This window comes from Arachis ipaensis, chromosome B1 (assembly GCF_059453495.1).
Source record: "Arachis ipaensis isolate K30076 ecotype BB chromosome B1, ASM5945349v1, whole genome shotgun sequence".
Lineage (NCBI taxonomy): Eukaryota > Viridiplantae > Streptophyta > Magnoliopsida > Fabales > Fabaceae > Arachis > Arachis ipaensis.
In genome coordinates, this window is record NC_142436.1 from 6,074,768 (window position 1) to 6,218,946 (window position 144,179).

At 33.1% G+C, this 144,179-nt stretch overlaps 6 protein-coding genes, 1 long non-coding RNA gene, 1 other non-coding gene and 6 pseudogenes across 8 annotated transcripts; 6 read left to right on the forward strand and 8 right to left on the reverse strand.

The window, feature by feature from the left end:
- Positions 1-13,057: 13,057 nt before the first annotated feature.
- Positions 13,058-15,510, reverse strand: LOC107610254 (uncharacterized). Its single transcript, XM_016312349.3, has 4 exons — positions 14,978-15,510; positions 14,051-14,143; positions 13,810-13,944; positions 13,058-13,468 (listed from the first exon to the last, which is right to left on the reverse strand). Exons 1-4 carry the CDS (start codon positions 15,197-15,199, stop codon positions 13,427-13,429), a joined length of 492 nt encoding a protein of 163 aa, XP_016167835.1. The 5' UTR covers positions 15,200-15,510; the 3' UTR covers positions 13,058-13,426.
- TRNAG-UCC (transfer RNA glycine (anticodon UCC)) lies at positions 14,775-14,846 on the forward strand. Its single transcript has one exon. It is a non-coding gene; the product is annotated as a tRNA-Gly (tRNA).
- A 2,827-nt stretch (positions 15,511-18,337) lies between the features above and the next one.
- On the reverse strand, positions 18,338-33,052 carry LOC148575611 (uncharacterized; annotated as a pseudogene).
- A 2,443-nt stretch (positions 33,053-35,495) lies between these two features.
- On the forward strand, positions 35,496-35,862 carry LOC148575612 (uncharacterized; annotated as a pseudogene).
- A 4,379-nt stretch (positions 35,863-40,241) lies between these two features.
- Positions 40,242-48,312, forward strand: LOC148575613 (uncharacterized; annotated as a pseudogene).
- A 1,052-nt stretch (positions 48,313-49,364) lies between these two features.
- On the forward strand, positions 49,365-52,418 carry GIL1 (glucose-6-phosphate isomerase, putative (DUF641)). Its single transcript, XM_016312433.3, has 2 exons — positions 49,365-50,542; positions 51,422-52,418. Exons 1-2 carry the CDS (start codon positions 49,849-49,851, stop codon positions 52,195-52,197), a joined length of 1,470 nt encoding a protein of 489 aa, XP_016167919.1. The 5' UTR covers positions 49,365-49,848; the 3' UTR covers positions 52,198-52,418.
- Positions 52,419-52,676: 258 nt separating this feature from the next.
- On the reverse strand, positions 52,677-57,326 carry LOC107610436 (mitochondrial uncoupling protein 2). Its single transcript, XM_016312515.3, has 9 exons — positions 57,034-57,326; positions 55,776-55,994; positions 55,612-55,690; positions 54,906-55,039; positions 54,691-54,789; positions 54,478-54,582; positions 53,969-54,043; positions 53,436-53,522; positions 52,677-53,092 (listed from the first exon to the last, which is right to left on the reverse strand). The coding sequence occupies exons 1-9, from the start codon at positions 57,112-57,114 to the stop codon at positions 53,069-53,071; spliced, it is 903 nt and encodes a 300-aa protein (XP_016168001.1). The 5' UTR covers positions 57,115-57,326; the 3' UTR covers positions 52,677-53,068.
- Positions 57,327-67,946: 10,620 nt separating this feature from the next.
- Positions 67,947-68,991, reverse strand: LOC148575614 (uncharacterized; annotated as a pseudogene).
- Positions 68,992-98,844: 29,853 nt separating this feature from the next.
- LOC107610722 (DNA sliding clamp PCNA-like) lies at positions 98,845-100,920 on the forward strand. Its single transcript, XM_016312755.3, has 4 exons — positions 98,845-99,426; positions 99,994-100,146; positions 100,257-100,354; positions 100,474-100,920. The coding sequence occupies exons 1-4, from the start codon at positions 99,108-99,110 to the stop codon at positions 100,702-100,704; spliced, it is 801 nt and encodes a 266-aa protein (XP_016168241.1). The 5' UTR covers positions 98,845-99,107; the 3' UTR covers positions 100,705-100,920.
- A 391-nt stretch (positions 100,921-101,311) lies between these two features.
- Positions 101,312-103,375, reverse strand: LOC107616316 (putative sugar phosphate/phosphate translocator At3g11320). Its single transcript, XM_016318292.3, has 4 exons — positions 102,935-103,375; positions 102,296-102,399; positions 101,751-101,979; positions 101,312-101,613 (listed from the first exon to the last, which is right to left on the reverse strand). The coding sequence occupies exons 1-4, from the start codon at positions 103,373-103,375 to the stop codon at positions 101,467-101,469; spliced, it is 921 nt and encodes a 306-aa protein (XP_016173778.1). The 3' UTR covers positions 101,312-101,466.
- Positions 103,376-110,108: 6,733 nt separating this feature from the next.
- On the reverse strand, positions 110,109-111,461 carry LOC148575615 (uncharacterized; annotated as a pseudogene).
- Positions 111,462-133,051: 21,590 nt separating this feature from the next.
- Positions 133,052-133,549, reverse strand: LOC107645053 (secreted RxLR effector protein 161 pseudogene; annotated as a pseudogene).
- A 3,128-nt stretch (positions 133,550-136,677) lies between these two features.
- Positions 136,678-137,481, reverse strand: LOC148575616 (uncharacterized). Its single transcript, XM_088502450.1, has 2 exons — positions 137,304-137,481; positions 136,678-137,099 (listed from the first exon to the last, which is right to left on the reverse strand). Exons 1-2 carry the CDS (start codon positions 137,479-137,481, stop codon positions 136,678-136,680), a joined length of 600 nt encoding a protein of 199 aa, XP_088358576.1.
- A 2,724-nt stretch (positions 137,482-140,205) lies between these two features.
- Positions 140,206-143,149, forward strand: LOC107616328 (uncharacterized). The gene is made up of 4 exons (XR_001614513.3): positions 140,206-140,739; positions 141,363-141,697; positions 141,880-141,934; positions 142,247-143,149. It is a non-coding gene; the product is annotated as an uncharacterized LOC107616328 (long non-coding RNA).
- The last annotated feature ends 1,030 nt before the right edge of the window (positions 143,150-144,179 follow it).

Sequence of the window (144,179 nt, forward strand, 5' to 3'; positions counted from 1 at the left end):
CTATCTATTTGGCATGTCAGAAATCATTAAAGGATACGGAGGAGGCAGCCAAGGATCCTCAAAGGTTCAGATATTCTCACCAGTACCCATAGCCCAATTAAGACCTTTTTCAACAATCTTTCGGCCTTCCAGTATGCTCCTCCATCCCCAAGAAGGTAAGACTCCAATTTCTGCCGTTATAGCATTACCATTGCTAAAGTATTTACCTCTTAATATTTTGAATAATAAGGACGTAGGCTGTGTTACAAGTTGCCAAAACTGTTTGCTTAAAAGCGCCAGATTTTGGATTCTGAGATCTTTAAATCCAAGGCCTCCTTCTTTTCGTGGGCGAGTCATAGTGTCCCAGCTAATCCAAGCCATCCTCCTTTCAGAACCTTTTTGTCCCCACCAAAACTGAGAAAGTAGAGAGTGAATTTCTGAAATTAAACCATCAGGCAACTTGAAGCAAGACAATGTATAAATAGGAATAGCTTCTCCCACTGCCTTAAGCAATACGTGTCTACCACCTGACGAAAGAAGATTGCGCTACCACCCTTGGATTCTTTTCCGAACCTTTTCTTTGATCATACTAAAAGAAGCCTTTTTCGATTTAGAGACTGTAGAAGGCAAACCAAGGTATTTATCCTGAGCCCCAATATGATTAATATTCATAGAGTTAGCCAGTAGTGTACGAGTAGTGGACGGAGTGTTGTGGCTAAAGAATACAGCATATTTTTTAAGATTTACCCTCTGGCCACTGATGCTTTCATAAGAATTCAATAAATGCAGGATATTTGAACATGCTTCAGGATTAGCCTTACAGAATAAAATGGAATCATCAGCAAACAGGAGGTGGTTGACCTTGGGACATCGCCTATGTATCTGAAGACCCTGAATTAGTCTGTTTTATTCTACTTTGTGTAGTAAGAAGGAGAGACCTTCTGCACAAAAAAGCAAAAGATAGGGGGATAGAGGATCTCCTTGTCGAATACCTCTATTTGGTTTGAAGAAACCATAAGGTTGTCCTTCCACAATAACAAAATAAGAAACAGTTGTCACTAATTCTCGAATCCACATGATCCATCGAGAGTCAAAACCAAACTTCTCCAATATAAACCAAAGAAAGTGCCATTCCACCCTATCATATGCCTTACTCATATCTAATTTTAGCGCCATTTCATTTTCAAGACCCCTTTTTTTGTTCTTCAAGTAATGCATACACTCGTGAGCAATTAGGATATTATCAGAGATTAATCTGCCTTTAATAAAAGCACTCTGCATAGGGCTAATTAGTCTATTCATTATACCCTGAAGCCTATGTATAAATACTTTGGAGATAATCTTGTAAAAGACTGAAGATAGGCTTATTGGTCTTACCTGAGTCATATCTTTAGAAGCAGAAATCTTGGGAATAAGACAGATTTGAGTGTGGTTAAAACCCTTCAAGATTCTTCCCCCAGAAAAGAAGCTCTTAACTGCTCGAAACACATCACCACTAAGTATGTTCCAGAAGCTTTGAAAAAATTTTGCTGTCATACCATCATCTCCTGGAGCACTTTGAAGATGAATGCTAAATGTTGCGCATTTCACTTCCTCCATAGTCACTGGTCTTTGAAGCCTACGGTTCATGTGAGCTGTAACCTTAGGTTCAAAATCAATAAACAGAGGTTCAGGGTTCTCATGACAAGTGGAGGAAAAGATGTCCTTGAAATAAGATTCAGCCACAGAAGCAATACCAGCATTTGAAGTAGCCACTTCACCATCACTGCCAGTTAGTTGCCAAATTCTATTCCTTCGGGTTCGGTTTCTAAATTTCTGATGGAAGAAAGCTGTATTTTGATCACCAGATTTGATCCATTTGACTCTAGACTTATCTTTCCAATAAGATTCCTCATTTTGCAATGCTTTTTCAAGTTTGTCCTCTATTTCTAAAATGATGTCGCCTCCATGAATTCTTGCTAAACGAAGTTCCTCTAATTCCGACTGTAGTAAATCAATCTCCACCTTCGAATTAGATCTATGTTCTTGCTGCCATCTGACAATCTTATGCCAACAACGCTTTATTTTTTGAGCTAGGATATACATGGCTGAACCATCAATCTGTTCATGCCAAACCTCTCTAACAATCTGCCTTATTTCATCATTGGAACACCATCTTTCTTGGAATTTGAATCGGCGTTTAGATCTCTCAGTTCTCGGATTAGAGTCTAGGAGAAGAGGGGCATGATCTGAGCCTGATTTTGACAGTCTAAGAACCGTTGCATTGGGATAGAGTTGCTGCCAATCAACTCCTACCAGGAATCGGTCCAGTCTTTTCTGTATCAACTCATCACCCCTCCGTCTATTTGACCAAGTGAATGGTCTTCCGACCATACCAATATCAATCAGGTAATTATCATCAATAAAACTATTAAAGGTTTCAATAGAAGAAGGAGATTTAGCACCCCCACCTTTTTTCTCTAATTGATTAGAAATGGCATTAAAATCCCCCATTAACACAACCTTACCATCGAACTGTTGGGTGACTGAAGTTAATTCAGCAAATTGAGCCATTTTATGATGATTATTTGAACTGAGATAAACACCTAGAACACCATAGGGATCATTAGAACCAGCTGTCAGAACTGATGCCGCAATGAAAAATCTACCATGCTGTAAAATCTGAACAGTGCAACCATCCCTCCATGCCATTGCCAAACCCCTTGATAATCCATTCGGATCTACAATAAACCATTCCTTGAAACCACAAGATCTTAGTTTTCCTTCAACTTGTTGAGATTGATTTTTTATTTCACAGATAAAACCAACCTCGGGGGAGTAGGATTTGCAAATCCCTTTAAGATTGTGGATTGTCAGGGGTCTCCCCAAACCCCGACAATTCCGCGAGAGCGGTTTCATATTTCTTTGGGTGCCACTTGAAGGATGGCACCCTCCACCGTCATAGCAATTATATGAGGGTTCTGAGTCTCTGATTTGTTGCTCATGGTGTAGAGAAAATCAGAATTTGTATTCAATGATTCCAAAGAGACATAAGATATATGGAATGAGTGAATTAGAAAATGAAATGAATTAAAAGAGGAATGAATTGGGAGAGAAAACAAAAATTAGGAAGCTAAGTGGAAAAGAAATTAAGAAAAGAAAGTAGAAGAAGATGGAAAAGAGTTTGACGAAGAAAAGACAAAGAAAGGTGTAACCATGGAGGCGGCGTAGTGAAACCCTAGCAGAGCGTCGGGCGCTAGATGAGGAGTACGTACTCCCACACAAAAAAATGGTCTCTTATTGTTATGTCACACTCTTAAACTTAATATAATTATGTACATTACTTACACCTATATTTTCTTGCACCTATATTTTGTAGGGCGATTATGTGTGGTTGCATATGGTATGGCGGGATTGTGATAGCATCATTGTTCATCTTGTTCATGGTTCTACTCCTTAGATACAATTTCATGAAATACCCTAACGGGACAACATATCTAACTCTACTTCATGTTTCTTTGAACAATAAAACTGATCCTATAAAGTGGATTGATCCTATGGTTTCACCTATTTTTGTATATAGTTATATATATAGTAAAATATCGATGTGCTTGTATAGAATCCAGTGATGCAAAACAGAAATTAACTGCATCAATTTATTCAATGTTTGTAAATTTATGCATGGTCTATACCATGATTTGGGTGTGCAGGACCTCACCGTGCAGACTGATCATACTTGACACTTCTTAATTTTAACAAAGCTACCTTTGGTTATGAATGAGTCATGAGTACTTTCAAAGTACTCATGAAAGTACTCATGACTCATTTATAACCAAAGGTAGCTTTGTTAAAATTAAGAAGTGTCAAGTATGATCAGTCTGCACGGTGAGGTCCTGCACACCCAAATCATGGTATAGACCATGCATAAATTTACGAACATTGAATAAATTGATGCAGTTAATTTCTACTTTCTTTCTGCTGCTTCTTCATTTCAACAAAGCTACCTTTCTATAACTTTTATTAGCCCCCTTTTTGTTAATTTTAATTCTAATTTTTCTTTTTTTTAATATAGTAATCAATAAATAATTATCCTAATCCATATAAGTGCTGTGGAGAACGAGGAAGCCACTGAAGTGAGTACTTTATATGTAAGCCTTAACATCTTTTTTGGTTTGTTTTGGAAAAGAAAAGATAGAAGTACTATGGATTCTTTTGCATAGGGTGGTGTGGTTTTGTGGCTACGATGAAGGAAGGAAAAAACTAAAAGCTTCAATTAATATAATTGGTTAAACAGAATTATGAATTATGCAGTGTTTGTGTTTGTGTTATTGTCTGGTTTTCCTATTTTTCTTGAAATTGGATTGATAATTAAGTCATTTAAAGGGTTCCTATTAATCTTCTGCTACCATTTTCTATGTTGGTTTTGGTCCCTTCACTCTCCTACTACTACGATATTGGAAGAGGCATGTGCATGTGTGAATCCCAGTTCTATTTTTAATTTTTAATTTAATTTCTTCTTAATCATAAATATCTTTCTTCTTCATCATGGTCAATAGTGGCTCTTTTAGTCTTTAAGCTAAATAGCTTATTCTTGTCAGCACCATCTTCTTCTGTTTCTTGTTAAAGTGTTTGGGTCTTTTCAGCTGATAACTTTTTGCAGTCTTATTTTGAAAGATATATAATTTGGATTTTTTATTAAAATATCTGGTTTGAAAATTGAATTTTTAAAAACTAGTTTTAAAATTGGATTTTTGGTTGAATAAACTGGTTTTAAAACTGGATTTTTGGTTAAAAAATCCGATTTTAAAACTGGATTTTATAAAAAAAAAACCGAATTTTAGATTTGGATTTAAAAAAAACGGATTTAAAACCGGTATGTAAGTAAAACTGAATTTAAAACCGGTTTGTAAGTAAAACCGGATTTAAATTTTAAAATCGGTTTTTGTTTTTTCAAACCGATTTATAACCGGTTTCTCTCTTCAATCCAATTCTAGTTTGGTTTCATGAACCATAAAACTAGTTCTGAAGTGGATCCAATTTAGATTTATAAAAATCCAAACCATGCCCACCCCTAGTTTCATATATAGCATCTTTTTGTTAGAATGGATGATTGTGCTTTGCTCTGCTTAGATTCTATTTGCTCATAAAAGTTCATTTGCTTTTGTCTTTGTCTTTTTCTTTTCTCCCCATCCCAATCCCACTTTTGATGCTAAATTTAATTTATTAGGTATATTTATTTATTATACTGAATAAAAAGTTAGGACTCTAAATATAAGGAATTATATTTTATAAATGTTGTATTAATTAATTCTTATTGTTAAAATTCGTTAATAATATAATTTGATATTAATCCTAAATTATTAAAAATACAACATTCATATATTCTAAGTTGATTATACATACACACATGATGTATAGATATTGATCGTACATGATATATGGTACCTTAGTTTAGTTATCTTATTTTTTTGAGTTGAAAATTTTGGTCTATTTTTTTTATATACATATATATAAAAAGATTATATATCAATTTGTCATTCTACTTATAATATATACAGTCATATTAATCAAATCAAGCCTTTCATTAAAAACATGTGTTAAGTAGATTTCTTATGTAATTTCCCTTCTCTTCTTTCATTATTTTAGACTAATCATTACTAGGTTATGCGTATTTTCCTTTCTCCTCTTCCAGTATTATGATTACAGATAAGTGTAACTCCTATGATGTTTTTATTTTGTTTCTTGAGAATAAATGAAGGATCTAAACGTCGTTTTGGATACCAAAAAACAAATAAAAAGGCCTAGTTCGGGAATCCAATAGTCTCCCTTATTCTCCCACAGCTGCTGCTGTTCTTTCCTTTCTCCTGCTGGCTGTCGTGTGTTTTTCGTCTCTACGCCGTCCCTTCACTGGTTCAGATTCTTGCCTTTTTTGTTCATGTCTTTATTTTTTAATACTTTTCATTGTTCGCCATCCCCATTTGTCTGATTTTAGTTGCTTTTGTTCTGTTCCTTCTGTATTTTTTTTTCTTGGATTGCATATGCTAATTTTGGGTTAATTTCGTTGGTTGTTGCTGCTGCTATGTTATGGCTTACGAGATAAGAACTTCTTGATATGGTTTATTAATTGTCGTTGAAGTTATGTTATCAGCTAATTAATTTGGTATGGTTGCTGCTGATACTGTGAGGAAGGTGTTATTACTGTGAGTTTGACCTTGGTTGATGGATTTGGATTATTTGTGAATTCTTGATTTAAATTCTACTCCGTTTTTTTATCGCGAAAAATAAGTAAGGTAAGTAGGGAGCATGGAAGAGTTTCAGTGCAAGATTCATTAGGGAACCCACCTCTACATAACAACTCACCTTTCTATTTATTGTAATATTATACCATACCACTATTATTTGTTTGTATATTTGAATAATGAATATCCAATTTAGTATAACCATTGCAGTTTGTCAAGCTTGATTATTGGCTTTTGATAATAAATAATTTTACACTTATACAAGTTGTTTTACTTACCAGGTCAAGAATTAAATTGATATACACATTTTTAATTATGACACATTCAAATTTATTGAGAAACCAGTTATTAATCCTATTAAATAGTAAGACTTCAACTAACATTAAAACTAATTAATGTTTTTATTTTAAACTAATTTAATTAGACTTAGTTGATTATGTTGTTAAATTATTTAAAAAAATAAATTCTAATATTCTATCAGTCTATGATGTATCATGTAATGTGCCTTATAGTATTCCATATAGATTTCATAATTTTCTATTCCCTATTTTTGGGGTATAATTTGTATTCTCTATTTGCTTTAAGCGTTTTTTTATGTTGTACTTGTCATTTGTCTACTAATATTGTTTTCTATACAGGTTTGTAAGGATGCCTAGGAAACCAAGGTACAACATTATACGGGAACTCCCGAAAGATGCCGAAACTAATGCCGGTACTGAAGAGACAACGGTTAGTGTTTGTGGTTAACATTTCTTGACGTAACCTTATGTGAAAATTATATGTCCTTCAATTGTATCATCGAACCGCATTAATTTTTCTCCCAGCAAAATTATTAGTTTATGAAATAAAATAATTCTCAATATTAATTCGTTCTCTAAGATATAATTCTAAATGGTTTCACATTGCGTTAAGGTTGGGTCCACGACTAGAGGAGCTCAGACATCACGGGAGCAACCACGTGATAGGGCTCCTCCGATTTCATCCTCAGCTAATAGAGCTCCGGCAACCCGTATGAATGAATCGTTTCGTGCACCGCGCATCGATCATAGGAATGCACAGTCGAATACTGCTGATGACCCTCAAACTCCAACAGACAACATAGAGACTCGGCATCGCGCGGAGGTGGCTGATCATGAATTAGGGGATGATGATTACGACCCAGAGGTGGATGAAGTTCCATCGTTTGATGACCACATCGACGACTTGTTTGCTGCTCAAGAAGTCGAAGGTCAGCATAACAACAAGAAAGCCAAAGATACAGATTTCTGGGAAGTTACTGTTATCGGTAAACATTTTTTTCCTCCCATTTTTGTAAACAGTTATCTTTATAGTCCTTTACTTCTATTTTTATTTTGTGCAATGATTAGATAGTAATTTTGTTTCCCATACACTTCTTATAGGACGGCGTGAGAAAATTTTCTAAGCTAAGCGTGAAGGAGGCTATAGCCCTCTCTTCTAATACAAAGATAGTACTCCTATTTAACAGTGAGCTGCAACCGATTGATCAGGCGGCAGGATTATTGAGTGGTTTCATAGGGAGTTTCGGTGCGGATTATTCCCAGTTTCCCATACACTTAGACAGTTAGAAGCTGGTGAGCAAAGCAAAGAGGGAACATGCGTACGACATGCTTAAGGTACAACTTTAAGCTTCTACAATTTAAGCAATTTTAGTATTCGGTATTTTTTTTAAAGGTCTTTTGCATGGGTAAATTATATGGTCAGTAAAATTTTCATATTGTGTTTTTTACATCATCATTTAAGCACTTCTCATTTATACGTAATTACGACAGCTTGTACTGGATTTGAGGGTCATACTTTAACAATTTAAATTAGCCTGTAATGGTTGTGGTATTTCTTCAAATTATTAGTCTTATACTTGTTCGTTGGTCTTTGTTCGTTGGTCTTCATTAATGACAATGTAAACTAATTGTAGCGGGTCTTTTACTATGAGGACGATGCCGAAGAAAAAATAAAGCGCGATATTTTGAAGAGGATAGGAAAGAAATGGAAGGATACAAGGCACCACTTGTTTCATAGGTGTTACAAACAAATAAGGACTTATGAGGAAAATCTTCAGCATCACCCGAAAGGAATAGACAAAAATGATTGGAAAAAGTTCGTTGACTATCGCCTGAATGAAGAAACACAGGTAAGCTTTGGTATATTTTATTATTTCCACAAAACAAAACATGTGTATACATATTAATTCTCTTACATTTTATATTCAACATATCTTTCTTATTTACATTTGTTTTGTTATTTGTTCATAGAAAAGTGTAAACAGAACACTTTAAATCGGAGCAAACAACTATACACACATACTAGGGGCTCCAAAACATTGGCAAGAAAAAAAGACGAAGTGGTAATAAGTCATTATTTGCATTAGATTTTGATTAAGCTTCCTGAAAAATGTTGTTGTTGTTTACTAAATTGTGTCAATATCAATAATATAGGAGAGAGAGCAAGGAAGGTCCATTGGTAGAGGAGAGTTGTTTATCATGACTCATAAGAAAAAAGATGGCTCGTATATCCATCCCGATGTGCGTGTTGTTAGTGTAAGTCATGTTTGAAAATTTGAAGTAAAATATAGCTTACTGTATATATCGTGCTACTGTTAACTTCTTCCTTTCCAATGTTGTATATTTGTAGGAAGCAATTGCGAATGTTGAGAGCTAGGATGGATCCTCTAAGAACCTTTCACAAAATGACTCGCTAGCACAAGTTCTCGGAAAGGAGCACCCAGGACGAGTTCGTGCCCTAGGTGCTGGACCATGTCCCACCCAAGTCTTTGGTAACGCTGATGAACAACTGTCGAGTTCTGTAGAGTCCAATGCAGAGGATAAGAGGATGATTGCAGAATTGACGGCTAAGCTAGAAGAAGAGCGGGCGAAGAGACAGTCAATACATAAGGTCTTGGGATATGTAGTCCAACAGTTAGGAGGCAATTTGCCAGTTGAGATTGCTAAAGAGCTGGCTTTTGTGGGCGGTACACCGGACTCGTCATGCGCAGGGCCATCTTCATCTGGCAATCACGACCCGCAACAAAAATTTTGAATTTCAATTAATGGTCTTGGATACTTTTACATTTAAGTAGGTTTAGTACGTTTTGCTTATTTTATTCAACTTGATCATTCTTAGTTTATTTTGGATGATGTTATGACAATTTTCGTTATATATGTTATGTTTGCATATGTTTAATTTGGTTTGTTATGTTAATTGAGTTGTTTTACTTGGATGCAATTTGTTTTAATTAGTTAAAACGTAAAAAAAATTAAAGTTTAATAAACATTCTTTGTCAAAATAGGCAAAATAATAGAAAATAGAAAATCTAAAATTTTAATGGAAAATTTGAATTTGGCGGCGGTTTTGAAACCGCCGCAAAACTATAATATGTTTTCTTCCTGTTCGGACTTTAGCGACGGTTTGTAACCGCCGCAAATTGGGTAATAGCAATTTTCCTTCACATACTGCGGCGGTTAACCGCCACTATCCGTTTTGCCGCGCCCTATCTTCTGGCGTTTCATGAAACCGCCGCGAAATATTTTGCGGCGGTTCAAAACCGCTGCTAAACGGCTCTAGAAATCGCCGCTAAATGGCGTTTTGTTGTAGTGAGAGCTGGAGCGCAGTATAATAGTGGCTGTGCGATGGTGGAACAAGACAGAAGAGACAAGAATGAGTAGTAGGGATGATAGAATAGGGGTTGTGCAACGGAAGAACAAGACAGAAAAGACAAGTGGCAACGTGAGATACGCTGAGACGAAGGGGACAAGCTTGAGAAATAGTATGGCAACTGGAATAGATGGGACAGTGACGGTGAGATAGCGGTGGACGTGAGTTTTTGGCAATGAAAAAGGCAGCCAAGGTGAGTGTGAATACGTAGCATTATGCCACGTTAGCTTAACTGCTTAAGTGGCTAATTTATATAATTTGAGCACAATCTTCTATATTTACATTATGTCATAAGATTCTCATTATATTTTTATCTCCTTATAATAACATATCTTTATATAATGTTATAGAATTCTTTTTTAAGCTTAACTTTTTATATTATTTTACTTTTTATTTTTATATAGGTTACACTATTACTTTTAATGTTAATGTTAGGGCAGAGACTCATAGAAGGTAAAGAAGACAATAACCTTCCCTAACCATCAATTTTTTTTCTACAAATTATACATAAAATTTAATTTAACCCCCTTTAAAAATTTTATTTTATTTGATTTTAAATATAAAATTATTTTTTTGTCCCTCTCTCACGTTGAGGCTAGCTCTGCCCTTGGTTAATGTTAATTCTTTTTAATATGTATAAATTTAATTAAAATCTAATTTCTTCTCTTCTCCTTTCATACTCATCACTCGTTCTTATATTTATTATATAAATTAATATTCATCTCACATATTTTTTTTATCTTCTCTCGCATAATCTCGTACCTCTTTTTCTTTCTTCTTTTTTCTATCCATTCTTACTAATTGTTTTTACAACTAAAATTTGGTTGATGATCATAGTTTTTATTTTTATTTTTTTTATTTTATAAATATATGTATTAGGTGATTTTGTGATTGTAAATTTATTAATTTTTCTATTTTTTTTGGTATTCATGAGTTATATAGTGTCTTTATCGCCTATATGTTACTTCTTTTTTCTTTCAACAATTTATGTTTTTTAATATCATTTAGTTGTAATAATATTGTTAAAAATACATATTGTCATATTCATAAAAAAATTAGAAAATTGAATATTATTTTTAATTATCAAAACATTAATAATATTTACTATATAAATCAACATTCACTTTACACATTTTCTTTATCTCCTCTAACATAATTGCATACCTCGTTCTCTTTTTCCCTCTCTATTTTTGTTAATTTTTTGCACAACTGAAAAATTTTGTGATGACCATAGTTTTTTTTTTTTTAAATTTGCTAAATGTATGTATTATTAGGTGATTGTGTGATTGTATTCATTAATTTTTTTATTTCTTTGTGTAATTATATTCATAAGTTATATAATGTCTTTGTCACCTATATATCACTTTTTTTAATAATTTATATTTTTTAATATCATGTAGTTATAATAATATTGTTGAAAATACATGTTGTCATGATTCATGAAAAATAAAATAAAAAAATTGAATGTTATTTTCAATTATCAAAATATTAATAATATTCATACTTAGCTTGTATTTTATCTAATAGTTTTATCATTGTACCATAATATTTAAATACAATCTAAAAAAAGATAATAAAAAATAAAATAAAAGTAACTATTTAAAAAATAAAAATAAAAATAATTATATGAAATCAAGTGAATAAACTTCAATTGAATGTTTTTATTACTTATAGTCTAATTTATATATAATTTTATTTTTTATAATTATTAAATTTTGAATTATTTTTTTATTTTAAATTATCATTTATCATCAACCGTTATAAAATTTAAATTATTTTAATATGCTACTAAATAAAATTTTAAACTTTTTAATCAATTAAATTACAAAATACAGTCAAACACAATTATTATCTAAAACGGTATATTTTTTTATATTTTTTTGTTGAATAATAATATTATTAAATCATGTATAAATTGTCAAATTAAATAAATGTATTGTACAATATTTTTTACAAATTAACTTCTAAGTTTAATATTAATTTACATATGATCTAATATATTCCTAAGTAATATATATAGCATTTTAAATTTATACTATATAATATAATTAATTTAGCACTTCGTGCATCGTACAGGTCTTAATCTAGTCTGTATTTATTAATGTACTCTACACGTATAAAATTTAATAGTTATATCTCACATAAATAAATGAAGTTATATAACCATTTCAAGTGATCATGTGACATTTGAATAATGGTTAATGTACTATTTTAGTCCTTAACGTTTGAGCCAAATCTTAATTTAATCCTTAACGTTTCAAACGTCTTATTTTAATTCTAAAATATTTCAAACGGATTCAATGTTCGAGTAAATGAAGTTATATAACCATTTCAAGTGATCATGTGACATTTGAATAATGGTTAATGTACTGTTTTAGTCCTTAACGTTTGAGCCAAATCTTAATTTAGTCCTTAACGTTTCAAACGTCTTATTTTAATTCTAAAATATTTCAAACGGATTCAATGTTCGAGTGAGTGAGTGAAGTGAACATTAACAACATTTTTAGTTATGTCATATCTTTTTATTTTCGCGTGTTAGAGAAACATAACCAAAATCTTCGTATAACACTTCCTCTTTTCATTCTCCTTTTCACATAAAACCTCAAACATTAGTAATCAATCCTCAATGCTCCAAAATCAAAGAAAAATTATTTATATTAGTGATTGTTGGAGGGTTGATTTCTCTTACGTATTGAAATCGAATGTTATGGCCTTTTCAATATATTAATTGTTCGTGTCAAATTTAATAGTGGACGACATTGAACCATTTAAAATTTTCTAGGACTAAAATAGGATGTTTAAAATGTTAAAGACCAAATTATGATTTAACCCAAACGTTAAAGATCAAAATAGTACTTTACCCTTTAATAATTTATAGTTATGATCAACTGTACGTACGTGTGTATATATCTATATTCTAATTGAATCTTGTTATATATTGCATTCTAATTCTCCAAATTTTGCTTGTAGTTGTTCATCATTGGAATATAGAGAGAAACAATCAGTATATGATATCTTCAAGCAGAGTCATGGAGTGTGATTGATCTATGCATCTAATAAAAAGTTCTCCCATGTGCAATACTACTATATAAAGTATTTGAACACAATCTTTCTAAATCTGAGTGTTGGACCTCTTTCTAAGAATTAGCTCAGTTATGGCAGTTAAATGCTTACCTAATAAGAAAGAAAAATGTTAGAACATTTTAACATAGATAAATTTCAAAATAGTTTGTTACTAATAACTTAACACTAAGAGAAAAACTTTTTTTTTTTGGATGAACATAATCTCTTTTGCTATTAAGAAAACTAGCATAATAAGGTTACATGGAGTTCTAGACACAAAACATGAAGAAGGGTACAAGCTAAGATGAAATGTATACCATCCATTACACCATACTCACACAAATTAATAGCATTGAATGAATCCAAATCACAAGTCTTCTTTATTTGTACTTATTTGGTTTGCAACTTCAAGGACTACTTGAAACCCTCCCCAAGAAAAACAAGCAAATGATGCTAGTTCATATTAATCTCTTCAACCGCAGCAATTCCTCAGTTCTTCAATTGTCACTCCTCTTAGGTTTGTCAGAATTGAAACTCACCTGAAATATATTCAAGTAAGAGCAAAATTTTCAGACAACACAAACACAGTTATTAACTTCTTTTATAATTTTATTTTTATTTTTTTTAAAATATTTAAGTGGGTCCGACACAAGTTTTTGGACATGTTCTTAAGCTCAACGATGCTTAGACTATATATGATAAGTATCTCTTGACAAAAAATATAGAAACAAGAAGAAAAGTTGTGTTTGTATCTCTATTTCACAAATTCTCAATTTTTGAATGAATTGAGAGTTAAACGAATTTTGTTCTAAGATGTATGTGACAATATGACATACTTAGATTCAATTAAAGATCAAATTAAAGTGGTAAGGTATGTTACCTCAGTTGAAGGAGCTGGAACCCAGTCATTGGTTGCTGGATTGCACTTGCAAGATTCATGGCAAGCAATGTCATTACACTCCTCTATGTGGAAGCATTTCCCACTTTTCTCTACTTTGATGAACCCAGTTCCTGTCTGTAATTAATCAAGTTCATAAAATAGAAATATGAATGTAATTTGTACATGAATCTGCGAACCAATTTGAATGTTGTGAGAAGAATACAAGGATTGGAGTGAATACCGTATGGTGGTTCTTGTCCACGCTGCTGAGATCTTTGTAATATTCTGTTTCCACAAATTCTTCTGGCACTTGACCCCCATTGCAAACCAATTTCTGCATACAATTTTTAAAGAAGAAAAAATATATTGCAAACATGTTAGTTATAATGAAAGTTTCTGTTTCTATTTTTTGTTTTTTTTTTTTTTTCAAAAGCGATATATCTACTATTAGTTGTACTAGACAGCTACAAGAATTACAAAGCATTGTGAATTAAATTTATTCTCTCTTAAATTTATGCAATTTTTTTCATTACAAAATATTATCGAAAGTTATCAGTGGTTTTAGGCATATACAGTATTATGATTTTTCAAAGCCATATATACCCATAGGGAGAGTGATATTGTGCTTTGAAATCAATAACACCACTCTAATTTTTCTAAGTTACCTTTCATTTTTTATTATTTTATTTTTCACCGGGTAACATTTTTTTCTTACATTTATTTTATATTTGAATGAATATTAATCAATTTTTTTATTTTTCTACTGTAAAGATATTTCTAAAATAATATAAATATTTATTGATTTCGGTACCATATGAAGTTAATATAGTATGAACATTCACGTGAAGTTATTTTCAGCCCTTGGATGATTCCATAAATTTCACTATTGCCATCTCAATTTTTAATTAATATCTTCATGCAACTAATTAGTTACATCTTATATATACAAAGACACTGACCACAAAGCGTTTGTAGTCCAACGGTTAGGATAATTGCCTTCCAAGCAATAGACCCGGGTTCGACTCCCGGCAAACGCATAAATAAATTTTTTTATAAAGAATAAAGGTAAATTGAAATAGGGAAAAAAAAAAAAACCTAAAATTCCGATCTTTGTTTCGATGAACAAATCTGAAAATTGAAATTAATAATCATTTAAATTCTGACTAACCTGTTGTGGATCATTCTCGAGGCGCTGAAATTGTTCGAATTCCGGAATAGAATCGTTCTTGGAGTTTGATAAATCATCGACATATTCAGAAGCGTATTCACTTCTCTGAGGCTTTGTGTGCCTCTTTGGAACGACGCCATCGAAGTACTCTCTGGCCTCTGCCTCTATTGCAGCTTCTTCCTCAGCGGATAGATGAACATCACTCCGATTTGGCTTGTCCATTTTCCTTTTCTTTTTCTTCTTCTCTTCTCTCTCTGTTTGTGGAATGCAATATGATGAAGAAAACTTGGGAGTTTCGGTGGAAATAAAAAGCGCCTATGAGCTGTTGCTTATTATGCGAGGTAGATATTTTTGGCGATGACAAAGATTACAATTTTATGTAACACGTACGGAAAATAATATCAGGTTTGAGACCTTGCAAAATATCTAAGAAATCTTATCTATTAGGTGGGCTGTTCTTAGTTGGTGCCTTTTGTGGGGCCAAAGGTTTTGAGCGAGATTGAGACCAGTGAAATTTGAAGGGAAAGGAAAATATTTTTTTTGGGTGACGAAAGGAAAATAAATTAAAATAAGAGAAGGGAAGGTAGAATACAGCAAAATTCTTTTAAAAAATTTATTTTATTCAGTTTAGTTTTGGAAGGTTGAAAATTTGACGGAGGAGAAGAAAACAAGAGGTAAAATTATTTTCCCATGTATGCCTCTGGCTCTGTGCGACGCTAATACCGTTATTAAAGTTGGTAACAATAACTACTTTGTAGAATTGGTTAAATGTTACTCTTTGCAGACTAAAAATTTATAGTAGGGTAAAGTATTAAATTAGTCCCTTAAGTTTAGGTGTAATTTTGTTTTGGTCTTTAAAATTTAAAGTGTTCTATTTGAATCTAAAAAAGTTTCATTTAACATTAATTTAATTCCACAGTGAGGTCAAAATTAAATAATTAACAAAATGTCCTACATAACAACAGTTCAAGAACAAAATCGATAATCTGGAGAACAAGTACAAGCTCCAGAGACACAAAATCAACCATTGATACATCAATACATTTATTTATTATTTTCTTTAGTTTTATAGAAAATATTTTATTTATATTATAAAAAAAATAATAAATAAATGTATTGATGTATCAATAGTTGATTTTATGCCTCTGGAGCTTGTACTTGTTCTCCAGATTATCGATTTTATTCTTGTACTGTTGTTATGTAGGATATTTTGTTAATTATTTAATTTTGACCTCACTGTGGGACTAAATTGATGCTAAATGAAATTTTTTTGGATTCAAATAAAACACTTTAAATCTTAAGAACCAAAACAGAATTACACCCAAACCTAAGGGACCAATTTAGTACTTTACCCTTTATAATAAGACGAACCAAGACATGAGTTAAACTGTTAAAGTTTATGAAAGTTGAATCCGGATAATTTACATTAATAAAATAAATGAGGCTTAAAATTATACAGACGTGTTAAATATAATTTAATTTTAATTTATTAAATCAAATTAGATTTAATTATTATTATACAACATATATATGATAGTTGATTTAATTTATTATTTGTACATAATATGTCTTATTTTTAAGTTTTTTTTTGTGACTGTCTTATTTTTAAGTTAATTGTTTATTAACTCTAAAACAAAAATATCATTCAAATAAAATATTAAAATGAATAAGAATAAAAATTTAAAAATGATATTTTAATTCAAATTCTAAAAAATTTACATCCTTACAAATTTATGAATTCAAAATAGAATAATAAACTTTTTTAAAAACATCTGTTCAAAATGGAATAAAATTATATTTTTAAAAATTCTTTAAAAATTATCATATGATTCATTAGTCTCTAAAAAATTATTAATTAATATAAAGATATAACCTAAGGTAGCATAAAAGTTAAAATTTGAAGTTTTTAGCGTTAGAATTAATACATAACATCATCAAAACGTCTGTTTTACACTTAATTTTATAAATTAAATAATAATTTAATTGATATAATATTTTAATTATTTTTTAAATTACATATTATATAAATTTAGTTGGTATTTTTATATTGTATTACTATATGTTATTTCTCACTTTAAAAAATTTAAATTTTAACTCTTATATCACTTTAAAAGGTTATATTTTGTATAAACTTTTTCAATATTAAAAGGTCTGATAATAATAATTTAGATAATAATGAGTAAAACGATTATTTTTAATAATTTTTAAAAATTATTTATTATTTCGTTTTGAATTCATACCTTTATAAAAATATAAATTTTTGTATTGATTCGATTTATATGCATATATTGTATCAGTAGTAAATCAAATAACATGTATTTAGTGTAAATCGAATTAAGTTAATTTGATTCGTATATCGAAATTGTGTTAAAATTCTGTGTAATTTTAAACTTCATTCATTTTATCCATATAAATTACCTTTGAATCTATTAGTTAACCGGTGAAATTAGATATTTAAAAATTAATTTGAATACAATCAAAATTAAATTAAATATAATTAAATAATAAAAGCTCACGTAAATTTATGAAATTAATAGTTAAAAATATTTAAATAATTATTTAGTCAAATATATTAAATTATCTAATAATTTTTAATTATTAATTTTACATGATGATAATTATACGGAAATATATATTCACGTAAAAATAATATAATTAACTTTTATTTTATTATTTTAAATCGACTAATTATAAAAAATTGAAGTAGCTCGACCATATTATCAAATTACTGTGATTGATTTAATTTGTTCGTAATCAACTTTTTATCTAATTGGAGTGATCTATTTTTTTTGTTAGAGGATCCAAACTTTTTTTTCTCATCCCCACAAATAATTTTTATCCTTAAAAGACGTTAAACAATATTTAAAAATGTTCAAATATATTACATCTAAATTTATAAAATAAAAATAGATGTTTTCCTTTTAATTTTAAATCATAGTTTAACAGTCAATATATATATATATATATATATTTTTTTTAAAAAGGTTAATAATGCCATCTGAAACAAAGTGAAATATATTCCTCGTCTTCTTCGAATAAATGTAAACTATTTTTTATCTAAGAATTCTTTCATGAATGAAAGCTTTCACTTGGTATAGAGATGAGGGTTTTTCTCCGGTACAAAAAGACAAAAAAAAATCAACTTGGATTGATTTAGTGTTTAGTTCATTAATCCGTAAGCATTGAAAATCCGAATTTTGTATTAAAAAAAGTATAAATAAATAATATAAATATTAAACAACGTGAAACAATAATTTAAATAAGTTTATTAAATTAATTATTAAAATTAGATTCTTAATTTATTAGAATAATCAATTTTTGAATTTAAATTATTAGGGTTAGGCAATGTAACCTCTTCCATCACATCACACATTCCATCTCAACCTTCCTCCAACTCACGTTTTCTCCTTCCATCACGCCGCGGCGGAAACGGCACCATAGCTTCAACCACTGCAAGGTGCAGTGCTGCCGAACGCCATCCACCATAGCGGCTTTCTCCTCGCGCGCCGCAACTCCAAGCCACTTCGCGATTCGTAGTAGCGTCGTCTGACCACCGCAGTCCTTCTCCACCCGCAATTCGCAACAGTAAAGACGACCACCGTAGCCCCTCACCCTTGCATTGGCAGTTGTGCCGCCCGATCACCGCAACGACCTCTCGCTCGCGATTCGCAGCAACCCCGTCCCTAGCACCTTCTCCTCACGGATGAAGAAGGGATGAAGAAGGGTGTCCGCATCTTCAACGTAGCTAGAAGAGGTGTTATTGACGAGGATGAACTCGTTAAGGTCCTTGATGACGGAATTGTGGTTCAGACAGCCCTTGATGTGGTTCACCTTGGAGCTTCCGACAAAAGATAGCAAGCTCATTCAACACCGCAATGTTATTGTGACCCCTCATCTTGGAGCTAGCACTAAAGAGGTTCAGGAGGGTTTGCTATTGAGATTGCAGGGGCTGTGCTTGGTGCCTTAAAGGGCAAGCTGTCCTCAACCGTTGTGAATGCTCCCATGTTACTACCTGAGGTACTCTCAGAATTGATTTTCTATGTGGTGCTAGCGGAGAATCATGGTTGGTGTTGTAAACGTGGTGTTGGTACCGTTGTATACTGGATGTTAATTTTATTAGGTATGCGGATAATTGTTTTCATTTTAAATTAGATGTTTAGTTTTTTGGATTTAATTCAAGTATATTGATGAGCGGATAATTTATACGCTTTTTGACATTGTTTTTAGTATGTTTTTAGTAGGATCTAGTTACTTTTAGGGATGTTTTTAATAGATTTTGTGTTAAAATCACATTTCTGGACTTTACTATGAGTTTGTGTGTTTTTCTGTGATTTCAGGTATTTTCTGACTGAAATTGAGGGACTTGAGCAGAAATCAGATTCAGAGGTTGAAAAAGGACTGCTGATGCTGTTGGATTTTGACCTCCCTGCACTCAAAGTGGATTTTCTGGAGCTACAGAACTCGAAATGGCGCGCTTCCAATTGCGTTGGAAAGTAGACATCCAGGGCTTTCCAGCAATATATAATAGTCCATACTTTGGCCAAGAATTGACGACATAAACTGGCGTTCAACGCCAGCTTTCTACCCAAATCTGGCGTCCAGCGCCAGAAAAGGATCCAAAACCAGAGTTGAACGCCCAAACTGGCACAAAAACTGGCGTTCAACTCCACAAATGGCCTCTGCACGTGCAACACTTAAGCTCAGCCCAAACACACACCAAGTGGGCCCCGGAAGTGGATTTATACATCAAATACTTACTCATGTAAACCCTAGTAGCTAGTTTATTATAAATAGGACCTCTTACTATTGTATTAGGCATCTTTGGATTACCTTATGATCCTTTGATCACGTTTTAGGGGGCTGGCCATCTCGGCCATGCCTGGACCTTCACTTATGTATTTTTAACGGTAGAGTTTCTACACTCCATAGATTAAGGTGTGGAGCTCTGCTGTCCCTCAAAGATTAATGCAAAGTACTACTGTTTTCTATTCAATTCTTCTTATTTCGCTTCTAAGATATCCATTCGCACCCAAGAACGTGATGAAGGTGATGATTATGTGTGACGCTCATCATCCTTCTCCCTTATGAACGCGTGCCTGACAAACACTTCTGTTCTACATGAAATAAGCTAGAATGAGTATCTCTTAGATCTCCTAACCAGAATCTTCGTGGCGTAAGCTAGAATGATGGCGGCATTCAAGAGAATCCGGAAGGTCTAAACCTTGTCTGTGGTATTCCGAGTAGGATTCAATGATTGAATGACTGTGACGAGCTCCGAACTCGCGATTGCAGGGCGTTAGTGACAGACGCAAAAGGATAGTAAATCCTATTCCAGCATGATCGAGAACCGACAGATGAATAGCCGTGCCGTGACAGGGTGTGTGAGCATATTATTCACTGAGAGGATAAGATGAAGCCATTGACAAGGGTGATGCCTCCAGACGATTAGCCGTGCCGTGACAGGGCATTAGATCATTTTCCCGTGAGATGACCGAAAGTAGCCATTGACAGTGGTGATGTATCACATAAAGCCAGCCATGGAAAGGAGTAAGACTGATTGGATGAAGATAGTAGGAAAGCAGAGGTTCAGAGGAACGAAAAGCATCTCCATTCGCTTATCTGAAATTCCTACCAATGATTTACATAAGTACCTCTATCCCTATTCTTTTATTTATTATTCGAAAACTCCATAATTATTTTATATCCGCCTGACTGAGATTTACAAGGTGACCATAGCTTGCTTCATACCAACAATCTCCGTGGGATTCGACCCTTACTCACGTAAGGTATTACTTGGACGACCCAGTGCACTTGCTGGTTAGTTGTATCGAAGTTGTGACAATCATGAATTAAGATCAGAGCACCAAGCTTTGAAGCCATTACCAGGATTTGTTCGAGCCTGGAGATCACAATTTCGTGCACCATATATACAATTAAATTTTATTGGATATTCATTTTACTAGCTATGCGAATGGTTAATTTCATTTTTAATTATATGTTTAGTTTTTTCGTCGATGAAAGGGTTGGGTAAAGAAGAAGCGACGACATTGATGCTTGCTGTGAGAGATGGATTAATGCCAATCAGTGTGACTGGTGAAGAATGAAGTGCTGCCGATGAGAGGATTTTGGAGTGTAGTGTTGCGATGGTCAATAGGATAAGAAGAGGATGGTTAAAAATTGAAATGTGAAAAATAGGATTTTTGGTGGAGGTATCTAGGGGTAGATTTTTTTTGTTTTTAATTTTGTTGGGTCAGAATTGCAATTCGTTCACATTTTCACAATTTCTATTATTTACCTAGTGGAGCCGTTTATCTTATGCATACAATAATTCATTGGCCAATAACAAATTTTTAATAGAAATTAAATTTGTAACGAATTAATTTTTAAACAATATTTTCTAATGTGCACTATAAGAAAAAAGGCCTGTCGGCACACTTTTTCCTTGCCACGCTTTAAAAGCGTGACCAAAAGTGATCAATGGCCACACTTTTCTCAGGGTGGCAACTGATTAGTGATTTAGCCACGCTTTTTTTGGCCACGCTTCAAAAGTGTGGCCATAGAGGAAAACAGGCACGCTTTTATAAGGGTGACGACTGCTTAGTGTTTAAGCCACACTTTTTTTGCCACGCTTCAAAAGCGTGCATGTTTCTCTCTATGGCCACGCTTTTGAAGCGTGGCATAAAAACGTGTGGCTTAAACACTAAGCAGTCGCCACCCTCATAAAAGCGTGCCTATTTTCCTCTATGGCCACGCTTTTGAAGTGTGACTAGTTTATCTTCCTACGGTCACATTTTTAAAGCGTGCCCATAAAAGCCATAGAGAGAAACAGGCATGTTTTTGAAGCGTAGCGATAGAGTTCCCACAAAAAAAAACATAATTAATTTTCCACCAAAATTTTTTTTAGCATTTTAATTTTTCCAAACCCTAAAGGCCTAAACACTAGTTTAATTTCCCACGAGAAGTGAGAGCCCTTTCACTCACGTCCTCCACAGCCAACCCTCTCTCCCAGCCCTTCGTCATCATCACTGGGAACCGTCATCACTAAGAACCCTGGCACCCAGCCCTCTGTCGCCGCAGAAGCTCAAGAACTCATTGACATGGTTGCTAATAACCAGTTCATGTACACTTCTGAAAGGAATCCTGTGAATAATGGGACGCCTATGAAGAAGGGAGTTCTTGAAGTTGATACTCTGAATGCCATATTGGCTCAGAATAAAATATTGACTCAGCAAGTCAATATGATCTCTCAGAGTCTGCATGGAATGCAAGCTGCATCCAACAGTACTCAAGAGGCATCTTCTGAAGAAGAAGCCTATGATCCTGAGAACCCTGCAATAGCAGAGGTGGATTACTTAGGTGAACCTTATGGAAACACCTATAAATCAACATGGAGAAATCATCCAAATTTCTCATGGAAGGATCAAAAGCCCCAACAAGGCTTTAATAATGGTGGAAGAAACAGGTTTAGCAATAGCAAGCCTTTTCCATCATCAACTCAGCAACAGACAGAGAACTCTGAACAAAATGCTTCTAATTTAGCAAATCTAGTCTCTGATCTATCTAAGGCCACTGTAAGTTTCATGAATGAAACAAGATCTTCCATTAGAAATCTGGAAGCACAAGTGGGCCAGCTGAGTAAAAGGATCACTGAAATCCCTCCTAGTACTCTCCCAAGCAATACAGAAGAGAATCCAAAAGGAGAGTGCAAGGCCATTGACATAAGCGCCATGGCCGAACCTGTGAGGAGAGGAGAGGACGTGAATCCCAAGGAGGAAGACCTCCTGGGACGTCCAGTGATCAATAAGGAGCTTCCCTCTGAGGAACCAAAGGAATCTGAGACTCATCTAGAGACCATAGAGATTCCATTGAACCTCCTTATGCCCTTTATGAGCTCTGATGAGTATTCCTCTTCTGAAGAGAATGAGGATGTTACTGAAGAGCAAACTGCCAAGTTTCTTGGTGCAATCATGAAGCTGAATGCCAAATTATTTGGCATTGATACTTGGGAAGTTGAACCTCCCTTGTTCGTCAATGAACTAAGTGATCTGGATCAACTGACATTGCCTCAGAAGAGACAGGATCCTGGAAAGTTCATAATACCCTGTACCATAGGCACCATGATCTTTAAGGCTCTGTGTGACCTTGGTTCAGGAATAAACCTCATGCCCCTCTCTGTAATAGAGAAATTGGGAATCTATGGGGTGCAAGCTGCTAAAATCTCACTAGAGATGGCAGACAGCTCAAGAAAACAGGCATATGGACAAGTAGAGGATGTATTAGTAAAGGTTGAGGGCCTTTACATCCCTGCTGATTTCATAGTCCTGGATACTGGAAAGGAAGAGGATGAATCCATCATCCTAGGAAGACCTTTCCTGGCCACAGCAAGAGCTGTGATTGATGTTGACAGAGGTGAAATAGTCCTTCAATGGAATGAGAACTCCCATGTGTTTAAAACTCAAGGATCTCCCTCTGCAACCATGGAGAGGAAGCAGAAAAAAGCTTCTCTCAAAGCAGAGTCAACCAGAGCCCCCACAGTCAAACTCTAAGTTTGATGTTGGGAGGCCACAACCAAACTCTAAGTTTGGTGTTGAACTCCCATATCCAAACTCTAAGTTTGGTGTTGGAGAGTCTCAACAAAGCTCTGCACATCTGTGAGGCTCCATGAGAGCTCACTGTCAAGCTATTGACATTAAAGAAGCGCTTGTTGGGAGGCAATCCAATGTTTATCTAATTCTTATTTTTATTGTTTTTCATGTTTTCTTAGGTTCATGATCATGTGGAGTCACAAAATAAATATAAAAATTGAAAACGGAATAAAAAACAGCAGAAGAAAAATCACACCCTGGAGGAGCATCTGTCTGGCGTTCAAACGCCAGAACAGAGCATAGTTCTGGCGCTGAACCCCCAGAATGGGAGCATCCTGGCGCTGAACGCCCAGAACAAGCATGGTTCTGGCGTTCAACGCCAGAAATGGCAGCAAAGGGACGTTGAACGCCCAAAATGGGCACCAACCTGGCGCTGAACGCCCAGAGTTGTGTGCAAGGGCATTTTACATGCCTAAATTGGTGCAGGGATGTAAATGCCTTGACACCTCAGGATCTGTGGACCCCACAGGATCCCCACCTACCTCATCATCTCTCTTTCCATTCATGATCATCCCTTCTTTTTTTTCCATTTACCACTCACATCCATACACCCACTACCTTCAAAAATTCAACATCTCTCTCCCACCCAATCCCACCCATATGGCCGAATACACACTCCCATCCATCTCCTCCATATCTTCTTCTTATTCTTCTATTCTTTCTTCTTTTGCTCGAGGGCGAGCAACATTCTAAGTTTGGTGTGGTAAAAGCATAGCTTTTTTGTTTTTTCCATAACCATTGATGGCACCTAAGGCCAGAAAAACCTCTAGAAAGAGGAAAGGGAAGACAAAAGCTTCCATCAAGGGTCTATAGCTCAGTGGTAGAACATTTGACTGCAAATCAAGAGATCCCTGAGATACCTCAGGGGATACATTTTCTTCCACACAATTATTGGAAGCAACTAAGGGTGAAACATCAAGAGCACTCCATCATCCTTCATGAAATCAGAGAAGATCTAAAAGCACTGAAGGAGGAGCAACAAAGGCAAGGAAGAGACATAGAAGAGCTCAAGGACATCATTGATTCCTCAAGAAGGAAATGCCACCATCACTAAGGTGGATTCATTCCTTGTTCTTAATTCTTCTGCTTTTCATTTTCTATGTTATATGCTTATCTATGTTTGTGTCTTCATTACATGATCATTAGTAGTTAGTAACTTTGTCTTAAAGTTATAAATGTCCTATGAATTCATCACCTCTCTTAAATGAAAAATGTTTTAAAGAATAAGAAGTACATGAGTTTTGAATTTATCCTTGAACTTAGTTTAATTATATTGATGTGGTGACAATGCTTCTTATTTTCTGAATGTATGCTTGAACAGTGCATATGTCTTTTGAAGTTGTTGTTTAAGAATGTTAAATATGTTGGCTCTTGAAAGAATGATGACTAGGAGACATGTTATTTGATAATCTGAAAAATCATAAAAATGATTCTTGAAGCAAGAAAAAGCAGCAAAGAACAAAGCTTGCAGAAAAAAAAATAGGCGAAAAAAAATAGAAAGAAAAAGAAAAAGCAAGCAGAAAAAGCCAAAGCTCTTAAAACCAAGAGGCAAGAGCAAAAAGCCAATAACCCTTAAAACCAAAAGGCAAGGGCAATTAAAAAGGACCCCAAGGCTTTGAGCATCAGTGGATAGGAGGGCCTAAAGGAATAAAATCCTGGTCTAAGCGGCTAAACCAAGCTGTCCCTAACCATGTGCTTGTGGCGTGTAGGTGTCAAGTGAAAACTTGAGACTGAGCGGTTAAAGTCAAGGTCCAAAGCAAAAAAAAAAAAAAAGAGTGTGCTTAAGAACCCTGGACACCTCTAATTGGGGACTTTAGCAAAGCTGAGTCACAATCTGAAAAGGTTCACCCAATTATGCGTCTGTGGCATTTATGTATCCGGTGGTAATACTGGAAAACAAAATGCTTAGGGCCACGGCCAAGACTCATAAAGAAGCTGTGTTCAAGAATCATCATACTGAACTAAGAGAGTCAATAACACTATTCGAAATTTGAAGTTCCTATAGATGCCAATCATTCTGAACCTCAATGGATAAAGTGAGATGCCAAAACTATTTAAGAGGCAAAAAGCTATAAGTCCCGCTCATATGATTGAAGCTCTGTTTCATTGATAGTTTGGAATTTATAGTATATTCTATTCTTTTTATCCTATTTTGATTTTCAGTTGCTTGGGGACAAGCAACAATTTAAGTTTGGTGTTGTGATGAGCGGATAATTTATACGCTTTTTGACATTGTTTTTAGTATGTTTTTAGTATGATCTAGTTACTTTTAGGGATGTTTTTAATAGATTTTGTGTTAAAATCACATTTCTGGACTTTACTATGAGTTTGTGTGTTTTTCTGTGATTTCAGGTATTTTCTGACTGAAATTGAGGGACTTGAGCAGAAATCAGATTCAGAGGTTGAAAAAGGACTGCTGATGCTGTTGGATTCTGACCTCCCTGCACTCAAAATGGATTTTCTGGAGCTACAGAACTCTAAATGGCGCGCTTCCAATTGCGTTGGAAAGTAGACATCCAGGGCTTTCCAGCAATATATAATAGTCCATACTTTGGCCAAGAATTGACTATGTAAACTGGCGTTCAACGCCAGCTTTCTACCCAAATCTGGCGTCCAGCGCCAGAAAAGGATCCAAAACCAGAGTTGAACGCCCAAACTGGCACAAAAACTGGCGTTCAACTCCACAAATGGCCTCTGCACGTGCAACACTTAAGCTCAGCCCAAACACACACCAAGTGGGCCCCGAAAGTGGATTTATACATCAAATACTTACTCATGTAAACCCTAGTAGCTAGTTTATTATAAATAGGACCTCTTACTATTGTATTAGGCATCTTTGGATTACCTTATGATCCTTTGATCACGTTTTAGGGGGCTGGCCATCTCGGCCATGCCTGGACCTTCACTTATGTATTTTTAACGGTAGAGTTTCTACACTCCATAGATTAAGGTGTGGAGCTCTGCTGTCCCTCAAAGATTAATGCAAAGTACTACTGTTTTCTATTCAATTCTTCTTATTTCGCTTCTAAGATATCCATTCGCACCCAAGAACGTGATGAAGGTGATGATTATGTGTGACGCTCATCATCCTTCTCCCTTATGAACGCGTGCCTGACAAACACTTCTGTTCTACATGAAATAAGCTAGAATGAGTATCTCTTAGATCTCCTAACCAGAATCTTCGTGGCGTAAGCTAGAATGATGGCGGCATTCAAGAGAATCCGGAAGGTCTAAACCTTGTCTGTGGTATTCCGAGTAGGATTCAATGATTGAATGACTGTGACGAGCTCCGAACTCGCGATTGCAGGGCGTTAGTGACAGACGCAAAAGGATAGTAAATCCTATTCCAGCATGATCGAGAACCGACAGATGAATAGCCGTGCCGTGACAGGGTGCGTGAGCATATTATTCACTGAGAGGATAAGATGAAGCCATTGACAAGGGTGATGCCTCCAGACGATTAGCCGTGCCGTGACAGGACATTGGATCATTTTCCCGTGAGATGACCGAAAGTAGCCATTGACAGTGGTGATGTATCACATAAAGCCAGCCATGGAAAGGAGTAAGACTGATTGGATGAAGATAGTAGGAAAGCAGAGGTTCAGAGGAACAAAAAGCATCTCCATTCGCTTATCTGAAATTCCTACCAATGATTTACATAAGTACCTCTATCCCTATTCTTTTATTTATTATTCGAAAACTCCATAATTATTTTATATCCGTCTGACTGAGATTTACAAGGTGACCATAGCTTGCTTCATACAAACAATCTCCGTGGGATTCGACCCTTACTCAAGTAAGGTATTACTTGGACGACCCAGTGCACTTGCTGGTTAGTTGTATCGAAGTTGTGACAATCATGAATTAAGATCAGAGCACCAAGCTTTGAAGCCATTACCAGGATTTGTTCGAGCCTGGAGATCACAATTTCGTGCACCATATATACAATTAAATTTTATTGGATATTCATTTTACTAGCTATGCGAATGGTTAATTTCATTTTTAATTATATGTTTAGTTTTTTCGTCGATGAAAGGGTTGGGTAAAGAAGAAGCGACGACATTGATGCTTGCTGTGAGAGATGGATTAATGCCAATCAGTGTGACTGGTGAAGAATGAAGTGCTGCCGATGAGAGGATTTTGGAGTGTAGTGTTGCGATGGTCAATAGGATAAGAAGAGGATGGTTAAAAATTGAAATGTGAAAAATAGGATTTTTGGTGGAGGTATCTAGGGGTAGATTTTTTTTGTTTTTAATTTTGTTGGGTCAGAATTGCAATTCGTTCACATTTTCACAATTTCTATTATTTACCTAGTGGAGCCGTTTATCTTATGCATACAATAATTCATTGGCCAATAACAAATTTTTAATAGAAATTAAATTTGTAACGAATTAATTTTTAAACAATATTTTCTAATGTGCACTATAAGAAAAAAGGCCTGTCGGCACACTTTTTCCTTGCCACGCTTTAAAAGCGTGACCAAAAGTGATCAATGGCCACACTTTTCTCAGGGTGGCAACTGATTAGTGATTTAGCCACGCTTTTTTTGGCCACGCTTCAAAAGTGTGGCCATAGAGGAAAACAGGCACGCTTTTATAAGGGTGACGACTGCTTAGTGTTTAAGCCACACTTTTTTTGCCACGCTTCAAAAGCGTGCATGTTTCTCTCTATGGCCACGCTTTTGAAGCGTGGCATAAAAACGTGTGGCTTAAACACTAAGCAGTCGCCACCCTCATAAAAGCGTGCCTATTTTCCTCTATGGCCACGCTTTTGAAGTGTGACTAGTTTATCTTCCTACGGTCACATTTTTAAAGCGTGCCCATAAAAGCCATAGAGAGAAACAGGCATGTTTTTGAAGCGTAGCGATAGAGTTCCCACAAAAAAAACATAATTAATTTTCCACCAAAATTTTTTTTAGCATTTTAATTTTTCCAAACCCTAAAGGCCTAAACACTAGTTTAATTTCCCACGAGAAGTGAGAGCCCTTTCACTCACGTCCTCCACAGCCAACCCTCTCTCCCAGCCCTTCGTCATCATCACTGGGAACCGTCATCACTAAGAACCCTGGCACCCAGCCCTCTGTCGCCGCCCTCTCTCGCGCCCTCTCTCGCAGCCCGCTATCGCAACCCTCTATCGCATCCTCAGATTCGCACTTTATCGCAAGTCTCATCCTCGGATTCGCACTCTATCGGAACCTTCCTCCTCGGATTCTCACTCTATCAGCGCTACCTCCGTCGGCGCACCCTGCATCGGCGTGCCCTCCCTCGGCGGTCACTCTCTCTCGCAAAGGTGCTAGGTGAGAACAGCATCAACGACCCCTTGATCCTCGAAGCTTCTGACCGAATCGGTGGTAGGATCTGGAAGGAAACATTCGCTGGCATCTCCATCGAGCTCGGTGCTGAATGGATTGCCGGTGTCGGCGGTAAAGTGTCTAATCCTGGTTTTTGGTTTGTTTTCTGAACTTCTTGATTTTTTTTATTTTGCTAAACTTTAAATTATTTAATTTTTTATTATGATTTTTTAACTATTTGTTCTGATTCTTTTTCTGAGCATTTGTTTCTGTTTTGATCATTTTTATGATTTTTGGTTATGATTATTTATTGTTGGTTCTGATTATTTGTTTTGATTTTTTCTGATTTTGCTAAATGGAAGCCCTGTCATCGGTGGGATCTGCATTAGAAAACTATTCAATCACTAACTATTGGTATATGAATTGTACTGATATCTTATATTAGAGTATATGAAATTTATGTTTCCAAACCACACATGCTGGCATTCTTTCCCAGTAAAACAGTATTAGCCTTTCCTCGATGTACCTTGATTCACATAGTCATGATATGGAAATGATAAAATACTCACACTACTTTATATGCACTATTACTAGGTGTCATTGGCATAGTTTTTTATTGCGGATGGCGGCTAATAGCGGTGAGCCAAAAATCCGCCATAAAGTTATAGCGGATGGCGTTGCGGAAAATGGCGGAAATGGCGGATTACCTAAAATACACATATATATGCAAAAAAACATGCAGAAAAATTGCAAATATAATAAACTATAAAATCTATCTATATAAGCAACTTTCTAGTCATAAAACATCTAATTAATATAGCAAATATAGTAGCAAATTTAGCAAATAAATATAACATCAAGTTCAAATCATAACTCAAAAGTCATAAGCAAGCCATAAAATAGAAGACATAAAACATAATAACTATAAACCATCTACATTCTAGCTCTCATCAAATTCATCCAAATTAACACGATTATTATCGTGTCCCTCTACCCCCTCATCATCCTCTGATTCAGTATCATTGAATTGAATCTCCTCTTCTTGTTCTTCTTCATTTTCAGAATCCTCTTCATCTTCAAATTCTGGTTCTTCTTCCTCTTCCACAATTACTGCATTTCCTTTTCCTTTTTTTGAAGCCTTAGACCCACTTGGTCCACCCTTTGCACCACCTCTTGCAGTTGCAGGTTCTTTTCTTTTTTTATTTTGTTGTCTTCTAGTATATGTTGTAGGCTCATGTCCTCCCATTGCTTCAAAAACAAGGTTCCAACTCAAAGTGTTGTCATCTTGATGAACCAAATCAGCATCATCATCCATATTATCGTCATCTCGAAAGGTGGCAGTCCCAATTTCTCCCACTAACCGCTCATTACACTCATCAATGTTATTGAGTGCAATAGGGTCAACTTCATCTTTAAGGTTGTACCTCTCGATGAGTTGTTGGTTATACTTTATGAAGACCAAACTCTCCATCCTTTCATGATCAAGCCTATTTCTTTTCTTAGTATGAATATGCTCAAATATACTCCAATTGCGCTCACATCCAGAAGCACTACAAGTCAAGCTCAAGATCTTGATAGCAAGGTCTCGCATGTTTGGAGCTTCATGCCCATATGTCCGTCACCAAAATGCTATAAAATTAAAATAAATTTGTCTAAGCCTTTAATCGAACTAAATTTATAAAGTTTTGTAAAATTTATAACAATCTTATCGGGTGAAATCTTTTTCCTCTGAGATTTTGCAAAGGATGATCCAAAAAGTCCATAGCCGGCCTTATACAGTGTTTGCTCCTCCAATATCTTCTCTTGCACAGCTATACTTGGCACTAATATAGTGATGCACTCAAACCATCCCTTTGTAACTTCTAAATCCAATTCAATGCGAGGATTATCATAAAACAACTCCGGATTCAGAAAATGACCAGTTGCATGCAACGGACGATGAAGTTGGCAATTCCATCTGTTGTCAACAATTTTAAAAACTTCAGAATATTTGCTCACATCATTAGAAAATGTTTTCATGATGCATTCCTTTGCCTTCTCCATTGCTTCATATATATAACCTATTGGCGGCTTCTTCTCCCCATCAACAAGTCGAAGCACCCGAACAAGAGGCCCCATGATCTTAAGGGTGTACTTGACATGATTCCAAAAGGAGGGCCTAATAACAATCTTTGTTGCCTCCCTCCCCTTTGCCTCCCTTGACAACTTATTCCTTACCCACTCATCCGAAGTGAATATTCTTCTTAGATTTCCTTTCTCCTCATAAAGCCTTTCCAAAGAGAAAAATGAAGTGGCAAATCGGGTGACTGCATGCCTCACCAATTCCTTGCCATTTGTGAATTATCTCAACATGGATAAAGTGCTAGAGTGGCTATAAGTGAAGCTAACCAAAGAAATGGCACTTTTTATGGTTTTTTGGATTAATGGTAACTTCCCAATGTCTTCAAGCATCAAATCCAAACAATGGGCAGCACACGGGGTCCAAAACAAATTCGGTCTTTTCTCCATCAGCAACTTACCGGCTAGAACATAGTTGCTCCCGTTGTCAGTTACAACTTGAACAACACTTTGCTCCCCAATTTCCTCAACAATACCATCAAGAAGCTCAAAAATTTTTTCACCCATCTTCACATAATCAGAGGCATCAATAGACTTCAAAAACATTGTCCCAGCAGGAGAGTTTACAAGAAAATTGATAATGCTCCGTTGTCTCTTATCCGTCCAAGCATCTGACATAATAGAGCAGCCATACTTTTCCCATTGTTCCTTATGACCCTTCAACAAGTCTTTGGTGTATTCTAATTCCTCATTAAGGAGTGGCACCCTTAGAGCATGATAAGTGGAGCAGGTAAATTAGGACCAAAGCTTCCAACAGCCCACAACATTTCTTGAAAACTCTTCAACCTCACTGGATTCAATGGAATCCCAGCTTGGTAGAACCACCGGGCTATGTATCGATGAACTCTACGAACCGCTTCCTTATTACATGCTTCCTTGACATTCTGTTGCCTCTGTTTCTCCTTTTTGTTTCTTGCAATGGCAGTTTCGGGTCTTTTCATAAACAAGTCCATTGGACCTCTCATAGAACTTGCCCCCCTCTAGCTGCTGCCATTGGAGTTGGATTTGGAATTTCATCAATTCCTTGAGCATCTTCCTCGGACAATCCAAAACCCAAACTATCTAAATCAAGCTCCCTAGCATTGACACTATGTTCCTCAGTGCTTGCCGGCGTAGAACTTTGTCTTCCTCGATTTTTTTTTTCTGGTTGTAGAACTCCCATAATTCAGCAATAACATCCTTTGGGACCATTTTACATCCAGCAACATTCCCAGGCTTAATCATTAAGTGCTCCTTTGCCCGTGTAATTCCTCCTCTCATAATTTTTCCACAAAAATTACATATGGTGTCATTAGTATTTTCCTCTTCTACAGCACTAACATATTTCCACTTTGGATCAATCCTAGTGGCACGGACAGCAGCTGTAGGACGAGTAGCAGTTCCAGCAGCATGGCTAGCAGAGGCAGAGGCAGGGGCAGGGGCAGGGACAGGGGTAGAGGCAGGGGCATCAGAATTACGGGCTGGTCTAGAAGTTGACATGGTGAAGGTGAACTGAGCTGAAAGGAAAAAAAATTGGAGAAAGAGAGGTTTATGAGGGAAGAGAAGGAGAAGGAGACAGTGAAGTGAGTGAACTGAATGGAAAAAAAAAAGGGAACGGTAACTTCTACAAACCAGAAAAAAGAGGAAACTGTGGTGATGTGCGGCGGTGACCACCAGCGGTGACGGTCGGCGACGAACGGCAACAGGCGGTGGCGACGGGCGGTGGCTAGGATCTGCGGTGCTGGGAGGCAGAGAGAAGAGAGAAAGAGAACAGAGAGAAAGAGCCGTTTTGGACGTTTAGAGAGGAAGGCTCGTTTTTGAACTGCAGCGGCTGAACGTGGGTTACTCTTTCATTTAGGGTTTTGCAAAATTACCCAATTACCCTTGAATTTTTTTGAAAAATCCGAAAAAACCCGCCATTTTCCACCATTCTCATGGCAGACCGCCATGGCACCACCGCAATTGCGGCGCCTTTTGCCCCGCCGTGATAAGCACGTCGCGGTGGCCTACGTATGGCAGCGAGGCCAAATCCCGCCACGCCATAGCGCCGCCATGGCCGCTATTTTAAAACACTGGTCATCAGCGTGGCAAATTAAACCATTTTCAAATTTCTGTGACAAATGTTTTACTGAATAATTAATTTCTTTGTTTAGTTAATGGTTGGTTTTCTTGAGCTTTGGCATGATTAAAAAATACAACATTTAATTGAGTGAGTGGCTAAAATGTAGCCTAATATATATAGGCTTATTTATACTTATGTTTTCTCTTTTAAGTAATGGAGAGTGATTTAGTTCAATATGATTCTTGTGCAGGCTCTGAAATATACCAGGAAACTTTGTCCAAGGCACTTACTAAGCATTTTTCTGCCAGCCTACTAATTGTGGATTCTCTTTTGCTATCTGGTGTATGTTTTGACTATATAGATGTTTTCTAGGATGATTTTATGACTCTTCCATGCTTCATTATCTTTCCTGGATTTTTCTTCTTGGTTCTGCTCAGATGGTTTCTTATTGAATTGCATTAATCCAATAACAATTTGTTTTTCCCAGGGCACATCTTTAACAGAAGTGCACAATGCTAAAGAAAGTGCAAGGCCTGAAAGAACACCTGCAGTTGCTAAGAGAAGTACTCAGGTTTCCACATCACAGCACAAGAAATCAGTCTCTAAACTAGTCTCTAGTGTTGGTGGTCAAATTATTGGTGGATCCACATTCTGTTCTCCAGGCTGTGTGAAGCTAGAGAATAATGTCGGGTCATCAAAAGGCACTATTCTTAAAAATGATATGCTGTTATTTCCACACAACCGAGTACTATCTGTAGCACGACATTTTATCATTTCATTCACATTCATATGAAGAATTTTAAAATATTTAATGAATTCGTTCTTATATATATTGTAGGTGATCGAGTAAAATTTATTCGTCACATTCATTCACCCTCATCGCCACAAACTAAGTAATTTGTGTAATGGAAGAATTATTATAATATTTTCCCTGTTTTTCTTTTGTAGGAGGGAAATACTCATGAACTAAAAGCTCCTCTTTGGCAGCATTTTAATACACTTTTTTCAAATTCACTGTCAATTTTTTTCTTTTTCCAATTCAGAGGTTTAGATTTTACCTTTCTCTATCTCCCTGTGTATTTTGCTTGTAGCTTAGTGGATATAGTGTACTTTGTGAAAGAATTGTGTTTATGGCTTCTTTCTTGTGCTCTAACCATGGATATGTTTCATGCTTTCATTGTAGTTTCCATTTATGAGAGACTAGTCAGCTTTGCTACAATATTCATTTTTGTTTCCATATCAGTTTTCTGTTTACATTGCTAATGAAACTTTTATTTGTGTCAATTTCCTATATTCCAAAAGAAATCTTGCTATACAACAATGTATATATACGCCTTGAGATTGTAAGGCGTTAGCATCCCTCAGTGATTTTTTTAATTGCGTGTATAGGTTGTCTTCGATCAGAGTAAAATGTTGCACTAGTTGTTTTCATTAAAAATGTTGAGAAGGCGATCATCGGTAATTCAGACATTCTGAAGAGTAAACTTGAAAGCTTACCACAAAATGATGTTGTAATTGGCTCACATACTCAGCTCAATAGTCGAAAGGACAAAGTGCTGTTTGATTATTGTATTATGTTAGCTAACTTCTGTTTTAGTGATCCGATGAGTTTTGAGAATATATTGCTTCTGATTTTGATGGCTCAAACTTTATGTTTCGGTTTCCAGACCACACATGCTGGCATTCTGTTAACAAAGCTTGGGGGCAATCCAGAAACATTACTTGATCTTTCTTTCCCGGTAAAATAATATTAGCCTTTCCTCGATGTACCTTGATTCACATAGTCATGATATGGAAATGATAAAATACTCACACTACTTTATATGCACTATTACTAGGTGTCATTGGTATGGCAAATTAAACCATTTCAAATCTCTGGGACAAATGTTTTACTGAACAATTAATTGCTTTGTTTGGTTAATGGTTACTTTGTGTGGTTTATAGTTCTATATTTGCTTTCATGTTGGAAAGTTTTGTTAGGAGGATTTCTTGTCTTCCTTTCTCTTTGTAAACATGATTTTATGTATAGCCATAGGGCACAGTGCTGGTCCTACGTTGTTGCAGCACAAAGGATTACTTGCTAATGTACTACAATGTTACCACATGTCCTTGTTTAGGATAAGTTCACTAGATTGCTTGATAGGAGCAAAGAAAGTCCCAAAGCAATAAAGCAACTTACTCGCCTTTTTCCGAATAGGGTGCCAATACAACTTCCTGAGGTATCACTTGTTAGATGAATTTAATTGTGCAATTTATATTGTTGCTATTTTACATTTCACGCTTTTTGATGTCGCTGATTGTCGAAAACCGTGGGTTTCTTTGTGTTTGGAAATGTCATTCCTATGCTAATATGTAATATATGTAATAAACTTGCTTAGTATGCAAGTGGGTTACATATATGATTTGCTCTTTTGCAGGTAGAATATGGTAATAAAACCAACAGTTGCATTGAGGGCTATACTTGTTGGAGGGGTTGCAGCATTCGCTAAAATAGCCGGTGCAATAAAGGCTGCAGATGGTGTAAAAATGGGTGCAGTCCAGTAGCAGCGGCTGCAATAACAGCAGCAGCAACTGCAGTTGTGGCAGGATCAAAACAAGAACAAAAGATGTTCCTCAACAGTCTCCAAAATGTATCTTTATTTGTTTTTGGATTTCTTTATGTAGATTAGTTGAATCTTTTCCCGAGTTTTATGAGAACAAAGAGAGCCATTTGTGGATTGTGATATTGACAGATGGTGAATATAATAACCACTTCAAATGTTCTGTTAGATATGGAATCATGAAGTCTTAGATGAAGCTGTACACTCAGCTGAATAGTGTGTTCTAGATGTTGTAAATTTTACTTTGCAAAGTGATGACTTTGTAGTGAATTGTTTTCTTTTTCTTTTTTTCAATTTTCCTGTACCAGTTTATGTTTGTATTTTTATATAAAGTTTATTTTAATAACATGATTTAGTTTTTGCATAATGATTAGCTATTTAATGTTGATTATGCTGGCTTTTACAATGTTAAAAGTAGTATGGAGGGTCCTAGGGAAGGGTTTATGTAGCTATTGGCACGCTTTATAAGCGTAGTCATCAACAGGCACGCTTACTAAGTGTAGCTATATATTTTCCTATCGGCACGCTTTTGAAGCGTACCCATATGTTTCTCTATCGGCACGCTTTTAAAGCGTACCAAAAACCAACCTTCTGGCACGCTATATGTACATTTTTCGGTACGCTTTAAAAGCGTAGTTATAGGGTTATACATACGGCCACGCTTTTAAGTGTGGCAATACATGAAAGCGTGGCGAAAAAGATAGTGTGCCGATAGATCGATAAAAGCGTGCCGATAGAGCAACCGGCACCCTCGCAGATATGACCCTTTCAAAAGCGTGCCGATAGCTCAAAAAACGTGGTGAAAAGTTATCGACACACTTTTTTGCACTTTTTGACACGCTTTAAAAGCGTGACAAAAGACTTATTTTCTTGTAGTGATGCTACATGCTTGCAAGAAAAACATATCTCATGTGCAGGTTGCAGACATGGTAGCATATCAAAAAATATTTTTCATTCTTATTATGTCCATACAGTACCACATATATTCTATTGTCGATTTGGTATACCAGAGAAAAATCCTATAGATAAAAATAATAACTTTATGCATTATATAATTAAAAATGTTGTTAACATGTAACCAACATTGACAGAACACCCTCAAACACCAAAATCAAATAGAGAAACTAATGGCAAAAACAACAAAAATGAAAATGTGGTAGAAATATTGATTAGTTGTACGTTTTTTATTTTGAATAATGTTATAAAAACTTGTAAAATATAATATAATAATTCATGTGTGTGCTCTCTATCCATTTGTATAGTGTAGTGTAGATACAAATTATATTTGTTCAGATGTATATATATGTGCAGAAACTAATAAAGAATAAATGATCATTTGTATTCATAAAAGATGAAAACATTGATATATATATTTACACTAAATCGAAACTAAATTTGTATCTACGCAAGATATTTTTTGTGTGACAAAAATACTCTATTTTTGGAGGGTTGAAGTGCCACATAAGGTACTTTTATCACACAGAAAGCATCTTACATAGGTACAGATTTAATTTCGATCTAATATAGGTATATATGTCACTGTTTTCCTTTTTATGGATATAAATGGTTACTTATTCGACTAATAAAATATCAAAAGTTTGGTTAGATGAGTTTCATCACAGAGACATGCTAATGAAATTTCTGCAAGTGATTTTAATGCCTAAATGAAAATCATACCTCAGATATAATATTAGTCAGTAAAAGTGTCACCGTTATTGTTGTGAGTTCTCGTTTTGAGTAGCAGAAATGATTTTTAAGGAAAAAAAAAAAGAAAAAGAAAAATTAGATTGGAAGAAGTTGGGTCAATTAATTCATCACATGGTTGCGCTGAGTAGAAAGATTTTGCCCACACATTGGAATATTTAGTCATGATGGCGTTACAACTTACACAAGATACGTCTTTATTTCCAACATAAGAGCAGCACATTATTGAGTTCTAATGGTTTTAGTTATCAGGCTTTTAAGTTTTAGCACATAATCTTATTCATTCAATGCATCTTTATATGGTACAATGAACATCAAATTATGCCAGGGTCAAGTAGATCTTACACCAAAAATTAGGCCTCCTATATTTGTTAAGAAATAATTGTAAATAAAGTGATTTAAGTATTTCATTTTGGTTTTTCTTGTTATACACTTGTAATAAAATGCAATTTTACCTATTGGGAAAAATAAAAAATAAATAAAGACATGTAGAAATAGTACTCACTCTTTTCTCTTTTAATAAAAACATTTTAAGAAAAGGATATAAAGAAAAGACAAACTGTTTTCATTTTTATAAATGATGCTATCAAAAAGAGAGGCATAATTGTAACACTTTTTTCCCTTTCTTTCTTCATATTATTTAATTTTCTTTACTTTTGCCTGCCGTATCTAGCACTTTTTCCCCTTTCTTTCATCGTATTATTTAATTTTCTTTACTTTTTCGATATCAACAATTCCTAACTATACAATGTTTTAATATTTAGGTTAGTTAATTTAATTTATATTTATGTGCCAATCCTAATTCACATCAATACTAATTATATATCTAATCATCATTAAATTTATAAATTAAACAATAATGAAGTAACTAATTAAAGCTATGTATACCTATAAAAAGGGGGGTGGGGGGGGGATCAGTCTGAAAAACGAACGATAATTATAAATTCTTAAAAATAAACTTTATACTAGAATTATTAACAATGATTTACTTAAATGATATTTAAAAAAATTATTTAGTAATAGATGTTTTAAAGGTACTGTTTTAAAATATTATAAATAAAAAATTAAATTTTTAAATTTTTAAATTTTTAATACAGACTAATTCTATTGTACTTTTCCCACATTTTTATGATAATTATCAATAATAATGCTATGTCTACACTCTATAAAAGTTTTTATAATTAAATTAAGTCTAATTCAGTTGGTACAAATCCATCGGAAAAAAACTTGCATATATGCATTACTATTTTTTATTTTTCACACTTTTTACATCACACAAATTTTTATTAGAAAGCGCAAAAACTTATTAATATAGCATACAAAATCTTATACATAACACAAACTTATCAATAAGCACATAAAATTAACACACAATTTTTTTTTTACATAACACATAATTTTTGCTATAAATATATCTTGTTAGTCGTGTAAGTCAATGTTCTAAATATGTAGACTTCCAAAAATTTATGTGTTACACATTAAAATTTATGTATTGTATATATTTCATTAGTATAGTATACAAATTTTTGTATATAACACATAAATATTTGTATGTTTGCACATAGTACACAAAATTTTTCTGCGAATATATTTTTTTATGTGCTGCCATTAATTTTTTTTATTATGCACTAAAATTTTAGTGATGTACTAGAATTTATGTACCGTGCGTATTTTATTGGAATAGTCTACAAATTTTTGCATATTGCAATTTAGCACATAAATATTTGCATATAGTACACAAATTTTTGCACAATGAAAAAAATCTCATGTCTTAAACTGTTGAAACTGTAATGTTGATAGTTTGATAAACCAAAAGGATTGAGAGAGAGAGAAAAAAAATGAGTTTTTCTCATTTTGAAAAGAATGAAAAAAAATCTCATTCAAAAATATTTGTTGAGTTATTATACTTTATATATCATGTACTTCTTATATACTCCCACTAAAAAAATTATAACAAGTGAGTCTATATCTACTATTGATAAAAAAAAATAATCTAAGTACCACACATAATATTTATATGTTGGGTATTGTTGTGCATTTTTATATTTTAATTTTTTAAACATTTATAAGAGAAGCGACAAGAATGATGATGATGATAATAAAGAAGGATAAGGATGAATAAAAAAAAGAAATTAAATAGTAACAAGAAGAATGAGAAAAAGAAAACAGCAGTAAAAATAACAACGTTGAAGAAGAAGAGAAGGAAAAAGAAGAAGACAGTAATAAAACAACGAAGACAGCCATGTGTCACGGTAAATTTTAGAAAGTTAGGTTTAACGACGTTTGTATAGTTTTCTGGAGTGTTTGAGAATGTTCTAGATAGTTTCGGAACGTTCTAGAATGTCCTGGAAGATCTCGAAATACCCTAGAAGGTTCTAGAAGACTCTGGAAGGTCATGGAATATTCTAGAAGAGTGTGGATGTATATAGAAGTATAAATAGTAGTATGGAATAATCTAGAAGTGTTTAAAAAATTGTGGTATGATAGATATTTATAATGAAGGTTCTAGATAATTAATCTAAACCGTTGATTAGATTTAATCCTAGCCATCCATTGAGGAGGTGGATGACTATAAATAGGGAGTGAGAGTTAGTGTGTGAGTCATGTGTGAGTCATTTGTAACCAACACTTGAGTAATAAAGTGTTCTTTCCACCAAAGCTTCCTTCCTCTTGTGTTCTCTTGTGTTATTAGCTTTCTTGCTAAGTATTGAGGGTTAGGCTGACTTGGTTTTAGCTCGAGAGGTTGAGTAAGTCCAAGTGCCGCCACGGTAGTATTGGAGTGTGTTCAAGGCCATGATAATTTGATATCAGAGCCAGGTTCGAGAGGGAGCACAAGTAGTTTGTGGGTATGGCTTCTAGTGTAACCATGGAGCATGCTGAGTCTCAAAGGGGAAAGGATACTATTCCTTCTCAATGGGGAAGCAAGAAGGTGCGCTCTTCAAGTGAGCCTAGAGGTAAAGACTCTAACTTCTTAGAAGAGAGAGTTTCTATGTTGGAGAATGTTATATCCTCTATGGATGAACGCTTCCAAAGGATAGAACATGACAAGGAGAGCCTCGAGACTCACGTGTTAAGAGAACTAGATACTTTCAAAGAAAACATGCTCCAAATCGAAGAGAAGCTTGAGAATTCCTTGAAGTTATTTGAGGAAGTTCAAGTTTGGTTCGAGGAGGCAAAATATCAACCAACCATTATAAGAGAGACGATAAAGATTGATCTGCCCAAGTCAAAGGAGTTCAAGGGCGTGAGGGACGCTCGAGAGATGGAGAGGTACTTTGAAGGCCAGTGGGTGGTCGAAGAAGCAATAAAGGTACGCACTGCAGTTCTCTACCTTTTTGATAATGCTACTTTGTGGTGGAGAAGAAAGTGCGTAGATATGGAAAAGAGTACTTGCAACATAGCCACATGGGAAGATTTCAAAAGAGATTTGAAAATACAATTCTTCCCTGAGAATGTGGTCTATGAAGCAAGAAAGAAATTGAGGGAGTTGAAGCACAAGAGTACAATTAGCGACTATGTAAAGGAGTTCACTACTCTCACGCTTCAAATCCCCAACTTAGCATCAGAGGATGCATTGTTCTTCTTCATTGATGGACTCCAACCTTGGGCAAAGCAAGAACTACAAAGAAAGAATGTTAAGGATGTCGATGAGGCTATCATGGTGGCCGAATCACTCATTGAGTATCATAGGGGAGACTCTAAACCCAAATCTTCCTCCAAACCTAGTTCTACTAAAGGTGGGGGAGACCAGGGGAAGAGTTTCTCAACCAAGAAAGAAGGGAAATACTCTTCAAAGAAAGAGTACGAGAAAAAAAAGAAGGCTTTTGTACCCAAAGGAGGATGCTTCGTGTGTAAGGGACCACACCAAATGAATGACTACTGTCCCAAGATAGGGATTCTGGCATCTATCGCCAAGGAACGAGAGGCCCAAACTCAAGTAAATGAGTGTGTTGGATATATCCAACTCATGAATGCTGTGAAGGATAAAGAGGCAAGCACCTTAGAAAAGAAAGGCTTGATGTATGTCAAAGCCTTTATCAATGAAAAATCCGTCATGGCTATGATCGACACTGGTGCTACACACAACTTCATCATGCCTAATGAAGCAAGGAGGCTTGGGTTGAAGATCACCGAAAAGAATGGCTAGTTCAAACCCATAAATACCAAGGGTGAACCTCTTAAGGGAGTAGCAAAAGGGATTGAGATGACTCTTGGTTCTTGGAAGGGTCTTGTGGATTTTTCAATAGCACCCATGGACGATTTCAAAATAGTCATCGGAAGGTGGACCACCTAGGAGGAAGGTGGACCACAAGATTGAATTGGAGTCAAAAGAAAAATCGCCTGCCTCAGCACCTTATAGGATAGCACCACCAGAACTTGAGAAGTTGAAGAAGCAACTCAAGGATTTGCTAGATGCTGGGTTCATCCGTCCATCAAAGGCACCTTATGGCGCACCAGTCTTATTTCAAAAGAATCATGATGGTTCGTTGAGACTATGCATCGACTATTGACACAAAAATTGTTGTCGGTAAGGAATTTCACAAAATATGTACGTTGCAAGTATAGCCCCAAACCAACAAACAATTCTCACATCAAACTAAATTTTTTTGGTTTGTCACAAGTACAACCCCAATAAGAATTAACCGAAGTATTTGGACTCCGGGTCGTCTCACAAGGAATTGCAATGAAGTGCCTTATTATTGGTTATGGAGTATGTTTTGGGGTTTTTGAGATGATGGACAAGAAATATAAATGGCAAAGGAAATAAACTAACAAAAAAATCTTGGCAAGGTTAGGTGGTCAAGGATCTCTATCCTAATCACTAACCACAACATGAGAATTGGCAAGGATCAACCCCACTAAGTTAACCCCTAACTAATAGTAGAGGAAAGTCAAGTGAGCTATGTCAATCCAAGCCCATAAGTCCTAGTTCTACACCTAATCAATTGGTGAGATCTAGCATTAATGGCTCCCAATCATCAATCACTTGGACATTAGTAACTCAAGAGTTCCTAAGTTACCTTCTCAAGCCAAGAACACAAAATTCTACTCTAAGATCCAACCAAGCATTTTATCAAACACTTGGAAGGCATCTTGGAACATCCACCAATGCTTGGTTCTCCATTGTATCTCATCATTCAAAGTTAATAACTCCAAGCTTTGATGGAGTTCTACACAAACCATAGGCTCCCAAAGTTGATCTTCTTCTTGTAATCCGGGGTCCCACACTTTGTTTTCACACCCGTCTTGAAGTTGACTCTCATTATTAGCCCATTCGGGTGGTGAACAAGGTGAATTCTCTATAAAGTGACCAACAATCCTTCTAGACCCATCTAGGTGAGCAATACTCCAACCTTTATATCTCATGTTTGATGCATTAACCATAATGAGCCTTGATTTGCAACGCCAACCACGAAACATCTTTCTTTTACGCTTCAACCCACAAAGCATCCTAAGTTGGCCATCCGTTTCAAGCAAACCATATTCAAGTGGGATAATAAGACTAATAGAAATGAGTTTCACCCACTCAAATGAAGGTGTACATGGCAACCTAGGCAAAGGTGATTCCAAGGGTCTTGACAAGGCGTATTCAATTCCCATCCTCCTTTTTCTAAGGACTTCTACCTCTTCACAAGATCTCTTAATTTCAATCCTTTGTTCAACAATTTTATCTAAACCTTTTTCCCTTACTCAAATCACAAATGGGAGGACAAGAGAGATTTACCTCCACATTGCTTTCCATCTCTTTGGGAGAAGGTTCTTCATGCTCAAAGGATTTGTCACCACTAAGACTTGATGCTTGATCTTCATCACCAAGGGGACTCAATTCTTGCTCTATCCCATCCAATTCTTCATAAGAGATATGCCTTGGAGGTTGTGCACATTCCTCCTTAGCATCAATTTCAATCATCTTGGAGGTGTTTTCTTCAATCCTAGACTCCCAAGGTGGTTCCGCATCTCCTAAGTCTTCAACCACTTCTTCCTCTTCTTCAATAATCTCTACCTCTTTCTCTTGCATTTCTTGCTTTAACTCCTCTTCTTCACCTTGGAGCTTCAAGTTCACTCCCTCACTAAGCTCCTTCGTTGCTTCTCCACATTCCACAATGGAAGTGCCTTGATCGCATAGGCTTAGGCAGAATGAGACTATGTTGCCAATGGCTTCTACCATGATAGCCGTTTTTGCTCTTAACTCCTCAAATTTCTTTTCATCCTCCTTGTGTTTCCTTAAGATGTGAAATTGAAGATCCCTTAATTCTAGCATAAAGGCTTCATCGGGGGGTGATGGTGGAAGAGAGGATTCATTGTTTGAGGGAAAGGTATTATAGTCGGAAGGTGGTTCTTTTAGGTAGAGTTGTGGTTGAAAGTTTTCATGTATTGGAGGTGGTTCATCTTGGTAATAATATGGAGGAGGTGGCTCTTGAAAATGTTGATGTTGGAGTAGTGGTGGCTCTATGTGTGGTTCATATGGCTCATATGATTGTTGGTAGGATGGATATGGATTAGGGTCATATGGAAATGGTTGGTAAGAAAGGGCTTGTGAGTATGGTTGAGGGTTATGTTGGGGATATGGTTCATAGGCATATGGTGGTGGTTCTTGAAAGTCACAAGGGGATTCACCATAGCCATTGGATTGATATGCATCATAGAATGGCTCTTCTTCATAGTGCATTGGTGGAGGTTGTTGCCATGAGGATTGATCATATGCATATGGCTCCTCCCACCTTTGATTATCCCATTCTTGATACACATCTTCATTGTAGCCCTCATTTCCTACAACATAGTTAGAACCAAACTCATAGCCAAAGTGAGAATTCATGATAGCAAGAGAAAATGAAAACAAAATCAAATAAAAAGTAAGAAAATTAAATCCTAAAACTAGCAAAAACTAACAAAGAAGCAAAAGGTAAACCTATTTACAATATTCACATATATACAATAACCAATAACGTAACACCATTACGATTCCCCGGCAACGACGCCATTAATTTGACACAAAAATTGTTGTCGGTAAGGAATTTCACAAAATATGTACGTTGCAAGTATAGCCCCAAACCAACAAACAATTCTCACATCAAACTAAATTTTTTTGGTTTGTCACAAGTACAACCCCAATAAGAATTAACCGAAGTATTTGGACTCCGGGTCGTCTCACAAGGAATTGCAATGAAGTGCCTTATTATTGGTTATGGAGTATGTTTTGGGGTTTTTGAGATGATGGACAAGAAATATAAATGGCAAAGGAAATAAACTAACAAAAAGATCTTGGTAAGGTTAGGTGGTCAAGGATCTCTATCCTAATCACTAACCACAACATGAGAATTGGCAAGGATCAACCCCACTAAGTTAACCCCTAACTAATAGTAGAGGAAAGTCAAGTGAGCTATGTCAATCTAAGTCCATAAGTCCTAGTTCTACACCTAATCAATTGGTGAGATCTAGCGTTAATGGCTCCCAATCATCAATCACTTGGACATTAGTAACTCAATAGTTCCTAAGTTACATTCTCAAGCCAAGAACACAAAATTCTACTCTAAGATCCAACCAAATATTTTATCAAACACTTGGAAGGCATAAAAGGAAAGCATAGTAAAATTGCAAGGAATATAAATCTACACTACTCAATTGCAAGCAAAATAAATCAATGACTCAAATTAGCAATAGAAGATCATCAACATTAAATTGTATTAAGAGGGATCCCAATCCAACAAGAGTTCATTAACATAAAAGAGAGCATAAAAGTAAAATTATCATCACAAACTAGGAGAATGAAAGTGTAGAAGCAAGAATTCATAGAAGAAATAAGATGAAAACATGAAATTAAATCTAGATCTAAGATGGAAATTAACCTAACCTAATTCTAGAGAGAAGAGTGAGCTTCTCTCTCTAGAAACTAACCTAATGATTCTATACTACCAAACAATTGCTCCCCCTTTTGCCTAAGCTTGAATTCTGCATGAAATAGCATTAGAAATGAGTTGGTTTGGGCCCAAAGTGCTTCAGAAATCGCTGGGGGCGATTTCACCTTAGTGGGCCACGGAAGAATCGGCGCGCACGCGTACATGGCGCGTGCGCGCCCCTGAGTGCAAAGTAACATATGGCAAATTTTATATCATTTCGAAGTCCCGGATGTTAGCTTTCCAATGCAACTAGAACCGCCTCGTTTGAACCTTTGTAGCTCAAGTTATGGTTGATTGAGTGCGAATAGGTCAGGCTTGACAGCTTTACAGTTCCTTCATTTCTTCATGAGTTCTCCCACTTTGCATGTTTTTTCTTCATTCCTTCCATCCAATACTTGCCTTATGAACCTGAAATCACTCAACAAACACATCAAGGTATCGAATGGAATTAAAGTGAATTAAAATCACCAATTTTAGGGCCTAAAAAGCATGTTTTTACACTTAAGCACAAATCAAGGGAGAATTACAAAACCATGCTATTTTATTGAATAAATGTGGGAAAAGGTGATAAAATCCCCCAAATTAAGCACAAGATAAACTACAAAATCGGGGTTTATTAACTATCGAGCATTTAACAAGGTAACCATCAAGAACAAATACCCTATACCTTTGATAGCTGATTTGTTTGATCAACTTGCTAGAGCTAAGTGGTTCTCAAAGCTGGATTTGAGGTCAGGATATCACCAAGTGAGGATTGCTGATAGTGATGAGCCTAAGATCACATGTGTCACGAGGTATGGATTGTATGAGTGGTTGGTGATGCCTTTTGGCTTGACCAATGCTTCTGCGACCTTTTGTACCTTGATGAACGAGATCTTTCAACCTTACCTTGATCGATTTGTAGTGGTCTACTTGGATGACATTGTTGTCTATAGCAATACCTTGGAGGAACATGTAGAACACTTACGAACCGTGTTCAAGATCTTACGAGAGAATAACCTATATGTAAAGAAGGAAAAGTGTTCATTTGCAAGAGACAAAGTCCACTTCTTGGGACACATCATTAAAGGTGGAACTCTTTGCATGAATCAAGGAAAGGTGAAGGCTATCAAAGAATGGGAGCTGCCAAACAAGGTATTTTAATTGTGGTCATTCCTTGGGTTGGCTAATTACTATTGGAGGTTTATCAAGGGATACTCCGCCAAGGCTGCACCATTAACTGATCTTCTCAAGAAGAATCACTCTTGGGAATGGTCAAAGGAGTGTCAAAAGGCCTTTGATGAGTTGAAGGCTGCTATCACAGAAGGACCAGTACTAGCATTACCTGGCTACTCAAAGGTGTTTGAATTCCACACTGATGCTTCTGACTACGCAATTGGAGGGGTTCTGATGCAAGAAGGACATCTGATTGCCTTTGAGAGTCGCAAGTTAAATGGTACAGAGAGGCGATACACCGTCCAAGAGAAGGAGATGACCGCGATAGTACATTGTCTGAGAACTTGGCGTCACTACTTGTTTGATTCACACTTCATCGTCAAGACAGACAATGTAGCTACAAGCTACTTCCAAACTCAGAAGAAGTTAAGCCCCAAATAAGCTAGGTGGCAAGATTTCTTAGCTGAGTTTGATTTCGAATTTGAATACAAGTCAGGCAAGACTAATGTGGTAGCAGATGCATTGAGTCGCAAGGCTGAGTTGGTGGCCATTTCTATGGTCGAAAGAGATATTGTGCATACAATCAAAGAAGGGTTACATCGTGATCCATTAGCCAAGAATTTGATGGAGATGGATAGAGAAGGTAAGACCAAAAGATTTTGGCTAGAAGACGACCTTCTCTACACCAAAGGAAGAAGACTATACGTCCCTAAATGGGAAAATCTAAGAAGAAAATTAGTGAGAGAATGCCGTGACACCAAGTGGGCTGGTCACCAAGGTCAGTGAAAGACCTTGGCACTTATTGAATCTTCTTATTATTGGCCTCAAATGATAGATGAAGTGGAGAGCTATGTGAAGACTTGTCTTGTGTGCCAACAAGATAAGATTGAAAACAAGACACCAAGTGAGTTGTTGGAACCTTTGCCTCCATCAGAGTGCCCGTGGAAAAGTGTCTCTCTAGATTTTATCTCTTCCTTACCGAAGTCCGAGGGGTTTGGATCTATTCTCGTGGTAGTGGATCAATTTTCGAAGTATGCTACTTTTATACTTGCTCCTATTGACTGCACTGCAGAGGAAGCAGCATGACTATTCTTCAAGAATGTGGTGTAGTACTGGGGATTGCCTAAGAGTATCATTAGTGATCGAGATCCACGCTTCATAGGACGACTATGGACAAAGTTGTTCAAACTCCTTGGGTCGGAGCTTCATTTCTCAACAAGCTTCCATCCTCAAACCGATGGGCAAACTGAGAGAGTGAATTCCTTACTTGAGTGTTACTTGAGGCATTTCATACGCGCTAATCAAAAGGATTGGACAAAACTCCTAGACATTGCTCAGTTCTTATACAATCTGCAAATGAGTGAGTCTACAGGGAAGAATCTGTTCGAGATTGTGACTGGACAACAGTCACTTACACCCCACTCTCTTTCTTGCTCTTACTCGGGGAAGAGCTCTGGAGCTTATCATATGATTAAGTCATGGAAAGAACAAGCAGATGTCACTCGTTCTTTACTTGACAAAGCTGCAAAGAGGATGAAGAAATGGGCAGATAAGAAGAGGAGGCATGCAAGCTATCAAGTGGGAGACAAGGTAATGATTAAACTTCTTCTACAACAATTCAAAGCCTTTCGCAAGGTTCATAAGGGCTTAATCCGCAAATACGAAGGGCCATTTGAGATCATTGGACGTGTTGGGGAGGTTGCTTACAAAGTACAACTCCCTCCCTCTATGAAGATCTACCCGGTCTTCCATGTGAGTATGCTTAAACCATATCATGAAGACCAAGATGAACCGAGTAGAGGTGACTCGAGTCGTACTCCGCCTGTGGTGATTAGATCCTTTGATAAAGAAATCGAAGAGATCTTAGCTAATCGCGTCGTGTGACGAAGAGGAGTGCCACCAAGTATCCAATACTTGATCAAGTGGAAAGGACTCCCGATAACCGAAGCTAGTTGGGAAGCTCGTGAAGATCTGTGGCAATTCCAAGAGCACCTAGAACGCTATCATGAACAGAACACGACGAAGACGTCTGTGCATTAGGTGGGGGAGAATGTCACGGTAAATTTTAGAAAGTTAGATTTAACGACGTTTGTATAGTTTTCTAAAGTGTTTGAGAATGTTCTAGATGGTTTCAGAACGTTCTAGAATGTCATAGAAGATCTCGAAATGCTCTAGAAAGTTCTAGAAGATTCTGGAAGGTCATGGAATATTCTAAAAGAGTGTGGATGTAAATAGAAGTATGAATACTAGTATGGAATAATCTAGAAGTGTTTAGAAAATTGTGGTATGATAGATATTTATAATGAAGATTCTAGATGATTAATCTAGACCGTTGATTAGATTTAATCCTAACCATCCATTGAGGAGGTGGATGGCTATAAATAGGGAGTGAGAGTTAGTGTATGAGTCATTTGTAACCAACACTTGAGTAATAAAGTATTCTTTCCAACAAAATTTCCTTCCTCTTGTGTTCTCTTGTGTTCTTAACTTTCTTGCTAAGTATTGAGGGTTAGGTTGACTTGGTCTTAACTCGAGAGGTTGAGTAAGTTTAAGTGCTACCACGATAGCGTTAGAATGTGTCTAAAACCGTGACACATGACAACAATACCGACGACAATAACACTAAAAAGAAAGAAAAAGAAGAAGAGAAAAAAAAAAGTCAACAGTAGATTAGTAATAAAAAAAAAAACTGTGACGGTAAAAATAACAATAAAGAAATGTTTATTGTACAAAAAAAGAAAAGAAGTGCAAAAATTGATTAAAAACTTGGTTAAAGATAAATACTTATACTCCTGGCATTTTTGAATTCTCAATTCCCACATTTTCATGGCAATTATCAATTGTAAGTTACTATTTTTTGTTGTTTAATTAGCTATTTCTAATTCGGAGAACTCTCTGATAGTCTGATGAGATTATGAGAGAACTCTGGTCTCCATAGAGCTGACAGCTTCCTACGTGTCACCACAGATTCTCTGAACTAACCAATCATTCCATCCACACACTCACCAGTCACCAGTGTCACTCGCCACCCACCCACAGCTCCGCCACGGCGCCACCACGTCTCTCTCTCATTTAACTATTCACTAACGTCAACTAACCGCAATTGGTTTAGCTGTTTCTTACATTATTTTATTGCTACCATCCCCAATCATCAATTACCAAACCAAGTAGTAGCGACTAGCAATTCGCAATTTCTCTCTCTCCTTAAATTACGAGGCTCTCTATCTTACTCGTCTTCCTTATCCTGCGCACCCTCCTCGTGCCTTCTCTGACACCTTCTTCCCTCAAATACTCACACACATGACACATGCTCACAACTCACACTATCAATGAACTGAACTCCTACATTCTTCTCCACTCGCTCACTCACTGAGTCAGTATTCCGAGTCACACGCACCAACATTCTTTCTCAACTCTCCAATGACGAGAAAGGTCTCCAACTTCTCCGATCTGATCCAGCGAGTCACTGCGAACTGCCTCCTTCACCCCCTCGCCGCCGGGAGGTACGACGCCGCCGGCGGGGACAAGGAAGACAACTCGTCACCGAGCGAGACCGAGGAAAACAGGTACGAAGAAGAAGGAGAAGAGGAAAGCAGCGACGAAGACGAGGAAGTGTTCGAGGATGAGGAGAATGACGAGGAGTTCTTTGAAGAAGAGAAAATGGTAGGAGCGAGGGTTCTGAAGGTGAAGCAAATGGAATCGATAATGGAAGAGGTTTTCGAAACGGTGTCGTCAATGAAGAGAGCTTACGTTAGCCTCCAGGAGGCACATTCCCCGTGGGACCCGGAGAGGATGAGGGTTGCTGATGTGGCAGTGGTGGCGGAGCTCAGGAAGCTCACAGTGTTGAGGGAGCGGTTCCGCCGGAGCTCCGACGGCGGCGGAAAACAGAGGAGGAAGAGGAGAGGAAACAGAGGCGGTGGTGGTGTGTCGGTGAGGGAGGTGGTGGCGCCGTACGAGGCGGTCGTGGAGGAGCTGAAGAAGGAGGTGAAAGCGAAGGAGGTGGAAGTTAAGAACCTCAGAGAGAAGCTTGAGAGTGCTGTTGCTATCTCTAGTAATGGCAGTGGTGAAAAGAAGCCTGGGAGATCTCAATCTAAGAGAAAATTAGGAATTCAAGGTAAACTAATAATCATGATTCATGAATATTCATTGATCTTGTGTTTGGATTGCTAGAATATTCGGAGAAAAGTTTTGAATCTTATATTGGCTTGAGTTTCAATTTAATTCAATATGTTTAATGTATTAAGTTGATAAATGAATTTCATAGTTTAAGCTAAGGTTTTAGAATATGGCAAATTGTTTTTGATTTACTGTTTGTGCTCATTTTTATCTCCTGCATGAAGTCAACAAACATTTGCACCATTGATTGTGGATCATCGATCATGGTATGGGGTCACGATGGAATCTACTCGATGTATGAGACAAAATGAGGACAAATAATTTCTCGTTGCTTTTGCATTGCACCGGTCCATGGTTTCTAAACTATAAGTTTAAGATTTATCTATATTAAAAATTAATATATTTAGTTTAGCTACATTATGCATGATTTTGAATCTCGAATTAGAGAAAGACATATTCCTGTTGGGTGAAATCATGATCGTAATGTGTAAAGTGTAAACAAAACATGCAGGGAAATAAGTGTCTTTTGTTCAAATTTATTCTTGCACGTGCATTTTGGTTTGGCTTTAGCTTTTGGGGCAAACGTGAATAGATAACGGATCTTGTTATTGTGAAGGCTGTGCAACCATGAGTGTGTTTGCCATTGGAGATGAAGGAAGTGAGTAATAAAAGGGACTTGACACTTCCAGCAATTTCCTTCCCTCATTTTCCCTCCAAAATCAAATGTCGCAAACACACCCATGTGTCTCACATCCACATTATCAGACTACCAATGCACCTAAATCATGATGGTCTCTTGTTCTACCTCCAGTTGAATTTGCCGCTTGATAAATCAAAACTGAAATACAAGTCTTTTTGGTGCAATTCTACATTGCAGCAATTGCAGCAGCTCCTACACCGGAACTCTTTGAAGCAACAATGGCTCAAGTAAGAGATGCATCGAAGTCCTTCACGTCCATGCTGCTTTCTCTCATGCACAATGCACATTGGGACATCACAGCTGCAGTTCGCTCCATTGAAGCAGCCACTGCCTCCACTAACAACTACCATACCTCAACCACCTCCATCGTCTCGGCTCACCATGCCAAGTATGCCCTTGAATCCTACATCTCCAGGAAAATCTTCCAAGGATTCGACCATGAGACCTTCTACATGGACGGCAGCCTCTCTTCCCTGCTCAACCCTGACCAGTTTCGCCGTGATTGCTTCACTCAATATCGGGACATGAAGTCAATGGATCCTGCTGAGCTCCTTGGCATCTTACCGACATGTCACTTCGGAAAGTTCTGCTGCAAGAAGTATCTTGCCATTGTCCATCCCAAGATGGAGGAGTCCTTGTTTGGTAACTTGGAGCAGCACAATCAAGTCCAAGCAGGAAACCATCCTAGGAGTGAGTTCTATAATGTGTTTTTAGGAGTTGCAAAGGCTGTGTGGTTGCTTCACTTGCTAGCATTCTCACTCAACCCTGCACCTAGTCAATTCGAGGCAAGTCGTGGAGCAGAGTTCCATCAGAAGTACATGGACAGTGTAGTGAGGTTTTCAGGTGGGAAGGTGCCTGCTGGCCAAATCGTAGGGTTCCCTGTTAACCCTGGATTCAAGCTTGGTAATGGGTCTGTTATAAAGGCTAGAGTTTATTTGATATCCAGAACGTAATTCTTTTTGGAAATGTATTTGAAGTGGGGTTGATGAGAGTGATTCAAATATTTTGCCTAGCAAGATTACCAAGCTATTGATATAACATGAAACTCCATTTTAGGTTATTGATTTCAAGGTAACTTCGGCTTCCGTATGCACCTTCATAATAGCTTATTTTGAATCTGAGCTTGAAAGTGGTATAGATCCAAGTACAAAAAAGTTAGAACCACTATTAACAAGTTTGATTTTTCGTTTGAAACCTTTTAGCAATGGTTTTTCATTTGTAACTTTAATCATTAATATATGAACACTACAAAGATTCCAGACTTTAGAAAAGTCCCCAATAACCATCTTTATCAGCAATGGCCTAAGTAGAAATTTCGGTACAACAATGAATGTCATTGTTGTCGGCAAGTGTCCCTATAAAAATATTAAAATAGCAAAATAAGTTAAAGTGTTAATACAACCTTTAACCCACTCGTCCATCCAATCTTAGCTTGGCCTCAAAAAAATTGTCCTGTTATTGAATAGAAAAGTCTTGTCCAAAAAAAACATGAATAGAAAAGTAAGTATCGTTCACTATATCAAATTCATATATGGGTACAGTACAGTGTAGATCCCCAAAGAGGGCCAATTCATTGGTTAAGATTTAAGAATAATCGATCCATTGCATCTACAAGGCACAAGTAGGAAACAAAAATAGAGAAATGTAGAATTTCACGGTTTCTTCACTGACAAAGAATATCTGATGCATGAATCAATCCACGTCGCAGATGATTTGTTAAAGCCATCTTTCAGTTGGAACAAATTTGTTGACAATTTGGCAGCAGTCATCCAAGAAAGAACACAAACTGCTTCATGAATCTCATATGATCAACAGTAACTACACTTATCCGCTGAAAAATCTCTTGGCCTGTCAGGTGTATCATCAAATTAAAAGTACATTCCATATTGATATGCAAAGTCATCATATGTTGAATACTATTTCATGATATGTGATGCGGACACACAAAGTGACAAAACACTTAGTGATACCAAAAGCACTATTTTATAATTTCAGGCCATGTATGTAACACTAGAAGCTGAAGCAGAAGTAACAAATTTGCAGAAAAATATTTGTATTACACTTAAACTTTTCAAGATGAACATTTTGTATCCTGTTAAGCTGGACATTTACATTACTAAGTGGGCCGATTTTATATATTAACAATTCAAGATATACTCTCAGCATTGCCATATTAATATGTATATCTTACTTGTTCAAGGGTAAGAAACATAATCACATTCCAGGCTCCTACTCGACCAAAATTAGGAAGGAAACCATTGTAGAAGGCCAAAAATCCCTGCAATAAATTTTTGACGTGAGTTCAAGTTGAGAGAAAATGATAAACTCTGTGCAAGCCTCATGCAACATTTTGATTAAAGCATGCCTCTGAAATGTTTTTACTTTGTCTGAGTTCAGAGCAACAAAGTTCGCAGCAAGCACATGAAGAATTATTTTTCATTGATCAACAATTTGTTACTACCTAATAGCGGCTTTAATTTGCATTAGAAAGTTTGTATCCTGCCCCCATGTCATCTCATATGATTGAATCTTTAACAGGCACAATCATAAAATATTCAGATTTCAGAACAGACAAAATGAGAAGGAAAAAAAACCCATACAAACTAAAAGGAGCTGATTATGACAAAGTGGCAATAAAATTTTCAACTTCCATACCCAGGGTATCAATATCTTAAAGTAACATTCGAACAATGATAAAATCAACAATGGAAGAATTTTACGAACCTCGTTAAATGAAGTCTTGAGAAAGCAGTCAAACGTACTTTTGTAGGTTGAATCGCCCATCATTCTAGATTTCACCTAGGAAAATGTGCAACATCTATAAATCATCAGTTGCTTTAAAAAAACACAAGAATGACAAGATAGCGTTGCTTGGCAAAACAAATAGCTTCCCCAAAATTGTTCAAATGAACATTTCCCTTTGCCATTTACTTGAAACAGTATGAAAATTTTGAACTACCAAAATCCTAATAACTTCACAGGGAACATAAGAATGGAATAGTTTTTCTTTGTTTTCAAAAAAAGAATTGTTTGGATGCATCTTTTTGCCTACATCCAGCACAAAAACATTAGCTTTTGGCTTCGTAAGATCCAGCACCAACATGTTATACCAATAGATCTAAATGGTACCACTTTAAACTTTTTGTTATAATCAGGTTTTTCATTGCTAAGTTCATCTTAAATGAAGCAGTCATTAAAAAGAAGGGAGAGGAAGAGAGGGGCAAGTCACATACCACATCAACTGGAGAACCAATAAAGACAGCAAAAAGACCTGCACCTAAGCCAGCTAAAAGGTGAGTAAATGCACTGTCTGTGAACCCTGGAATTTTCAAAATCGTCTGCATAAGTATAAAAGATCAGGGCAGCATTGCGATTAAATTTTATATATGGTGACAACTTTAAATTATAGAAGAATTCCAATTTAAAATACCCTATAATGTGATTACCATTTTCACTTGATCATAGCTAGCTAGTTCAGCAGCATTTATAATTGCATTCCGTGCTATGTTTGGCCCAAGCCCAGTCCACAAGGCCCCTAATCCTTCCTAATTTAACCAAAAAAAAAAAAGAAAATCGAATATACAGAATCAGACTCAAATAACAAATTTTCAACATAAAACATGGAACAAAGTGAAAAAGGCTCATCAAAAGAAAAACTGACTTGTCTCACTATAGTAGAATAAGCATCCATGGCACCAGAATAACGCTTAGGTACCCCTGGTGGCAACTGGCCTTCAGCTTGAAGTCTAACTTTGACCAGATCAGTTGGATTAGCAACCGTGATTGCCAGAGCACCTATCAAAAGTTCATAACAGTGACCATTAGTCCACAACATAAAATGCAATACAGCACAAACAAATAGTGTAGAGGTACGCATTCTACACACTTTTGATTGAACAAGCAACCAACCTTTTACTTAAAATTTAATTTAAAATTAAAATAGACCATTGGCGTTCAAGCCTTTTGTAAAGAAAACAATCTGATTGTTTTCCTTTTTCAATTCTGTTGAAAACAAATTTTTTAAGGGAAAAAAATTATTGCCTCTCACATTTCCATACTGTCTACTTTAATAATTGAGGAAATCTCCATGATGGTCAGTGACTAAAATTCGTCTCTCAAAATTTGGAAATTCCCAGATAATCCATCACCATTCAACAAAGGGGACATGTTATTTTAAGGATCTTTTAAGTGGTATTCTAAATTGTGAGGAATTTTCTGTGGATTTCCAAATCTTGATGAACTAATTTTTTACTCTCGATTATTTAGTTCTTAATTCAAGACCTTCATCATGCCTTCAATAAATAAATCGAGATTCATTAACAAATGCTATGCAATCTGAAGCAACAAAACTGTTCGGATATACTCACCAGTCAACAGAGCAGCAAGTATCATATGGTACAAAGGAACCTCTCCAACGAATGCACTACCAACAAGAAACGTTTTGACCTGTCCATTTTGTAGTTCATATGTACAACCCATGTTCCTCCAATGACATAGTCTTATTCAATGAAAGGAAGATATTTATACTCACAGGATCATATAACCCAATTCTTAAGCCTCCATACACACATTGGCGATGCATACCAGGAACAATGCCTTTCCACAAAGCTGATATACCCTCTTCTCGAGCAATGGTCTTCATTGTCCCCAGCAGGCCCTTGTACTTAGGTAAACCTACTTCTTCATCAATCCCAACCTTCTTTTGGAGTTGAAGCCTGACCTTAGCTGTGTCCAGAGGAAGAGTACAAAACTGCATGAAACCCAATTACAAAAGAATGATTAGAATTACACAAAAAGGGCATGGACCTAGGGCCTAGCTGCAATTTATATAGCATAATTAGCACAGCATTCATAAGCAAATAAGTTTGAAGTATGATTACCATATTCTAAAATGAATGGTCTAAGTGAACAGATATTCATATGATTTGCAACTTAATTTACTTGATGAATGTAACTAGTTTTAATACCTATTAATTAACTTGCTAGGTTTCCTATGCTCTTTCCTAAATACACATTTATTTTTATTCGTATTCACACATTTAAGTGATTAACTTTATACTGTTCTGTGAATTATAGATCTGGTTATATAACACCCATGGTAATGTAACAACTGCATAAAGGAAACAGTAAAAACAAAAACACAAACAAATGGAAACAAAGTACAAGTTTTGCACTTAAAATTAAAAGTGGGAATGTTCACCAAACAGATCCAAGTATTTACTTGAAGAAAAGCAAGATGCCATTCAGCAACTCCATTTAAGCAATTGAGAGAGAACCACGCTAAACAAGTAGCCAAAAGAAAGGAAAAAATCTAAGATACAATGCACTTTGCTAAGTTACCATTCAAGAGAAGAAAAACAAATTTAAGTTTTAAGCAGGAAATCTTCACTTTACATAACTTCCACACAGACACACGCAAATAACATGAACCCACTCAGTTCCACCACATATTAATCCTCGCTTATCTTCACTTTCTTAGCACTCCAATTTCCCAAATGCGCATGCTAAAACCAAGATTATCAAACTCGAGAGTTCAGCTACACTCATGGCGCCTATGTAGTAAACTTCAATCATAACACTCAACTCTATAAGATCGTACTCATAAACGCAATTTGAGAACCTAAGCTCGTAAGAATTCACGAATCAGCTCAAAAGTTTGATAATGTTAGCTAAATTAACTTAAACACCGTCCAAATCAAACTCTCAACAAAATGAAACCGAAACCAATTAACAGAAAAAAAAATGAAATAATAAAATTGAAGAACTAGAAGTAGAAGAAGGAGTGGTACCTCGGCGAAGCAAGCGGCGAAAGCGCTGCAGAAGAAGGCTTGGGCGAATGAAATCTGGGAAGCGGAATTGGGATCTGACATTGTTGTTGTTGTTGAAAAATGTGAAGTGAAAGAATGCGGTTTTTATTTTAATTAATGTTAACGAAAACAATAAAGATGGGAACTTTTGGGTGAGTGATTAAGAAGGGAGGTAGCATGAAAGCAACCTGTTTTCAATTCAATTCCCGGTCACTTCCTCTCTCATCAGTTTAATGAGCTTTAACCATTTCTCCTCGCACTTCAACCACACTCGCTCAGTCGCTCTCTTTACCATTCAGCTTTAAATTGTAATGTGTATTTTATTTATGTCATAAATTAAAGGTTTAATTACTCTGTTGGTCTCTATAGTTTCACCAAATTTTTAATTAGGTCCTTATACTTTTTTTCCTTTCAATTGGGTCCCTATACTACTTTTAATTTTGTAATCACGTCCTTTTCATGTTAAAAATGATAAAATTAACATAATATTTTTACCAAAATACATGCGATCAAAGATTTAATTAAGTTTTTAATTATAAATATCTTCAATTTGCGAAAAAATATTCAGTTAACTCTAATAATTTTTATACTAGAAAGGACTTAATTACAAAATTAAAGCAGTGTAAGGACCCAATTGAAAGAAAAAAAAGTATAGGGACCTAATTAAAAATTTGGTGAAACTACAGGGACCAACAGAATAATTAAACCTAAATTAAATTATGCACATATATTTTATTTTATTTTATTTTTTATTTTTTACCAAAGATAGGAGACTCGAACCCGCAACCTCTTAATTGAGTATGGAGAGACTATGTCATTTGAGCTATTACTCATTGGCAAATTTGGAAAGATAGGAGACTCGAACCCGCAACCTCTTAATTGAGTATGGGGAGTCTATGCCATTTGAGCTATTACTCATTGGCACATATATTTTATTTTAATTATTAAAGAAAATGAAAATTTTATATCATCAAAATTAAAATGTTTATGATCAATTCTACCCATTAATCCAAATAAATACCTATATCCTTATCTAAAAATTATAATGGCTTCATTTAAATAGGGTTGTTTGTTAACGAAGGGTTAATAGTATTTGTTAACTTCTTTTAAAACAGCAAATTACTAATTAAATTTACTTTAGGGCAGAGGTAATAAAGTCCAGTTTGGGTAAACAACTTAATTAACTTCTTTTTGAAAAAAATAGTTTAAACAATAAATAGTTATATTAAAATGAGCTTATAAACAAGTTATTTTGTATTTGAGTTTTTAGTTCTAAAAATACTTATTTTATAAAAATGTGATAAAGAGAAGCCATTTTTTTTAACTTCTCTATAAGCTCCTAAATAACTTTTTAGAAAGCTACAATTTAGTTTTGAAAATTGTACCTGACATTAATACTACTACTTTTCATAAGTCAAAAGCTCAAAAAAGTTATTTTTAAAACTTCCCAAACGAACCCTAAGTATGATAAGTAACCTACAAATTAGGACAAAAATGTTTAGCACTAATCAAATTCTAATTTCATTTTCGGAAGAATAACACTTTTTGCGGCAAAAATCACGATGATACATATTAAAAAAACACTACTAATTGTTAGGGCTGCAAATGAATCGAATTGGATATAACCTAAAATTCTATTCGATCTGCACTATACTTATCGGATCGGATCGGATATGATATTCGCATTTTTTAAGTCGGGTCAGGTATCGGGTGTATTCGCATAATTAAAAAAAAAACTGTTTTAAGGTCCTATTTGACTGTTTTTATAAAGAAATTTTAAAAAATCTTTTTTTTTCACCTGTTTAAACTTATTTACTCTTAAAATATTATTAATAAAAATTTCTTTAAATAACAAAAAAAATTACTAATAACACAAGATCTAATTTTAATTATTTTAAATTGAAGTACAACATAAAATAATTAAAAACATATCATAAAATTTATAAAACAACCCATTAAAATTCATAAAAATCACTTGGTGAAATAACATACTAAATCAGCAATTCAGCATATTGAAACAAGTGAGAATAATTAAAAAATAGCAAGTAAAAAAATTAATAAAATATGTTAAAATAATTTAAAAGAAGCAATGTAAATTATTATATACCAATACAAGCACTAGTAAATACTTAAGATGGTTGATGAGGTTGTATTCCACTTTAAACTTTAGAATTTCTAACACTAGTAACTTCAAAAAAACTATATTCAATTCAATAACAATAAAATATGTCCTAGTATGTCAATGGTTTAAAATAAAAGACAAAAACGAATAATAAAATATATATAAATAAATCAATTCATTATATACCTAAATGAACAGCAACATCAGATTTCAACCAATTTTGAGTGTAAAATTGCAAATTAAAACTTTATAGTGGTGAAACTCAAACAACTGTGATAAGGGTAAAAAACACGACTTCACGTACTAAAAATTGACTTAAATATCACAGTAGAAACAGAAATAACTAATACATCTCTAGCCATGCAAAAGAGAACACAACCCACTTATAATATTACTATTAGTAAGCACTTATTTATTAGTTATTCTAATTTCTAAACAAATAAACAATCTTACAATTAAATAAATCATACCAGTTTACAATTAAATAAATCATATCACTGCAAAAGTTTATTGGGTTCATTAATAACATTGATGCCATGGTTACAAACTCTCAGTAACACTACTCGACCAATATAAATTTTATCTTTTAATTTAGATAATTTTTTCTGGGTGATCTTCCTCGTATTTTACAAAATTTATTACACAATAACACAATAATTTTGATACTTTAATTTATAAGGATTTGTATATAAATAATATTTAATTATTTTAATATTTTATTATTTAAAAATTAAAATTAAATTATCTGATGAGTTGAAAATGAAAGAAACGTGGTTTGACATACATTTTAATTTAATTATTAAAAAAATAAAAATTTATATCATCAACATATAAAAACTTTCATTTTTACTGTGTATACTAAAAAATAATGAAACAAAAACAACAATAATAAAAGAACAAAATAGAAATATAAGTTAGACCAATTAAGATTTTAAGCAAGTCATTTTTGTAATTATTCATCGGAAATATTGTATGGCTAAGTTAATTTTTAGATTTTGTTCACCAACTTAACACTACCTAATATTTCCTTAGGAGTAATTTTGATCGCTACTATATGTCTATATTATCAATTTTGTTAAAATTAATTTAAAAAAAATTTAACCAACATAAATAACTTTATTTGAAAATCAACTATAATATAATCAATTATGATTATGATCAATTCTACCCGTTAATCAAATACATATATCCTTACCTAAAAATTCTAACGGTTTCATTTAAATAGGATTGTTTGTTAGCGAAGGATTAATATTTAATAGTATTTGTTAACTTCTTTTAAAACAACAAATTACTAAATTTACTTTAGAGCAAAGCTAATAAGTATGATAAATAACGGGAGAAATTAGGACAAAAATGTTTAGCACCAATTAAATTTTAATTTCATTTCTAGAAGTAGAAGAACACTTTTTGCGGCAAAAATCATGGCGACACATATGGAAAGAAAAAAAAAACTACTAAGCGCCCCTAATTTTTTGAGATTTTGAAAAAAAATAATCTCAAATTTTATATTAGGAAAGCCCTTATGTATATGATCAAAAATTTCGTAAGAATATTTAAATAATTATTTAAAAAGTACATAAACAAATTGGAGTAAAATTCAATTCCTATATTTTTAAGTATTTTTTGTTATTGACAAAAAACTATAAATAAAAAAATTTATTTGACATAAAATTATAAAATTTAAGGATAAAAATGTCTTAGTCTTTTAATCATAATTTATAAAAAAAAAATTCAAAATTTAATTTTTAAAGCACTTATTGAAAATATATATTTAATATAAAAAATAGAGAATATTTTTATCAATTTTTTCAAAAATTGAGAACAATTTTGGTAGTTTAACAACAAAATCGAATGTAATGCAGTGTTTAAGTAAACTAGTAGTATCGTGCAAGGTGTAAATTTCTGTATTTAAACGAGTTGAAAATTTCTGTATTTAAATGAAAGATAAATTGTGCAATTAGATATTATTGATGAGAATGATAATATTTTTGTACTGTCCATGAAGGATGTTGAAATTTCAAAGTGCATATCATCTATTTGTGACTTGTGAATTTACTAGATAGGTGTGCTATGTCTAGCTAGGTTCATAATGCATGTCGTTGCTGGACCATTTGAGGTACATTAAGGAACATTTTGAAAGTTGAATTTCTGTGACGATGAGAGAGAAAAAATACAAGATGTGGGTGATGACGTTTTTTTTCTGTCATTTGGAGTGTTTGGCTTGAAAGAAATTAAAGGGTCTTTTAAAAGAGAGTTTAAGAATTATGAAAAATGGAGTGATACTAATTCTAATAATTATTGATGAAAATATCAAAGATTGACATAAAAATTGACTATGTATTTTATATTTTATTTGTATTATTGTATTTTATTTGTTCAATCAAATTGTGTTGAGCTTTTTTATTTAAAAAAAAATGAGCGGTGTATAATTTTTCTTATACATGATAATATTAAAATTAATAAAAAGTTATCGTAGTGCAGTTCCAATGAAATATAATTATGCAGAAGTAAAATAAATGATAAATTCATTTTATGAAAAATTAGAAGAAGGAGGATATGGTATTAGATACAAAGCAAGTTTACATGATGGTCGTCAAGTGGCAGTAAAAATACTTAAGGAGCCAAAAGAAAATGTGGAAGAATTTGTAAACGAGGTTGTTATTGTTAGTAAAATATCTCATGTGAACACTGTTTCACTTTTGAAATTTTGTTATCAAATAAATAAACAGACACTCATTTATGAATTCAAGTCTAATGGTTCTTTGGATAAATTTACACATAAGCAGTATCTTTTCATCTCATTTCTAATTTAGATTGGGCATACTATATCATATCACAATTACTGTTGCTCGAGTATTGAATTTGTCATGACCCGAACCAAGCCATGACTGACGCTCAAGAGACAAGTCCCTCAGCAAGCCAAACGACCAAATTTTCAGAAAAACTGACAGAATCTCCTCTGTTTCTAGGACCTTACCAACATAAATATTAACTCCCTGTATTAATAATAAACCTCCATTTCCAAGACAACAACAACAACATACTCCCAATTATATCCACAACCAATTATATCCAAAATACACATCATATATATATATCAAGTTGATAACTAGAGTATATAGTTAAAACCATAAGTCTTACATAACCAAATCATAATCACTATCTAAACAGTTCAATATTCAAAATAACATAACCCACACGAGGATCCTGCCTGTGACATATGGAGCATTGACATAATCTAGATTTTTGAGCAAAGGTTCCATTACATAATTACTTAGCCCTTGGAAAGAAGAAGGGCTCACCAAAATGACAAAGATCTACTGAGGGGCAGGTGGAATGGAACCTGGAATGACTCCTGTATCTGAAAAACATGGGAATATAATAGGGTGAGTTTTGCAACTCAGTGAGCAAACATTACATCTATAACCCACACGAGACAATACAGAGTTTACCTTGAAAATTATATTTCTTTTCAGAGATGAGAAATTCATATTAATTAATTATACAAACATTAGATAAATAGTTAAGCGGATGAACTGAAATGGGAGTTCTCATTCCAGAAGTCAAATCAAATCAAATATTACACACCTAGGGCGGCTCCACCTCTAAGGGTAGCCCTTTCCTCTAGTGTGCCCGTACGGTATAACAGATCCAACGTGTGGCCTACACGTTAGGCTAGCAACGCCCCTGCTAGCTGAGGTCTGAGCCAGATGCATCTAGGTTAACGTCATAACCGCCGTTAACTACGGTTTTCTAGTCAGAGTCTCCCAAACCAATCCAAACCAAATCACTTATAAAAAAATCTCTAGTGCTTATAACATACTACTAAATTCCATAGCAAATCAATATATATAGGATTGCATACTAAAATTTAATTAAAATTTACATAAGGTCAAATAAGAAAACATTTATACTTTACAAAATATATAAATATCGTCTCGTGTGTATTTTTATAAAATTATAAGTTTCACAAATCAATATTTATTTTCAAAAATTCAGAAATCACAATAATAAAATATTTTCAAACTCCAAAATTAATGATTCAACATAGATATTGATAATAATATATTTAAAAACAATTATAGATATAATATCCACTCACAACTTGATTTCAAGGAACCAGAAGCAACTCTGAGCGCGTCAACGAGCTACCAAATGATGTCCAATAATTCTACAACTCTAGAAATATGACAATAATGATATTTGTGAGCTACTAATATTGTCAATTAACATAATCTTACTCACATTGACAAAAGCCCCAAATTTTCTAACCCTAATAACCCTAATTCGGATTTATACATACCCATAAATATAGAGATGACAAAAAATTGGGAATATAGCTAATTACTGAGTCAAAGAGTTACCTTGAAGCTTCAATAATAACCGAAACTCAAAAGTTGAATACTTTCTTCACTAAGTAGGTTGAAGCTCCATGATTTAGGGTTGTGATAAAAGAAATTTGAATGAATAAAATAGAGAAGAGAAGGAGAAGGAATTAAGATGAAAGAAGTGGATTTAATGATAGTGTGTGATTGCAAAAAGAAGAGATGAGAAGATGGGAGAGATGAATGAGAAAGAAGGGAAGAGGAGAAGAGGGTTTTAGGTTTTGTTGGAAGGAAATAAAAGAAAGTGAAAGAAGGAAAGGGGGGGGAGGGGACGGGAGTCTTCGACAGATGGGGGGGAGAAGGGAAAAAAAAATTAAGTGGGGGCATGTGCCCCCACGTGCTTTCCATCCCTTTTTTTTTTTTTTTTTCTCTCTCTTCGGTTATAACATTCTCTCCCCCTTAAGAAATTCGGTCCCCGAATTTTGAATTCATATACGGTGATAAGTGTGATAGTTACCTTCAGACTCAAACAAATACGGATATTTGTCGCGCATAGCGTCCTCCACTTCCCAAGTTGCTTCTTCTATTGAATGATTCTTCCAAACAACTTTCACAGATGCTATCTCTTTAGAACGTAGTTTCTTTACTTGGCGATCAACTATAGCCACCGGTTCCTCTTCAAATGATAAATCTTCCTTTAGCTCTATGGCTTGTGGTGCAAGCACATGAGATGGGTCGGGAAGATATTTGCGCAACATTGATACATGAAAGACTGGATGAATCATAGACAACTCAGGCGGCAATGCCAAGCGGTAAGCAACTGCACCTATTCTGTCCAGTATCTCAAATGGACCAATGTATCGAGGACTAAGCTTGCCTCTTTTTCCAAACCTCATCACTCCCTTCATAGGCGACACTCTCAGAAATACCTGATCACCCACTGAAAACTCTAAGTTACGCCTTCTGTTATCAACATAAGCCTTCTGCCTACTCTGAGCTGCTAATAAACGTTCTCTTATTATGCGAACCTTCTCAACCGCATCTTGTACCCAATTTGGCCCCAAAAGCTTAACCTCACCAACCTCAAACCACCCAATAGGTGACCTGCATCTTCTCCCATAAAGAGCCTCAAATGGTGCCATTTGAATGCTGGCTTGATAACTATTATTATAAGAGAACTCGATCAAAGGTAGATAGCTGTCCCAATTCCCACCAAAATCTAGAACACAACACCTTAACATGTCTTCCAATATCTGGATCGTCCTCTCTGATTGCCCATCGGTTTGAGGGTGAAAAGCTGTGCTAAGATCTAGACGAGTTCCTAACGCTTTTTGAAAAGATTTCCAAAAATGAGAGGTGAACTGGGGCCCTCGATCTGAAATAATGGACACTGGAATTCCATGTAGCTTAACTATCTCATCAACATAAAGTTGAGCATACCGAGCTGCACTGAAAGTTGTTTTCACCGGAAGAAAGTGAGCTGACTTCGTCATTCTATCCACAATTACCCAAATTGAATCAAAACCTTTAAAACTACGAGGTAAACCTGTTACAAAATCCATTGTAATCCTTTCCCACTTCCATTCAGGTATCTCAATCTGTTGTAATAACCCAGCAGGTCTTTGATGTTCAGCTTTAACTTGTTGGCAAGTTAAGCAATGAGAAACAAAAACTCCTATGTCTTTCTTCATGCCTTCCCACCAAAACAATTGTTTCAAATCTTGATACATCTTATTGGAGCCTGGATGAACGGTATACTTAGAATTGTGAGCCTCCTCCAAAATAGCTTTCTTCAAGTCGGGGTTATCTGGCACACATAAGCGTTGACCACAACGCAAAACATCTTGATCAAGAGAAAAGTCTGAGTTCCTCCCATTGCGAACATCTTTCATAAGCTTTCTTAGTTTCGGATCATCACCTTGTGCAACCTTGATCTGTTCTATTAGGGAAGATTGAGCTCGAACATGTGCTAAGAAAACTCCTGATTCTCCAAGGTCAAATTGAATTCCACCGGCCTCCAATTGATGGACTTCTTCAACAATTGGTCTCCTTCCAAGAGTGATATGGGCCAAGCTACCCATAGATTTTCTACTGAGGGCATCTGCTACAACATTTGCCTTTCCAGGATGATACAAAATGGTACAATCGTAATCTTTTAGCAACTCCATCCATCTCCGTTGCCTCAAATTTAAATCCTTCTGTTGAAATATATACTTCAAACTCTTGTGATCCGTATAGATCTCACAGGTCTCACCATAAAGGTAGTGTCTCCAAATCTTTAAAGCAAAGACAACCGCTGCCATTTCCAGGTCATGAGTTGGATAATTCTGCTCATGCTTCTTGAGTTGTCGCGAGGCATAGGCGATAACGCGGCCATGCTGCATTAATACACAGCCGAGTCCTATCCGAGATGCATCGCAAAAGACTGAGAATCCCCCAGACCCAGAAGGTAAAACAAGAACTGGTGCTGAGGTTAGACAAGCCTTAAGTGTCTGAAAACTTTCCTCACAAGCTTCTGACCATTGAAACTTCACATTCTTCTGAGTTAACTTGGTTAATGGTGCCGAAATTCTCGAGAAGTCCTTGATGAATCGCCGATAGTAACCGGCCAACCCTAGAAAGCTACGAATTTCTGTCACTGTAGTAGGCCTTGGCCACTTCTGAACGGCTTCAACCTTCTTTGGATCCACCATGATTCCATCTTTTGATACCACATGCCCCAAGAATGTCACTTGATCAAGCCAAAACTCACATTTAGAAAACTTAGCATACAGCTTGTGATCCCTTAAGGTTTGTAACACAATCCTCAAATGATACTCATGCTCCGCAGCACTTTTCGAATACACCAAGATGTCATCAATGAAGACGATAACAAAACGATCTAAGAAAGGTTTGAAAACTCGGTTCATCAGATCCATGAAAGCTGCAGGCGCATTTGTCAGACCAAAGGACATTACTAAGAACTCATAGTGGCCATAGCGAGTACGAAAAGCAGTTTTCGGAATGTCTTCCTCTTTTATCTTCAATTGATGGTACCCTGAACGCAAGTCGATTTTTGAGAAACAGGTAGCTCCTTGAAGTTGATCGAACAAATCATCAATCCTTGGCAATGGATACTTGTTGCGAACAGTTATCTTATTGAGCTGACGATAATCCACACATAGTCGCATCGTTCCATCCTTCTTCTTTACGAATAAAACAGGAGCTCCCCATGGAGAAGTGCTAGGACGAATGAATCCTTTCTCTAGCATGTCTTCCAATTGAACTTTTAATTCTCGTAACTCAGTTGGAGCCATACGATAGGGAGGAATGGACACAGGTTGGACTCCCGGAGCCAATTCTATGGAAAACTCAACTTCACGGTCAGGCGGCATTCCCGGTAGCTCATCAGGGAACACGTCAGGGAATTCTCTAACAATCGGAACCTGATCAAGACTAGGCACTTCGGCATCAACATCTCTAACAACTGCCAGAAATCCTTGGTTTCCCTTATCCATCAATTGCATAGCACTCATAGATGAGATGATGCTAGCTAAAGTGGGACAGTCATCACCCTTAAAAACAAAAGGTGAGATACCCGGTATGTCAAACTTCACAGTTTTGGAGTAACAGCCCACATCAGCATGACAAGCTGCTAACCAATCCATGCCTAAGATGACATCAATATCTTCCATTGGTTCTAAAAGGATCAAATCAGCTAAGGTTTCAACGGTATTAATTCTAACAACACAAGACCGAAATACGACTCGAACCATCGTGGATACTCCAAGTGGAGTGCCAACATGAAATGGGTGGGATAACAGTTCAGGTTGTTTATCGAAACGAGATGAAAGATGTGGAGATACATATGAATAATGAGAACCGGTATCAAATAACACTCGAGCATCTAAAGAACAAACTTGTAAAGTACCTGCCACCACAGCATTAGAAGCTTGAGCATCTTGACGTGTTAAAGCATACACACGTGTCTGACCTCTTCCTCTTTGGCTCCCTCCTCTGTTATAAGTCTGACCCCTGCCACCTGCTCCTCTGCCACTAGGACCAGAAGAATTTCCAATAGACATAGTTGAAGATGATGGCATTGGTGTTGTAGGACGTGCAATACCTGGAGCAAAGCCTCCTCTAGGATTTGGACAATCCCTCCTAAGATGACCAGATTGACCACAACCAAAACATGCACCAGTAGCCTTGAAACATATACCGGAATGGTAACTCCCACACTGAAGACAATAGGGCTGAGCTGGCCTTGTCTGATTTGTACCCTGTGCACTAGATTGAGAGGTGCTCTTAACAAAAGGTCTGGGATTCGAAACACTCATGGGAGCAGATCCAGAAGAAGCAACCCCACCAAAAGATGCTTGAGGACGAGCTCGATACCCCGAATAAATTTGTACCCTGTGCACTAGATTGAGAGGTGCTCTTAACAAAAGGTCTGGGATTCGAAACACTCATGGGAGCAGATCCAGAAGAAGCAACCCCACCAAAAGATGCTTGAGGACGAGCTCGATACCCCGAATAACCTTGCTGATTAGTTTGACCATGATGAGACTGAAATCCTCCTAAACTAGATCCACCAGAAAATTGTCCCTTCATCTTGGGCTTCTTACCAACATCCTTAAAAGCATTTCTCTCCGCTATCCCAGCTTCAATTCCATAGGCAGAGTTTAGCACATCCTTAAAAGACATGCGTCCGACTTCAGGCATAAGAGTAGTGAACATAGGTTCTGCCAATCCACGAACGAAACGACGAACTTTCATCTCTTCTGAATTCACCAAGTATGGAGCACTCTTAGAAAGTCTAGTAAACTCCTTAGCATACTCAGTCACTGTCATATTCTCTTGCCTTAATCTTTCAAAGGCAATTGCATCTTCTGCTTGCTTATTAGCTGGATAAAATCGAGCAAGAAACTCTTCAGTAAACTCTTCCCAAGAAGGAGGAGGAAGTCCAGCTGCTTCTTTGCTCTCAAGAAGAGACTCATACCAATATCTTGCTGAACCACGCAAATTGTAGGATACTAACTCAACAGCCCATTCTTTGGTGCACTTGAGAGCTCGAATAGCTTTCTTTGCATCCTCTAGATATTGTTGTGGATCTTCATCCAATGAATCTCCATTGAAAGTGGACGAATTCAACTTCAAATACTTTTCAATTGGCGGCTCTTGATCCCCAAACAATTGATGAACCCTATGAGGCTGAGGATTTGGCGCATTAGGAAGTCTCGCTTCACCCCTATTTTGATTTGTTAGAACCTGTAACACCGCATTAAGAGTTTGATTCATTCCCCTCAATTCAGCTGCTAAGTCCGGTTGAGCCTCTCTTACTGCGGGGTTCTCTTGAACTCTCTCGCGGGGTATCTCTCCTTCGCGCCTATCAGCTATCCTTTGGCTCCTTGGCCTTTGTCGAAGTGCTCCAAGTGGCGGAGAAACTGCCCTATTGGATTCAGCAGTATCAGGAGCATTAACAGCTCCACCACGTCTTTTCTTAGGTGGCATCTTCCACCTATTGAGTAAATAAAGCGATTGGATAACCAACGACATATGTATATGGATTTCAAAGTTAATAGAACAGATAGAAAGAATTATGAGACCAAAAGATTGAGGACGACTTCCTATAGGCCTCTAGTAACATCACACCTTGTGAAAATGGGCCGGCTTCCATTTGCACAATTGTGATCTTACTAAAGGACACTTGCTCCATATTACACAGGAAAACCTAAGGCTCTGATACCACTTTGTCATGACCCGAACCAAGCCATGACTGACGCTCAAGAGACAAGTCCCTCAGCAAGCCAAACGACCAAATTTTCAGAAAAACTGACAGAATCTCCTCTGTTTCTAGGACCTTACCAACATAAATATTAACTCCCTGTATTAATAATAAACCTCCATTTCCAAGACAACAACAACAACATACTCCCAATTATATCCACAACCAATTATATCCAAAATACACATCATATATATATATCAAGTTGATAACTAGAGTATATAGTTAAAACCATAAGTCTTACATAACCAAATCATAATCACTATCTAAACAGTTCAATATTCAAAATAACATAACCCACACGAGGATCCTGCCTGTGACATATGGAGCATTGACATAATCTAGATTTTTGAGCAAAGGTTCCATTACATAATTACTTAGCCCTTGGAAAGAAGAAGGGCTCACCAAAATGACAAAGATCTACTGAGGGGCAGGTGGAATGGAACCTGGAATGACTCCTGTATCTGAAAAACATGGGAATATAATAGGGTGAGTTTTGCAACTCAGTGAGCAAACATTACATCTATAACCCACACGAGACAATACAGAGTTTACCTTGAAAATTATATTTCTTTTCAGAGATGAGAAATTCATATTAATTAATTATACAAACATTAGATAAATAGTTAAGCGGATGAACTGAAATGGGAGTTCTCATTCCAGAAGTCAAATCAAATCAAATATTACACACCTAGGGCGGCTCCACCTCTAAGGGTAGCCCTTTCCTCTAGTGTGCCCGTACGGTATAACAGATCCAACGTGTGGCCTACACGTTAGGCTAGCAACGCCCCTGCTAGCTGAGGTCTGAGCCAGATGCATCTAGGTTAACGTCATAACCGCCGTTAACTACGGTTTTCTAGTCAGAGTCTCCCAAACCAATCCAAACCAAATCACTTATAAAAAAATCTCTAGTGCTTATAACATACTACTAAATTCCATAGCAAATCAATATATATAGGATTGCATACTAAAATTTAATTAAAATTTACATAAGGTCAAATAAGAAAACATTTATACTTTACAAAATATATAAATATCGTCTCGTGTGTATTTTTATAAAATTATAAGTTTCACAAATCAATATTTATTTTCAAAAATTCAGAAATCACAATAATAAAATATTTTCAAACTCCAAAATTAATGATTCAACATAGATATTGATAATAATATATTTAAAAACAATTATAGATATAATATCCACTCACAACTTGATTTCAAGGAACCAGAAGCAACTCTGAGCGCGTCAACGAGCTACCAAATGATGTCCAATAATTCTACAACTCTAGAAATATGACAATAATGATATTTGTGAGCTACTAATATTGTCAATTAACATAATCTTACTCACATTGACAAAAGCCCCAAATTTTCTAACCCTAATAACCCTAATTCGGATTTATACATACCCATAAATATAGAGATGACAAAAAATTGGGAATATAGCTAATTACTGAGTCAAAGAGTTACCTTGAAGCTTCAATAATAACCGAAACTCAAAAGTTGAATACTTTCTTCACTAAGTAGGTTGAAGCTCCATGATTTAGGGTTGTGATAAAAGAAATTTGAATGAATAAAATAGAGAAGAGAAGGAGAAGGAATTAAGATGAAAGAAGTGGATTTAATGATAGTGTGTGATTGCAAAAAGAAGAGATGAGAAGATGGGAGAGATGAATGAGAAAGAAGGGAAGAGGAGAAGAGGGTTTTAGGTTTTGTTGGAAGGAAATAAAAGAAAGTGAAAGAAGGAAAGGGGGGGGAGGGGACGGGAGTCTTCGACAGATGGGGGGGAGAAGGGAAAAAAAAATTAAGTGGGGGCATGTGCCCCCACGTGCTTTCCATCCCTTTTTTTTTTTTTTTTTTCTCTCTCTTCGGTTATAACAGAATTACTTATATCGAGAATGTAATACAAGAATTGTGCATCTTGATATCAAATCCTAAAATATTTTTCTTGATGAAAACTTTTGTCCACAAATTGTAGATTTTAGATTAGCTAAAATATACAAAAAAAAAAAAAAAGTATTGTGTCTTTGTTGGGGACAAGAGGGACTACAGGTTATATTGCACCAGAAATATTTAGTCAAATGTATGGTGGAATTTTTCACAAATCGGACATGTACAGTTATGGAATACTAATTCTTGAAATGATTGAAAAAAAAAAGGAACTATGATACTGAAAAGTCTCATAGCAGAGAATTGTACTTTACTGATTGGATTTATAGAAATTTTAAGGAAAGTAATATTCATACAAGGAGTTTGGTATCAGGAAAAGAAGAAAATGATACAATAATAAATATTACATTAGTGAACTTATGGTGCATCTAAATAAATCCATCAAATTGACCATTCATATGTAAAGTGGTAGAAATATTAGGAGTACTTCAATCAATACCTTATCCTTAAAAGCCTCTCATGTGTCTTCTCCTTAAAAGTATGTGTTTATAATTGAACAGCTCTAAAAGTCTTTTCTTAGGATTCAAATATATCTCTTTAAAGAAAATATTTTTTCGTTTAATTTGAATGTTATTTTAGTGGTTATTATTTTGTTTACTTTTTTTTATATTGATGAATGTTAATTTTAGCTATATTACTGAGCTAATTATTGTTTCTTGTTATTACTTGCGGAGTTAATTGTTTCTTGTTCTATTCCTTAGTTTGCTTAACTAATTGTTTCTTGTTATTATCAATTATGGTTTCTCACAGAATTATTTTGATCGGTAAGTTGATGAGCTAATAATAAGTTACTGCAACTCCAGTGAGATAAAATTACACAGAAGTAAAACAAATGACAAACTCATTTCATGAAAAATTAGGACAAGGAGGATATGGTATTCTACACAAAGTAAGTTTAAATGATGGTCTTCAAGTTACAGTAAAAGTACTTAAGGAGTTAAAAGAAAATGTGAAAGAATCTGTAAATGAGGTTGTTATTGTTAGTAGAACATCTCATGTGAGCATTGTTTTACTTTCGAAATTTTGTTATGAAATGAATAAATAGGCACTCATTTATGAATTCATATTTAATAGTTCTTTGGATAAATTCACATATAAGCAGGGATCTTACCATCTCGTTTCTAATATAGATTGGAGCACACTATCAATATGAGATCACAATTAGCGTTGCTCGAAGATTAGACTACTTACATCGAAGATGTAATATGAGAACTTTGTATCTTAATATCAAACCCCAAAATATTCTTCTTGATGAGATTTTTTGCCCAAAAATTGGAGATTTTGGATTAGCTAAAATATACAAAAAAAAAAATGAAAATATTGAATCTAGATTGGGTACAAGAAGGACTCCAGGTTATATTGCACGAGAAGTGTTTAGTCGAATGTATGGTGGAGTTTCTCACAAATCGGACATGTACAATTATAGAATGCTAATACTTGGAATTATTGGAGAAGAAAAGAATTATGTAACTGAAAAATCTCATCGCAGAGAATTGTACTTTTCTGATTGGATTTATAGGGATTTTGAGGAAAGTAATATTCATAAAAGGAGTTTGGTATTAGGAGAAGAAGAAAATGATACAATAATAAAGATTACATTGGTAAGTTTATGGTGCATTCAAATAAATCCATCAAATTGATTATCAATGTGTAAAGTGGTAGAAATGTTAGAAGGACCACTTCAATTAGTACTTTGTCCTCTAAAGCCTGTCATGTCTTTCCCTACAAGACCTCTCTTACAGTATTCAACTGCATTTCATAATTGTGTATATGAAAAAAGATTTAACAGCTGAAGAACTGGATGGTTAGGTTCTCCTAATTAGAAAGTTTGCGTTTATAATTTAACAGGTCTAGAAGTCTTTTCTTAAGATATGAATATATCTGTTTAAAGATTTTTTTTTTCGTTTAATCTAAATGTTATTTTAGTGGTTATTATCTTTTTAATGTTTTTTATATTGATGGGTGTTAATTTTTGTTACATTATCGAGCAAATTTTTATTTCTTGTTATTGTTTGGTGACTTAATTTTTTCTTGTGCTATTCCTTAGTTTGCTTGACTAATTTTCTTTTTGTTATTGTTAATCATTGTTTCTCACGAAATTATTTCGATCAACAAGTTGAAGAGCTAATAAAAAATTGTGGTACTGCAATTCCAGTGTGATAAAATTACGCAAAAGTAAAACAAATGACAAACTCATTTCTTGAAAAATTAGAACAAAGAGGATATGATATTGTATACAAAGCAAGTTTAAATGATGGTTGTTAAGTGGCAATAAAGGTTCTTAAGTAGTCAAAAGGACATGTGGAAGAATTTGTAAACAAGATTGTTATTGTTAGTAGAACATCTCAGATAAACATTATTTCAGTTTCGTGATTTTGTTATGAAATGAATAAACAGACACTCATTTATGAATTCATGTCTAATGGTTCTTTGGATAAATTCACACATAAGCAGGGATCTTCCCATCTCATTTCTAATTTAGATTGGGGCACACTATATCATATCATAATTAGTGTTGTTCGGAAATTAGACTACTTACATCAAAGATGTAATACGAGTATTCTGCATCTTGATATCTAACCCTAAAATTTCTTCTTGATGAGAACTTTTGTCCAAAAATTACAAATGTTGGATAAGCTAAAATATACAAAAAGAATGAAAGTATTGTGTCTATGTTGAGTACAATAGGGACTCCGGGTTGTATTGCACGAAAAATGTTTAGTCGAATGTATGGTGAATTTTTTTACAAATCAGATGTGTACAGTTATGGAATGCTTATTCTTGAAATGATTGGAGGAGAAAAGAATTGTGATACTGAAAAATCTCATAGCAGTAAATTGTACTTTTCTAATTGGATTTATCAGAATTTTGAGAAAAGTAATATTCATACAAGGAGTTTGTATTAGGAGAACAAGAAAATGATATAATAATAAAGATTACATTGGTGAGTTTACGATGCATCCAAATAAATCAATCAAATTGACCATCAATGTATAAAGTTGTAGAAATGTTAAAAGGACCACTTCAATCAGTACTTTATCCTCTATAATCTGTCATGTCTTCACCTACAAGACTTCTCTAACAGTATTCAGATGCATCTCATAGTTGTGTATATGAGACAAATTCAACAACTGAAGAACTGAATGGTTAGGCTCACCTAAGCAAAAAGTATGTGTTTATAATTTAACAACTCTAAAAGTCTTTTCTTTAAATTCAAATATATCTCTTTAAAGAAATATTTTTCTTATTTAGTTTGGATATTATTTTAGTGGTTATTATTTTTTTAGTTTTTTTATATTAATAAATGTTAATTTTAGCTATATTACTGAGCTAATTATTATTTCTTGTTATTGCTTGTTGAGTTAATTATTTCATGTGCTATTCCCTAGTTTGCTTAACCAATTGTTTCTTGTTATTGCCAATTATTGTTGTTCACAGAATTGTTTTGATCGGCAAGTTAAGGAACTAATAAAAAGTTATGGTACTGCAACTCCAGCGAGATATAAGTATGCAAAAGTAAAACAAATGACAAATTCATTTCATGAAAAATAAGCACAAGAAGAATATGGTATTATATACAAAGCAAGTTTAAATGATGATCGTCAAGTGGTAGTAAAAGTACTTAAGGAGTCAAAAGGAAGTGTGAAAAAAATTGTAAACAAGGTTGTTATTATTTGTAGAACATCTCATGTGAACATTATTAAACTTTCGGAATTTTGTTATGAAAAAATAACCAAGCACTTATTTATAAATTCATGTCTAATAGTTCTTTGGATAAATTCATACATAAGTAGGAATTTTTCCATCTCATTTCTAATTTAGATTGGGACACACTATCACTACAAGAAAAATTACTTTTAGTGGCCATTTATTTTACTTTTAGCGACAATAAAAATAGCCGCTAATACATTTACCGGCAATTAGATATTAGCCGTCTTATGCTTTGTCGCTAAAAGGTTTTAGCGGCAATTATAACATTTGCCGGTAAAGACCATTTTAATGGCCGCAAAAAGTATATAACTTTTAGCGGCCATTTTCTTGGCAATTTATATGGCCACCAAAAGTAATTTTAAGATTGTAATATTTTTTACTTTTAGTTGCCATTACTATTGCCGCTAAAATCTTAAAACTTTTTTAATTACACTCAGGCCTAGTTTGGGAAAATAACTTAATTAAGCTACTTTTGAAAAAATAACTTAAGCAATAAATGACTATATTAAAAGTAACTTATAAATAAGTTATTTTGTGTTTGGATTTTTAGTTTTAAAAATGCTTATTTATAAAAATGTGATAAAAAGTAGTAGTATTATGAGAGAAGTTATTTTTTTTAACTTCTCTGTAAGCTCCTAAATAGCTTCTTAGAAAGCTGCAATTTTGTTTTGAAAATTGCACCAGACATTAATACTACTACTTTTCATAAGTCAAAAGCTCAAAAAAGTTACTTTTGAAACTTCCCAAACGGGCCCTCACTCTTTTAGAAATAACAACTTATCATTTTTTTAAAGTTTCAAATTATTTTTTCTAATAATTATTATTATTGTACATAATATAAATATACTAAAATTAATTACTACAAAATGAAATATTTATTAAATTCAAAATATGAGTAAATAGCCAAAATCGTCCCTGAAAGATACCCCGATCTCCATTTTGGTCCTCGAAAGATAAAGTTAATTAAAATCGTCCCTGAAAGATACACAATTGGTCACGTTAGTCCTTTCATCAGTTGGATGATGACGTGGGGGGCTAATGCCACGTGGCATATGATGATTGGTTGACGTGTTAGCTCAGTGACACGTGGCATGCCACATGACACTTGACATGTAAAAATGTTATTTATAATAAAAATAGTCCTTGAAAGTTCAGGCGTAAGTCATTTTCATCCCTGAAATTTAAAAATTTAATCAAATTAGTCTTTATATATTTTTTATTTTTTCTTGATAATATTAAATTTAAATTATTTTTTGATACTACTAATTTTAATAGAAATGTAATTGACAATAAAAAAATTAGTAATTGTATCTTTTCTTCTTAAAATTTTTTTAATAAAATTATCTCTCTCCTTTAATTCTTGTCAAAATCTCTCTTATTCTTTTCTATTCTAAAACCTTTTTCTTATATATATATATATATATATATATATATATATATATATATATACACTCAAAATCGAAATGTATGTATTTGTTAACCTAAACAAAGTTATATGCTCAAAATCAAAATTTATGTATGTTAACCTAAACAAAGTTAATAAAAATTTATACATCTTTTTTTTTTCATTACGGTATTACTTTCATTTAGGTTAACATACATAAATTTTGATTTTGAGCATATAACTTTGTTTAGGTTAACAAATACCTACATTTCAATTTTGAGTATATATATATATATATATATATTCCAGCAAAATGTAACAATGTAAAAAAAATGTTTTAGAATAGAAAAGAATAAGAGATATTTTCACAAGAATTAAAGGAGAGAGATAATTTTTTTGAAAAAATTTTTAAGAAAAAAAGATACAATTACTAATTTTTTGATTGTCAATTACATTTCTATTAAAATTAGTAGTATCAAAAAATATTTTAAATTTAATATTATCAAGAAAAAAAATTATATAAGGACTAATTTGATTAATTTTTAAAATTTCAGGGATGAAAATGACTTACGTCTGAACTTTCAAGGACTGATTTGATTATAAATAACTTTTTTACATGTCAAGTGCCACGTGTCACTAATCTGACACGTGACATGCCAGGTGTCAATGAGTTGACACGTCAACCAATCATCTTGTCACACGTGGCGTTAGCCCCCACGTCATCATCCAACTGACGGAAGGACTAACGTGATCAATCGTGTATCTTTCGGGGATGATTTCGATTAACTTTATCTTTCGATGACCAAAATGGAGATCGGGGTATCTTTCAGGGACGATTTTGGCTATTTACTCTTCAAAATATTTATACACAAATTGTTGTTGAAAAATAATAAAGCATAATACAAATTTAAACAACATAAATACTACAAGTCTATGTTACATCAATAATTAATACATAGCTAATGATCAAAAATAAATGACTATTTTATATCACCAACAAGAATAATGTTAAAGTAAATCCAATCAACAAGTACACTAAAATTAATTTCAAAGTGCTGACATGAGGATTGTCAACATTGGCAGCCTTGGTTTCCTTTCTCTTTCTCTTTTTTCCTTGATTAGCTAATCTCCTTTTGATGCATCAAACTGCTTCTCCACATAAGTTTTTCTAATCTTTACTGCAGAATTAGAATTTTTCTGAGAAGAAGTAGCATCCATAAGCCGGTCAAAACCAGCAGTCTCTTTGTGAGCATTGACAAGGTCCTGAAATTCTTGACTTGAGGCCAACAGATCATGATAAGAAGCAGCTTGTAGGATTTCACCGTTTGACATCAACTATAATGTAGAATGGAGTTAAGGACCGAAACAACAATTGAATGATGCAGATGCACAAATCAAATAAATAAATGAAAACAATTAGTCATGAACAACCCCGTGTGACATTAAATGTAAAAAACGAATTAATTAGTCCATTCATAATTCAATTAAAAAAATCACAAAATCATATCTTTAGAACTTGTTATATATTTACAATCATCATATATTTTTGCAAAAAAAAAAAATGAGAGAAGTAGGATATAAAATTAAATACTGGTTTAAGATTACCATTTTACCAAAACAGAATCAAATTCAGGAAGAAAATCAACTTGATGAGTGACAAGCAAAACTGTCTTTCTTGCAAGTCCTTACATGATGTATTCCTGCAAAGTTTCAAATAAACCCTTTTAGTAAAGAGAAAGTAAACAACACTAGAGAAATTAAATGCAGTATGTAAAGAAAGGAATTTGTCATTACATTAAAAAGATTTGTGGCAATATGTGCATCAATAGCACTGAATGGATCATCCAAGAGGTATATATTAACATTCTAGTAAAGAGCACGACCAAGTTGAATCCGTTGCTTCTGGCCTCCACTCAGGTTAACCCTTTCTCCCCTATCTCATAATCTCAAGGAATAACTAAATAAGTAACTAAAATAGGTATATCATAAAAAAAAAAAGAATGTAGTCAGATGAGCACATCAAATCAAAGCGGAACACAATCAATTCTATAATTTACTCACGATTTAGTCATGTATGTTACTCCTTGAAGAACACCTGATGTTCCACCCAATACTGGAAGCAATGCAAAGAGCAAACTAACAGCACAATCCTAACAGGAACCAATGATTTTGAATATTGCATTAGAAATTGTGTGAGGGAAATCCTCAATAAAGAATATCAGCTCATAGCATTAGTCTGCACTCTATTTTTAAGAATTGGTAGAAGCAATGTTTCAATCAAATATATGCATCTGAAATATAAACATAATAGTACAAACCTGCAGAATCAGTGTTCCACTTGTAACATGACCATGAAGGGCATTGACACTATTCCTTTCCATCAAGAATTTCAAGACCTATGTGTTAAACAAGAAATAAAAGCATTAAGTAGCAGTACTTTAATGCAGAAATAAAATATCTGAAGAGAAGTCTTGGTGTTACTTCAGGAAGAATAATACCATAAAAATTAAAGTGATAAATAAAGCTTAAATTCTTCAGAATTTATTCAATAAGTAACTTCACTAAACTTTCAAATTGAATATGCAGGAAAGGATTTTAATAAGTAATCACACAAGAATGAGAAGTAATGACCAGAAAGAATATACAGGAAAGGATTTCAAATTGAACAACTATATTTAAGCTTGTACTTCATTATAGATTCAGCAAACCAAACTTGCCTTGCCTCATTGGCTGCTCTTTCCTCAACCAACATACAGAATGATAAATCCTCATAGGATATCATAGCTGATACTTTAACATGAAAATTCCGGCATCAGTACAATAACATATAACAGCTCGAATTTAAATTCGTGCCAAACAATACTTCAACAAATACAGATCAATGATGTGAAATTGACTAAATTCAAGAGATTTAGTGTAGTTGTTCGGGGTGTGGGGTTCCACTTCTCAACATTGCACAAAATTTCTCACAGTTTATTCTTCCATCCTGTTAGTTTAAAAATCTCAGTAATGATAACAATATTTTCATAAGGAAGTTCCCCAGATTTAAGTTTAGAACCAACATACATTATCTGTATCCACTTTAGAAATTATTTTCTTTATAGTAGCTTCATCACCCATACCATGCTGAGTCATAGCAGTATCAACAAGAAGGCTTTGACGTAAGGAATGCAAGATGCAGAGACTTTTTTTCCTTCATCAAATATATATTCAATTTGAATAAGGCTTCAAACCCTAGAAATTAAAACAGAGCCAAGCAATAAAAACTACACAATTTAAAGCCACACCTAAATACAGAAAATCAAAGGCAATACAAGGTTTCCATCAAATATAAAAAAAATCTTAATTCATCCATGCCAAAACAGATTTACAAATGTATAATAAATCTCAAACCTAATCAAACCAATCAAACCTCTGTCTCCCAAATGTTGCAGCCCTAGGTTGAACTTTCCTTCTAACTTCACTCCTCAAATCAGAATCACCTCCTACTTCTATCTATAACTGTTAAATAAAGGAGAAAAAGCAAAGCTCAATTTCATATTCTAATAATCCTAATTCATCCTATCAAATGAATATTTTAGAATAACAATGACAATTGAATTACAACAATGTACATTGAACAAAAAAAATTGGGAAAAAGCACTAGGTTGCGATAGAACACAAATTGGGAGCACAAGAATTAGAATTGAGAGGGAGATTAAGGAACTCATACCAGATGATTAGAGCACAATTCAGATTTCAATCAAAATCAGCACTAGCTTGTCCGAGAAAAGGATTCAGATTGCGATTAACATTGAGACGAAAACTTGGAAGAGATTCGAGCGATGAAGAAGAGATCGCGATTAACATTGAGATGAAAACTTGGAAGAGATTCTAGCGATGAAAAAGATGGAATGATGGAGATGTGACGATGTGTCGTTCTCAGAGGGAATGAAGCACTGAAAGAGTAGTTTGTGTGAAGAAGAAGAAGAACGGTGTTTGGTTCTCAGAGGGAATGAAGCACTGAAAGAGTAGTTTGTGTGAGGTAAAGTGGCGAGGCACCCTATAGTGAAAATAATTTTGGTTTAGCCGTTTAAATTTGTCGTTATTTTTAAAATTTTAGCTTTTTTTTTAGTGGCCATAATTTAAATTTCCATTATAATTTATGGTATTAATGGTAAATATACAATTTCCACTAAAAGATGGTTTTAAAAAGAAAATTTATGGCAATAATATTATGGCAAATTTGTCGCTAAACATCTTTTTTCTTGTAGTGTATATCAGATCATAATTAGTGTTACTGGAGTACTAGACTACTTACATCGAGGATGAAAAATGAGAGTTTTGCATCTTGATATCTGACGTTGAGATTTTTGTCAGTAAAGAATTTCATAAAAACAGTTGCGTTGTAGATATAGTCTCTAAACCAACAAAAATTTCTTCGTACAAACGTTTGGTTCTCACAAGTAACAAACCCCTTTAAAATTGATAACCGAGTATTTAAACATTGGGTCGTCTTCTCAAGGAATTGCAGGGAGGTGTTCTTATTATTGGTTATGAGTTTGTAAATTGGGGGATGTTGAGTTTGGGCAATGGGCACAGATATATTTAAATGACAAATAAAATAAATTAACAATAATAAAATCTCTTGGCAAGGTATGAAGAACTGGAAGTCCTATCCTGGTTATCCTTATCAATTGTAATGAGAATTGGATTTTTCTCCCACTTTGTTAACCTCTAACTATGAAGGTAAGTTAAGTGGATGAATTAATTCTAATTCCTCAAGTCCTAGTCTTTCCTTAGGAAAAGTTAGAGTTAGTGGAACTCGAATTAATTCTTAAAGAATTCCAATTTTCAATCAACAATGAGTTTGATAACTCAAGAGTCTCCAATTATTTGACCAAAGCCAAAAGAGAAAATATCTAAATTAAATTAAAAACATTTATAAATGAAGCAAAGCAAAATTAAATCTGAAAATACCTCGAATTGCAGTCACAAAAGAACTTAAATCTGACATAGACATTCATAAATTAAATTAGGAAAATAAATAAAAAGAACATTGAACCTGGGATTTAGAGTCACTCATAAAACTAAGAGAAGTCCTAAATCCTAATCCTAAGAGAGATGAGAGAACCTCTCTCTAAAAAAAACTACATCTACTCCTAAAATTGTGAAATTGAAAGCTTTTTTATGAATGGATGCATTCCCCCACTTTATAGCCTCTAATCTGTGTTTTTTGGGCCGCAAACTGGGTCAGAAACAGCCCAGAATTCGCTGGTTGCGAATTCAAACACGCTGATTTTTGTCACTGCAACGCGGCCGCATGGGTCACGCGGTCGCGTCACCTAGCGTCAGAGAAACTATGGAATATTATATATCAAATCGAAGCCCCAGACGTTAGCTTTCCAACGCAACTGAAACCGCGTCGTTTGGACCTCTGTAGCTAAAGTTATAGCCGTTTGAGTGCGAAGAGGTCAGGCTGGACAGCTTAGCAGTTTCTCCAACTTCTTGTATTCCTTCCATTTTTGCATGCTTCCTTTCCATCCTCTGAGCCATTCCTGCCATATAATCTCTGAAAACACTTAACACACATATCAAGGCATCTAATGGTACTAAGAGAGGATTAATAATAAGCAAATATAAGATCAAAGAAGCATGTTTTCATTCATAGCACAAAATCAGGAAGGAAAACGTAAAACATACAAATAGTATGAGTAAGTGGGTAAAGAGTTGATAAAATCCACTCAATTGAGTACAAGATAAACCATAAAATAGTGGTTTATCAACCTCCCCACACTTAAACATTAGCATGTCCTCATGCTAAGCTCAAGAGAAGCTATAAAGATGAAGAGAAATGATAGAATGTATGAAATGCAACCTATGAATGTAACTACATGCAAAAATGTTTGTACCCACTTGGTTAGAAGTAAATAAGCTCTTCAAGACAAACATAAACCAGATTTCACTAATTCAAATTATACAATAAAAGACAAGTAAACTTGAAAGAATGTAGCTCATGAAAGCAGGGAACATAGAATCAAGCATTGAACCCTCACTGGTAGTGTATATCACTCTAGTCTCTCAAGTGTATAGGGTAATTCACTCTACTCTTCTCTAGTCATGATTTCTAAACCTTGTTCTTCATCTAACCAATCAACAAATATTTAATGTGCCAATGCAAACATCATGAGGTCTTTTCAAGGTTGTAATGGGGCTGAGGTAAAGGTAAGGATATATGTATGACCAAGTGAGCTATAATATGAATCTTCAATTAATCCTAAGCTCTCACCTAATATACATATACTCTATATACTTTTAAAATCATGCCTAGCTACCCATAATTCCCACTTTTGTATAATTCCCATACTCATGTACTAAATTTTCTTTAATTTTTTTATCACATGTGCATTGATCTTTTATTAACTTAACATTAGGGTAATTTTATCCCCTTATTTATTTATTTATATTATATTTTATATATATATATATATATATATATATATATATATATATATTTTTTTTTTTTTCTTTTTCTCTTTTTCTCTTTTTCTTTTTTTTTTTTGTAGAGAAATAGACATAACTTATCAATGCACATGGATTTTCTATTATTTTTCTATTTTGGTTTTTCATGAGTAGGTTCCCAAATTTCTAATATTCAAATAAATTAGAAACATGTTACATTCCCTTATTAACCCATGTTCCCACAATTTTCCCACACTTAGTTGATACACAATCTCTATCTTAAGCTAACCAAAGATTCAATTGGGGTTTTTTAATTTATTTTTCGCTTAAGGCTAGTGATGTGGTAAAATATAGAACAAATGGGGATTAAAAGGCTCAAAGTGGCTGACAATGGTGATTTAAAGGGTAGGCTTATTTGGGATAAGTGAGCTAAAATCAAATAATGGCCTCAATCATATGCAAGCATGTAAATACACTAAATATTGGACATATAGAATGGAACAAAGGTAGGATTGCAATCATAGAGAAGTAAACACACAAGAATAAAAATTTATGGTTAAATAATGTAATCATATAAATAAGCTCAAAATCTCACAGGTTGTGTGTTCTTTGGCTCAAAAATCATGTTCCAATTACAACTTCAAACAAGTTTTAATAGGAAAGTTTTTAATTTAAATTAGTGAAATACTATAAAAATTTATTGAAAAAGAATATATTACTTCAACCAAGTAGTAACTAAATGCATAAAATCAAATAAACATGCAATTAAATATGCAAATGCAACAACTAATTACAAAGAAAATTTAAACATTGGTGTTGAGACAGGAAATAACTAACCCATGGAGATTGATATCGACCTCCCCACACTTAAAGATTGCACCGTCCTCGGTGTATGCTGAGATGTGCAGGTGGACGGGTTGTTTCAACTGTTGCTTTTCACTATAGATTGTGTAGATTGACTTGCCTGTCTCCCCATTTAAACGTCTTCCGGTTCTCTTCCAGGTGGCCATCCTGAAAGAAAAAGGGAAGAAGAGTAACCCAGAAATAAAGATAGGAAAATAAATACAGTATGGGTGGGTGAATGCCAAATAATGGGGTCTCAATTACATGGTAGCTACAACATGCAAGTGAGAAAACAATAGAAGCCATGGCATGCCAGTGGTACAAAATGTACAACAATGGGGAAGAGAGTGGGTAATGAAAGACAATGTAAGTTCATGTCAATGCAAAAGGAATATCAGTAATATAAAAATTAGCATTGATTTAAATAATATTACCCAATCAGAATAAAACAAGTTATGAAGCACCCAAAATAATTCAAGAGAAAATGCAACAGTTAAATAAGAAGATTTTAACACCAAAGGAAAAATAATTAATTTTAGAAAAGAAAATAAAAATATGCACAAAATTAAGATGTAATGAATGAAATATGCAAATAAATTAAGTAAAATAAAATGGAGGTGAAAGAAAATAAGAAAGGAAGAAGAAAGAAATAAGAAAAGATAAGAAAAATAAGGATTAGAGAAGAAAAGATAAGAAATTTGGCTGATCTGGATATTCTGTGCGCCGCTTGTGACGCGGACGCGTGAGTGACGCGGTCGCGTGGTGCGCGATAAGGTCAGGTGATGCAGACGCGTGGGTCACGCGATCGCGTGGCCTGTTTTGTGCGATTGGCGCGAGTGCAGCCTCGCGGTCACGCAACTCTCTGTTCAAAACTCTTTTTGCCAAAAATCTGGGTGACGCGATCGCGTGGGACAGGCGATCGCGTGAATGGCCATCTTTTAAAAACGACGCGGACGCGTGGGGCACGCGTTCACGTGGTGAGGCTTGGGCTTCCTGCACGAGTCCAGCCCAACTCCAGCTCAACTTTCTGCCATACACCCATTTACGTCGATTCCACAAAGCCACGCGTTCGCGTGGGTGACGCGGACGCGTGGGGAGGCTATTTTTCAAATGACGTGGCCGCATCGGCGACGCGGTCGCGTGGATCGGTTGGTGCCATTAGCGTGCCTCCAGCCACGCTTTCGCGTGACTTTCTGTTTACTTTCTTTTCTTCACAATGCACATACGACGCGGACGCGTCGGCGACGCTGTCGCGTGCGAAAATCCCTTTTTTTTATCTGAAAAAATGCAGAATGTAGTGTTAATATGAATGTGATGCAAAACTCCAGGTTCAATATAATAAAATAAAATAAAGCTCAAAAACAAATAAAACTAAATAAAAATGAAAAATGAACGATCATACCATGGTGGGTTGTCTCCCACCTAGCACTTTTAGTTAAAGTCCTTAAGTTGGACATTTGGTGAGCTCCCTGTTATGGTGGCTTGTGTTTGAACTCATCCAGGAATCTCCACCCATGTTTGTATCTCCAGTAACCTCCGAAGTCCCAAACTAAGCATGTAAAGCCCTTAAGAAGCTTCAAACAGATTCTTAGGCTCCCGGGGTGACAAATGTCATAGCAGATTCCAAGATCCCAAATCTTGCTTTTACACCCATTTTTTTGTTGATCATCATGATTCCATCTGGGTGGCAAGCAATCTGAATTCTTACTGAAGTGTCCAAACAACTTCCTAGACCCATTCAATTGAGCTTTATACCAACCTTTGCGTTTAAACTTAAAGCTTCCAACCATAATGAACCTTGCAGGACAATTCTTACCACTGACCATCTTTCTCTTACTCTTAATGCCACAAAGAGTTCTAAGTTGACCATCCGTCTCCAATAGCCCATATTCAAGTGGGATTAGAAAGCTAAGGGATATGAATTTTACCCACTTGAATGTTGTGAAGGATGATGGCAACTTAGGGGGAGGGGTCTCCAATAACTTTGGCAAGGTGATTTCAAGCTCCACTCCCTTGTGCTCTTTGACAACTTCCACCTCTTTACAAGCTTCTTTAATATCAACCTCTTCCTCTTGGTAGCTTTCTTCCAATTCAATCTCTTCTTCATTGCTTACCAAGGGCATGGAATTAGGCTCTGTGACTGGACTTTCCAATGGAGGTACAACATCTCTTAAGTCTGCAACCACTTCTTCCTTTTTAATAATTACTGCTTTGTCCAGTTGTTTAAGTATAAAATCGTACTCATCCCCGATGATTTTTTTTCCATGACAACTCCTTTCAAATACTCTTTCATCTTCAAGGGTCTCTCCTACCTTTACCCGTAGGGCCTCCTCTAGCTCTTTATGAAGTATAGATTCGCGAAGATGATTCCTTTTTTTCTGTTCCATATCAATAGCATAATTGGGATCATCTTGCTCTTGGATTGATGGATGTGGGTGCTCTTCCATGGAGGGTGGTGATGGGATGAAAAGATCATTATGTGGTTGAAAAGGAAGTGCACTAGAGCTTGAGGGTTGATTGTTGAAGGTATTTGGTGGTCCGATTTGGGCGGCGAGAGCTCATATAGTAGAGTTTAGATCGGTAAGTGCTCTCTCCATGGAGGTTTGGGGTGGATAGGAGGGTTCATTAGGCTCATAAGGTGGTTGGTATGGTGGATATGGGTTAGGGTCATATGTAGGTGAATGGTGTAAAGGGGCTTGTGAGTTTGGTGGTCCAAAGTTATGTTGAGGAAATGGTTCATAGGCATATGGTGGTGGTTGTTGATAGTCCATTGGAGGTGGTTGTTGCCATGAGGGTTTATCAAATCCTTGTGGCTCCTCCCATCTTTGATTGTTCCAACCTTGATGCCTGTTCTCATTGTAATTTCTTCTTCCTGCAACATAATTGTAACCAGACTCATAACCAAAGGGGTGAGAGTTCATAGTAACAAATAAAATTGAAAATAAAAATAAAAACAAATTGAAATTAAAAGGTTATTTAAATTTTGAATTTGAAAATTAAATTTTGAAATTTGAATTTTAAATTTTGAAATTTGAAATTTTGAAATTTTAAATTTTTATTTTTTTTTTGAAATTGAATTTTTGAAATTTGAAAATTTTTAAATTTAAATTTGAAAATTTGATTTTTGAAATAAGATAAGATAAGATAAAAATGTTAAAATAAAAACCAATAACCTCTTAATTTACGAAAAAACAAGAATAAAAATAAAAATAAAAACAAATCAAAAAGCAAATATTTACAATAACCAATAATAAGGCACACGTTTGCAATTTCCCGACAACGGCGCCATTTTGACGTTAGGGATTTTTGCCAGTAAAGAATTTCATAAAAACAGTTGCGTTGTAGATATAGTCTCTAAACCAACAAAAATCCCTTCGTACAAACGTTTGGTTGTCACAAGTAACAAACCCCTTTAAAATTGATAACCGAGTATTTAAACCTCGGGTCGTCTTCTCAAGGAATTGCAGGGAGGTGTTCTTATTATTGGTTATGAGTTTGTAAATTGCGGGATGTTGAGTTTGGGCAATGTGCACAGATATATTTAAATGACAAATAAAATAAATTAACAATAATAAAATCTCTTGGCAAGGTATAAAGAACTGGAAGTCCTATCCTGGTTATCCTTATCAATTGTAATGAGAATTGGATTTTTCTTCCACTTTGTTAACCTCTAACTATGAAGGTAAGTTAAGTGGATGAATTAATTCTGATTCCTCAAGTCCTAGTCTTTCCTTAGGAAAAGTTAGAGTTAGTGGAACTCGAATTAATTCTTGAAGAATTCCAATTTTCAATCAACAATGAGTTTGATAACTCAAGAGTCTCCAATTATTTGACCAAAGCCAAAAGAGAAAATATCTAAATTAAATTAAAAATATTTATAAATGAAGCAAAGCAAAATTAAATCTGAAAATACCTCGAATTGCATTCACAAAAGAACTTAAATCTGACATAGACATTCATAAATTAAATTAGAAAAATAAATAAAAAGAACATTGAACCTGGGATTTAGAGTCACTCCTAAAACTAAGAGAAGTCTTAAATCCTAATCCTAAGAGAGAGGAGAGAACCTCTCTCTAAAAAAAACTACATCTACTCCTAAAATTGTGAAATTGAAAGCTTGTTTATGAATGGATACATTCTCCCACTTTATAGCCTCTAATCTGTGTTTTCTGGGCCGCAAACTAGGTCAGAAACAGCCCAGAATTCGCTGGTTGCGAATTCAAACACGCTGATTTTCGTCACTGCGACGCGGCCGCATGGGTCACGCGGTCGCGTCGCCTAGCGTTAGAGCAACTATGGCATATTATATATCAAATCGAAGCCCCGGACGTTAGACTTCCAACGCAACTGGAACCGCGTCGTTTGGACCTTTGTAGCTAAAGTTATAGCCGTTTGAGTGCGAAGAGGTCAGGCTGGACAGCTTAGCAGTTTCTCCAACTTCTTGTATTCCTTCCATTTTTGCATACTTTCTTTCCATCCTCTGAGCCATTCCTACCCTATAATCTCTGAAAACACTTAACACACATATCAAGGCATCTAATGGTACTAAGAGAGGATTAATAATAAGCAAATATAAGATCAAAGAAGCATGTTTTCATTCATAGCACAAAATCATGAAGGAAAACGTAAAACATGCAAATAGTATGAATAAGTGGGTAAAGAGTTGATAAAATTCACTCAATTGAGCACAAGATAAACCATAAAATAGTGGTTTATCAATATCAAACTCCAAAATATTGTTCTTTATGAGAATTTTTGTCCAAAAATTACATATTTTGAATTAGTTAAAATATACAAAAAAAATTTGAAAGTATTGTGTTTATGTTGGGTACAAGAGAGACTCTAGGTTATATTGCACAAGAAATGTTTAGTCAAATATATAGTGGAGTTTCTTATAAGTCGGACGTGTACAGTTATGGAATGCTAATTCTTGAAATGATTGGAGGAGAAAAGAATTATGATACTTAAAAATCTCATAGTAGTGAATTGTACATTCCTAATTGGATTTATAGGGATTTTGAGGAAACTAATATTTATACAAGGAGTTTGATATCAGGAGAAGAAGAAAATGATACAATAAAAAAATTACATTCGTGAGCTTATGGCGCATCCAAATAAATCCATCAAATTGACCATTAATGTGTAAAGTGGTCCAAATGTTAAAAGGACCACTTCAATCAGTACCTTGTCCTCCGAAGCCTGTCATGTCTTCCCCTACAAGACCTCTCTAGTAGTATTCAGATGCATCTCATAGTTGTGTATATGAAATAAATTCAACAACTGAAAAACTGAATGGCTAGGTTCACCTAAGCAGAAAGTATGTGTTTATAATTTAACAACTCTAAAAGCCTTTTCTTTGGATTCAATATATCTCTTTAAAGAAAAAATTTTCTCATTTAATCTTAATGTTATTTTAATTGTTATTGTTTTTTTAGTGTTTTTTCTATTGATGGATGTTAATTTTAGCTATATTACTGTCTTACCGAGCTAACTATCGTTTTTTGTTATTGCTGCTGAGTTTATTATTTCTTGTGTTATTCATTAGTTTGCTTAACTAATTATTTTCTGTTATTGCTAATTATTGTTACTCACATAATTGTTTTGATCAACAAATTGATGAGTTAATTAAAAGTTATGGTACTGCAACACCAGCAACATATAATTATGAAGAATAAAGCAAATGACAAATTCATTTCATGAAAAATAAGCATAAAGAGAATATGGAATTGTACATAAAACAAGTTTAAATGATGGTTGTCAAGTGGTCATAAAGGTACTTAAGGAGTCAAAAGGAAGTGTGGAAGAATTTGTAAACGAGGTTGTTACTATTAGTAGAAAATCTCATGTGAAAATTGTTTCACTTTTGGGATTTTGTTATGAAATGAATAAACAGACACTCATTTATGAATTCATGTCTAATGGTTATTTTGATAAATTCACATATAAGTAAGAATCTTTCTATCCGTTTTCTAATTTAGATTTGAGCACACTATATCAGATTATAATTATTAGTGTTGCTCGAGGAGTAGACTAGTTACATTGAGGATGTAATACGAGAATTTTGTATCTTGATATCAAACCTCAAAATATTTCTATTGATGAAAACTTTTGTCCGAAATTAAAATTGCATATTTTGGATTAGCTAAAATATACAAAAAGAATGAAAGTGTTGTGTCTATGTTGAGTACAAGAGGGACTCCAGATTTTATTACACCATAAATGTTTAGTCAAAGGTATGGTGGAGCTTCTCATAAATCGAACATGTATAGTTATGGAATGCTAATTCTTGACATGATTGGAGGATAAAAGAATTATGATATTGAAAATTTTCATAGTAGTGAATTGTACTTTTTTTATTGGATTTATAGGAAATTTGAGGTAAGTAATATTCATATAAGGAGTTTGGTATCAGGAAAAAAATAAAATGATATAGTAATGAAGATTACATTAGTGTGCTTATAGTGCATCCAAATAAATCAATCAAATTGACCATCAATGTATAAAGTGGTAGAAATGTTAGAAGGACCACTTCAATCAGTATCTTGTCCTCCAAAACCTGTCATGTCTTCTCCTACAAGACCTCCCGTACAATATTAAGATGCATCTCATAGTTGTGTATATGAGACAAATTCAACAACTGAAAAATTGAATGGTTAAGTTCACCTAAACAAAAAATATGTGTTTATAATTTAACAACTCTAAAAGTCTTTTCTTAGGATTTAAATATATCTCTTTAAATAATTTTTTTTCGTTTAATATGAATGTTATTTTAGTATTTTTTTATATTGATGGATGTTAATTTTAGCTATATTACGGAGCTAATTATTGTTTCTTGTTATTACTTGTTGAGTTAATTATTTCTTATGCTATTCCTTAGTTTGCTTAACTAATTATTTTTTTTATTGCTAATGATTGTTGCTTATGGAATTTTTTCGATCAACAAGTTGAGGAGCTAATAAAAACTTATGGTACTGCAACTCCGGCAAGATTTAATTATGCAGAAGTAAAACAAATGACAAACTCATTTCAGAAAAAATTAGGACAAGGAGTATATGGTATTGTATACAAAAAAAGTTTAATGATGGTCGTCAAGTGGCACTAAATGTACTTAAGAAGTCAAAATGAAGTGTGGAAGAATTCGTAAATGAGGTTGCTATTATTAGTAAAACATCTCATAACTCATTCATTCACTTTTGGGATTTCATTATGAAATGAATAAATAGGCATTCATTTATGAATTCATGCCTAATAGTTCTTTGGATAAATTCACATATAAGCAGGGATCTTCTCGTCTCATTTCCAATTTAGATCGAGGCACACTATATCAGATCACAATTAGTATTGCTTGATGATTAGACTACTTACATCGAGAGTATAATACGAGAAATTTGCATCTTCATATCAAATCATAAAATATTCCTCTTGATGAGAACTTTTGGCCAAAAATTACAGATCTTGGATTAGTTAAAATATAAAAAAAAAAGAATGAAAATATTGTGTCTATGTTGGGTACAAGAAGGACTCAGTTATATTATACGAGAAATATTTAGATGAATGTATGGTAGAGTTTCTCACAAATCGGACATGTACAATTATGGAATGCTAATTCTTAAAATGATTGGAGAAAAAAATTGATACTGAAAAATCTCATGGCCGTAAATTGTACTTTTCTGATTGGATTTATAGAAATTTTGAGAAAAGTAATATTCATACAAGGAGTTTGGTATCAGGAGAAGAAGAAAATTATTTTAGTGGTTATTATTTTCTTTAGTGTTTTTTTTTTATATTGATGGATGTTAATTTTAGTTATATTACCAAACTAATTATTGTTTACTATTATTGCTTGCTGAGTTAATTGTTTCTTGTTATTGCTAATGATTGTTGCTCACGGAAGTGTTTCGATCGATAAGTTGAGGAGCTAATAAAAAGTTATGGCACTGCAACTCCATCGAGATATAATTATGCAAAAGAAAAAACATGACAAACTCATTTCATGAAAAAATTAGGACAAAAAGGATATGATATTATATACAAAGCAAGTTTAAATGATAGTTGTCAAGTGGCAGTAATGATACTTAAGGAGTCAAAATGAAGTGTGGAAGAATTTGTAAACGAGGTTGTTATTATTAGTAGAACATCTCATCTGAATATTATTTCAGTTTTGGGATTTTGTTATGCAGTGAATAAACAGGTACACATTTATGAATATATGTCTAATGGTTTTTTGGATAAATTCACATATAAGTAAGGATCTTTCTATTCTAATTTAGATAGGAACACACTATATCATATCACAATTATTAGTGCTGCTCGAGGATTAGACTACTTACATCGAAGATGTAATACGAAAATTTTGCATCTTGATATCAAACTCCAAAATATTTCTATTGATGAGAACTTTTGTCCAAAAAAATTGCAGATTCTAGATTAGCTAAAATATACAAGAAAAATGTTGTGTCTATGTGAGCACAAGAGAGACTCCAGGTTATATTGCATTAGAAATGTTTGGTCGAATGTATGGTGGAGCTTCTCACAAATCATACGTGTATAGTTATGGAATACTAATTCTTGAAATGATTAGAGAAAAAAAGAATTATGATACTGAATAATCTCATAGCAATGAATTGTACTTTTTTTATTGGATTTGTAGAGATTTTGAGATAAGTAATATTTATATAAGGAGTTTGGTATTATGAGAAAAATAAAATGACACAATAATGAAGATTACATTGGTGTGCTTATGGTACATCCAAATAAATTCATCAAATTGACCATCAATGTATAAAGTGGTAGAAATGTTAGAAGGAATACCTCAATTAGTACCATGTTCTCTGAAGCATGTCATGTCTTTTTCTACAAGACTTCCCTTACAGTATTCAGATGCATGTTATAGTTATGTATATGAAACAAATTCAACAATTGAAAAACTGAATGGTTAAGTTCACCTAAATAGAAAGTATGTGTTTATAATTTAACAATTCTAAAAGTTTATTCTTAGGATTTAAATATATCTCTTAAAGAAATTTTTTTTCTCATTTAATATGAATGTTACTTAAGTGGTTATTGTGTTTTTTTAGTATTTTTTTTTATATTGATGGATGTTAATGTTTGCTATATTTCCGGCTAATTATTATTTCTTGATATCGCTTGCCGAATTTATTATTTCTTGTGCTATTCCTTAGTTTTCTTAACTAATTCTTTCTTTTTATTGCTAATGATTGTTGCTCATGGAATTATTTCGATTAGCAAGTTGAGGAGTTAATAAAAAGTTATGGTACTGCAACTCCAGCTAGATATAATTATGCAGAAGTAAAATAAATGACAAACTCATTTTAGAAAAAATTAGGACAAGGGGTATATGGTATTGTATACAAAGCAAGTTTAAATCATGGTCGTCAAGTGACAGTAAAGGTACTTAAAAAGTCAAAATAAAGTGTGGAAGAATGTGTAAACAGGGTTATTATTAGTAGAATATCTCATGTAAACATTGTTTCACTTTTGGAATTTTGTTATGAAATGAATAAATAGGCACTCATTTATGAATTCACATATAATGATTCTTTGGATAAATTTACATATAAACATGGATCTTCTCATCTCATTTCTAATTTAGATTGGGTGCACCATATCAACTCACAATTAGTGTTGCTCGAGGATTAGACTACTTATATCGAGGATGTAATACAAGAATTTTTCATCTATATATTAAAGCCCAAAATAATCCTCTTGATGAGAACTTTTGCCCAAAAATTACAGATTTGGGATTAACTAAAATATACAAAAAGAATGAAAGTATTGTGTCTATATTGGGTACAAAAGAGACTCCAGGTTATATTACACAAAAAATGTTTAATTGAATATATGGTGAAGTTTCTCGCAAATCAGACATGTACAGTTATGGAATGTTAATTCTTAAAATAATTGGAAAAAAATATTATGATACTAAAAAATCTCATAGTAGTGAATTGTACTATCTTGGTGGAATTTTGAGGAAAGTAATTTTAATACAAGGAGTTTGGTATCAGGAGAAGCAGAAAATCATTTTAGTAGATATTGTTTTGTTTAGTGTTTTTTTATATTGATGGATGTTAATTTTAGCTATATTACCAATCTAATTATTATTTCTTGTTATTGCTTGTCGAGTTAATTGTTTCTTGTGCTATTCCTTAGTTTGCTTAACTAATTGTTTCTGGTTATTGTTAATGATTGTTGCTCACGGAAGTGTTTCGATAGTCAAGTTGAGGAGCTAATAAAAAGTTATGATACTGCAACTCTACCGAGATATAATTATACCGAAGCAAAAAAATGACAAAATCATTTCATGAAAAATTAGGACAAGGAGGATATGATATTGTATACAAAGCAAGTTTAAATGATGGTCATCAAGTGGCAATAAAGTTACATAATAAGTTAAAATGATGTGTGGAAGAATTTGTAAACGAGGTTGTTATTATTAGTAAAACATATCATGTGAACATTGTTTCAGTTGAAATGAATAAACAAGCACTCAATTATAAATTCATGTCTAATGGTTCTTTGCATAAATTTACATATAAACAGAGATCTTCCTATCTCATTTCTAATTTAGATTGGAGTACACTATATCAAATCACAATTACTGTTGCTCGATAATTAGACTACTCACATCGAAGATATAATACGAAAATTTTGCATCTTGATATCAAACCCCAAAATATTCCTCTTGATGAGAATTTTTGTCCAAAAATTACAGATTTTGGATTAGCTAAAATATACAAAAAGAATGAAAATATTGTGTCTATGTTGGGTACAAGAGGGATTCCAGAGTATATTGCACCAGAAATGATTAGTCGAATTTATAGTGGAGTTTCTCACAAATCGAATATGCACAGTTATGGAATCTTAATTCTTGAAATGATTGGAGAAAAAAAGAATTATGATACTGAAAAATCTCATGGCAGTGAATTGTACTTTTTTGATTGGATTTATACGAATTTTGAGGAAAGTAATATTCACACAAGGAGTTTAGTATCAGGAGAAGAAGAAAAATGATACAATTAAAAAGATTACATTGGTGATCTTATGGTGCATCCAAATAAATCCATCAAATTGACCATTAATGTGTAAAGTGGAAGAAATGTTAGAAGAACCACTTCAATCTGTATCTTATCCTCTGAAACCTATCATCTCTTCTCCTACAAGACCCCTCTTACAGTATCCAGATGCAACTCATAGTTGTGTATATGAGACAAATTCAATAATTGAAGAATTGAATGGTTATATTTACCTAAGTAGAAAGTATGTGTTTATAATTTATCAGCTCTAAAATTCTTTTTCTAGGATTCAAACATGTCTCTTTAAAGAAAAATCTTTCTCGTTTAATCTGAATGATATTTTAGTAGTTATTTTTTTTGTATTTTTTTATATTGATGGATGTTAATTTTAGCCATTTTACTGCGCTAATTATTGTTTCTTGTTATTGCTTGCGGAGTTAATTCTAGCCTGTGATATTTCTTAGTTTGCTTAACTAATTGTTTATTGTTATTGCTAATTATTGTTGCTTACGAAAGTGTTTCGATCGGCAAGTTGAGGAGCTAATAAAAAATTATGGTACTGCAATTCTAGTGAGATGTAATTTTGCAGAAGTAAAACAAATGACAAACTCATTTCATTAAAAATTAGGATAAAGAAGATATGGTATTTTGTATAAAGTAAGTTTAAACGATGGTCGTCAAGTGGCAGTAAAGGTACTTAAGGAGTCAAAAGAATATATGAAAGAATTTGTAAACGAGGTTGTTATTATTAGTAGAACATTTCATGTGAACATTGTTTCACTTTTCGGATTTTGTTATGAAATAAATAAATAGGCACTCATTTATGAATTCATGTCTAATGGTTTTTTGGATAAATTTACATATAAGCAAGGATCTTTCCATCTCATTTCTAATTTAGATTGGGACACACTATATCAAATTACAATTAGTGTTGGTCGAGAATTAGACTATTTACATCGAAGTTGTAATACGAGAATTTTGCAACTTGATATCAAACCCCAAAATATTCTTCTTGATAAAAATTTTTGTCTAAAAATTACAGATGTTGAATTAGCTAAAATATACAAAAAGAATGAAAGTATTATGCCCATGTTGGGTACAAGATGGACTCCAGGTTATATTACACGAGAAATATTTAGTAGAATGTATGGTGGAGTTTCTCACAAAACGGACATGTAAAATTATGAAATGCTAATTCATGAAAAGATTGGAGGAAAAAAGAATTATGATACTGAAAAATCTCATAGCAGTGAATTGTATTATCCTGATTGGAATTATAAGCATTTTGAGAAAAGTAATATTCATACAAGGATTTGGTATCAAGAGAAGAAGAAAATAAAACAATAATGAAGATTACATTGGTGAGCTTATGGTGCATCTAAATAAATCCATCAAATTGATCATCAATGTGTAAAGTGGTCGAAATATTTGAAGGACGAGTTCAACGAGTACTTTTTTCTCCGAAGCCTGTCATGTCTTCTCCTACAAGACCTCTCTAACAGTATTCATATGCATCACATAGTTGTGTATATGAGATAAATTCAACAATTAAAAATTGAAGGATTAAGTTTGTCTAAGCAGAAAGTATGTATTTATAATTTAACAACTCTAAAAGTCTTTTCTTAGAATTCAAATATATCTCATTAAAAAAAAATTTTTCCTTTAATTTGGATGTTATTTTAGTGGTTATTGTTTTTGTATATTGATGGATGTTAATTTTAGTTATATTACCGAGCTAATTATTGTTTTTTTGATATAACTTGCTGAGTTAATTATTTCTTGTGTTATTCCTTAGTTTGCTTAATTAATTGTTTGTTGTTATCGTTGGCTGTTATTGCTCACAGAATTGTTTCGATCGGTAAGTTGAGGAGCTAATATAAAGTTATAGTACTGCAACTCCAGTGAGATATAATTATACAAAAGTATAATAAATGATAAACCCATTTCATGAAAAATTAGGACAAGGTAGATATGGTATTGTATACAAAGCAAGTTTAAATGATGGTTGTCAAGTGATAGTAAAGATAGTTAAGGAGACAAAAAGAAGTGTGAAAGAATTTGCAAACAAGGTTGTTATTATTAGGGATAAGTACTTTTTTCCTCCCCAAGGTCTGGGGTCAAAATCAAAATCGTCCCTAACCTTTTTTCTTATTAAAATCATCCCCAACGTTCAAAAACGCTTTAAAATCATCCTTTTTCGAATTTTTGGACCAAAATACCCTCATCATCATCATTCTCCTCTTCACCTTTCTCACCCCACCACCTCCACTGCCACCACTACCACCACCACCACCACAAACACAAACACAAACACCAACACCACACCCCACTCCGGTAACCCCCCACCCCACCCCTCACCCCACCCCCTCCCCCTCACTCCCTCACCGTAACCCCCCATCCCTCACCCTTCACCTCACCCCCCACCCCTCACTGCCTCCCCCTCACCCACCCCCTCACCCCCTCACCTCACCCCCACCCCTCACTGCCTCCCCCCCCCCACCGCCACACCCCCTCACCCCACTTCCTCATACCCCTCTCTTCATGGTCATCATCATCATCATCAACAGAAAATTCAGAAAATTCAAACAACATGCACAACAAATTTTACAAAAAATTCAGTCCACATATTTCACCAAAGTTTCAGCAACAACAATACTCCACAACAAATTCAGTTCACAGAAGAAGAAGAAGAAGAAAAAGAAGAAGAAGAAGCGGTGGTGGGATGGTGCAGTGCGGTGCGGCGGCGAAGCGACGGCGAAGCGGCGGCGAACGGCGCAGCTTGTGGCTCCATGGGTGACGGCGTGAGGCGCGGATCTGGCGGCGAGGCACGACGGGGCACGTATCGGGCTGAGCATGGCGCGACGGCAGTGCGACCGAACGGCGTGGAGCGTGGCCCCTTCCCCTCCGATTTTCTTCTCTCCCCCTCCTCCCCCCTCCCTTTTTCTCGCGGACTCCCCCCTTTCTTTCTCTCTTCAGTCCCCACCCCCTTTTCTTCTTTTTTTTTATTTATTTTATAATTATTTTATTTTATAATTTTTAATAATAAAGGATAATTTGGTAAAAAAAAATTGGAAGTAGAAAATGACGATTTTATAACGTTTTGTAATGTTGAAGATGATTTTAATAACAAAAAAAGATTAGGAACGAATTTGATTTTGACCCCAGACCTTGGGGACGAAAAAAGTACTTATCCCTTATTATTAATAAAACATCTCATGTGAACATTGTTTCACTTTTGGAATTTTGTTATAAAATGAATAAATAGACACTCATTTATGAATTCATGTCTAATGATTCTTTGGATAAATTTACATATAAGCAGGGATCTTCTCATTTCATTTCTAATTTAGATTAGGGCACACTATATCAGGTCACAATTAGTATTACTCGAGAATTAGACTACTTACATCGAGTATGTAATATGAGAATTTTCATCTGGATATCAAAACCCAAAATATTCTTCTTGATGAGAACTTTTATCCAAAAATTGCAGATTTTGGATTATTTATATAATTAAAAAAGAATGAAAATATTTTGTCTATATTAAGTACAAGAACGACTCTAGGTTATATTGAACAAAAAATGTTTAGTCGAATGTGTGGTGAAATTTCTTACAAATCGAATGTGTACTGTTATAGAATGCTAATTTTTGAAATGATTGGAGAAAAAAGGAATTATAATACTAAAAAATTTTATAGTAGTAAATTGTACTTTTCTGATTGAATTTAAAAATGATACAATAATAAAGATTACATTGGTGAATTTATAGTGCATCCAAACAAAATCCATCAAATTGACCATTAATGTATAAAGTGGTAGAAATGTTAGAAGAATTACTTCGATCTTTTCCTATAAAACCTTTCTTAGAGTAATCAAATGCATCTCATAATTGTATATATGAAATAAATTCAATAATTGAATAACTAAATGGTTAGATTCTCTTAAATAGAAAATATGCGTTATAATTTAACAATTCTAGAGGTTTTTTCTTAATATTCAAATATATCACTTAAAAAAATTTTTTTTTCTCGTTTAGTCTGAATGTTATTTTAGTGGTTATTATTTTTTTAGTGTTTTTTCAACTCTTCTTCTCTTCCGCCATTCACACTGCCGTTCAGCCCGACACTACTCTCTCTCCGTCGCTCAGCCTGACGCGCCTCCGCCCTCCTCGGCAGTGCTCCCTCGCCAGCTGTCTTGCGCTGCTGCTGTCCAAATTACCCAAACTACCCTCGACTGTTAGGAAGAGTTTCCTCCACGCGTTGCCCAAAATAGTGATGGCGGGAACTTAATTTATTTAATTACAATCAGATCCCGCCAATCCCTTCACAGAACCTTCCGCTATATAAACCCCTTTCCCTCCTTTTCTCTCATTCCCTCGTTCGTTCTGTTTTTCCCACCAATTTTCCTGAGAAACCCAAAACCCTAAAACCCTACCGAGACAAAGCAAGAAAACCTCTAAATCACCCCCCCCCCCATTTTCAAGATGCTAGAACTCCGTTTAGTGCAAGGCTCTCTGCTGAAGAAGGTTGTAGACGCAATCAGGGACCTCGTGAACGATGCGAGCTTCGATTGCTCCGCGACTGGGTTTTCACTCCAGGCCATGGACTCGAGCCACGTTGCACTCGTGGCGCTCCTACTGCGGTCCGAAGGGTTCGATCACTACCGGTGCGACCGCAACATCTCGATGGGGATGAATCTCAACAACATGGCCAAGATGCTACGGTGCGCTGGAAATGATGACATCATCACCTTCAAAGGCGATGACGGCAGCGACACCGTCTCTTTCATGTTCGAGAGCCCAAGTACTATTCATTTGCCCAAGAAATCTTGATTTCAATTTTTCATGTTAGTTTTGTTCGATTATTTCTAGGGCTTTAGGTCTGTATGATTCATTTTCCTATTTCTGTTTGATCTTTAGTTGCTAATTTTGATATGGTATTATTTTAATTCTTTAACCTTTTTATTGACGTTTAGGATTCTTTCTTGCTAGAAAACTGTACTGGAAAGGGAAGACCTATTACATTGTTTTGTGTGTTTGAAAGTTTAGTATTCTGCAAGGGGATAAGAGGCATGATCTTGATTCTGTATTTGATATAATTTCAGTTGTTAATGAATTTGTACAAAATTTAATGTTTGGTGTTTGGATTTTTAGGATTGTAAAAATTTATATGCAGGAATTTGGCTTTAGTGTTTAATTTTAATCAAGATAGTGTTCAACTGTGTATTGTTCATGTGTTGGAATCTGTTTCTGGTAGTGCAGTGCAGCTGTTACTGTTACATTTTGGTTCAAGATCTGAATATGAAGTTTTGGATATTGAAAAGATTTGTAGTCTGACTCCTTTTTTTTTTTTTTTTTTTTTGTCTTGAAGCACAAGATAAAATTTCTGATTTTGAGATGAAGTTAATGGATATTGACAGTGAGCGCCTTGGAATTCCTGAGGCAAAGTACCAAGCCATTGTTAGAATGCCGTCTACTGAGTTTGCTAGGATTTGCAAAGATCTTGGCAGTATTGGTGACACTGGTAATTTGCTTTTCTCTGAATTTTCAGGGGTTTTATGGTACTATCTGCTTTCTTTTGGAAGTTGATACTTTAGCTGATACAATTTGTTCATTTTGTGATGAATGTTGTAGTTGTCATTTCCGTTACTAAGGAAGGTGTAAAGTTTTCCACGAGAGGTGATATTGGATCTGCAAACATAGTCTGCAGGCAGAACACTGATGTTGACAAGGTATTGGAGATTTATTTATTTTTTGTAATCATAACTTCATTGTTTGTACAATTTATTCTCTTATAATTTGAAATACATACTGATTGATGGTTTTACATGGTATTTGGTTGATATTGCAGCCTGAACAAGCCACTACTGTAGAGATGAATGACCCTGTGTCCTTGACATTTGCATTGCGGTACATGAACTCCTTTACAAAGGCAACACCATTGTCTAACCAAGTTACCATCAGTCTTTCAAGTGAGCTTCCAGTTGTGGTTGAATACAAGATTGCTGAGATGGGTTACGTCCGCTTCTATTTGGCTCCCAAGATAGAAGAGGAAGAAGAGGAGACAAAACCTGAAGTTTAGGTGTTGGATTGATTCTATTGGGTCTTTAATATGGTTGTAGTAACATGCCTTGATGCATCTTGTTGAAGATATTTTTACCCTTTGGCAAACGGATTGGAAAATTTCATTAGATATTAGTCCCCCCTAAATCCTTTTTCTGTTACTTAGAACAGTGATCAACAAATGGATGTGTATATTTCATACTGCGTTTGTTTTCATTAGAAGTTTATGAATTGTAACAAGCACGAAACTTAAAATCAACACGATACAACAATATCCTGGACTACATTATCTTTCTGATGATTTTTTAAAGTTTCTTATGAAAAAAGGCAGAACAAAAACAGGCATTGGTGATTGAAATCTGCTACTCTATATATTAAAATTGGGGCGCGTGGTTATTTAATGTACGCGAAAATTCAGCTTCCATTAATAGCAAGATCAAAATGCTCTACAAGACTCTAAGGAATCAAGGCAAATGTTACATAGTAAAGGTCCAAATTCTTAAAAGGTAAAAGCAAAGTTCTACTAAATTTCCAATTATACTCTAGCATATTTGGTCAACAATATGGGCTGATCGATGTTTACTATAGTGTATATTTCCTTACAGCTTAATGAATCACGGGTAAATTCTAAAAGTAAAGAATGATGTAATGAAACATTTACAACGGTTAAGCGTGGGAACCGGGAAGAGGCATTCTTGGTCTAATATGGCAAAATTTACGGTGTTGGTAGAGGCTATCTTGGTCTAATGCGACAAAATTTAGGGTAATAAAATCAAGAAACTCATTTACTCCGTTTCTTGGCTTCACTATATAGGATGACACCAAAAACTGTTAGAGAATATCCAAGCATTCCAGTAACTGATACAGGGTTTCGGAATATCAAAATGGAGATCACAACTGCCACAGCACCTTTTGCATTTCCTAGGACCTGTCAAAATCACGATGATCACATTAGATTGGAATATCAGAACATTATAGTTCCATTTTTTTTATTTGTAATAAAAATTCTTCCCATTGAGAAAGTCCCTAATATTTTAATTGGGGAAAAGGCATGTGGATGATTACCTGAAGTGTCAAGGCACTTGTGTGCTTTGTGACCAAGAAATTGGTCAGATTGACAAAATATGCCAATGCTGAATTGAAGATAAGTAACCACAGAATACTTGGATCTTCTCTGGCAAGTGAAATTGTAATTCCAACTACATCATCCTCCATTATAATTGAAGCTGGAAGAAGGAACGCCACAGCCACCGGTGCCATGTACATAAGAAGGTTCATCGAATTAAGCTTTTCGCTGTGAAATCAACGAAAACATTTCAGTACTAGCCTTGCCAAAAGTCATGAAGATACTATGTTATGGATGTTACTAATTCAACCAAAGTAATGCATGCCATGTTACTAATTCATACAACTGTATTTTTGAGCACTTAAACTTGTATAATGCAACGAAGATCGAACCCTGATCTTTTATGTTGTATGCCTTGGTATTTGGCAACCCAAAATTAGGACAAAATGAATAAGTTTAATTTTTTTATAGAGAGACAAATGGTTTTATAAATGGAAAATCACAGATGAATAATATAGAAATAGGAAAGTTTTGAGGTCATTACCCATCTGAAGTCAGCAAGATTCCTTGAAGAACTGTTTTGAGTGCCCTTGCCGCTGTGGCACTGATGCACATTATGAATCCAAAGAGATGAAAACTTGGCTCTCCCTTTATCCATGTAAGAGACAAAAATATTAGTATGAATATAATAACATATTAAACATAACATAACAAATGGCTAATGATGCAATTATGCTTCATTTAAAGGGCAAAACTATTTCAAAATATACTTATATAGAAACAAATGTTTATATATGATTTCATGAACACATATTTCTATTTTAATTATTATGTATTATTTATATGCATTAACTTAAATACATATTAAAATAAAGTGGTTAATTCTATAAAAATATCTTCATGTGAAAATCATAAATAGTTTGACATATTTAACTGAACATGTTTGACAAAATTATTTAATAATTCACAATATCATTATAGTGATAGATGAAAAGAAAGCGATAAAATTAAGGTGAATACTCACTTACATTTATGTGAAGTTGATAGTTGAAAATTGATAGATAATTTAACAAATTCTAATAAATTGTTATCTAACTTTTTTCGACTATCAATTTCATATACAGATAAGCGCAAGTGAGTTTTCACCTGAAATTAATAAGAGAAAAAGAGTAATATATAATACCCCACTGGCAATCATAACACCGGTAACGACGGGAACAAGAGTGATATAGGTGACCCAACCCTCCCGCCGGAGAGTCATAAAATAAGCGAAAACCGCCGTAAAGAACGGCGTGGTTGCGCCGACGGCCTGGTTGAAGGAAACAGGAAGGTAGCGAAGAGATATGTTCCCTCCAACAACAGACAAACAAAATATGAGTCCCAAGGAAGATATCTTCATGAACTGCACCCTTGACCTAATCGTTTGCATTGGCACCATCTTCATCCATGAAATCGCCACGTAGCTGAGGATCGAACACGCCATCATGTGACACAGTGTGAGAAAGATTGGGTACCTGAATCCATAGTTGCTTAACAGGTACTTGTTCAGCAACAACACTCCAATGTTTGAAGCATACCAGAATGCTATCAAACCAAACGTGAATACCTTCCCTGTAATCTTCATTGTGTTTTTTTTTTTTTTTAAATTCTTTTGTTCTTAAATAAAAACGTATTATTTGTTTGTTGCTTTTTGGTGTTTTTTTTTCTCCTCCTTGTTATGGAGGATAATGGGGTGGAAAGTTTATGAGAGAAGCTTCAACATACAGGTGAAGGGTTTTTGTTACTATTTTAATTCGTGTTTTGCAAGTTTGAGGAATAAGGAAATAGGTTTTGGTTTTGGTTTTGGTTTTGGTTTTGGAGAAAACGAATGATGCAGAGTGAGAAGCTCTGTGGCGGTGAAAGTGTTTGGAGGAAGGAAATATTGTTATTGTTGCTTAGGTTGGTGCTAAAAACATGAGGGGATAATATCTATCTTACTATTATTGAAACCAAATCTAATCTAATATAACCGTTTTGATTTCTTAATGTTTTTGGCGGTTAATCTTAGCTTGCAGATATCTTCAATTTTAAAAGTTAAAGATCAGAATCTAATTTTGTTCTAACGAATATAAATATGATTTATTCTATATTTCTGCTCTTGATCCTTCTAGATTTAGATAAAAATTTAATTTTAAGATGATAATCTATGTATGTTTTATTAATAATTTCTACTAGTTAGGTGGTGTTAGTGTCCAATTCGAAATTAATTTTTATTTTTATAAAAACAATATTAAGGAAAACAGAGAGGATTTGAATATTGCTAACAAATTAACAATGTAATATTTTTGTAGTTTTTTTATTAAAATAATAAATGAAAATGTCAATACTACAAATTAAAATGTATAAGAACAGTAAATTGTCAAATTATACATGGTGTACTAAATGATATAAAGAACTAATAGTAAGGGTCTCCTTGCATATAAAGAACTACATTATTTTTTTTTTGGTCTTTAACGGTATCTCCCAACTCAACAAGTTAAAGACTAATTTGTCGCAATGCTGAGCTTCATTTAAGGGTTTACTGTTAGCCAACAGATTGTTGCATGTACAAGGCGAGATTCAAACTCGACACTTGCTTAAACAGACTAATGAACTAACCACTAGATCAACTCAATTACCTCAATTCTTGCTTTAAATGGGCCGCAACTATTAAGATGTCTTTTCTTTGCCATTGAAAACATTTGAAAGTATCTGCAGAAGTCGTCGAACGATGCAATAGTCAAACGTCCTTCTTTTTTTTTTTTTTGAAGTAAAAGAGCGCTCAACACAATAGGGTAAAGCCACAGAAATCCAAGTAACAAAAGGAACAATCAAGTACAAACGACAATTAACAACTCAAAAGTAAGTATCCCCTAGTCATCTTCGATAATGCCATCAACAACCAAGAGGTTCACCACCAAGCCACTCATCGGATAGCATAAAGGATTTGTTTATAATTTCCACAACTCCTGAGCTATGATTATTGAAGACTCTGTCATTTTGCTCTAGCCAAATTGCCTAGACAACAGCAAAGAATGCAACCAACCACCTGTTCCTCTCATTCTTTTGTTGTGAAGCATTCGACCAGCTCTCAAAGTATTGTTTTAGTGTACCTGGCATGGTCCAGTTCCTTCCAAGAGCGAACAGCCAAGCACAGCACACTTGTCAAGTGAGCTCATAACCAACAAACAGATGAAAAACAGAATCAACAAACTTACAACATAAAACACACTCATTATCCTGCTGGTCAATGACCCCTAATCTGCAAAGTCTTTCCTTAGTATTCACCCGCTCAATCAATACAAACCAGGAAAACAACTCAACCCTTGGTAGGACGAAACCCCTCCAAATCGCACTAGTGAAACTATAGCTTGTTACTTCCTCCGGAAGAACTGCTTCCTGCAACACCTGCACAAAGGAGTTAGTCGAAAAAATACCAGTTCTATCAAATATCCAGACCACCATGTCATCTCGCTCACTTGTTAGCTTAATGGATTGTAAAATCTCATGGAGTTGGTTTAATAGTTCCAGCTCCCATTGAAATAACTCTCTCCTCCACTGGAAGCTCCAGATCCACTCTAACCCATCCCAAAACCCGCAGTCCCCTATAACAGACCTTTTAAGGTTTGAGACCGAGAAAAGTCTTGGAAATAAATCTTTCAAAACACCACGAGGTAGCCAGACATCCTCCCAGAACTGGATTGTTCTGCCATTTCCTACATCCATTGACAAGCCTCTGATCATCTTCTCTCTGATTTGTGGCTCCCTGATTTAAAGCTGACAAATATCCTTCAAGGACCCCCTTTTGTAGGAATAGGTTGACCGCACAGCATCTCAGAAGGATTCATACTATTATAAGAGCATACAACTTTCTTCCATAAGGGGCAGTTCTTTTTCAAAAACCTCCACCACCACTTAAATAGAAGAGCTGTATTCTTAATCACTGCATCTCTTACTCCCAATCCAACCGCCTTTTTAGGAGCCATCACTACCTCCCATCTCACTAGTGGCATCCCCATCCTCTCATCTTCTTTACTCTACAAGAACTGTCTTTGTAAAGAGATCAATTTTTTCACTACTATCTTTGACATCTTGTATAAGTTGAAGTAATAAATGAACATGCTATTGAAAACAGATTTAATAAGAACTAACTTACTGACTTTATTGAGGGTCTTAACCTTCAACATACTCAACTTTTCTTCCTCATTGATCAATGGTTTCCAAGTCAAACATCTTTCTCATGATTGCCTCGTGTATATCATCCTATTTGAAGCACTCCTACACAAGAAAACAAAATTTGTTACTAACAAAACTAAAGCTAGAATTTCTTTGATGGTCCAAATTGAGAGCGATAATATAATGAAATTGTAGCAATTTCTAACCTCACGAGAAATCTTCCCATAACTGGGCCACGATGTGTCATACATTAGTTTGATGATCTCTGTCATTGCTTGCGTGCATCATTAGATGGAAGAAAACTAAGACATTGTAGTAAAGCCAAAATTAGCAAATACATATGAATGACAATATATCACATAATACGATATATCTTGAGGATTATGTAAAGTGATTTATTTAAAGTATAAGATAACACAACACAACATAAACTGATTATATCCTAACCAAAAAGATAGATACTGCTGCGTTCAGTATTTTCAGAGGTAACATTATCATCATTGAATTCTTCTTCTTCATCATCTATATATCCATTCCACTCCTTCTTGTCTATCATATTCAATATGATCTCTTATTTTATTTGATCTACAACCATCCGACTGGATTTGCAACTTTTTGAATAATGCAAGTAGTATATTTGTTATGCATTTTGTGTAAGATGAAAGGATCATAATATCTATATTTCTTTCTACTATTTATCTTAATAATATTGTAGTATTTATGTTTCTCTGTTCTATTTTATGGGTTTGAATCAAACTATTTACATTTAAATATAAATATGTAGATAGTGTAATAAAAATACTTTAATTGAACTATGTTATACAACACATTATATTAATCATCTTGATCACAAACTGCATCTCCCCGATTTTATACTCGAGTGTTATGTGTAGGGGTGTGTATGCCTCGGCCCGAGCCCGAATATTTTATGGGCTAATTTGGTGTGATTTTATTGGGTAAGGTTTCAAAAATAGATTTAATCAATATTTTGGGTCGGATCCGGGTCATAATTCGAGTCACCCGAACCCGATCCGGTGGCTCGGTCATCATACACAATTAATATTTTATGTTATTAATGATGCATGATGGCTATTTTTAAGTGGAATTTAAGTATTGTAAACCTTAATATTTTGTGTTATTAGTTATTATAAGACTATAAGTTAATGTTTTATGTTTAAAATGCATAAGACTTTAGACTAATGCATAATATTGTGTTATTTGTATTTATTTAAATATTTGGTGTTATTAGACAATATTAGTATTGATTGTGGTTATTTTTTAATTTAGAAAAGGATTGGTTCTTGTTATATTTTTTTTTAGTGAATTTTACCATGTCAAATAATGGTTGGAATCTTGAAAATTTGGATATTTTCAAATGTTAGCTTACTAGAAGATATTAAAGTAATGTAATATTAACGGTCCGGCTTTTATCCGATTTTTTTTCGGTATAATCGTGACCTAAAAGTGTTTAGGTTTCATCGGGTTTAGAATTGGGTTCGGGTCTAACAAATAGGTCCGGTATATATTTCGAGTCGAGTCTGGATCACATCAAACTCAGTTTCATCTGATCTATGAACACATTATTATTATTATTATTATTATTATTATTATTATTATTATTATTATTATTATTATTGACGACGTTTCTGCTTATATCATTCAAAGGAGACAGACATTGGATAGTTATGACATAGTAACGTTAAGAAGACAAAAAAAAATTATTTAATATTTATTAATAATAAATTTTAGTTATTTTTAACTAATTTTTTTGTTACTAAACATTGTTTTCATAATGGGGATGCTTCGGTAAAGATGCCATTTTCGTCTTTACGTAAAGACGTTTTTCATTTTGTGGTTGTTATTGATTTAAAAGCGTATCACTAAAAGTGTTGCTTAAAGAGAAAGTGTTACCTTTAATCGTTAACTTGGCTCTGATACCAATTTTTTAAAGTCGACTTTTCTTTTAATTTCTTTTTCGAAATTTCTATTAACTCTTCATATTTTACTTTGAATAAGTTTATAATTTGTATAGATTCAATTGGTGGTGCTTTATTTAAAGGATTTTGATAAAAATAATTTACACATTTATAATCCAAAGTATTGACCATTTCTACTATTTCTCTTGTATTTGTTATATGATTATTTATTACTAGTCCTTGATGTATATTTATAATTCTGATTTCATTTTTATAGTTTTTCAATCTTGTTTTAATTTATAATATTCTTTTTTGCATGGATTATTGTATATAAAATCTTTTATCTGTTTGTCTTTTTCTTTAATATAATTTCTCAAATCCTCAAAAACTTCTTTTATTTCTACACTTTCTGTTGTTTCTAAATATCTTTTTAATTTTTCAACTTCATTTTTCATTTTTTCTTTCAACAGCTTTAATTCTTTTAAGTCATAATATGGTTTTCCAGGCATTTATAAATTTTTTAAGTTTAATTCCAACTTGTTTATATTTATTCTTATTTCTATCCTTTTTATTATAAGGTCATCAATTTCGATCTGAAGATTATTTAATTCCCTTTTATACTCCTTTATTTTACTTTTTAATTTTTCCGTCATTTTTCTTTTTATTTTATTTTCTGGTTTTTCAATCTTTTTATACTTCATTATTTATTTTAGAATTTCTGTAAACTCTATCATCGATTCATCACTATTTTCTAGAGATTCTATTAATTTTTCTAGCTCTTCAACTTCTCTTTTCAACTTGTCATAAATTATTTTTAGAGCTTCAAATGCTCTTTGATTTATTTTAGAAAACTGTAAATAATTCAAACGATTTTCTCTTTCAAAGAGCTCTTATTTCTTGTCTTGATAAGTTACATATATTTCTTCTTTATTTATTGTCATAATTTAGTGTTTAGGGTTTCATTTAATTTTTCGACCTTTTTTGTTAATTCTTTTATTTCGGAATTTTCTTCTTTAATCTTTAACTTAGATAAACTTAAAGGGCTATTAATTTTAGATTCTCTTATTTGAAAATTTGATAAAACTAATTTTCCTGACGGTTCTTTCAATATTAGAACTGGGTTTTCAATAGCTTTATATTTTGGTATTTCTGTTTTTACAATTTTCTGAAATAATTCATCGACATAAATTCTTTCTCTGTTTTTAAATATTATACTATGATGGCTATTTGTTAAAGCATAATTTATTGCATATGTAATTGAAAATGGTTCATCATCTTGTTCCATTAGATTCTTTCTGTGAAATTTATAAGCCAAATTTATAGATCTTCCAAGATTTTCAGTTGATAAAGGTATAGCGTATCCAAGATGGGCATTGAATTTAACATTTACGTTTGCCAAATTTCCATGAACAATTCCAATTATTTGATCTATTGGGCCATCAGTAATTCTTTTATCACAGATTACTAAGCTTATTGAAAAATTAATTCCTTTCATATATGTAAATTTGATTAAGACTTGTATAGTACTAATATGAATCCATCCAATTTTAGATCTTTTTTGTTGATCCTTAATTTTCTCAATATGTTTACTCAATTCTTCCTCATTTATCAAAGTTATTTCAAGTTCTCCATTGGCGGATTTTATCTTTATAGGGGCTTCAAGTTGAATTTTTCCATAGTATATTATATTTTTTCTATTAAAAACTTCTTTTAAAATATTTTATTTATTAAAATTTTCATTTGATTTGAGATTTAATTCTGTTTTTAGAACAGCCTGTTTTTCATTATCTAATAAAGCAGTTAATCTGTAATAATCAGATTTTTCTGTTAATTCTAAACTTTTTAAATAATTCATAATTGAAAGACTAGGATGAAGATGTACCTTTCTGGAAAAAAACTTCCTTTATTTAGTATATTTTACATAAGGTGTTTTTATCTCCAGAGGGGAGATTGTAGATACTAACTCCAGGGGGAGTTTAGAATTATTTTTCCCTAAGGAAATTCTTCCTCAGACTATAGAATCGTCTCGGCAGCTTCTTCCTTGCTCTCCTAGCATATGAGTACTCTTAGCCTTCTAGTTTCTATTGTCTGATGCTCTTACAATTGCCTAAGCAATCTATTTATAATGGTTGGGTCTAATGGACAATTCCCATCCTTACCCTTCTTATGACGTCATTGCTTACGTCATTGTTTATTATCTTGCACCAGCTACATTGTTAGTGCTCTATGACCTAAGTGCTTACGTCATTATGCAATAATATTGAGAGATGCTTCAGATGCACTATCTTCCTCTTTTATCATGTGGCCTTCGGATGCATTGTCTTCTTCCTTTATCATGTAGGTTGATTCCGTTTCATTATTGCTTTCTTCAGATATTTCTGAGACACATAGCTGGCATTTGTGGTCTTCTCTGTCTTTTATCAAATAGCAGAGATTCCTCTTTATCCTTTCAGGGAGTTTTTCTAAAAGTCCAGATAAGTTGTAGAATGCTGATTCAAATTTCACCAAGAGTCTCATCTCTCTTTCTTCAATTTCATTTCTCTTACTGGACACAAGCAGAGTATTTCTACTTTTATAATTAATCCTTGTGTGGGATTCCTTCGTTATTTTTTGAGTTCTTTCAAAGACCCTTGCTAATGTGCTGGCTAGCCTTCCTTCATGACTGTAAATCGTTAAATCTTGAATCTGATCAATTGGTTGAAAATTTTCTGGGAAGACGGACATAAATATTACTTGGTGTGCTGGAACCAAGCATTCTTCTTCTTCATTAAAAATAGGTTGACTGTTTGTAAATTTTAGGGATATATCCCTTGGATTTACATTGTCAATCATATTTTTAAATCTCTTTACTACATCAACGAATCCTGCAGGAAACTCACTAATAATTTTTAGATCATTAAAAATTAAAATTGTATCAATTAATCCATACTGGAAAAACTGATAAGTGTCAGATGGGGAAGCATCTGGAAATATAACCAGCTTTGTTAGCTGTTCTTTGGCAATAGGATAATATCCCAAAATTGCCCTTTTTTCTTTAGTCCAATTCAGGACTATATTAAGGGTTTCTCTGAGATTTGATCTACAGACCCTTTTCTTTTCCTTGATTTCAGCCCTTGTAGGAATATTTCTTATTATCCTTGTTCTCTGGGTTTGAATTGGAGCTTTATCTGCTCTTTTTAGGGTTTGCTCTGGATGAAGAGCTTCATATTCCCTGAAGGATTCCTTTGCCTCTTCCAGTGTTAAAAATCCTCCTTTATGAATTATCCTTGATTGATGTGTGAATGGTGCTGCTTTTTTTCAGGCATCATATACTCCTTTCATGGGGCCATTATAAATTACATAATATTTTTTATCTTGGGTGGATTTTTTAATAATTTCAGCAATTGTTTTATTTTTTGAAATTTTTTCTTCACCTGATTTGTCCACTATGCTTAGCTGGCTGAACTCTGATGGTTTTGCTTGTTGTGTTGATTTCATTGCCTCAATGGCCTTCTTGAGGGATTGGATCTGTATCCTTATTTGCTAACAATGCTTGCATTTTTTGAGCTCTTGCTCATATTTTTGAATTTCTTGATCTAATGCGTTGTAGACGAACTCCATTCTCTTGTTAATGTATCTGCAATAACATTTTTGTCACCTTTAATATATTCAATTTTTATTGGATACTGTAACAAAAATAATTGCCATCTTATCAATCGTCCATGATTATAATCAACCTTTAAATTATATCGTATGAAACCTGTTAGGTAACTTGAATCTGTTCTTAGTGTAAATTCTCTGGGTAGTAAATCAATTTTCTATTTTTTAAGAGATTTAATTGCTGCTAGAGTTTCCTTTTCATGAGTAGTATATCTCTGTTCTGTTGGAGTAAAAGTCCCTGAAATATACCTGCAACGTAATTCCTTTGGGGAATATTTAGAATCTAGTGATTCTTTCTCTTGTTCCAAACTTTTTATAGCTTTCTTAGATTTTAGACATCTTGACCAGGTTATGTCTGAAGCATTTGTTTCTACTATTAAGTAGTCGTTTTCTTTTGGAATATAAAGTTCTGGAAGCTTTTCACATAATTCTTTAACTCTTTGAATTTGCATACTGTCTTTTTCTTCCTATTTCCATTCTTTTTTAGTACTTATTTTTGGAAATAAGTTTTTAGTATATTCTGTTATATTCTTTAAAAATCCTTGATCAGAAATATAATTTATACACCCTAAAAATCTTTGTAATTGTTTTCTATCTTCTATTTTATTAGGAAATAAATTTACCTTTTCTAAAACATTTGGTTGAAGTTTTAGCTTTCCTTGGGTGGATAGAATTAATCCAAGAAACTCTATTTCTTGTGTTGCTATTCTTGCTTTCTTTTTGCTAAGAACTAATCCTTTTTCTTTACATCTTTCTAAAACTATTAATAATTTTTGAAGATGTTCTTCTTTATCCTGTTTTGTAAAAATTAATATATCATCAATGTAAACTAAAACAAATTCATTTAACCTCTTTTAGATTTTCTTCCATAAATCTTTGATAAATACCTGGGGCTTGTTTTAATCCGAATGGTAATACATTCCATTCATAGAGCAACACACTTGTTGATTCTTTTGTTGGGCAAGTAAAAGCAGTTAATTTCTTTGTTTCTTCGTCTAAACGAAGTTGCCAATATCCTGATTTTGCATCAAGGGATGAAAACCAAGTTGCTCCTTTGATTTTTTCTAAAATAGAATCTTTTCTTGGAAGTTTAGAGCATCACCAACAGTTGCTTCATTCATCTTCTTATAATTAATTACCATTCTTCGTTTTCCCCTTTTAATTTCATTATTGTTCTCGACATAAAAGGCCGGAGCCGCATGAGGACTTTTACTAAATCTTATAATTTCCTTTTCCAAAAGATCTTTACATTCTAATGAGAATTCTTCTCTATCTCTTGCGGAATAAGGAATTTTATTTGGAACATTTATTTCTTTTGTAGGATCTTTTAATTTAATGTTTACTAATTCTTTATTTGTATTTTTAATATCTAAAGAATTTTCAGCACAAATTTCATCCAAAAGTTCTTCTATCTTTATTTCAAGATTGTTTTTTGGAATATTTATCTGAAAATATAAATTTAAATAACATGTTTCTAATATAGAAAATATTTTGAATTTTAAGATCTTATCTATAATAGTAGTTGGTATTTTTTATACGTTTTGATTTTTGATTTATTGAAGAATCGTGTGGAGCTTTTAAAACTATATATGTTAATTCTTGAATGAATGGATGATATAACTTTAAGAAGTTATTTCCTATGATAAAATCCATTCCAGAATCTAGTATATATATAGATGGAACAATGAATCTATAATTTTGAATAAATATTTCAGCCATTTCAGCTTTTTGGTCAATTTTATGTATTGATTTGTCAGCTATTCTAACTCTTAATGGTTTCTTTAATTTTTTCCAATCAAATTTTATATTTGAACTAGCAAAACATTGTGTTGCTCCAGTATCTATGAAAGCATTTAAAAACTTTTTTGTTATTTTTATAGTAATAAATGTAGCATTATTACTCAGTCTCTGAATCTGTTTCTGAGACATATTCAAAAATATAGTCTAAGTTATCATCTGATTCCTTTAATGGTTTCATAAAACAAGACTTAGCAATTTCTAATTGTTTGGTAAGGTCCTTTTTATCCTTCTTTTTTGGACATTCATTTGCATAGTGTCATTCTTCTTGGCAATACCAACACTTATAATTTTTTTTTATTTGGGCAATAGTCATTTTTTTGTCTTTTGTTTTTATTGTTATTTCTTTTTCTAAAATACATCTTTTTCTCCAGTTTGGATAGTATTTTCTTTTTCTAAATTAATATTTTCTTTTTCTTTGAAAATTTTTATTAAGACCATATTTTTGAGGTATCTCTTCATTATCCTGACAGCAAATTCTAATTATATTTGCAAATCTTTTTTGAGTTGCTTCTTGCATACAACGTTCTTTTATTTCCTCTCTTATTGCAGAGGTTGCTCCACCAAAATTATTTTCAATTGTCCCTCTATTTATTTCTCTTATAAATCTTCCCATTATAAATTCATTAGCAGGATATGGAAATTTTGTTATATAAATACTAAGATAATGGTCTTTATCTTCTTCTTTTAATTTATAATAATGTATTCTATATTCACATATATAAGATTCCACATTACATAAATCATATATCTGAATATTAGCTAAATGATTTTTTGCTTCTTGATATTCTTTATTATAGACTTCTTGTCTATGATCTATAATATTTTTTTCCAAAAAATTCTTTATATAGAATCATCATTATATGTAATATCTTCTCATAAGCTGTTGTTTTTATTGCTAATTCTTCTATTATTTGATTTTCTATTGATGTCATATAATCTCTTACAGTTTCTTTAGTATGAAACCCTATGTAATTCCAAATATCTCTTCCAGATAATTCACTAAGTTTTGGATTAGTAAAGGTTTCTAATAAGAAGGAATTCAACCAGTTCTCGAAAATTTCTTTTTCATTCTTTTTACAATCTAAATCGAGCATTCTTTCTCCTTCCATTTCCTAGATTTTAGGAACGTATTTTGATAGTATTTTTGTATATTTTGAATCTTTATTTATAAATCCTTTTTAAAAGTAAAATTTTCAAAACCTGTTTCCCATTTAAATTGAGATTGACTATCTTTAGATGTTCCAGCTTCGTTTTTTACTTGTATTGGAATTGTTGGTTCTTCGTCACTTGAATAATCTAGGATGTGTTCTTCATTTTCTATATTTTCAGAATTTACTAATTCTTCTTCTATTTGAAATCCTTGTTCCATAATATTATTTTCTTGAGCCATTTTTAATTGTTTAAAAAGTATTGTAACTTTTTCTAATTTTTCTTCGATATTCATAATTTCAATGGTGGTTTTACTTTTAATTCTGTTATGTTAATTATATTTTGAAAATTTTCTTCTTTGGGATTCTCTTTCTGAAAGTATTTATTTAATATCTGTTTGATTTCGTTTATATTAGGTTCCTCTTTTTCCTTATTTCTTTGAAATTTTATGGATACTAAAATTTTTTCAAGCATATCTACTATAGAATTTAATTGTGAGTTAAAAGTATGATAAAGATGTGGGGAATCATTTCCATGGTAGCATTTTTTAGAAATTCCGTGTGAAATATAAGTTTTTTCATATTTTTGAAGTCCTTCAATAAAACTTTTAGTAAAATAAAAATTTTGAAAAAAATTATTTTATATTGATTTTAGGAATTCGGTGTCATTACAATTAACATTAGTTAAAATCATTAGTTTTTTATCTATTAATTTTGATAATTTAATAATTTCTTCTCTTAAATCTTTTAATTTACTTTTTTTTATTAGGTAACGCTTTTTCTTATAAAAAACTACGATTTCAAGTGTTTTGTAATGAAAAGTGTGGTTTTAGAATGTATAATTTAAGTTTTGCTAGAAAAAATTGTTTTTGTGATGTTTACGCGAGTGGTGGCTTTTCATAATACGGTCGACCCCTGGCCTAAAAGTCCCATCGTTATTCCATTTGTGTTTTAACATTAAAGAATCCAGAACGTGACTATGTGAGTATTTAAGGAAGCAAGCCGGAAATTAAACCGCACACCACCGCCACTTTCACATTTTAAAGAAAAAATGTTATATACCATTTTAGTATTTAAAAACATAATTGATAACTAATAAAGAAAAATAAAATATTTTACTTTTTATACCATAAAAATTATATGCTAAAAAATGATAAAAATATAATTTCTCTATTTTAAAATGGTTTCACTAATGACATATTTTGTATGAACATAAATAAATTTAATCATATTTAACCACATTTATAATTAATTTCTATATTAAATTTTATTCAATGTACATTTAATTATAAACTTCACGTACTTGTACGAGTATAGTATACTTGTATCCTAGCTAGTAAGAATTATCCTTCATTAACTTTTAATAAGTTAATTATTTTGTGATTGTCTGTAATTTTATAATTTTTTAATTAAATTTTTGTATTTTAAATTTTTTTATTATGTCTCTTTAATAATATTTTTTAAAATATAAATTAGCATATGTTTTTAAAATAAATACCGCAATAATTTTATATTTTATTGACTTTTAAAATCAACTACAGTGTATGTACACAAAAAATTAACCATTAAATTAATAAATCGTATAGAATAAATATTAAAATATAAAATATATATTGAAAATATATAAAATTATATATATATGGATGGTGGTTGACTTTTAATGTCACCATTGTTGTTATTTCTAAAGTATTTCAAAATTCATTATATATCAAAATAAAATGAACATCTTGTTAATATTTTGTATTTTTTTAATAAAAAATATATGGAAGAATTTAATTAAAAATTTTATTTAATATAAAAATTTAATTAAAAATTTGATAACAACTATAAATACTAGTAGAATAATTAAATCTTTGTAATATTTTATTCATTGCCCTTGTGCTCAAGTGAAAGGTCCAAAAGATGAATGATGTGTGATTAGGTCGCTCACTCGCTCACAATAATCTTTCTTACTTTTGATCCCTTCCTTGTTTTTTTCCATCCATGGACCTAAAGGTTGACCTAAAAGGTTCTTATGTCATCAAAGGAGTTCTCTAAATTTTGTAAGGATTCCACCATCTATGCCAATATTATCCCTTTCTTGCTTACGCAATGTTACCTTTCTGCTTGACTGCTTCTGTAAATGACGATATGGTTCCCATTTGTTGACAAAAATACAAAATAAAAAATAAAAAAGAACTCTATTGTAACATGATGACATTTGCATATGTGGGGTGTGGCATACGAATCAAAGAACCATGATATTGATATCTCTCATCCTTATCTCTTTTTCATTTTATATGGGAACTTGCTTAGTGTTTACTGCATATGTCACTTGGCCGAAATGTATCATCCACTACACTTAATTACCTCTCCTTTAACCAATTCAAAGTTAAATAATGTACACACTAGATATAAAATCTATTTTATATTATATTCAACATTATAATAAAATATATCATCATCAATACATATATATTCTATAGATGTTATGTAACATCTTTACTTTTATTTTCCTTCATTTTATGTTTCCAAAAAAATACTTTATAAATAGGTACCACTCACCTTATTAATATTATTAATACAGCAAAAATTTACATGCAATTATATATTTATTTAAATTTAATAATTAAAAATTATTAAATAATAATTTAATCAAATATATTAAATTATTAAAAAAAATTAATTATAAATTTTATATAAAAATAATTATATGTGAATTTTCCCCAATAAATATATCCCTACAAATATTAGGTAAATACCAAAAGTATTTCTCATTTGTAATGTTTCCCTTCATTTCAAATTTTCAAACAATTTCTTGTAACTATAAATAGTCACCAACATTAGCATCTTTGAAGGTATAAGCTTAAGTCATTACACGGATTTGGTGATTCCTTGTATTAAAACTCAGTCTCCCAACACACATTCTCTTTTTCAAGGATATATTTATATTTATTCCAATCAACACAATTAATGACAGATAACAACATAAGTGCAGCATCATTATGCAAACAAACAAATGGGTAACTATTTCTAATTCAATCCCTCAGAGTCAAAGTAGTTTTCCCCTGAAATAAATGGTACTACTTACTCATTTTCTTACTCTTTTAATTTCTTTGAACTCATCATATAGGGTCTATATATTTCTAATAACCTTGGAAGCAGCTTCAATTGGAATAAAGTACCAAGGACAAAGCACCAATCCATTTCAAGAATTACAACCCATCATTCTGCTTTTCCTCACAGCAATATTTTGCCATGCCATTACACTAATAACTTCAAAACTTGGCTGCCAAATTGTCATTATCTTCCATGTTTCTGGGGTACTTGGCTGCGAGACACTCCTTTGGATCCTTGTTGCCCAATTTTGGTGGTGGTATGCAATCATCAATGTGGTTCCATTATTAATAGTCTTATTGTGCCTCTACCACAAGAAAATTTGTGAGTTCCTCAGGAATCTTCTAAGTGCATGTGCTCATTGGATATTGTTGCTGCTTGAGGCCTCTAACATGGTTGATGATCACATAAAAGATTTGGAAGCACAAGAAAGGTAGTGAAAGCACAAGAAATACCATTTTTATATTTTGTGTTTCTTTGATTGTCTCTCTAGTTTAGTTATAGATGACTAGAATAATTTATTTTTGAGAATCATAGAAGTGTACTAATGTAACTCAACATCTTATTTAGATTTTTGTGAGTGTCTAGTTATAAAAAATAAAATAAGCCCGTTTTTGAAGTGAATTACTGAATTGCCGGTTCTTATCAAAGACTATTAATCATCTCAAATATTAAAAAAAAAATAGGGAAATTCATTACAACACAGGAAAATTCTGTAACTTAACGAGTTGAGATTTTATTCTCACCATAGAGGTTGTGAATATATTATGGAATAGAAGTTTGTTGTTAGTTAATATGCACAAATAATTCAAAAGCAGCGAATTGGGTAATAAAAACAATGACAAGTTTTCACAAATATAAAAGACATCATTTATTTTTTCACAAAGTTTATTTGAGGCTTATTAGCTTATACACATACTTTATATTTTCAAAATGCTTGAATATTATTCTACTGGTTTGAGCAGATATAAACTTTCACATCGTTAGAGAGAGGAATGGAACATGTCGTATGTGAATCTCTCTTTTTTGTTTATGCGTTTTGATGGTTTAGTGGTTTTTGTGTTTTTATTAAGAATAAAATTGTAAAGTATGTCCGGAGTGTCAATTAAAGTAGAAAATATTTTGAGTAAACTGAATTGTTACAGATGATATTAGAACTAATTTCTAGCTCAATGTGCCAATAAAATTGTTAGATCCATTAAAGAATGTAAGGTCTCACATCATCAAGCAAAAGGTAGTATTTGTTTTGAGATATTAGGACGGAGATTGAGAGACTGAAATTTAATATCATATTTGTTAATTTAGATACTGGTGTTAAAATTTTAATTTCTGTTTCTAAAATTTCAATATTTCAATACATTTAAAAAGTGAGGATATCGGAGACTAAAATGTTTTGGGACAGAGGCTGAAACTTTATTAACGTTTTATATCTAAAATACTCCAATTTCAATTAATTAATTCCAACTTTATCTTTTGTGCAAATTAAATTAGAACTTCATTTTTATTTCAATCTGTCTTTCATTTTATACCAAATATAATATTAAAACTTATTTCAGTTTTTGTCTCTCGTTTTTGTCTTTTAGTATCAGTCTTTTAGTCTCAAAAATAGGCAATATTTTAAAACGGGTGAATTGCATTGTCACATAACATCTTTAAATTTATGTCGAATTTTTTCCCTTAAAAAAAATTAGTGAAAATATATGAATATATACAAAGATATGATAATTGATTTTGATAATTTATATACATAATTGGAGTTATAATTTGACTCATTATTTAAAATTTTAGGAATTAAAATAGTTCATTTATATTAAAGACTAATTTAATTTTATATAAATTGGTAAAAAAAAAGTTAGCAAATTGTTTTGTGACATTTGATGGGAATATGTTATGTGACATAAAAAAGCTAATTTAACTCACAATTATTTTAAAAAAAAACAAATTTAAAATATCTATCTTTCTAAAGTTTGAAAACAAATAGGCAGAAAGAGACACGCGGAGCAACAATATGCACTCAAATAACACATGTTTTTAGATTTTCCTAGAGGTTTAATTTGCAATAAACTATATATTTAAATATAATAACTTTTTGTTGAGGGTTTACCATTTTAAATCCTCATAAACCAGATACCATAATATATACTCCATTTACTTTAAAGAATTTAAGAATTAATATTCATATATATAAATATAAATGATTAAAAATTGTGATGTATACACACTAAATCTGTTATCATATATATAGTTAATAACTTTATCATGCTTTGAACACTTTACACTGCCTAATAAGTGCCTATATAACACGATGTATTATATATGAGAAGCTATAATAACTTCTAAATGTGCTTTCTGATTTGCACTGGGACCTTCATTTCCAACTTCATCACAAGGCTCCGTAGTATGGAAACAATAATTAGCCACTAGAAGAAGAAGATTATTATGAAGATCAATTATAATCTCATAAATATGCTTGTAGTAGAAGCAAACTCCCACAACTAATATCATTAGGACATTAAGGATAATAAACCACCAAAGCTGAGCCACCAGGATCCACAAGAGTGACTCACATGAAATTGTGCCGGAAACATGAAAGAGAACGATTATTGTTATTGAATTCGGCATAATAACAATGTTATGGTTTGTGATTGCTAATGCAATTGCATGACAAGGTGTAGCTAAAAGGAAAAGTAACATGGTTGCATGAATTTCTTGAAATGGATTGGTGTTGATGCCTTGATACTTTATTGCAATTGAAGCTAACTCCAATGTCACAACACAAATGTAGACTCTAAGTATCCAGGAAAAAAAAGGAAAAGTGTAGTTAATAGATAAAATTACGAAATAAAGAACAGTGCAATAATTAACTGATTAAAATAATCTAAATAATTAATTTAAATAATTTAAATAATCAACTTGATATTTTAAACTGAACATTTAAATAATTTTAGAATAAAAAGATTAAAATAAATAAAATTTGAGCAAACTTCAATTTCCACCCACAAATATTCAAAGCTTTAATAAATTTATCTACTAAAAAATAAGATTGACTTTATACCTATAAAAAATAGATTTTAGTTGATAAAACCATTTAATTCCAAAAAAATTATCCATAACTCATAAATGATCATTTTTAACCTAGCCTAACCTACTCATCTGTAATTGTCAACCTTTCACCGCCATCACTACCTCAGTCCTTGACCCTTTACCACCGCCACCAATTCTTATTTGGGCTACATATCCTGGTGCAGCTAGCGGTGCTTGTATATGACTTGCATTTCCACATCTCTTGCTCCTGCATGGAAATTATTGTTTGTTTTTGTGGCCACTCCATTAGGCAGCACTCACCAACTAATGGTGGAGGCTCATCGCAACGCCAGCGTTCGTAATCAGAGAGGATTTTGTAGAGTGTGATGCTGGGGGTGCTAAAGTGAAGGAGGCGGCCGTGGTGGTGGTGATGTGGTGGTGATGTGGCGGTAGATGTGGAGAGTTGGATGGAAAATGATTTATTAGGTAATGGTAGTAAAAGGCTGGAGATTGTGGTGGCGGTAGCGAGTGGTGGTGGCGGCATCGGCTAAAAGTTGGAAACTGGGTGTGGGATGGTTAGGCTAGGAAGAATAGTTTAGGAATTTAATTTTAAATAATTGTTTAGAGTTTGAAACTTTGAATAGGCTTGTCAACTGAAGTTCATATTTTATAAATATAAAATTAATTTGATTTTTTCGTAAATAGATTTATTAATGTTATTCTAAAGTTTAAACACATAATATTGAATAAGATAAAATTTAATTTAGTTCTTAATGTTTTATCTAAGTTTTAATTTTATTTTTAATATTTAAAATATTTTATTTTATTTAATTTTGTCTCTAAATTAAAATTTATTCTTATTATTATTATTATTTTATTTATTTTTATTATTTTTACTCTCAAATTACTAGAACCATCACTATAATTACTTTTTTCTTAATAAAAGATAATGACATTATGATTACTATAATTATGATTTTTGCTATTATTTAAAAAGAAATTATAATTAAAAAAATATTTTTAAAATAAAAATTTTAATTTTAATCAAAGAACTAAAATATAACAAAATAAAATATTTAGAATAAAAATAAAATACTTTAAATATTAAAAAATATTAAAATTTAATTCAAATCTTAAAAATTAAAATAATACTTTACTCTTTAAATTAAAAAAAAAAACGTGCCCATTCAAAAAGTATTTTTATGTAAAACAAAAAATTTCTTTTGTTAGGTGTGTACTTGGAAAGTTAACGCACCCAATGCATATCCCCGTATCCGGTTGGCAAAAAGTGTTGGATTCAAAATTTGAACATTAATTATAACCTTGCTTATAGTCCAACACCACATTCTGGGTATCTAAGATGTTATTTTTACATTGCATTCATCCGAGTTAAAAGTGAGTATCATTATTGTTGTTAAAGTATAAAGAGAGATTACAAAGAAAGCTGGATTACCTGTGGGAATGGGTGCTTGTTGTGATGATATTAGTACTATTGCTACTTCCTGTCATGTTAGCGTGTTACTGATCGGATGAACAAATGAAGAGTATTTCTATAAAATGGAAATATATATGTTGCTTACAAGCACTAATTATGGGAGGGTTCTATGTTGAGGAAGTAGGTATTTATAAGAAATTATTCTCTCTCTCTCTCTTACATTAGATATTGAAACAGTAGTGACAATGGAATAGATTAGATATATTGAAACAATAGTGAGAATGAAAAGAGACAGGATCTACATGACCGCCGAATTATTAGAAAAAAAAAAAAAGATTAGTCATACCGTTTCTTTTTTTTTGCCGACCCTATATTTCTATATTTAGGAAAATTGCTAGAATGATTATTTTTAACTAATAGTTAATCATCAATGTTTTAAAGTTTAGATTAAAATTTAAAAATATGGTATTGAATCATACTAAATTAAAAAATTAAATTAATAATTAAAATTATAATAATTAAAAATAATCAATTTTACTAAATTTTAAATATTTTTCTATATTTAATTTAGCCCCTCTCAATCTCTCACAGTTTTCGTAAAATAATTTTAAAATAAATATTTGTATAGATAGAGTTGGATTTGTTTTTGTACATATTATATAGTCTAAGAATATAGAAAAGACCCAATAAAAATTCGTGAAATTAATTTCTGGTCCTTAACTCTATCTAAAATTTAACCTAGTTCTATTCTTGAATATACGCCTCTCTTTATAATTTTTTTCTTATTCTTATTTAATTAATATCAAAAGTAGTAGCTAGATACAAAAAATTGATCTTTTATACTATTTATATTATTTTTTATTTATATATTATTTAAAGAGAGAGAAAGTTGCGACACCTATTAATTATTGTTTCATAGAAATTTCGCTGCAGAAGGGAATGCTGAGATGACATGACACAAATCTCTTAGCTTTATTTATATATTATTTGAAGAGAGAGAAAGGTACCCATTTTTTATAAATTATTTAATGAGAGAGAAAGGTATTTAGGGTTGTCAAACAGGTTAGCTCGGCCCATTTAGGCCGGGTTCGTTAAATTTGCGGATTAAACGGGCTGGCCTGTTTAAACTCGCTTTATTTGTGTGCCAGAATTTTTTAGTCCGGATCGTTTATGGTCAGCCTGATGAATTAAATGGGCCAACTTGTTTATTATTTTATTTTATTTTTAAAAAAATATTTTGACAAAAAATATCATTTTTAGGTCAAAAATCATTAAAAAATAATTTTTTTTAGTTGATCGGTCGAATTTTCGGATCGGATTGGAAGAAATATTAGCTAAAAGTGCAATTTTTAAAAAAAATATAAAAAAATTAAACGAGCCACCCATTTAACCCGTCATTTTTTTTCGGGTTAATCGGGCTCAACATATTTAGACCGAAATTTAAATGGGCTTAATTTTAGAAGTAAAATCCACCCATTTAAACAGATAAACGGACTGGCGGAACCGAATGTGAATAGTTCTACTCAGTCATGTGGATTTTTTTCTGAATCGTTGCCATTGTACATTCGTCACTCTTTTTCAGAGTACATATTGCCATAGTAATAACACTACTGTTTGATGACTAATCAATATGCGTAGCCCATAATTACAGTGACAAAGTCTTCTTTCATTAATAATTTAGGATAGGCATGGATCAATTTACCCTATAATAAAAAAGCTAAGTATGCGTAATAGTGTAAACCAAAAGTTTATGAAAAACGAATCCGTAAAAATAAAAGTTTAAAGATTTATAAGTTTAGCTGTCAATAAGTTATAGCTCAAATGGTATAATTTTTAGCTAAAATTAAATTAAATATAATAAAATAATATATTTATATATAAAATATATAATTTTTATAAAAAGTATTTTTTATGACTTATTATTTAAATCGATTAATAACTAAAAATAACATCACTTCAGTTCAATCGATTAATTGATTTTTCATAATAGTAATTTCCCAAATGTTAACTATATATTTGATCATCTTCAACAAAACATTATAGTTGATTTTCTTGAAAAAGATATTATAGTTAACAATCAAATTAGTTTTTAAAAGATAAATTGATCGTTAATTTTATCTATAAATAATTTTTTTAATCAAATTAGTTTCTCAAAAAATTAAAATCAATCACATTTATCTTTCTGTCAATTGATTAACAATTTCTATCGATAATTATCTGTATAAAACGTAAAGTGACATATTATAATCATAAATCAAATTAGTACTTATCCTTATTTATTTTTATAAATCCTAACCTCCAAAATATTCATAGACATTTATTCCTACACTAGTACTTGTTAATTTTTTATGAAGAAGAAAGAGAAGAGGAGAGCTATGAATATTATAGCACCGTCATACTCTTTTCTTGTAGTAAACAATTTTCCTCTTTGAAGAACTGAAATTAATTCAAATATCCCACTTTCAAGTGTAATAAAAAGCAAGGAATTTATCAAGATTTCAAGCAGCAGCAACAAATAAGGTGAAGAGACTTTACGGAATCCAAGTTTACCTTCATCAAACATAAAAAACTCCATAAAATCATCATCTTATGATTCTCCTTTTGTGTCCCCATCTCTTATCAACATTTGTTTTGTCTTTGCAATCCTCCTATATATTTCTAGGGAGTCATAACCCCAAATGTTTCTCACCTAAAAAATAGAGCACACACAAATTTATAAACTTCTAACTAATTAACGCAACAACAAACATAATAATCAAAACCCTAACATTATCACGAGTACAAAAAATCCAATCTCAATCCCTTATGATTCAATTTGCATATTGAGATACTAAATAATGACTATAAAAAAAAAAGAAAAAATGGTGATTATCTCTCAAATAGGTTTAATTTAATTTTTAAAGTTAATTTGATTATAATATCTACTAATATTTTTTTTAATAAATATTTGAAAAATTTATTAAGTTGTGTCGGAAAATAAACAGAAAATTATTATGTCTGATGTAAAAAATATTAGGAATTGATTTGTGTAATAATTTTTTTAGACTAAAATGTCTATTTTTAAAAATTTTGAGGATAAATTTAAATAATTATTCTGCCAAAAAATAAACTAAAGACTTATTTCTCTGTTAAAATAAAATTTTAAAAATGTTTTTGTGTATTATGTTTTTTGAAAACTAAAATGTCCATTTTTTTAATTTTTTGATATTGATTTAAGTAATTACTCAATCTTTTATGCCATCATCAACCATATTAAAAGCCTCAAGCAGCAACAATATCCATTGAACACATGCACTTGGAAGATTCCAGAGGAACTCGCAAATTCTCTTGTGGTAAAGACACAATAAGACTACTAATAATGGAACCACATTGATGATAGCATACCACCACCAAATTGAGCAACAAAGATCCAAAGGAGTGTCTCGCAGCCAAGTACCCCAGAAACATTGAAGATAATTGGAGTTTGGCAGCCAAGTTTTGATGTCATTAGTGTAAGCATGGAAAAATATTAATTGTTGTGAGGAAAAGCATAATGGTAGGTTGTAATTCTTGAAATGAATCTGCAGTTTTTAATAATGGATCCGATCTGATTCGATTCGCACATTTGCCAATAGGATCGGATATCGGATATATCCGCAAAACATAAAAATATTTTTAAAAGTTTATTTTTGTTAAAAAATATCAATAAAATTCATTGTTTCTATTTTTTTAAATATGTTTACTCTTAAATTAATATTAAACATACTTTTTTTAAATAATAAATTAAAATAATACAACATATATAATAATTATTATTTGAAATAAAATATAAAAAGAATATTTACTTATTTATTTCTTTATTTTTGCGGATACGCGGATATTCGGATCGGATATGCAAATATCAACAAAAAATCCGTAATCCGATTTGATTAGTGTGCGGATCGGATCCATATCCGCAATTTTCAGATCGAATTCGGATAAACACTGCGGATATGCATATCGGATCTGATACATGAATACCCTTACCCACAAGTCAGTTCATTATGCATGTGTGAAAGGGATATATATGTTGTTGTGGCTTTTAAGATGTTTTGGGTAACTATAAAATTTCTACAGCACTTTAAAGTGTAATTATTAATTAAGAACATCAAAAATAATATTATGAAATTATTTAATAGCTAGACTTAGCTTGAAGAGTTAAAAGAATAAATTATTAAATTATCTCAAATAATTAATCGAAGATGATAATTTTAATTAATGTTTGTCCTTATAACATAAAATTTTTAAAACCAATACAACATTGTAATTTTACAATAAATTTTACTCAATAAACTCAAAATCCTAAAACAAATCGATAATTTACCTTGGAATTTTAAAAAACCGTTATCATAATAGTAGTTTATTTGCAGAAAACTTCAATCTTGAAAAAAAATATTTATAAATTAAATTGAACAATTATTTTAAAAATGTTGTTCCAATATTTTGGCATAGCCAAATAATGAATTTTGAAAGAAAAAAAAAACAGAAAAAAAGTGTGATTATATTAATAAGTGTTGTCGTATTCTTAAAATGATAAAAACTTATGACCTTAGACATTATAGAGAGCATAAACATAGTTACATAGATATCAAGGGAGGGAGGGAGAGGGAGAGGGAGAGAGAGCATGTGGGAATTATTAGAGCATATAGGGGGGGAGAGAGAGAGGAAATTACTAGAGTTTAGAATTTAGAGTTTGTGAAATTTATTTGTGGTTTTAAGAATTGGATTGAATTAACTGGATCAATATAATAATTGGGTTTGATCAGAAACTAACCAGACTAGTTTGGCTAATAGTAAAAAATAGTTGTTAATAAATCAATCAAAAATAAAAAAGAAATCGATAAAAATTTGATAAATCGAATTAGTTAACCTAATCTTTTAACGATTAATTTGTTTAAAGTAATAAAACTCAAAAGATATATTTAAATATATATTTTATATAAAAATATATTATTTTATTATATTCGATTTAACTTCAATTGAATTTTTAAACTATTTAATATCTAGTTTTATCGATTCGACGACGAATTCAATTTTCAAAAACCTTCCATCTATAACACAAATGGTGAGAATTCTAAAATGTAAAATTGTTCGTTTTTATAAATGTTTATCAAGCATCCATTAAAACTTGATAAATGGTAAAAAATTTCAAACTCATTAGCAAGAAATATTATTGGAGATAGGTTTAAAGGTGATAAAAAAATGGCACATCTACACAGTAAAAAATGGCTCATATATAAAAAAGAAAAATAAATACAAATGTTGAAATAATATGGATCGGAAAACCTTTGACCTTTTCATTTTTATATTATTTTATTTTGTCGCAGCATATATATGTGATTCATATAGTCCATTGTTGTAAGCAAGAAAGGGATAATATTGGGATGGGTGGACGGTAGCTAGCTAGGTTAGAATTTGCATGCTTGAATAATTTAGAGAAACTCTTGTTGAATAGAATTAGAATATTCAGAGAACTTTTCACAAGAGTAGGAGTTAAGAGTGCTAAAGAAAGTTTTGGATATTTCGATGAAATGCATAATGGACTAAAACACAACTAGCATAATGATTTATACAGTTATACTTATATTAAGATATCATCATTTAAAATTTGTATACAATTTTCGCTAAACCATATAATTAACTTTTATGCAATCAATTCGTTTAGTAAAAATTTAGGGTTAAATATTAACAAAGTTCGTCAATTTTTATAAGTTACAGAGTCAAAACATGTTAGATAATAAAGTGTACAAAGAACATTAATTTAAAATTACTTTTGGACAGTAGCATTGGTATTGAACATAATTGAATTTATCTTATTAAAAGGGCTTGGCTCAATTTTACTTAAAGGGGAATTGGTGTGTGATGAAGATATGATTAAAGTATTGATATGGGATGATGTAGACTAATGCCGACTAATATATACATAAGTAGGTAGCAAGTGTGTGATGAGGAGATTATTAAAGTATAGATAATTTAACTTCTTATCAGTTTATATAATAATAATATATGGTTACATATAATATATTGACAAAAAACAAGGTGACATCTCTTCATCATTTCATATTTAAATTCTTATAATTAAATAGCTTGGTCTAGTAATTTCTTGTTTCTTGTTTCTTGTTTTTTATTTTTTATTGGCTTTCTAATAGTTAGAGATGGATCGGAACAAAATGTAAAACTAGTCAGAATAGAATAAAGTTGTTTTATGGTTTCTTTGTATAGTTATGTTATTATTGGGGCTCAAGCATAAATTTGCCAGTGAAATATTTTGTTGCCTTTGATTTTACTTAAAATATTTTTTTTTCTAGGTTGCATATTTGAATTACCGCCGAAGACAATCCAATAACATAACCAAACATGTTTTAGCATCAAGTTTGACCAATTATTTTAATTTTCTGCTTATAACACCACCATCTTGTATTAAGCAGGCATTGGAAAATAAATGTCAATAATTAGTTAATTACGAGCTATATATATGATGCTTGATGCTCAAGGTTTAGTTATTTGTTAGAACAAAAGCTTATACTTCTATCTTTAACTATATATGGCACTGGCATTTTAGCAACACTAAAATTTAATTAAGTTGTTGTTGTTAGTTGTTGGTGGTGTTATCATTATTATTATTTACATGCATTTGGTAGGGTGTTAATTAAAAGTTTGAATTGGAGAATGGGCATGAAGATGATGTTAACATAAGTGAATGGTGGTGGAAAATAGAGTGGCTTACAAGAGCGATGGAAGTAATTAGATTAGTTGTTAGAGCTACCTATTCAAACTGGTGAGAGTTACAGGTTCACCTATCCCATGCCACATCATATATGCATATTCATACAAACTACACACTAATATTCATATTCATATTCGTGCCTGTAGTAGTCTATTGACTCCATTCGTTTATTGTCGTCCCACATGGGATAACCATAATACACGACACGCACACCGGTTTCATGAATGCATGATAGAGACAGATTAATACATAGGCGTCACATGGCGACGATGCTGGCAAATATATACACATGACATGGTTATAAATACAGATATTGGAGCTTTGCGGGCTCCGCTCCTAACAAAACACAATGGAAGAGGGAAGCAACACAAACTCAACACCAGTCTCGGTGAGGTAACACTGCACCTACTTTTACTTCATATGTTCCTTAGCTTCCATGTCTAAAACATTTTTATCTTAATATTACATCAATATAAAAATACTATATATATACACTTGAAAAAATCAATCATCAAATTAGTTATTATATATCAGAAATGTTTGGTAACTAAAGAAAATCAGACAAAAACAGCCATAACTTATCTTATTTAACATTCATTAATTATTGCGACAATTAATTAATGTTAAATAAGACAAGTTCTGGCTGTTTTTTTTTTTTTTTGTCTATCTAACGTTACCCATTATATATTTGTATTACGTAAATATGTTTTTAACTCTGAAAAAATAAATTAAATGAGAAAAGGAAAGAGAATAATTAAAGTGTAAATTTTTCCTTTCTTTTGTGATAGAGAATTAATTTCAATCACTAAACTTTGTTGATGTACAAGATTGGTTGTAAAATGTTGAGATCAAAATTGAACGTTGAATTAACTAATACACGCTCCAATTTCTTTTTCCAATTTATTAAATACTAAATTAAATAGGTTGTGTGAATTGAAGGGCTAAAATGGTAGTATTGGATAGATTATAGTGGAAATAAACATGTAATTGTCAATTATGGGATATATATGGCATGGTGATTTACTTGGACTGAAAGGGTGGATAAAATGTAATGTGTCAAAGTTTATGAAATTATACGGTCAAAGTACGATGGCAAATAGTATCCACTTGAAATAAAAAGGGATAAAGTCATAAAGGTCACATAGAACATGTGGAGCCCAATAGATAAGGATAATAGAATTAAAAATAAAATAAAAAAATAACTTTTACCAATTAAACGAACAAGCTGCAAACTCGTTTTCTTTGGTAACCCAATTATTAGCCACACGCAACAAAATTTTGATTCTTCCTTCATTAGTCCCTTCACAGAAAAATTTTCTTAAATAAATTAAAAAAAAAAAACTAATATTTCAAGAAGTAAATTAATAGATAGTTAAATACTAAAATAGATTTTTTAAGGAGAAAAAATTGGATGGACTTCATTAAAATCAAGTGGACTCTATTTAATTATATTTTTTCTTTTTTCACATTTGTGACACACACATATATATACTATATTAATTTTAGTTGTAAAATTTTTATACTTATTAGAAATAATTTTAATAAAATTAATTTAGGTTAATTTAATTAATTTTTAAATTAAGAAATTATATTAATAATTAATTATTTTATATTATTTATGATATATTAAATTGTAATTTATAATTAAACACTATTCAAATTTAACTCATAAATGCAATTTTAAATATAAATATTAAAATTTCAAAGTTTATGCTTTGAATTAGATCTATTTAATTGAAATTTTTTTAAAGTTAGAATCTTATAGTTGTATTTAGTTAAAACATAGTTTCTTAATGTAAAAGTAGACTTTTAATTTTTTTAAATAATTTTTTTGGTTATTCATTTCTTAAATTTTAATTATTTTTATTATTTTACAAAACAAAATAAATTGGCAAATTTAAAAAATAAAATTTGTATTTTAATTAATATTTTGATTCTGCATTTAGTTTTAATATTATATTAAGTTTAGATTAAATAATGTTTGATTCTAAATAATATTTTAAAATATAAATTTTATATAATATTAAATAATTAATTATCAATACAATTTACAAACTTTATAATTAATCAAATCAGTTTAAACTAATTTGTTAAATATAATTATAATTTACGCTAATCATACAAGTTTTAGCTTCGAAACTAATATAAATACATACTAAAAACTAACATAAAAAATATAAAGAAATAATGGGATGAGGTTCACCTGATTTTTCCTCCTCCAAAAAAAAAAAAAGGTTAATGATGTTTTAATTTATTTAAGAAAAATTCCTCCTTTAACATAGCTAACCATAGTGCATGAGATTGATAACTGCAGCGGTGTTGTGAGGGAGAGCGAGACCGATAACAGCGTCTACGATGATCTCGTAAATTTGGTGTTAACAACAATTGTGATGATGCATGGAGACTTATCCACTGCTAACAATCTTTTTCAAGAACACAAGGCAGCTATCTTGATTTACGTGGCGGCTAAAATTTGTAACGAGATTGCAAAAAAGGCACCCAGACCCAACATCCTAACTACTATTCTGTTCCACGGTTTAGGTGTGATTGCATTTGAAGCACTCTTGTGGCTCATCGTCGCTGGTCAATTTCTAGGGTTCTTCATCATCAATGTGCCTATATCACTGGTTACATTGCTCTGCTACTATGACTCCATCTATGAACTTGTCACCATGTTTTATGGAGAGATGTTTGGCTTCATGGAACAGCCAATTATAGATGAAAATTAAAGGAAATCAGGCAAGGCATCAACCCTTTAATTTGGAGGATCATTCCTTTTTCCTCCTAATTAATTACACTTTGTAGTTCTGTCAATTTATCTTAATCAATTACTTGTAATATTAATAAGAAAAAAAAGAAGAGAGACACTTTTTAATTTTGATATATAAGTTAGAATAGTGTAAAACGTAAATATAGAAGATTTGGGTGCTATAAGCAGCTGTAATATCATCATTGGACAGTTTAAATTATCTTAATCAATTACTTATAGTATTAAAAAAAAAAAGAAAAAAGAAGGCATAGAGTACAAAAGTAGTTTCATTTTGAATTTGCCCTTGTTAGTTAGGATTATCTTTAAGAAAGTTACTTACATTTTCTGTTGTTTGCTATTACCATATAGAATTATATTACGTGTATATTAAAATTAGTTACCAAAATCAGCCACTAATATAAAATATATGTTAAAATATAAATACATATTGAAATTAAATTAAACCACACATATATTTATACACAAATACATTAATAATTAATTTTAGTGCGTAAATAACATTTCTCTACCATATATTTGTCTCATACAAAAAAGGATTGAGTCTCCACCTTATATGTATATTAAAATGTCTGTAATGTCTTTATATCTTTTGAATTTAGAGTTTAGGGTGGTAGAGATAGATTTAGGATTTTAGATTTATAATTTAAGATATAGGGATTATAATTTTAAGATTTAAAAGTTTAAAAGTTTATTGATTTAGAATTTAGGAGTTAAAATTTTATGATTTAAAATTTAGAATTTTATATTCAATTTTTAAAATTTTAGAGATTTTAAATTTAATTTAAGGTTTAAAACTTTATGGATTTAAGGTTTATATAATTTTAGGAGTTAAAGTTTCAGTATTTAAGTTTTAAAGTTTATAAAATTTGTGTATTTAGAGTTTAAGACAATTTACAGTTTAAAACTTTAGCGTTTATTTTTTTTAATCTTATTAAGTTATAATTTTTATTCGAGTATTGGAAATGTTAAAAAGAGAATGTACATAATATCAAATCGATGTATATCTTTGTTGCAATTTGTGGAAATGTTAGTTCAGAGAGAGGGAAGGTTCAAGAACAGAGAAAAGTTTATAGAGGAAAGTCCTAAGTCAAAAGTAAGTTACTTCTGATTGAGGCAAGAAAAATGAGACTTACAAGAGCAAAAACTCAAAACTCTAATTACTCTATCTACTATATATACTTTCTTAACTAAATCTGCTAACTAACCGTTCACCACTATTAACAGCTGTAGAACAAACTTTTTCAAAGCTGCAAAGTGTGTAACTAACTTGCTAATTAATCTGACTTCTCATGTGATAGCCCCTCTCAAGCTGGAATTGGCAAAATCAACCATTCCAAGCTTGCTATGACATCTCTCAAAAATGCTTGGAGCTAGAGTCTTTGTAAATATGTTTGCAGTTTGGTTTGCAGTGGAGATTGGAAGTAATTTGATAACCTTTTCTTGCCATTTATCTCTCACTATATGACAATCCATCTCAATGTGCTTTGTTCTCTCATGGAAGACTGGGTTTGCTGCAATGTGTAATGCTGATTGCTAATATATGGCTATTGGCTTCTCCAACTTCACTTTCAAGTCTTGCAAGATGTAGGTCAGCCACTGAGCTTCCCTAGTTGCCATTGCTAATATCCTGTACTTTGCTTCGCATGATGAACTTGCAACTGTATTTTGTTTCTTACTCTTCCAAGATACAATTGAAGTTCCCAAAAAAAAACAATACCCAGATATTGATCTTTTACTATCCGAACATGTCCCCCAATCACTGTCTGAGTATCCCGCTGGCTCTAAGTCTGAATGAGCTGAAAACATCAACCCAAGTGCTGGTGCTCCCTTGAGATACCTTAATACTCTAATGGCAGCTTCAAAGTGTTTATCTGTGGGACAATCCAAGAATTGACTGAGTTTTCCAACTGCATATCCAATCTCCGGTCTGGTGTTGGTCAAGTACAACAATTTTCCAACTAACTTCCTGTATTCCGAAGTTGAGCTTAATGGAGTTCCAGAATTTTTTGACAATGGCACTGTGTAGTCCATAGGTGTCGAAACTATTTTGGCTTCGAGTAACCCATACTCTTTGAGAAGGTCGATGCAATATTTTCTCTGACATACAGTGATGCCCCTCCTGCATCGAGCCACCTCCAACCCCAAGAAAAATTTAAGCTCTCACAGGTCCTTGATTCTGAATAGCTCATGCAAGTGATGCTTGATGAATTCAATCTCCCTTAAATCTGTCCCTGTTACAATCAAATCGTTAACATAAACTAAAATAACAGTGAATCCTCCTTTTGAATCTTTAGTGAACAGGCTGTAATTATTTCTGGATTGTTGGAAGCTAACTGCTCTTAGAGCATCACACAACTTTGAATTCCACTGCCTGCTTGCCTGTTTTAGGCCATAAAGAGATCTGTCCAACCTACACACCATGTTTTGTGAAGAAACATTCAACCCGGGTGGAGGTTTCATGTAAACTTCCTCCAAAAGATCACCATGTAAGAAGGCCGTATTTACATCTAGTTGATGTAAGTGCCAGTTCTGCACAGCTGCAATGGATAGCACAATCCGCAATGTACTCATCTTCACTACTGGACTATAGGTTTCGAAATAATCAACACCAGCAGTTTGTGTAAAGCCATGTGCCACCAATCTGGCTTTATACCTGTCAATGCTGCCATCAGAATTCATTTTGAGCTTGAACACCCATTTGCAGCCTACCGCCTTTTTTCCATTAGGTAGAGAAGTCAAAGTCCAAGTCTTATTTTCTTTCAATGCAGAGAGTTCAGCCTCAATTGCCGCTTGCCAACATGGATCACTGATGGCCTCAGCATAGCATTGTGGTTCTTTAATGGGATTTGGCAATAGAGGGTTTGTAGAGTGCTGAATTTGTATATTATGAAATTGAGACAGTGACTCACAAAAGAGAATAGTTGACTCTTCAAAAAAATTTTCAAAAACTTTAGGATAAAATTCTTGTAAAATTCCAGGATTGAATTGAAGATTATTGATGTAGTTATGATTTGTATCCGATGCAGTGGTCATACAATGATAGTCTGCTAAATATGATGGTTTTCTCCTTGTCCTATTTGATTGTCTAATGTCTAGGTGTTAATGTGTTTGTGCTGGTGCATTGTATATGATCGAGCTGTCATTTCCAATAGTTTCATGAGATACTGATGGATAATTGTGTTTTGGTCGTACCACAGAACTTGATAGATGCAGGTCTTGTCTAGTTGAATGAACTAAAGAGCCATGTGATGTATGTGATGAATCATTGAATGAATTAGATGAATGCAGGTATGTTCCATTTGAGTGGTTTAAAGGGGCTTGTGGTGTATGTGAGGGCTCAATGAATGGATCCTCAAAATTTACCATGATACTTGGTTTTGGAGTTAGTGTCATAGTGTCAGATACTTGGTTATTGCCATTGTTGAAATATGATAGAAAGGGAAATTCATGCTCATAGAAGTATGTGTCTCTAGATAAGAATATCTTCCTTTCATTTAAATCATACAAGATGTAACCCTTAACTCCACTTTGATATCCTAGAAACACACACTTCTTTGCTCTTCCATCCAATTTGGATCTGCGAGCGTTCAGCGTTGAGGCATAAACCAAGCACCCAAAGACCTTCAAATAACCCAAGTCTGATAACTTTCCTTTTAAAATTTGATAAGGTGAAGTGTTTTTCAGCAATGCACTTGGAATCCTATTAATCAAATGAATCGCATGTGCTGCTGCAAAATTCCAAAAACGTTTTGGCAAGTTAGACTGAAACAACAAAGCTTTTGTGACAGTCAAGATATGTTGATGTTTCCTCTCCACAATGCCATTTTGTTGAGGAGTCTCAACACAAGAAGTTTGATGCAAAATTTCTTTTGAAGCAAAAAATTTTAAAAGTTTAAATTCAGGTCCATTATCTGACCTAATGCATTTTATTCTTGTATCAAATTGTGTCTCAATCATGTTTACAAAATTCTGAATTAAAATTCCAGTTTCACTCTTGGTTTTCATGAAGAACAACCAACTGAACCTACTTTTATCTTCAACTACTGTCAAAAAATATCTATGACCTGACAAAGTTGATGTACCTATAGGTCCCCATATATCCATGTGCACTATGTCAAACAATTTTTTTTTTATTTTTTAAGTCTTATTGAAAATGGTAATCTTTTTTGTTTGGCATAGTGACATGAATCACAAGGTTTATTACAATTTGTGTTTTTTCAGGAACTCATAGTCCCTTTTCATTACATTTATTCTTTCATTTGGCAGGTGCCCAAGTCTGAGATGCCACAGAGTGCTTTCAGCAGTTTGTGAGGGTTGTGAGATGTGTGTTGTGAGTGCAGATGCATGCGCAATGTTGTTATGTGTAGCTGGAACAGGAATTAGACTTTCAAATGCATAGAGTCCCATTCTTTGTTCAGCTACACCAATAATCTTCGTGGTAGCTTTGTCCTGAATTTCACAATTATCCTCATCAAAAACCAATTTGCATTTTAAATCTTTAGTCAACTTTGACACAGCAATCAGATTAAACTTGAAGTTTGGTATGAAAAACACATGGTTCAAGAAAAACTGGTCTGAAAACATCACCTTTCCTGCTAATTTGGCTCTGGTGTGTGAATCATCTGGCATATTTATCAAAACAGGTTTAATTTCTTTAAGAGTTTGAAAGGACTTAGTTGAAAAAGCAACATGATTAGTAGCTCCTGAGTCAATTACCCAGGAACCTGGAGAAAATACTGAAAGAGACATGATGTATGAAATACCTTCATTGGAGGGAAGAGTTGTGGTATAGATCTTGTTAATGCTATGCCTTGGTTGTGCATCCTGTTGGTTCAAACAGACACTTGGTGCTTCTCTCTATTCTGAATTAAAATCAAACTTTGAATTTGCTTCACTATCCTTTTGGATTTCATTGCTGATTTCATCACTGTTCTCATCAGCTATCACATTATTAATTGCATTCCCACTGCCTCCATTTTTCAAGTGTGGGGGAAATCCATGTTTCCTATAACAAACATCCACCAAATGACCATTCTTGCCACAGAATGTGCAGTACCTTGAGTTTCTTCCACCTCTTCCAGGATTTCCTCTTCCAATTCCTGATCTGCCTCTGCCTCTTCCTCTAAAACCTCCAGAATTTGCCATTAAAATTCTGTCTTCTACCATCTCACCGCGTTCAGTTGCCTTTCTTGTTGCAGCAACAAAGAAAACGCTTCATCTATACCTGGCAGTGGCTTTGTCATCATGAGCTGCGATCTCGCAGTGGAGAATTGTTCATTCAGCCCCCTTAGGAGCCTCACGACACAAGAATCCTCTTTGTATCCTTTAACCACGCTGTATTCACAATTGCATCTTCCTCTACAGTGAGAGCACTGAGGGATTGGGCGATAGTTATCCAATTCTTCCCAAATTCTTTTCAATTTCGTGTAGTATCCCGTGATCGAGAGATCACCTTGCTTCACAGTGAATAACTCTTCTTCTAGCTCAGCAATTCTAAAGATATCACCTCGTTGATACCTGTGTTGTAGCTCCTTCCAAAGTTCCATGGCTGAATCGATCCATAGCACACTTTGAGCAATTTCTGAACTCAAAGATAGGCTTATCCACGAAATCACATAGGTATTGCACCTTTCCTATGCTTCAAACAAAGAATCACTACTTTCTGGTTTCTCAATTGAGCCATCTATGAATTTTACTTTGTTCTTCGATCTCAACGCACGCCACATCGCTCTTTCCCAAAGATGATAGTTGTTCGTTCCAAGAATTATAGAGATTAATGGTGTACCTGGACTTTCTCCAGGATGAAGGAAATACGGACTTGTAGGATCCAGAGATGGATTCATCGCTGTTCTGTTATGACTTTGCAATATATTGATATGATTCACCAGATTCGCGAGCGTTTGAACGTCAATTGGCGAAAATGACGATACTGAGTTGCCTGAGGATGTTGAGTCGCCATCCATGGTTTGAATCTTCAAGGATTCTGGTTCTGCTCAATGCTCCTTCCAATTTTCGCTGTTGATTCCTTCTTTCTCTCTTTCACGCTCACCGTACCATGTGGAAATGTTAGTTCAGAGAGAGGGAAGGTTCAAGAACAGAGAAAAGTTTACAGAGGAAAACCCTAGGTCAAAAGCAAGTTACTTCTGACTGAGGCAAGAAAAATGAGACTTACAAGAGTAAAAACTCAAAACTCTAATTATTCTATCTACTATATATACTTTCTTAACTAAATCTGCTAACTAACCGTTCACCACTATTAACAACTGTATAACAAACTTTTTCAAAAATGCAAAGTGTGTAACTAACTTGCTAATGAATCTGATTTCTAATGTGATACAATTAAAATATTCTAATTTTGGTAAAAATAAAGGCTGAAAATAGATATTGAACTACAAATTTTAGTCACTAAATTGGTGCAACAAGTTTTTTGGCCACACAAACTTGTCTTCACTATAGATTGCTTTTTTATATAAAAAATTAATTTACAAATTTTAAATTCCTATAGATTGTTATTTTTTTAAACAATAACAAGGATTGATTTATTTATTTTTTCCACCAAAACTTAATATAAAAATTAATACGTTTAATAAAATTAAAATTTAAAGATTAATTTAATAATAAAAATTTATTAAATATTAAATTATTTGATTAAAAGTTCATTTAGGATTTTTTTAAACCTAAATTTGAACGACAAGTGTCGCTCCGGATCCCACTTTATCCCAAAATCTAGCGGTGCAAGGGTCCCTCACCTACAGCATTACATTAAACGACTTAATACTGACACATGACAGAGATCTAAATTATACCAACGATAAAATAATTTTTAAAACAATAAAAAATATTATAAAAATAGAAATATATTAAATATATTTTTAGAAAAGTATTTTAATAGTGAGTTTTGATTAGGGTGTTCAAATCCAAATCGATTCAAATTAAACCGCTCATCCAATCCGATCCAAATCGAAAACCGATTAAAACCGCACTAATTCGGATTTGATTGGATTCTATTTTTTGTAAACCGCTAGATTGGATCGGATTTTGGATATACTTTTCATAACCGATCCAATCCAATCCAAATCGCACAATGTGCTATAATATTATTATTTTATTATTATATTTACAATTATACTTATAACGTGTTCAATTTGTTATACATTTTTCTACTATTCATGTATTATTATTATTTAATAAATATTTTATGTTCAAAATACTATTTATTTATTTATTTTAACTAACCTATAATTTTATTTCTATTGTTATGTTATCGTTAACTTTTTAAGATATTGTTAAAACTTGTTATGTCATTGTTGATTATTTAAAATTTGATGTTGAGACTTGTTATATGTATTTAATTTTTTTTATTTAAAAAAACCGCAAATCCAAACCGATCCAAACCGCTTATAATCGGATCGGATTTCCAAAAAATTTCATCCAATCCAAATCGCATCGCACATAAATTAAGCGTTCAGATCGGATGACTTTTTTCCTTAAAACCGTACCGCAAACACCCCTAGTTTTGATGTAATATTTTATAAATATAAATAGAAAATTAGACTTTTTATTTTTAAAATTTGATAGTTTTATGCAAAATATTTTTTTTATGCACTTTTTAAATATTTATCTAAATATTTTTATAAAGTTTGCATCAATTATTTGACAAATATAAAATTTATGAACTACATATAAAATAATATATTTTTCATTTCTCATATTTATAAATATTTTAGAGATTTATTTTTCGTTTATAACTTTTTTTTTTTACTTTTAGAAATATTATAATCTATCATATAAACTTTAGAGTGGCATTTAAGTAAATTTTGGATAGAATCTGTCCTTGTTAAAAAATAAGAACGTATAAATAGAATCAGGAGTCTGACCTTGGCACTTAAGCAACCATTAACACAATGGAAGAGGGAACCAGCACTAGGTCAACGCCAGTCACGCTCACGCAGAGGTAAAGTTGCAATTTTTTGTTTTTTTGTTTTTTGTTTTTGGTTTTATTCTGTGTAATTTTTGTATCTTGTGTGTTTTTTTTCCTTAAATTTTTTGGATTTGATATTAGTGTATTTTTTTAAAAAAATAAATTACATTAAATAATAATAATAATAAAATTGTGCAGTTCTAAATCTAGAAGATACAAAGAAACTGAGTTATGCACAATTAAATTTTGCATAATAATCAATTAAAAATATCCTATCCTCACAAGAAAATATATTCTTACATATATCAAATAAGATATATATTTATGTACAAATAATAACTGATTTATTATTATTTAGTTATGTTTTGTATGTATTTTATTTTTATATAAGTAATTAATTTGATAGTTATTTTTTTTTACCTTTTCTTATACTCTTTATTATATTTTTATTATCTTTTTCTTAAATATTTTTGGTAGGACATGTTATCTGTCATTATATTCTCAAAAGTAAATTGTTCAATTACTTGTTAAGAAGCAATGCTATATATTTAAATTTTTTTATGAATTAAATTTAATCAAGTTAAAAAATAAAATTTAAAATAATATTAGTTATGATTAAATTTTATTATGTTAGATTAATTTAATTAAATTTTATTAATACAAAAATTTAGATATATAATATTATTTATTTTATAAGTATTACGAAGACAAAACTATTCATTTAACCTCTGTCATTACATAAGGATTAGACTTTCGTTTGATAAAAATTAAACTCTGAAGCTTGCATCAAAATTCGGATTCTTTTATTCATTGGTCCCTTCACAATTCACATAGACCATAGCTAACCCTAGTGCGTGTGCTTCATGACACTGCAGCGGCTTTGCGAGTGAGAGCGAGACCGATAACAGCGTCTACGATTGTCTCATAAACTTGGTGTTATCAGCAATTGCCATGATGCATGAAGACTTAACCGCTGCTAATAATCTCTTTCAAGAACACAAGCCAGCCTTCTTTATTTATTTGGTGGCTCAAATTTGCCACGAGATTGCAAAGAAGACACCCAGACCCAACACCCTAACTACTATTCTGTTCCACGGTTCAGGTGTGATTGCATTTGAAGCACTCTTGTGGCTCATCGTCGCTGGTCAATTTCTAGGGTTCTTCATCATCAATGTGCCTATATCATTGCTTACATTGCTCTGCTACTATCACTCCATCTATGCACTTGTCACCGTGTGTTATGGAGAGATGTTTGGCTTCATGGTACAGCAATTTGAAGATGGAAATTAAAGGAAATCAGGCAAGGCATCAACACTTTAATTTGGAGAATTATTACTTTTCGTCCTAATTACACTTTGTAATTCTGTCAATTTATCTTAATCAGCTACTTGTAGTAATTATTAAAAAAAAATAAGAAGAAAGAAGGCATAGAGTACAAAAGGAGTTTCATTTTGAATTTGCCCATTGTTAGTTAGGAATATCTTTAAGAAAGTTGCTTAAATTTCCTGTTGTTTGCTATTGCCATATATTTGTCTTATACAAAGGATTGAGCCTCCATTTTCTATGTGTGTTGGAATTTCTGTCATGTCTTAATATCTTTGAAGCTTGCCACTATCTCGTTTTAACTACAAATACTACAAGAAACTATAGTCTGTGGATTGTGTGAGTGCATGAATCTTGGAAACTGATTTGAGGAAAAGCACATATACTCTTCAATTAACTCTTAATTATGAACTCCTTTCCTTCATAATCCTTGTTAAAATCTCTTATTAACAAATAACAGCATGGAGATCAGATTTTCGACTGCCATATGAAAATTCTATAAAACCTCTGAAGCAAAGCTTATTTTATTTGTTAGACAAATATGCCAACATTGCACTGCTCTGTCTCATCCCTTGTGACCATGCTCTTGTCTGATTTCAGGTTATAAACATGATAATCTTCTGTGTTGCTGCTAAACTTGAGGGAGATTCCTGCTTTAACTTTACGGTCCAACTTATGCTCCCTTTCTGCTAATAGGACTGTGAAAGTGTAGCATAAAAAGTTGCAGCAAAATCAATTTTGCTCTGGCACTACACTGCAATTACCTTTGCCGAGTAGAGCTTATGTTGCAGAAAAGAGAAAACAGAAATGACTTTCAGTGGTTGGATGAAGTCCAGCCTAAAAAGTTCTGGGTCACCATATCATTTGCTGTCTAATATCTGTCCTAAAGGATGCATCTTGTTGATTTGATGAAAATGATTTTGAAGAGACTGAGTGTATGTGTGATAATTTTCAATATATTTATTTTCATTTCTTTGTGCTTATATTTGTATGAACTAATAATATTCAAGAATAATGGTTTGTTTGCCTAAACCAGAAAATCCTAAAATGCTTATTATTTTGAAATGCATGCTTTTCAGTTGATCCTCAATAACATGAGTCACTGTTTTTATCACAGGTTCACTCTCTTTCAAAGTACCTCATAGTTTTCCATGCTTCATAAGCCATTAAAGGTATATCTCTCTCTAATTACGAACTCTGTTGTATAATACTTCTAAGAATATGATGTATTGATGGATAAATTTGAGTATTTGATGTGAGTAGTTTCTTTACTTGATAGTTTCTAATTCTATGAGCCTGAAACATGAAGTACCAAATTCTCAGAAACGGATTTTAGCTTGTTGGAATGACTGCTTATGAATGCACCAAAAAGCACATGCTTGATATCTAGTTTACCAGCATCAAACATGTTTAAGTTAAGCATCAAATTTAACCAATTATTTTTTCACTTATCACCATCTTTGTTTCCATTTTGTATGATGCAGGCATTGAACCAATGACCACTCCAACCATGGAGAAATCAGATAAAACTTTACATATGTTGGTTGTTCACTTTATATATGTTGTGTTTTAGATTCATATCATCTTTCTTACTATATATTCTTTTCAAATTGGGTTTTTTCCCAACAAAACTAGACATAAGAGTACAATAAGACTAGACCTAAGTGAAGAGTATGATTAGTGTCAGAATCTTTGCTGATGACAGTTGGCAGTAGGCACTAACTGTTGCTAACAGACATGGTAACTGCCTAAGGGTCAAAAGACTTGTATAGCAAGCCATCCACCTTCTATATATATGTATATCATGATAAGTGATCTATCTCTTGTTCCGGTAGAATAACACAACCACCACAGCAGCAAAGCCTTATTCTACTAGGTGGGTCAGTTATATGGATCAAATAACGTCATTCCACCACCCTGTTGTACCTCATGTCTATATACTCAACCACCACCCTGTTGTACCTCATTTGTATATACTCAACCAGCAGACTAACTCATAACTATGCATCTGAAGAACATTGTTATTTAACAAAATTCAGCTTCTTTTACAAGATATCATGCATCCTCGGCTAGAATGTGAGAACTTAAAGTTGACCATAAAGCTCAAGTTAGAATCTTCCTAGAACATATCATAACCAAAAAAGGCCACATTTTAGTGAGCTTTTGGATGAAAATAGACTGAAATGTAATACCTGGAAGTCCCAAGGTACATCAAATATGATACCCATGTCTAGCATAGAACGAAGATCAAAGCATCAAGTAATCAGACAATCAGACAAAGATGGTAAAAATAAGCCATGCTGGGGAAACCAGTATTCTCATTCAACAATGTGTAAACGGCAAACAGTACACCCTAAAGAAAAAGAAAACTCACCAAAAACAGAACAATAATAAACATCCAATTTCTTTACTTCTTTTTGTCACAACACAACATAGTAATTGAAAATGTAAGGAGAAAGAAGGAATCCATCAAATTTAAATGAATAGACTAGCATTGCATGATGTGTGATATTCAATAATTTTATGTCGTCTGAACCAACCAACCTTATGACCAGCAGCATCAACTTTGGCGAGTCCTTTGGCTGTGAATGTCCCTATAGTAGCATGCCACTGCTATGAATAACAGAGTTGCATTGGCTGTGACGAACCACGAGAAGTGATCAGCCACGACCCACAAGATGGCTTCGAAAGCAATCACAGTGGAACAGATCAGGAGAGTAGCAGTCACCCAGCTGGGATTGGGTGTTCTTGAAGCAATGAGAGAGCAGAACTTAGCAATGTGGTAAACCAACATTGCTAACAGGTGCTCTTTGTAGGGATTAACAGGTAAAACTTCACGCAAAATTGCAGTTGCATCTTCAACCAAATTGACTAGATTTTGCAAGCTGCAAGATCAGGATACACTACTATGATTAGCGAGTGATAACCGTGTCTGAGTTTTGATTTTGGATGAAATCAAGTATAAAGTGAATTTATTTAATTATTATTTTTTTTTATAATAAAACAGATAAATCTTTTAAAAAATTGTAATGGATTTATATATTTTCAAAATAAATATTATCAAAATAAAATAAATATTATACATTAAAAATAAAATAATCATTAAATTAGTCATATACAATTAATTTGAATAAGTTATCAATACTAATGCTATTCGCGAAAATCCAATATGACCCAACCCGTTCAGATAAGATTAGCAACTCGATTCGTAGCGAGTCAGATTAAAAACAAAGTGAGTTAAGCTGCAGTCTGCAGATAGTGTCAGGTTCAGATTTATGTCAAATTCTATCCGACTTATCCATATCCTGATATATTATAGTATGTAGCTAAAAATTTATATACAATAAAGTTAAAAGAGATTGAATCCATTCGCTCCAATTTATAATTTTGTACATATATAGTGAAATTGATGGATTG

Coding starts and splice junctions, on each gene's coding strand:
- LOC107610254 (XM_016312349.3), bottom strand. CDS start 15,199: ATGGACAAGCCAAATCGGAGTGATGTTCATCTATCCGCTGAGGAAGAA. Junction 14,144..14,977: donor TCGAGAATGATCCACAACAG/GTTAGTCAGAAT, acceptor AATTGTATGCAG/AAATTGGTTTGCAATGGGGG. Junction 13,945..14,050: donor TGGACAAGAACCACCATACG/GTATTCACTCCA, acceptor GATTAATTACAG/ACAGGAACTGGGTTCATCAA.
- GIL1 (XM_016312433.3), top strand. CDS start 49,849: ATGACGAGAAAGGTCTCCAACTTCTCCGATCTGATCCAGCGAGTCACT. Junction 50,543..51,421: donor GAGAAAATTAGGAATTCAAG/GTAAACTAATAA, acceptor TCTACATTGCAG/CAATTGCAGCAGCTCCTACA.
- LOC107610436 (XM_016312515.3), bottom strand. CDS start 57,114: ATGTCAGATCCCAATTCCGCTTCCCAGATTTCATTCGCCCAAGCCTTC. Junction 55,995..57,033: donor TCGCCGCTTGCTTCGCCGAG/GTACCACTCCTT, acceptor GGTTTCATGCAG/TTTTGTACTCTTCCTCTGGA. Junction 55,040..55,611: donor ACTTGCTGCTCTGTTGACTG/GTGAGTATATCC, acceptor AACTTTTGATAG/GTGCTCTGGCAATCACGGTT.
- LOC107610722 (XM_016312755.3), top strand. CDS start 99,108: ATGCTAGAACTCCGTTTAGTGCAAGGCTCTCTGCTGAAGAAGGTTGTA. Junction 99,427..99,993: donor TTTCATGTTCGAGAGCCCAA/GTACTATTCATT, acceptor TTTGTCTTGAAG/CACAAGATAAAATTTCTGAT. Junction 100,147..100,256: donor TGGCAGTATTGGTGACACTG/GTAATTTGCTTT, acceptor TGAATGTTGTAG/TTGTCATTTCCGTTACTAAG.
- LOC107616316 (XM_016318292.3), bottom strand. CDS start 103,375: ATGAAGATTACAGGGAAGGTATTCACGTTTGGTTTGATAGCATTCTGG. Junction 102,400..102,934: donor GTGTTATGATTGCCAGTGGG/GTATTATATATT, acceptor ACATGGATAAAG/GGAGAGCCAAGTTTTCATCT. Junction 101,614..101,750: donor CAAGTGCCTTGACACTTCAG/GTAATCATCCAC, acceptor TGATTTTGACAG/GTCCTAGGAAATGCAAAAGG.
- LOC148575616 (XM_088502450.1), bottom strand. CDS start 137,481: ATGGATGGCGACTCAACATCCTCAGGCAACTCAGTATCGTCATTTTCG. Junction 137,100..137,303: donor TCATCCTGGAGAAAGTCCAG/GTACACCATTAA, acceptor CTTTGAGTTCAG/AAATTGCTCAAAGTGTGCTA.